Here is a 144,179-nt window from a genome sequence, read left to right as displayed (position 1 = left end):
AACATGATTACTTCCTGGTTTCAATCCGTGATCAAATGTGGGTCTCCCACGCAAAAATGTCTGATAGGAGATGGTGCTTGTCGATTAGTCGGTATAATGTGGCCGCTCCTAGGGTACTGTAACTCTCAGAAACAACATGCTGACTTCCCATGCGATCATGTTGGATAAGATACTGACTTAACCATGCCTAGAAGCCATGGCTCGGATGTTTGGTTGGAGGCTGGTTCTCTTTGGGCCCTGTGGCTTTCTGTTCACCCCATCTGTTTTTAAAAGCCTTGGAACAGGCTTCAATCAGCTGTTAAACCCTTTTTTCCCTAAGTTAGTATAAAATGAGAAACAAACTTTTTACTTAGTCATACTTTCATCAAACAGGATTTGCGCCTTCAAATAACTATGTCTGCGGATGTATACACATGGCTACATGTCATTGTACATGTAAACGATCAGAATCTGCTTATGTTCTTGTGGCAGACAAGCCTCTCGTTCATCGGGAAAGGAGGAAGCAGGAACCGGATTAACAATCAAAAAGACTTTAATTCAACAGAAAACACTGAACTGAAACATAACAAAAGCGCACACACAAAACACTGCTGCATGCGTCTCTCTCTCTCTCTCTCTGGCATCCCTGGCTCCTCCTTTTATCTCTCTCCCACTGATTGGGCAACTCAGCGCTGGCTGTGAATCCTCTCGGCCCGGCTATGCCCTCCTCCTCGTCACAGTTCTCATTCCCTCTCGCATGGTACCAGGCTTTATTGTGGTAAAGTGAAGATTACATTTTTGCTACTGTGGTAACATGCCCCTTAATTAAAGGCAGATCTGATACATACAGTGCTATGAAAAAGTATTTGCCCCATGCTGATTTCTTATGACAAAATCTAACATAAAACAAAGGCAATCTGAGTAAACACAAAATACAGTTTAAACCCTCTGGGGTCTGAGGGTGTTTTGGGCCCTGGAGAAGTTTTGACATGCCTTGATATTAGTGCTTTTTTCAGTTGCTTAAAACATATTAATGGCTAAAGTCTGATATCACTGTATTCAGCACAAACTGGGCTACAATAATATGTGAACAAACTGTATGTACATGTTTGTATTTTTGAGAAAATAATGTTTATGCATGGTTTTTGGAAAAACAAAAATGTTAAGTCACTGAAATAAGGCCATATATCACATACTAAACATTGTTCACAAGACTTTTGAGAACTGGATCTTGTAGCCTAGAGTTTTTGCTACACAAATTATGTGAAAACCATCCTGATCACTCATTCATACAAAACAATATAGTCATTTAACTTTTGTAAGACACTTTTAGTGTTAGAAAGGCCATATGCGAGGAGACATGGATGATCATGAATATTGATGTGATTCACACATGAGGAGACAAAGACCCCACCCCTGAGAGAGAATGAATGTGAGGAGACTTAATGATTGAATGTATTGTTTGTAGCTTATTCACAAAATCAAGTTTAATTTAAAAGAAGTAATCTGAATATACATTTTCTTTACATAAAGACTTTTCTTAAAAACTTTAGACCTACACTACCGTTTAAAAGTTTTAGATCTATAAGATTTTTTAAAATGTTTTTAAAAGAAGTCTCTTCTGCTCACCAAGGCTGCATTTATTTGATCCAAAATACAACAAAAACAGTGATATTGTGAAATATGTTTATAATTTAAAATAACTTTTTTCTATTTTAATCTATTGTAAAATGCAATTTATTCCTGTGATCAAAGCTGAATTTTCAGCATCATTACTGCAGTCTTCAGTGTCACATGATCCTTCAGAAATCATTCAAATATGCTGATTTTATAATATGGGCATATTTACAGCACATTTTACACATTTACACCCGAACAGATATTTGCAAGCACAAGCTTTGTTGATGATAATGAGGCAGCATAAACACTAGTTAAAATATAATCTAAACATTCATATTATTTTTATATCATATTACATATCATATTTATATCATACAGCATACAATTTAAATACCTGCTTTAGCGGAAACAACATTTAAATGTAACTAAAACTTGCCTATTAGGAATCCTGGCTGGCAAGTCTGGAAATAGTCCAACTAGTAAAATATGTACATGTTTATATAAAATAGCATGTCAACTAATGTACGTAAATGACTTACTCATCCGAAATTGTATCCTTGGCTGGATCAAGTCACTCTTCAAACGTTCCTCGTCGGAGTCCCCCTCTTCTTCTGAGTAAAATGTGAACTCTTCCTCACCTGTGTAGCGTGCCATCTTCCAAACGCACAGGAAAGTGAATGAACTTGATGTTTTTTAAGGCACTGTTGGGGGCGTTTACCATTTGCATTGATTACCTCAGCATATTTCCATATGAATAGCGCGCTCTGCTGGTGGGTGTGATCACATTAGCGATAATTAGCTGAGCCAGGAGAAACTGTACATCGCTTTGTTTCATACAGATTAGATTGCAGGAGAATACAGGAGTTTTATTTAAAAGTAGACATTTTAAGCTTTTTTATGCATATGTTTCATGTTTGTCTGATAAGTATTCGTGGAGTTTCAGTTTATTTTTGTGACATGTTTCAGAAAGATGCTCGCGGAGACAGAGACGGCTGAAAGCGCACCCTGTTTATTTTCTTTATTTTACAAAAGCACAAGGTTTTGTTGTTATTGTGAGTGTACACAAATAAAAGTAGACCATTTATAGTCTCTAATGATGTCTTACACTTATCTGTCTGCCCAAAAATGACGGAGTATTTTAAGTTGTTTCCGCTGTTATGAGGAAAAAAATCCAGCAGGACGCGCCGGCACGTCCGTTGACCCCTTAGGGTTAAATGATAATGTTATTTATTGATGCAAAAAAGTTATCCAATACCAACTGGGCCTGTGTGAAAAAGTATTTGCCCTCTTAATTACTAAATCCCCAAATCTATGAAACTGCATTCATAATGGGGTTCAGGTGGACTAGACACACCCAGGCCTGATTACTGCCAGCCACATTCAATCAAATCAAAACCTAAATAGAACTTTTTCAGCAGCATGAATTCGGCCAAAAGGTCTTACCCAGCAGCACACTATGCCAAGGTCAAAAGAAATTCCAGAAATGATGAGGAAAACGGTGATTGAAATACATCAGTCTGGGAAGGGTTATAAAGCTATTTCAAAGGCTCTGAGACTCCAAAGAACCACAGTGAGAGCCATTATCTCCAAATGGAGAAAACTTTGCACAGTAGTGAACCTTCCCAGAAGTGGCCGACCATCCAAATTTCCTCCAAGAGCACAGCGACGACTCATTCAGGAAGTCACAAAAAAGCCAAGGACAACATCCAAGGAACTGCAGGCCTCTCTTACATCAATAAAGATCACTGTTCTTGACTCCACTATGAGAAAGACACTGGCCAAAAATGGCATCCATGGAAGTGTGGAGAGGCGAAATCCACTGCTAACCCAGAATAACATTAAGGCTTGTCTGAATTTTGCCAAAACACACCTTGATGTTCCTCAAACCTTTTGAGAGAATGTTCTATGGACTGATGAGTCGAAAGTGGAACTGTTTGGAAGACATGTGTCCCAATACATCTGGCATAAATCAAACACAGAATTCCACAAAAAGAACATCATACCTTCAGTCAAGCATAGTGGTAGTAGTGTGATGGCATGGGGATGCTTTGCTGATTCAGGGCCAGGGCAACTTGCAATAATTGAGGAAAACATGAATTCTGCTCTCTACCAGAAAATCCTAAAGGAACGTCCGGTCATCAGTCTGTGAGTTGAAGCTCAAGCGCAACTGGGTTATGCAGAGGTCGAGACAGGGAAACAAACAGAATAATATTAGCGTAGATGCCATTACATGTTTTGCAGAGTTATAGATCATGATAAATGTTTCTGGTTCTGACAGACGTAACTAAAGCAGCCTAATTGTGAGTTAGGGAGACTATTCCATAGTTTAGGAGCCAAATAGGTAAAGTATCTACCTCCTTTTGTGGATTTTGATATTCTAGGAACTATTATCAGGTCATAATTTTGTGATCATAATGAACTTGATGGAATATAGTGTGGTAGGAGGTCACTTAAGTACTGCGGATCTAGACTATTCAAAGCTTTGTAAGTAGTTAACAAATTTTTTTAATTAATACGAAATTTAACAGGTAGCCAATGTAACGATGATAAAATGGGGCTAATATGATCATATTTCTTGGTTCTAGTCAGCACTCTGGCTGCTGCATTTTGAACCAATTGAATTTTTTTTTTTTTTTTTTACTTGCAGGACATCCTCCCATTAATGCATTACAATAATCTAGTCTTGAGGTCATGAACACATGAATTAGTTTTTCAGCATCAGCAACTGAGAGCATGTGTCATAACTTAGCAATATTTCTGAGGTGGAAGAATGCTGTTCTACAAACATTGGAAATTTGATTTTCAAAGGACAGATTGGTATCAAATATAACACCTAAGTTCTTCGCTGTAGAAAACGAGAGTCAAATTATATTTTAGCGCCTTATTTTAGATGTTTTTTATTGATAATTAGTACCTCTGTTTTGTTGGAATTGAGTAGAAGGAAATTTCTGGCCATCCAATCTTTGATTTCATTGATACACTCTGCTTATTTGGAGAATTGTGAAATTTAATTGGGTTTCGAAGAAATATAAAGTTGTGTTTTGTTGGCATAACAGTGGAAATTTATTCCACGATTCCTGATAATATCTCCCAGGGGAAGCATATATAAGGAGAAAAGCAGAGACCCTAAAACTGATCCCTGTGGCACTCCATACTTTTGTTTGATTTGACAATTCCTCGTTTACACAGACAAAGTGGTAGCAGTCTGTTAAATAGGATCTAAACCATGCTAATGCAAGTCCACAGATGCAAACATAATTCTCAAGCCTGTTCAAGAGAATGTTGTGATCTGTGGTGTCGAAGGCAGCACTAAGATCTAAAAGCACTAGAAGAGAAATGCAGCTGCGATCAGATGATAAGAGCAAGTCATTTGTAACTCTGATAAGTGCAGTCTCTGTACTGTGATGGGGCCTAAATCCTGACTGAAATTGTTCATATATACTATTTCTCTGTAGAAATGAACATAGTTGGGAGGACACTACATTTTCTAGTATTTTCGACATAAACAAGAGATTTGAAATCTGTCTATATTTAGCCAATTCACCAGGATCAAGCTGTGGCTTCTTAATAAGCAGCTTGATAACTGCCATTTTAAAGTTTCTTGGGACATGTCCCAAGGATAGTAAGGAGTTAATAATATTAAAAAGAGGTTCTGTGATTACAGGGAATATCTCTTTTAAGAGATTAGTTGTTATTTGATCTAACATACATGTTGTGGCTTTTGATGTTTCAGTAAGCTCTTCATGAACTATGACAGCGAAGGATTGAAGTTGCTCATCAGGAAATTTATGAGACACTATTTTCTGTGGTACTGTGACAGACGATTGCATAATTCCAATTGTATTTTTGATTATTTCAATTTTATCAGTAAAGAAATTCATGAAGTCATTACTATTGTGCTGCGATGGAATATCTGGTTCAGTCGAGGCTTTATTCCTAACCAATTTAGCCACTGCACTGAATTGAACCTAGAATTGTTGTGGTTATTTTCTATAAGTTTGCTAAAATATGATGACCTGGCAGCTTTTAGTGCCTGTCTGTAGCTACAGACAGTATCCTTCCATGCACCACAAAATACGTCTAATTTTGTATTCTTCCACTTGCGCTCCATTTTCCGAGCTGCTCTCTTGAGAGCATGAGTTTGATCATTGTACAATGGTGCGTTTTTTGTTTTTTTTTCCTTTAATTTTCTTTAATCAAAGGGGGGCGACGCTATCAAGAGTGTTAGAGAAGACTGTATTTATATTTTCTGTTATTACTTCTAGACTTTTTGGCTTACTGAGTATATGAAGTAAATATGGAAGATTATTAGTGAAGCTATCTTTAGTGGTTGAAAGAAGTTTAGTCCTACCTGAACAATAGCGTGGTGTAGATTGAGTATCTTTAGCTGATCGCAGCATTCAAGAGATGAGGTAATGATCTGAGATGTTATAGTTCTTCGGCAGAATTTCTATAGTATCAATATCAACTCCATATGACAGAATTAAATCTAGCGTATGATTATAGTGATGAGTTGGTACTGTCGCATTTTGTCTGACTCCAAGAGAGTTGAGAATATTGATAAATGCTCATTTCAATGTGTCATTTTCATTATCTGTGTGAATGTTGAAGTCACCAACAATTAAAGCTCTGTCCACAGTAACTACTAGATCTGATTCTGCAAATTCACCAAGGAAATCAGAATATGGCCCGGGTGATCTGTATACTGTAGCAAGGGCAAAAGACGACAGAGATTTTTTATTTCTATCTCATTAAGCATTATTAGTTAAAAAGACAAACTTGTATCCTCTCCTGAGTAACACTGAAAACTTCACTGTAAATTGCAGCAAAACCTCCTCCTTGACCCTTCAGACAAGAATCATGTTTATAACAATAACCTGGGGGAGTAGAGTCATTTAAACTAATATATTCATCTGGTTTAAGCCAGGTTTCAGTCAAACAGAGCACATCCAAATTATGATCTATAATAATTTAATTTACAATTAGTGTTTTTGTTGAAAGAGATATAATGTTTAGTAGCCCTACCTTTATATTATGTTTATCTTAAAAATTATTATTTTTATTTTTTTTTAAAGTTTTAGCTTAATTTTTTTTTTCTAAATGATTTAGTGAGGGGTTTGTGTTTGGTAGTCCGGGGAACAGACACAGTCTCTATGTGATATCTAGGTGATACAGTCTCTGTGTTGTAGTTTATGTGACCTGTGTGACATCCCAAAGCAGCTAGCAGACGTTCGGATTAGCCAGTTTGTTTGCTTCCTGAGTTGGGCCCCAGTTAGTCAAATACTATCACTATTAAGGCTAAGCCAAATTACAAGAGAGAAGAGCGGCACCTTCCCTGGAGGGATGGAGTCCATCTCTCTTTAGCAGGTCAGGTCTACCCCAAAAACTCATCCAGTTGTCTATGAATCCTATGCTATTCTCCGGACACCACTCAGACATCCAACCATTCAGTGACACTAATCTACTATAAACCTTGTCACCATGATGAGAAGGGAGGGGGCCAGAGCATATTACAGTGTCTGACATCGTTTTTGCAAGTTCACACACCTCTTTAACATTATCTCTTGTGATCTCCGACTGGCGAAGCCAGACACCGTTAGTGCCAACATGAATAACAATTTTAGAAAATCTATGTTTAGCATTAGCCAGCACTTGTAACTTTTATCTGATGTCAGATGCTCTGGCACCAGAAATGCATTTAACAATAGTGGATGGAGTCTCTATTTCTACGTTCCTTGCAATAGAATCTCCTATAACCAGGGCTCTGTCAACATGATTCTCAGTGGGTGCATCACTGAATGGGGAGAATCGATTGGTAACTCTAACAGGAACGGGAGAGTGGTGTCTCTTTGTTGAGCAAGTGTGTCGCAGAGATGTCACCCAAACGCCCTTCTGGGGGGGCTCTACAGCAAAAGTGTGTGTGTTGCTCACTGTACTACCCACATCCGAAACAGTATCGACCGGCTTCACTTTCTCAATGACCTCAACTAGCGTTCGGGTGTGTGCCTCTAACTCATTAACCTTCTCAGTCATGAAAAAAAAAACAAAGCACGTGGAAAAATGGCAAAGGATAAAACGATGAGAATAGAGGAATAAGCAATGCTAAGCAGGCTAGCAAGCTACAAACAAACAGACTCATGCAGTGTGCCAGCATCAACCGGAACAGGAAACAAGAATTCCTGACTTGAACCCGATTGAGATGCTGTGGCAGGACCTTAAACGGGCAGTTCATGCTCAAAAACCCTCTAATATTGCTGAACTAAAGCAGTTCTGCAAAGAAGAGTGGGCCAAAATTTCACCACAGTGTTGTGAAAGACTGATCTCTAGTTATCAGAAACATTTGGTTGCAGTTGTTGCTGCTAAAGGTGGCACAACCAGCTATTAAGTTTAAGGGGCCAGTTAGTTTTTCACATGGGTGATTTAGGTGTTGGATAACTTTTTTTGTTTCAATGAAAAAATATGTATATTTGAAAACTTTGTGTTTACTCTGGTTGTCTTTGTTTATGTTATATCTTATTTGAAGATCTTAAACATTTTAGTATGAAAAATACACAAAAATAGAAGAAATCAGAAGTGGGCAAATACTTTTTCACATCACTGTATGTGTTGAGGTTGCATGTTACACTGGCAGATAAGGAGTTCATTTGATAAACTACAAAGAAAGCATCCATTCACACCAAAACAGCCCGGGCTACATGATGAACAGCACTAAAAATCGTATGAATTATTCTGAATTCGAAGCAATCAGGTTTTAAAGTGGCAGTAAATCCAGTTTAAATAGGTTAATTCATTATGCTTTCCGGTGATGCCAGAATACTTATAGCATGTTATGTCTGGATTGTCCCACACTCTGCTGTGTTCTAGCGGATGGTATTCTGGCTTGACCTGATATATGGTGCGACTCAAATTACAGAGACGGAAATGTTGTCGTCATCTTGTTAGTATTCTGACGTAAGCCTGGGGCACGGGTGTCAGATGCTCTCAAAATTTACAGCTCAATTTTGAAACCACAGATACAGCTGAGCATTGCTTTGGGCTGACTTATAATGAAAATACCAATCCACATTAGCTCTACTTGCCACAAGCAAAATTTTAATATAAAAATTTAGGATAGGGAGAGAGATACAGAGAGAATGAAAGAGAGACATGATGAAGAAAAGAAAGTTAGAAATGAAACCCAATACAGCAACATTGAAGCTGACTTTAGCTATTTTAAGCTGTAAAGACACATTACATATTAATTGTTGGTAAATTAGCAGTGTCTGCCTACACATTTTAGGATGAGGGGATATAATTTACACCTTTAAGAGCACATGTCTCAAAAGTGTCTTTTAATTCGATTGGACATGTGGCTTTTTAAAAACTATTTTCATTGGCGTATCAAAAAGTATTGCAATTACTCGCCATTTTGTGTCTAAGATATAAGATACTCAATATGAACTTCTTGTTTATAAAACTGTTTTTAAAAGAACATATCACACTTGCAATTATGCTGTTGTACTGGAAATCAGCACAGCTCTGATTCGACTGTTGATATTCTGTACAACAGCACTCTTGCGATCTACCCCTTTAAGGTCATGTTCCAGTGGAAGGAAACATGTTTTAACTTTAGGATCCCTGCATTTGTTTCATCCCTATACCTTCTGGCACTAAATAAATTAACGACTTTGTTCCATCCTGATTTTCCACTGGGCCTTCAATGTCATGCTTATTTCAGAAGGATATTGCCACTGATTCTTACAAATAATGAAGGAAAATTAATGTATTACTGTCTGAGCACAATGAAAACATATTTATCCTCAATCTCCATGTGAATTGCCCTAGCTAAAACAGTCTTCATTTGAATACAGCAAACATATTTGCATACGCTTTGATTTTAGAGTCCTCCTCAGGCTCACAGAATTGTCTCATAGCCTGTCTGTATCTCTCTCTCTCTCCCTCTCTCAGTTCAATTCAATTCAGTGAGCTTTATCGGCATGACTATAGTACATACAATAATGCCAAAGCTGTTGATTTTTATAACAGTGAATCAAACTTTCCACTGTGACATAAAAGTCAGTATCAATTGAACAATGTTAATTAAGACAATATTAATTTAACTGGTAATAATAAAAGTAATAAAGTTATCGTTAAGTAGGAAAGAAAGTATTTATATTGAATTAACAAAAGGTCATGTGGAACAGGGGGCTTTATTGGTTGTTCCTCAGGTTGTGGCAAGCGGACACATACTTGTGAAACATTCTCTCTCTCTCTCTCTCTCTCTCTCTCTCTCTCTCTCTCTCTCGCCCGCCATTGTTTGAGCATAGTGAAGTGCTACTGCTGATGTATATGATTATCTTAAGTGAGGAAAAAAAACAAACAAACAAAACTGAACATAAACTGTGAAACCACTCACCATTTAAAAAAAAAAAAAACAGTCAGACACCACTCTTCCACATTAATTGCAATGTCAATGTCTTATAAATTACTTCAGAGGCTTCACTTATGGCAGAGATACAACTAAGTTTGCAGTTTATTTTTATTCATCATAATGAAAAATGTTACCAATCAGACATCTCTTAAACAACATTGATCATGTGTACTGTAAATATCTTTTTTTTTTTTTTTTTTTTAAGTATACAGGAAACCGGGGCTAGCTGTCACACTGGGAAGTTGTCACAAGGGCTATAGCTCAGTAATGTTAGCATTTTGAGTCAAAAGCCCAATTACACAAATATATATACATTTTTCAACCAGTAGTTATTTTAAAGATGTTGGTTCCAAACTCCTAGTTCAAAACCCTTGATTATAATACTTTCTATGAATTATTTCCTCCAAACTAAAATTTGAATATCATCATATTTTTGCTTTTACCTTTGGGTAATCAAGTGAACACAATAAAACCTCACTAGCATACAGGTGCATCTCAATAAATTAGAATGTCGTGGAAAAGTTCATTTATTTCAGTAATTCAACTCAAATTGTGAAACTCGTGTATTAAATAAATTCAATGCACACAGACTGAAGTAGTTTAAGACTTTGGTTCTTTTAATTGTGATGATTTTGGCTCACATTTAACAAAAACCCACCAATTCACTATCTCAAAAAATTAGAATACATCATAAGACCAATAAAAAAAACATTTTTAGTGAATTTTTGGCCTTCTGGAAAGTATGTTCATTTACTGTATATGTACTCAGTACTTGGTAGGGGCTCCTTTTGCTTTAATTACTGCCTCAATTTGGCGTGGCATGGAGGTGATCAGTTTGTGGCACTGCTGAGGTGGTATGGAAGCCCAGGTTTCTTTGACAGTGGCCTTCAGCTCATCTGCATTTTTTGGTCTCTTGTTTCTCATTTTCCTCTTGACAATACCCCATAGATTCTCTATGGGGTTCAGGTCTGGTGAGTTTGCTGGCCAGTCAAGCACACCAACACCATGGTCATTTAACCAACTTTTGGTGCTTTTGGCAGTGTGGGCAGGTGCCAAATCCTGCTGGAAAATGAAATCAGCATCTTTAAAAAGCTGGTCAGCAGAAGGAAGCATGAAGTGCTCCAAAATGTCTTGGTAAACGGGTGCAGTGACTTTGCTTTTCAAAAAACACAATGGACCAACACCAGCAGATGACATTGCACCCCAAATCATCACAGACTGTGGAAACTTAAAACTGGACTTCAAGCAACTTGGGCTATGAGCTTCTCCACCCTTCCTCCAGGCTCTAGGACCTTGGTTTCCAAATGAAATATAAAACTTGCTCTCATCTGAAAAGAGGACTTTGGACCACTGGGCAACAGTCCAGTTCTTCTTCTCCTTAGCCCAGGTAAGACGCCTCTGACGTTGTCTGTGGTTCAGGAGTGGCTTAACAAGAGGAATACGACAACTGTAGCCAAATTCCTTGACACTTCTGTGTGTGGTGGCTCTTGATGCCTTGACCCCAGCCTCAGTCCATTCCTTGTGAAGTTCACCCAAATTCTTGAATCGATTTTGCTTGACAATCATAAGGCTGCGGTTCTTTCAGTTGGTTGTGCATCTTTTTCTTCCACACTTTTTCCTTCCACTCAACTTTCTGTTAACATGCTTGGATACAGCACTCTGTGAACAGCCAGCTTCTTTGGCAATGAATGTTTGTGGCTTACCCTGCTTGTGAAGGGTGTCAATGATTGTCTTCTGGACAACTGTCAGATCAGCAGTCTTCCCCATGATTGTGTAGCCTAGTGAACCAAACTGAGAGACCATTTTGAAGGCTCAGGAAACCTTTGCAGGTGTTTTGAGTTGATTAGCTGATTGGCATGTCACCATATTCTAATTTTTTGAGATAGTGAATTGGTGGGTTTTTGTTAAATGTGAGCCAAAATCATCACAATTAAAAGAACCAAAGACTTAAACTACTTCAGTCTGTGTGCATTGAATTTATTTAATACACGAGTTTCACAATTTGAGTTGAATTACTGAAATAAATGAACTTTTCCACGACATTCTAATTTATTGAGATGCACCTGTACATTCAGGCCAAGGTCAACTATATAATGAATTACCAAAATATTGAATTGTGTACTCAGGACAAGGCTATTTTTTGTAAATGTCAGGTCGTGGCAACTTATCACTTTTTTATTAAGACATTTTATTATCATGTGTTTTAAATGTTATAAAATTACATACTTAATTTAGCTGTTTCATGAATTGTTTTGTGTTTTGTGCTTTTAACTGTTTTAATTGAAAATGCTCTAATAGGCTATTCAATGGCAAGTTCCATTGTGACAACCCCATATACTGAGACAACATGCCCCGGTCTCCCTTATAACATGCAAAATATATTACACTTAAATATCAATGCATGTTTACTCAGTCACAGGCATAAACGATGTGTTGATTAGTCTTCATTGCAGTCTCCTGCCCTCATAAGTTTTTTCAATTAGATACCCATTTTATGTTGTGACGGTCCATTTAATAGGTTTTATGCCAGCTGAATATGACCATGGGATAATTACAAGGATTATTTACCTCTTTTAATTGAATGGGTGGTAAAGGTTAATGTCCTTTTGATATATATTTTCTTTCCTTCTACTCAGGCAGGCGTACTGGGGGAGGAGAGGGAATTTCTTTCAAGTCTGAGAGTGTTTTATTTTAAGAAACCTTAAAAGAAAATGTCCTGTTCTTATTAAACCCCAAATTAACACAAAAACAAACATGAAAGTGCATTTTGCAAAAAATTGAAGCAGACATTTAGGACCACTTAGATTTCTTTTCATTTCATTGTATTTAATTTTTATAAAAATGTTTGCTTTGTGATATTATTTTCAGGACACTTTACCCCCATTTCTCATTACCGTAAGGCATTTAGACGTTAAAAGAATTAAAAATTCCTGGCCGCTATGAGTTCATTCAAAACAGCACTGATGTGATAGGGGCTCCCTGAAATGATATGTTAGGTGCTCCCTGGTGATATCACATTACAGTGGAGAATTCAAAATCACACACGGATGTGAAACAGTTCCAAGCTGAACTTGCAATCGTGGAAGAGACATGAGAGTGAACTTTTACACAAAAACACTGTGGTGAGATTGAAATCAATCATCAGAACAGACCACAGTCCATAACTGGACCGGCACAAGCATTTCTTGGCTGCAGACATGAAGCAGCTGTTTATGAGGGAGGCTGTTGTTTCGGATGCTGATTCCATCGTGTCTTCTCCATGTGTTATGGAAAGGTTATCACAATGGCCAGTTCAAAAACAGAAGACAATGATGAAAACTGAATACTCAAAGTCATGTCAGCTTTCTTTTTAGTATCTTTTACATCGTCTGAAAATTTACATGACTTACGCCTGCAAGGTTTTCCGGAATTACGTTGTCATGAAAATGGAGTTTAAATACTGGATAACTTTACACAGACAAGGTTAGTACAGGAATTTATCACACTGGAGTCATGTTAACACATCACTTAATTCTCAAAAGTTTAAACAAAACAACCAAATCTTTTTGCAGATTTGCTAACTGTTCTATCATCTTTACTCTTCACACTTTTGTCCCAAGACTGATATACAGCAAAGTGCCCCAAAACTCTTTTGTTTTCATCTCCACTCATAATGTGATGTTCAGCCATCTCTGTTATGAGTGTGTTTTGAAAGTAGCTCTTGACCCCCTCCCATTCTCTCCCTTCCCACCTCCATAACCGTCCACATTTTTACATATCGTCATGCCTATTCCATGAATATTTTATTCAGTGTGAGGTGTGAACAATTGTTACTGAACTAGGGGGGTTTCATAACACATTAAAAAGAAGAGAACAGAAGGTATGATACTGCTATGACTAGTGTATAGTTACAACATGTGCAAGTTTTTAACTCAAAACATTTTAGGTTTTCATCCTTAAAACATGTTTGTGTGTAGAATTACTTTCTTAGACCACTGTTTAAGTATGCTTCATAGAACTTCCGTTGCTAGTTTGGTCATTAGAGTATGAAAGATGCGTGTGTGTGTGTAACTGTGAGCAAGCGAGATAACCTTTTTCATGGTCTTAACGTAGATTCTTTACACAAAATTCATAAAATAATATCATAAAATACAGTAACAGAGGGTAACAGGTGCATATTATTGCCAGGTATAGCATTAGCACCATGAATCTTTGCCATGAATGCAGAATGTAAACATTATAAATTACTGATAGGTCACTAAAACAGTATATAAACTTTAAATCATCATTGATTGGTTATAGAAGTCTATTCTATTTTATTCTATTGATATCATGTGGATTCTATTCATAGAATGAGGCAGAAAGCACATTATTTATAGAGTATGCAGCATGGACCAAATGACAGCTGCAGTGACAGCTTTGTCTTTTCTCTATATAAACAAATAAACATACAAGAGACAGCTTGAAAAAATTAACAAACCATATATTGCCATAATCATTTATTTATTTACTGCATGTTCCATCAGTCAAAATTATATTTTTTGCTTACTGCAGAAGTTTTATGGATAATATGGCATGGTAGATCCTGCCTTGTGGCCTGTGAGGTATGCATGATATCATGTCCATTAATGACAATTCTTTCTGAAGAAATGTTAAGTAAAAAAACAAAAAAAAAAAAACAAGAATATTTATCCAAATGTGTACAGTTTTGGACTAAACTATGTTGTTCACCGAAGCCTGCTGAACACAAATCAATGGGAGTTAACACCATTGAACAGGTACTGTATGTGCGTCTTTATTAAATGTTATGTTTTGATATGACACAAATTAAGAAATTACTCTCACTGTAAAATTTATATAGTAAATCTGTGGCAAAATATGGAAGCTCGAGTGCACCTTTCTAGTGATTTATTGCGTGGCAATAACACGCATTAAATGAAAATATTACTGATCACAAGGCCACCACCGATCTTTGCGTGATTTCCCCCCAACAAAGAGAAAATTTACCACACCATCTCCCTTGATTTTGTTTTTATTTTTATTTTTAAGTATAAGCACTTTACAATTAAAATAATATATCTTTGTTTTCATATTGTGTTAATGAAAATATCATAACCACCTTTTTTTAGCATTGCAGTATTGAGAATTGGGGCTAAAATGTGCTTGGCTCTCATGAAAAAAATAATTCTTTAAAAAAAGAAACTTTTTTTTTTTTTTTTTTTTAAACAGACAATTTCATATATGCAAAATATAATTTCTTATTTGTTTATTTTGATTTTGGAGTAAAATAGACTTGAACATTTTCTTTACAGGTTTCTTGAGAATCATCAGATGATGCTCAAATTCTGTTTGAGAAAGAGGGACTGTCCACAAGTGTTTCTTCTCACAGAGTTTTAGTGGTAGGATGTATTTCAAGTTTCATTTCTAAGCTCGGCTGATGTCCCACATTGATTTACTTCACTCCTTCTCTTTGCTTGGTATCAGTGCTTTCATTAAACCCTAATCCCTCTCATTTGACATGCTTCCAGAAGACAAGGAACTAAAAGAGGGAAGTGGATAATGAATTGAAAAGAAAATGTGAAGTTACATATGCATCATTCATGGAGTCTCTTTTAATAGTCTTCCTAATAGGTGTTTTAAATCACAAAACTGCTAACCTTCAGGTTAATAAAAATGGTAATTTGATAAGTTTGTATCTGTTTTAATTGGATTTCAAGAACCTCTTTAAAATGTGTTTGCATTTTGCAGAATTTACATGCACTTTGTTAAAAGGGAACTCGAATCTCCAGCTGTCAGGATAATAAATTAGACCATTTAATCTCTATAATCTTCTGACAATCTCCCCCCATACTTGCCTGTCACAGTTTTCCATTAATGCAATAAATTACCGAAATATTTGAAATGTTTTACATGGTTTGTAACTTTGTAATGTTTCTTGGCCTTTAAGATGCTGTGTGTCTTTTGGTCATAAAGATACTGGCGTCTAAGAGTAGAAAAAGACGAAATAGAACTCTTGTGTTATGTCTAGTTGAACCTTTGACCTCCTTAATATTTCTCTGAGCCTACATTTCTGTGGTCTTTTGTTTTATTACACGGCTCTCTGGAATGCTTTATTCTGATTGGTCAATCGATGCATTTTGCTGTCAAAGGTTTTTGCGCAATGACGATGAACTGTATATTTGACTGTTGTCCCCTAGCAACTAATCTACGACACTGTGCTAGTTTTAGGTCTCTCTGTGAACTATGAAATGATCAAACCAATATTTATTATCCTTTTATTTTCTTATGCGATAAGCTAGATAATGTACAGTTAGCTGCATTGTAATCGCATACTCATAGATATATGTAGGCAACAGTTACATGTAAATTTTTGCAAGTTGAAAAGACCCAAGCATGACTGTTGTGTGCATTTTCCATTTCCCTTTTTGATTTGTAACTAGTAGCACCTAATAAACATGCAAATATATATATATATATATATATAATTGTCTTCCAAAAAAATTATGGCAACATATGTGGACAGGGGACTAAGCTGTGAAGTTTTAAATAATACCAAGCTATATTATTTAAATGTAGCTTTTTTTAATATTACTTTTTTTTTTTAATTTTTTTTTTTTTTTATCATCAAATTGTTCATGATTCCAGGAGTGTTGGTTATTCATGTTTTTGAGACGTTGCATATATTACATAATATATATATATATATATATAAAATAAAAATAGCATAATTAATTCTAATTCAAAGTAATGGCCAGCATCATCCAATCGTTGCAAACCATGTTAAAATTAAACATTATAAATTATTAATCTATGAACAAATTACCATTGTCCCATCTCTGCCAAACATGTTGAGTGGTTCAAACATCATCTGCAGCCTGAAACTGAACTTTTGATAGGAAGTTTGGATTTAATGTACTTGGCTGGATAGAGAGCTATAGAATGCTCCCTTGCTCCCTGTTTAGTGAACGACTTAACCTCCAGTGTGCTGTCTGTCTGCACTGGTCTCAGAACAGTTTGAAATTCACCTTATTTTCATCCTAAATCCACACAAAGCCTGCAACCATTTTTTTTTAGCTTTTGCATGAACCCATTGATTCTCAGTGTGATAATGCACAGTAAATATAGGTTCCCTATCTGTCACTCACTCGACGTTGTGTTGATGTAGTGACACTAGGGGTCACTCTTGGTAGCCCAAGACACCTCTGGTCTTTGATAAAAGGCCAATGAAAACTGGCGACATACGGGTATAAAAGGAGCTGGTATGCAAACCACTCATTCAGATTTTCTCTATGGAGCCGAACGGTCATGCTCACTGAGCTGAATTCTCACGAATGTTCATTCACCTCTGCTGGATCTGACGGCGCATTTCAGCGGCTTCTCCCTCCTCTGCACTGGTGCACTGCAGAGAATGTTTTGGCAGAAAAAAAGAGAGTATATTTTCCTGAGAGTATATTTCTCTAAAAGAGCGGCAAACACGGAACGTCTTTTTAAAACGCGTCTTTTTAAAGATGCCTTTCCGATTGTGTGTTATTCCTGGTTGCAGTCGTTACCTCTCAACTTCAGACGATCACGATCACTGTCTTTCATGTCTGGGTGCGTCCCACACGGAGGCAGCGTTCATGGATGGTTCACGTTCTCACTGCGAGAACATGACCATGGCAACTTTGCGGCTCCCCGCCTCGGTCCTTCTATCTACAGGTTTGAGGCCAGTGCGGCTAGCACTGGGGGCAATTTGGGGACCCCAATGGGACCGCCTCCGCCGGGTATCCCCCCGCGGACCTCCCGTTCCCCAGCACGCTCATCTTCCCCGATCGGGACGAGTCCACCGGCTCGTCTCATGGCGAGTTCGACCTCTTGTTCGTAGCCCGTGAAGCTGATGAGCTCTCGAGCGCAGCATCGGAGAGCGGGCTTGTCCAGTCGGACACAGAAGCCTCAGCTGGGCTCCCCCCTTCAGGGACGATTGCCCAGTCACAGGCTGATGCAGAGATGATGGACATGCTTTCCTGGGCGGCCGCCAGTGTTAGGCTAGAGTGGAACCCTCAGCTCTCCCCTGAACCCTCGTGGCTCGATGATTGGTTCCTGGGCTCGCGGCGCCTCACAAAGTAACCGCGCCCCGCTCCAGTGCCTTACTTCCCGAAAGTGCACGAGGAGCTGACAAAATCGTGGGAGGCAGATTTTACTGCCCGGTCCCGATTTCTCAGTTCCCCGCCCTCACTACCCTCGATGGCGGGGCAGCCAGGGGCTATACGGCGATTCCCCCGGTGGATAAGGCGCTCGCGGTGCACCTATGCAAGCAGAGCATCGCCACCTGGCACGTACGCCCAAAGCTCCCGTCCAAGCCCTGTAGGTTCACATCGTCCCTGACGGCTAAAGCACTGCTGGACAAGCTGCCTCTGCCCTGCACACCATGGCTCTCCTGCAGGTCCACCAAACCAAGGCGCTAAAAAAACTGCACGAGGGTAGTTCCACCCCAGATCTGATGCAGGAACTGCACTCGGTGACCGACCTCGCTCTCCGAGCGACAAAGGTCACAGCGCGGTCTCTCGGGCTAACGATGTCCATATTAGTGGTCCAGGAGTGCCACCTTTGGCACAACCTGGTCGAGATGGGTGAGGCAGACAAGACACGGTTCCTTGCTGCCTCCATCTCCCAGGCTGGCCTATTCGGCGACACCGTCGAGGACTTTGCCCAGCAGTTCTCGATGGTAAAGCAGCAGACGGAGGCTATCCGGCATATCCTGCCCCGGCGCGGCTCAACATCCTGCACCCCACCGCAGGAAGCAAACGCCACCCATCTCATGGCCAGCTGCCAAGAAACCACGAAATGCTTCAAATCACCCCCGAGATGGGTGACCCAGGGTCGACGAAACCCACTGCCTTGGAGCTGGTAAGAAGACCACACCATCCCGCAGTGGAGGGCCGGGTGGAGAATCTTTTGTTGCCATTTCATTTGATTTCGCCACATGGCCAAGTGGCTGCAGTACCCAACAGTTCAGCAAAAGAGTGGTTTCTTCCTTCCCTGGGTCAAAAACCCGGTGTGCACGGTCGTCATCACATTTTTCCCTTGCAAGATTGGTGCTCCAGCAGCATCCCCGCCCCTGCGCGCCCAGCTGTGGCACACATCCACCCCCGATGTGACAGTCTCCACGGGTTGCGAGGACAGGCCTCTTCCTACCCCTTGTGACCACCCCCTGTTACGGGGGTGGTCACAAGGAGCCAGGTAAGTGCTTCAATGTCCTTAGACTCAGCACGGCCACGACAGGGTGTGGCACCTCGAGCTCCACCCCGCCACGAGGCCCCACCTGCCGGTACATCCGACAGCGTTGTCCCTTTTGTCCCCCTTGCGCGGAACTTGGACGGGCCCGCGGCTACATACAACCTGTCCCTCCGGCCGAGATGAAGGGGTTTTACAGCCCCTACTTCATCGTACTGGAAAAAGGCGGTGGGTTGCGGCCAATCTTGGACCTGCGAGTACTGAACCGGGCTTTACACAGACTCCCGTTCAAGATGCTGATGCAAAATTCTGGCGAGCGTCCGGCATCAAGATTGGTTCACGTGGTATACCTGAAGGACACGTACTTTCACGTCTCGATTCTACCTCGACACAGACCCTTCCAGTGGTTTGCATTCCAGGGTCAGGCATATCAGTACAAGGTCCTCCTTTTCGGCCTGTCCTTGTCCCCTTGTGTCTTCACAAAGGTCGCAGAGGCAGCTCTTGCCCCGTTAAGTGAAGTGGGCATTCTCATTCTCAACTCTCTTGATGATTGGCTAATCCTAGCTCACTCTCAGGACATGTTTTGTGCACACAGGTACTTGGTGCTCTCGCACCTCAGTCGATTAGGGCTTCGGGTCAACTGGGAAAAGAGCAAGGTCCTCCCGGTTCAGAGCATCTCTTTTCTCGGTTTGGAGTTGGACTCAGTCTCATTGACAGTGTGCCTCACGAACGAGCGTACACAGTCGGTGCTGACCTGTTTGAAGGCATTCAAACAGAAAACAGCGGTTCCACTGAAACTCTTTCAGAGGCTCCTGGGGCATATGGCATCCTCAGCGGTGGCCACCCCGCTCAGGTTGATGCATATGAGACCACTTCAGCACTGGCTTCAGACTCGAGTCCCGAGATAGGCATGGCGCTGCGGGACACATCGCGTGGCCATCATGCCGGTCTGTCACTGTCTCTTCAGCCCTTGGACCGACCACTCATTTCTACGGGCAGGTGTTCCCCTAGAGCAGGTCCCCAGGTGCGTCGTGGTCATGACAGATGCCTCCAAAACGGGCTGGGGCGCTGTTTGCAATGGGCACGCAGCTGCCAGCTTATGGATGGGCCAGCGGCTACATTGGAACATCAACTGCCTCGAGTTGTTGGCAATTCTGCTCGCCCTGTGGAGGTTCTGGCCATTGATCCAGGGCAAGCACGTGTTAGTTCGGACAGACAACACGGCAATGGTAGCATATGTCAACCGCCAAGGCAGTCTGCGCTCTCGTTGTATGTCACAACTCGCCCGCCATCTCCTTCTCTGGATTCAGCAGCACTTCAAGTCACTGCGAGCCACTCACATCCCGGGTGACCTCAACTCTGCAGCGGACGCGCTGTCATGGCAGGTTACCCTCAGGGGAGAGTGGAGACTCTACCCTCAGGTGGTCCAACTGATTTGGAGTCAATTTGGACAGGCACAGGTAGACCTGTTCGCCTCCCAAGAATTCTCCCACTGCCCACTCTGGTACGCCCTGACCGAGGCACCTCTCGGCATAGACGCACAGCTGGCCTCCTGGCCTACGCAAATATGCGTTTCCCCCAGTGAGCCTACTTGCACAGACTCTGTGCAATTTCAGGGAGGACCCTACTGGCCCACCCAGACGTGGTTCTCGGACCTCACGCTCCTCGCAACAGCCCACCCCCCCCACCCCGGCGAATTCCTCTGAGGAAGGACCTTCTTTCTCAGGGACGGGGCACCATCTGGCACCCGTGACCAGACCACTGGAATCTCCATGTCTGGCCCCTGGATGGGACGTGGAAGACCTAAGCGGTCTACCACCCATGGTGGTAGACACGATCACTCAGGCTAGGGCCCCCTCTACGAGGCGCCTCTATGCCTTGAAGTGGCGTCTGTTCGCTAAGTGGTGTTCTTCCCGACGGGAAGACCCCAAAGATGTGCAGTTGGATCGGTGATTTCATTCCTGCAGGAGAGGTTGGAAGGGCAGCTGTCCCCTTCCACCTTGAAGGTGTACATTGCTGCTATAGCAGCACACCACGACACAGTGGATGGTAAGTCCTTAGGGAAGCATGACCTGATCATCAGGTTCCTGAGAGGTGCCAGGAGGCTGAACCCCTCCAGACTGCACCTCGTTCTTCAGGGTCTACAGAGAGCCCCCTTTGAGCCTTTGCAGTCAGCTGAGCTTAAGGCACTCTCCTTGAAGACTGCCCTCCTGACTGTACTCACTTCCATCAAGAGGATAGGAGACCTGAAAGCATTCTCTGTCAGCGAAATGTGCCTGGAATTCAGTCCGGGCTACTCTCACGTGATCTCGAGACCCCGACCAGGCTATGTGCCCAAGGTTCCCACGACCCCTTTTAGGGACCAGATGGTGAACCTATGAGCGCTGCCCCAGGAGGAGGCAGACCCAGCCCTGTCGTTGCTGTGTCTGGTGCACGCTTAACGCAACTATTTGGATCACACACAGAGCTTTAGGATCTCTGAGCAGCTCTTTGTCTGCTTTGGTGCACAGCAGAAAGGAAGCACTGTCTTCAAGCAGAGGATCGCCCACTGGCTCATTGATGCCATAGCTATGGCATATCACGCCCAGGATGTGCCCCTCTCAGTAGGGCTACGAGCCCATTCTACCAGGGGTGTAGCGGCCTCCTGGGCCCTGGCCAGGGGTGCCTCTCTAACAGACATTTGCAGAGCAGCAGGCTGGGCAACACCCAACACCTTTGCAAGGTTCTACAACCTCTGGGTGGAACCGGTTTCATCCCAGGTAGTGGCATGCAATACAAGAGGATAAGCCTGGGATAGCCGGCTGGGTGTATCACTTGCACATAGCGCCTTTCACCTCCTCTGTGCTGAAGGCGTGTGCCATTAATTCCCAGTAGTGTTCACAAACTATGTTCCCTGGTTGACTTCCTCCGAGCCCTGTGGCAGTCGAGTTTTCGGAGAGACTCGCTGCCGGCCCAGTACATGTGCTAACTAAGAGCCCTGTTCTGGGGTAGGTGCTCCGCATGTGGCGGTTCCCTGTAAGGTAACCCCATGCGATGTATATCTTCCGCTATTTCGTTTCCCTGTTGGCAAACTGCGTCATCCTTGGGCAAAGCCCCCTCTGCCACAGTCTCTATGTTTGTAGTAACTCCTCCCCCGTTGGGTAGGATCTACCATCTCGGCTCCTCAGCATAAAACCTGAATGAGTGGTTGCATACCAGCTCCTTTTATACCCGTGTCCGGGGGAGTGGCATACAAATACCACTCGCCAATTTTCATTGGCCTTTTATCAAAGACCAGAGGTGTCTCGGGCTCCCAAGAGTGACCCCTAGTGTCACTACATCGACACAACGTCTCGTTCCCTCCATCAGGGAACGGAGGTTACGCAAGTAACCAGGACAATTTCTAAGGAAAAGATGCACTAAGTACACATTAGTGTACATTGTGTTTATCAGCGTGGCGTTTCGCGATAAATTGCTCAAATTTTAAAAATAGCATATCGGATGAAACTAGAGACTCTTGACTCAAACAGGTTTCAATGTAAAAACATAATTAGGTTTCTTACCAAATGTAGTCTTGTTGGCGTTTCTCCCAAAGACAAACTCCTTCGGTGCCATGTTTTGTCACATGACTCAGAGTGTCGAGATCAGTCGGTTTAAATTAATTACAATTATGCGTTACGTATAGCAAAGCCAAAATACAACATCCACGCATGTGTACATGGGGTCACACGAGGTTAAACATAAAAGTGCTAATGTATTAGATGCTGTCAATACTTGAATATTGCATGTTTCGGTGTCTATGCAAAAATATTAAATGTATGTACAGAACTGTGCAAAAGTTTTAGGCACTTGTGAAAAATGTTGCATAGTGAGGATGTCTTCAAAAATAATTTAATAAATAGTTTTCATTTATCACTTAATGTCATACAAAGTCCAGTAAACATAAAAAAAAGCTTGATCAGCTTGATCGGTGTACCTTTAAAACAGCACCAATTCTCCTATGTATACCTGGACAGTTTTTCTTGGTTGTTGGCAGATAGGATGTTCCAAGCTTCTTGGAGAATTCACCACAGTTCTTCTATCTATTTAGGCTGTCTCAATTGCTTCTGTCTCTATATGTAATCTCAGACAGACACGATGTTCAGTTGGGGGCTTTGTGGGGGCCATGTCATCTGTTGCAGGGCTCTCTGTTCTTCTATTCTAATCTTTTCTGTTTGCAAAAGTAATGTTTGGAAGTCTAACATTTATATTTCCTATTGACACACTAAAGCTGAAGATATAAATAACCATCTTAAGACAAATGCTTTCGTGAAACACCTTATGTGCTTAAGACTTTTGCATAGTACTGTATGATAGAACCACACTTTAAGTACAAATACTTACGAATACTCATGAAATCATATTGGCTGGTCATAATCCCAAAATAAAGCCCTTCACAGTGCACTGTAAAAAAAAAAAAAAAAAAAAAAAAAAAAAAACTGGCAGCTGTGGTTGCAAGATTAATTATGTAAATAAATACAGTAAAAATGTAAACAACTTCACAGAACAACCTGTAAATGTTACAGTTAAAAACTGTTGTTTTTACGGTATAGTTTACGGTGTAGTACCGTCGTTTATATTATTAAATGATAAACTTAATATATTAACCTTCTGAAACTGCTTTTCACTTTATAATGCATTGTTAATCACCGTAGAAATTACAGAAGGGCACATGATGGCATGAAGTTCATCAATAGTAGCCCTTCCAGGAGCAATGACCAATAAACATTTAAAGACAGTGCTTAGTGTCACTCGCACAAACATTTAACGTAATCAGGGTGACACGTGAAATCAAAATTATGCAATAAACATTAACTAAACTACATCAATTATAACACAGAACACCCCAAAGTACATAACTGTTATTAAAAATAAGAAGAAACATAACTATTCCCATTAAATATAATGAAATGTAATGGGTCACACAGGGAATTCTGGGAACACCTGATTACTGTTTGTTACCGTAATTTTAACAATAATTTACCATGAAAAGTACATGTACTCTCTTGTTAAACATAATATAAATTTTTACTGTTAATTCATAAAAATCATACTTTTTACATCTAAAAAAATGTCATTTTTATAACATCTTACCTTAAAACTACAGTATTGTCTTTTTAAATATATTAAAAAAAATAATATATATTTTATGGTAACTAGTTAACCAATTTAAGTTTTTTTTTTCTTTTTTTTTTACTGTAGTATTTTTACAGTCTTTTACCATTAAATTAATGGAAATTTTTACAATGTGATACAAGAACTGATCACCCCTTCTGTGTTTATTTTGCGATAATGACCAGCTTGCTGTGCATTATCTCTTATGTATGATGTATGTATTTTGACACCACAAAGAACCATTTTTTATTTTTATTTAATTTTATTTTTTGTGTGTACTTCGCCATGGTGGATGAAGTTTTGTTGGAATTTCTATTAGAGCATTGGTCTTGTCTTGTTTTCTAACTTGTGACTTAGGCCTGAAGCATTACTGGCCTTAAGAATGTCAGCGTAAGCTAGGTTGCATAGTGAATTTCTGACAGTGTTTCAAATGAATACTGTTACAGCTCATGTTCTATTCAACTCCCTTTCCTTTCCCTTCATTTCCACCTTTCAAGTATCGTCTCTCAACCCTCAAGGAGTTCAACTGCTCCCCTCAAAGGGCCAGTGCATATCTGACTTCAGTTATAAGATTACTATGCTTTAACGCTTGACTTTTCCTTACTGTGAATCTGTCAAAAGGAAGGTGTGTTTTCTCCATCGCTGCTCAGATTTCAGGCACTCTCAGAGAAAGGCCAAACACAGAATGGGCCGTGTCAGGCAAAGCAATGTGGACAGGACACAATCATCCAAAGTGTTTGACAGATCGAGTGCAATACACCTTGACACTAAGTGAGTGCAGCTCTGGTCAACATTTAACCCCTTGGTATCAATCGCTTAGCCAGTGGAGGTCTGAAAGTGGAAGTGAAGAGAATGTGTGAGAGTGTGAGGAGTGTGTTAGCGCATGTAGGTTATGGAGAGCACTTTTTGTATGGTGTTGTTAGCCTTAGGGCTTTAGCTAATGGGCCACCCAATTTCCAGCAGGCCCTGGGGCTCCAAGCAGCTTGGCATTAGCGGCCCCTCTTCATTAATGAAGAGCGCTGCTCCTGCTTATGCCCATAGCTTAAAGCTTTCAGTCACCATCAAATAAACTCTTAATATCACCATATCCGTCTTTATACCCACATATAGTCCAATGGGGTCCAAAAGTCTGAAACAAGTAGTATAAATGCTTCTATTATGCAGCTTTCTAGTTTGATTAAAAGCAATTCATTGCCAGTGTTTGGTAAGTTACTCAAAACAAGTTATTAACTACAAATTATATAATCAGAATAACAATTTCAGTGAAAGTTAAATTAATAAATCAGCATGAATTTCAGCATTTTTATTATTTGTTACATCCCCTTTTACTTTAATTACAGCATGCAGTCAAGCTGGCATGGCAATACACTCTCATAATGATACGTCCTTATAGCGACTTTTTGCCTGCACCACTGAAACATCCTTCTTGGTCCTTTGCCTGCATAACCAAAATGTCACCTTTTGTCCGTCATTTAAATTTCACTCTGATGCCGTATTCAACTCATTTTGGAGGATTTCAATATTTTACCCAAGGCTACATTTTAAACTTAAATAAATTCATTGATTTATTTATTTATGGCTTATTTGCTCATTGTTTTGTTTGTCATGGGACACAAAGGGAGTTTTCAGAATGTTTGAGTTGTAGTTAAAAAAATTAGAAAAGCACCATAAACATTATTATAAAATTAATCCATGGTATTTGTGCGCTGTGTTCTGGATCTTCTGATGCCGGTTGATGGCTTTGTGTGAGGAACAGATCCAAATTTAAGTCTTTATGCAACAATCAGATTTTTTTGCAGAGCCTGTGCCATCCAGTCTGAGGTAAGATGAAAGTTTTTATGATGCAGGTTAAAAAGTCACTATGGTGACATCTGCCCTGGGCATGTTTCTTTTTTTTCTTTTTTTTCAAAACCTGTTGATCCATATTATCCTAACACGATCTCAGAATATTCCAAAGGGTATCTTAAGTGCTTCGATGAAAGCAATGAAATCTGAGCATTTTTGCAAAAGAGTGAACTTGGTTAAAGGAATAGCTCACCCAAAAATTAAAATTCTCTCATCATTTACTCACTGTCATGGCGTCCCAGATGTGTATGACTTTCTTTCTTCTGCAGAACACAGATAAATATTTTTAGAAGAATATCTCAGCTCTGTAGGTCCATACAATGCAAGTGAATGGGTGCCAAAATTCTGATGCTCCAAAAAGCACATGAAGGCACCATAAAAGTAATCCATAAGACTCCAGTGGTTAAATCCATATCTTCAGATATGATAGGTGTGGGTGAGAAACAGATCAAGTCAATTTTTGCTAGAAATTCTTCTCCATCCCCAGCATGGGGTGCATGCATGAAGATTGTGAATCACCAAAAACACAAGAAGAATATGAAAGTTAAAGTGGAGATCAACTGAGCAGGGAGGATAATTTATAGTAAAAATTTACTTAAATATTGATTTGTTTCTCATCCACACCTATCAAATCACTTCTGAAGACACTGATTTAACCTCTGGAGTCATATGGATTTCTTTTTATGTGGACATATGTGATTTTTGGAGCTTCAAAATATTGGCACTCATTCAATTGCATTGTGTGGACCTACAGAGCTGAGATATTTTTCAAAAAATCTTCATTTGTGTTCTGATGGAGAAAGTCATACACATCTGGGATGGCATAAGGGTGAGTAAATGATGAGAGAGTTTTCATTTTTGGGTGAACTATTCCTTTAACATCACAAATTTTCTTATATTTTATTAGTGACCTAGAACAGAATCATTTATTACTAATTATACGTCATTTTGTAACATTTGTAACATTTCTTTGTTTTAAAGTTTTCAAAAACTTTATTTTATTTTAAGGTTTAAATTAGATTTTCAGTCAGTTTCATCTTAGAATTTTGCACCCTTGTTTATGTAATGTAGAAAACTCACAGAAATGCATACTGTACAATGAACTGTAAAATGTTACATTTGCAATTGTTACGGATGTATGCATGAAAGAGGAGGTCATGCTATTGTCAAGTTGAAAATTATCCCGATTATTTCACAGCATAGCTGTAATACCTCACATATCTGTTGGATGCAAATTTTTATTTCCCCACAAAATGTAGATCTCTTGTATTATCCAGCTTCAAAATTCATAGCTTCCATCTGTGGTTTATAGAGTGGCTCGTTGAATGGCCCAGGACACCAATAGCGGTGATCTGCATGCTTTTATTCAACTCACCCTACCAAGGGCACTATGCAGACATCCATTATGTCCAGACCTTTACCTAATGCATTCTTTTGTGAGTGACGCCCTTTTAAATACTTCTCATAATCTCCTTTCACTCTCTGTATTGATATCTAGCTCTGGCTGTGTTATCTCTGCATATAAACATGGGTAATGACAATCTGCGCATTTATAGGAGCAAGGGGAAGTGGGGCAACAGACACTCACTGCTCCATTAGCATGTGAACGTGACAGCAGGCCTGCACAGTAGTGCTACAACTGCTGTCCCCTCTCAAGGTCGATGCTGATGGTCTCGTTCAGGGGCGGAAGCTTCATGTTGCTTTTTGTGGTTGTAATCTGAGTGACACTATAAAACACATTCACTCTTAAGCAAGCTAAAACACATCTGAGTATCAAAAATGTCTGACCTCCTAGAACCATGCAGTGTTGACGTGATCCCCAGTTTACTTTTTCAAATAATACTCCATGAAAAACAACCTCAAACATGACATTATGCATTTAGCAAAGGGCCAAGCAGAAAGTTTTATAATTTCTTAATAAAAGCTATACGACAAACAATGTCTGCGCCAAGTACTACTCCAAACTCCAAACAATGTCTCAATGCCTTTTTTCACTTTGCAAATTTTTTCACTCTATTGGGGTCTCTAAATAAATAAATAAATAAATATATGAGATATTTTTCCTACTTGAGTGCGAGCTCTATTCTAAATGTTTACATATAGCTATAAATCAGAATCTTTAATTATAGATTTTAATATATAATAAAAAAAATCTAAATAATCTAATTAGAACGTGTAAATTTACATTTAAATATTTCACAATTTATTAATCTGAATGTATGAAGATTCACTTGCACCATATTGACAAGTGACGACTTTTTACAATTGTTGGAGTACCAACCACGCATCTGATTCTGTCAGTCAGGTCTACTTATGTCCTACTTGTCACATGTCACTGCCAAATTTCCGATTAAATCATTGCTAATCAAAATAAGTTCCTCAACACTGTGGGTCTTCAGTTGACCATGAAAACCCCTTAAGATGAAGGGCCCCTTCAGTAAGCAATATATCCATAAAGCTAATAAAAATAACTCCCATTTATGTGGATAGCTAGCTCACTATAATAATCAACATTTTAAAAAGATATATATTAAAAGCCTAAATTATATCTATTAGTCTGTTACATAAGTGTATAATTATATACTGTATATAATATAGTGTAATTATTTTTATCAAAGAATTATAATCTATCATCTACATTATCTAACTAATTGCAACATGCAACCGTTGTATGTTTTTATTTTATTTTTATATATAGCCTATATTCAATAATACAAGTAGTACTGTAATCTTGCACACCAGCACAAAATAAATAAATACACATATATTAAAAACTGAACTATAATTACCTAAATTTCAGTATAGTGCAATATTTTTGATGACATCATCAGTTAGTGATAAATATGTATTCGGCAGGAGTGTCATTGCTACGACATGAACGCAGCACAATTATCCGAGTTTGTCTTCTTACAAACAACAACAGCAACATCACTTACTGATGCCCTGTTTACCCCCCTCCACACTTCCATTGTTTGGCCCTGTGTGTCTGCTCATTATGGTTGCATAAAGATTAGGGAAATGAGCACGTCATAACTCAGTTCCTGGTGGGGTGGGGGGTGGGGGTGGGTGGGGGAGATAGGGGGCCTGCACTAGAGCACGGTAATCTCATATCAGTGTGCTGTTCTCATTTGGCTTAAGAGATATGACGTTTTTATAAGCAGCACCTCCGGTTACAGGCAAGATTTACATACTAAAGATGATAAACTCATTCTGGCACCTGTGTAATTCGCTAATGACACATAATTTTAGCATGAACTGACTGTGAGCGAGAGAGAGAGAGAGATAAAGAGAGAGAGAGAAAGAAAGGAAGAGGGAAAATTCTGCAGCTTGACAGGAAAGGAGTTGCTATCCTTTCAGCACAGTGTGTTTTCTAACACTTGCACAGTCTTAACGGCTTGTTTTAACAGTGACTTTCTTTAATTAGGTGTGCTCACTTTCAGTTTTATTTGCCAAGATCACGGAAATGCCTGAAGATTGGTAGATTTAATTAAGGGAGGTTGATGAAAGAACAAAGCCCTCTCCGTCTTGCAAGTGTTTCCTCTGATAAAACTATGAATATCCTGCCAAAGACAGGCCTAGCAGGGTAAAACTGTCACAGAGACACAAAGATAAGATTCATTTTCTTCTTGCAATATATTTGGGTAAATATTTTTACCATGGCTTCACACAGCCTTGCTTGATGGCTGTCACTTCTTAAAAGTCAAAAATATTCATTTTCTGGAATACACTGCTGTTTATGCAACATTAAATATTTTTTCCCTCAGCAATTTAATTTTTATTTCTATTTTTTTGGCTGGATTCCTGCATGATCATTATTTTATGTTTTCAGTTATTTGGCAACGTTGAATGCCATAAGCTGTATGCTATCAGCACCAAAATTTGTTGTCTGAGAAACATCATATTATGTTGAAGCAGCCCTCAAAACGTCCTGGTTACTTGCATAACCTCCGTTCCCTGATAGAGGGAATGAGACGTTGTGTTGATGTAGTGACACTAGGGGTTACTCTTGCTGTGACAGCGTGTCCGCTGTAGTGTTGAGGTTGCCTGGGATGTGAGTGGCTCGCAGCGACTTGAAATGCTGCTGGCTCCAGAGGAGGAGACGGCGGGCGAGTTGTGACATACAACGAGAGCGCAAACTGCCTTGGTGGTTGACATATGCTACCGTTGCCGTGTTGTCTGTCCGAACTAACACGTGCTTGCCCTGGATCAATGGCTGAAACCTCCGCAGGGCGAGCAGAATTGCCAACAACTCGAGGCAGTTGATGTGCCAATGCAGTCGCGGGCCCACCCACAAGCCGGCGGCTGCGTGCCCCTTGCAAACAGTGCCCCAGCCCGTTTTGGAGGCGTCTGTCATGACCACGACGCGCCTGGAGGCCAGTTCTAGGGGAACACCTGCCCGTAGAAATGAGAGGTTGGTCCAAGGGCTGAAAAGACGGTGACAGACTGGCGTGATGACCACGCGATGTGTTCCGCGGTGTCATGCCCATCTCGGGACTCGAGTCTGAAGTCAGTGCTGAAGCGGTCTCATATGCATCAACCCGAGCGGGGTGGCTACCGCTGAGGATGCCATATGCCCCAGGAGACTCTGAAAAAGTTTCAGTGGAAACGCTGTTTTCTGTTTGAACGCCTTCAAACAGGCCAGCACCGACTGGGCGCGTTTGTTCATGAGGCACGCTGTCAAAGAGACTGAGTCCAACTCCAAACCGAGGAAAGAGATGCTCTGAACCAGGAGGAGCTTGCTCTTTTCCCAGTTGACCCGAAGCCCTAGTCAGCTGAGGTGTGAGAGCACCAAGTCCCTGTGTGTGCACAACATGTCCCGAGAGTGAGCTAGGATTAGCCAGTTGTCGAGATAGTTGAGAATGCGAATGCCCACTTCCCTTAACGGGGCAAGGGCTGCCTCTGTGACTTTCGTGAAGACACGAGGAGACAGGGACAGGCCGAAAGGGAGGACCTTGTACTGATATGCCTGACCCTCGAATGCAAACTGCAGGAAAGGGTCTGTGTCGAGGTAGGATCGAGACATGGAAGTAGGCATCCTTTAGGTCTACCGCCGCAAACCAATCTTGATGTTGGACGCTCGCCAGAATACGTTTTTGCGTCAGCATCTTGAATGGGAGTTTGTGTAAAGCCCGGTTCAGTACTCGCAGGTCCAAGATTGGCCGCAACCCACCGTCTTTTTTCGGTACGATGAAGTAGGGGCTGTAAAACCCCTTCTTTATCTCGGCTTGAGGGACAGGTTCTATCGCGCCCTTCCGTAGGAGGGTAGCAATCTCCGCGCGCAAGGTAGCAGCTTTTTCGTCATTCACCAAGGTGAAGTGGATACCGTTGAACCTGGGTGGGCACCTGGCGAACTGAATCACGTAGCCGAGTCAGACGGTCCGGACCAACCATCGCGATGGATTGGAAAGCGCAAGCCACGCATCCAAGTTCCGCACAAGGGGGACCAAGGGGACAACGTCGTCGGACAACCGGCAGATGGGGCCTCGCGGTGGGGCGGAGCTCGAGGTGCCACACCATGTCTTGGCCGTGCTGAGTCTAGGGACATAGAAACACTTACCTGGCTCCTTGTGACCACCCCGGAACAGCCTGGGACAGGGGAGGAAGAGGCCTGTCCTCGTAACCCGTGGAGACTGTCACATCGGGGGCGGATGTGTGCAACAGCTGGGCGCTCAGGGGTGGGAAGACCACTGCTGGAGCGCCAATCCTGCAAGGAAAAACCCATGGACTGTAGTCGTGATGACGACCGTGCACACTGGGTATGTGACCCAGGAAAGAAGGAAACCGCTCTTTTGCTGAACTATTGGGTACCGCAGCCACTTGGGCATGCAGCAAAATCAAACAAAAAGGAAACAAAAGATTCTCCACCCGGCCCTCCACCGGGGGATGGAGTGGTCTTCTTACTAGCTCCAGGTGAGTGGATTTCTTCGACACTGGGTCGCCCGTCTCAGGGGCACTTTGACAATCTCCGTGGGTTCTTAGCGGCTGACTGTGAGACGGGTGGCATCTGCTTCCTGCGATAGGCTCCACGCCGGGGCCGGGCCAAAGGGGAGGGCTGCATCGGAGCCGGTGCAGTCACTGCAGGGGGACGCCCTTGGTGACGAGCAGACGGGGTGCGGGATCTTGAGCCACGCCGGGGCAGGATATGCCGGATAGCCTCTGTCTGTTGGTTCACGGTCAAGAACTGCTGGGCAAAGTCCTCGATGGTGTCGCCAAATAGGCCAGCCTAGGAAATGGTGGCAGCAAGGAACAGTGTCTTGTCGGCCTCACCCATCTCGACCAGGTGGTCGACCAGCTCAATGAGCATGACCGTTCGGCTCCGAAGAGAAAATCTGAATGAGTGGTTGCATACCAGCCCCTTTTATACCCGTATGTCCAGGGGAGTGGCATGCAAATACCACTCACCAATTTTCCTTGGCCTTTTATCAAAGACCAGAGGTGTCTCGGGCTCCCAAGAGTGACCCCTAGTGTCACTACATCGACACAACGTCGAGTGAGTGACAGATAGGGAACTAACAACACATAATTGGAAGCTATAATCTCTTGAAATTTACATGCACCTAATACTTCTGTTTTCAGAAGTGCCTCATGTGCCTGCCGTTGACTGTACTAAAAGAGTATCACAAAGCAGTCATAGTGTGCATGCATCAAATTCGTTTGTATTTGCTCATGGTCAAATCAAAAGAGTATACTTTGAAAGGCTGAAAACAGCAGCTTTGACCATTTGAAAATAATAGTGATTAGATGATTTTCAATTTAAAGCAAATTATGTATGGGAGGCTCGATTGGACTAACAAATGTTTGACATGTGAATGTCTGCCACAGCATTTTAGCATGTAATCACATAGCACTTTTTTTTTTCTTTCAAAATCTACTTGGCTCAGAAATCTGATGGGGCATGTGCCCCCTCGGTTTGAATAGGCATGACACTTCTGCCAACACAGTGAAATTTGCTTGTATGTAACACCTACGTTTTTAGAAGCAGGAGAAGGGGAGTTTTGTTATTATTAAGAATACAAGGATCTTTTTGGGTTGTGTCCTCATTCCACTAACAACAATACACCTGTGAATCTGTGTCTGTGAATCTGTAAGATTCAACCACATCCTCATTATGCATTCTTATCTCATTTCACTTGAACATTTGCCAGATGGCATATCCATATCAAAAGATAATAATAATGTACTAAGGAAATTAAGACTTTATTAAACTCTATTTTATGTGGAGAAAAAAGGGGAAAATCAAAATACATGGAAGCATTAGTCAATCCCTGATGATCCCATCTGTGTTCTAAGAGGTGAATCACTTTGTTAGAGATAAGTAAATTTATGAGCCAAGCTGTTTAACACTCTAATGTGAGATGTAGCCTAAGCATGTTAATCTAACGGGGTGCTTTTCCATTCTGATAATGGAGATTTTTTTATTTATTTTTTCCAGCTCAGGGATCATACCAGGTATCAATAGGCCTTTACTCTTCAGTAGTGTTTGGTATTAGCAAGATCTTTGGACCCTTTGAAATCACACTGTTAATTTAGTAGCCTGTTATACTTTAGCATTTACAGTGCTGTGGTTAGAACATATCCCATGCCATGTTTTTTTCTTCTTAATGTTACAGTATCTTACAGTAATGCATGCCATTGCATCAATGAAACTACATCTAATATAGTTAGTTAATGCATTACATTTACTTTGAAGATGTTATTATCCATGAGTTGAACTCCTAACCCAACAGATACAATCCAAGCCTTTGTTCTCACTGCACACAAATCTGATTTGGTTTTCAGCTATGATGAACTCATGAAGCTCAGAGAAAACATAAGCAGCAAAGGCATTATATGCATTCTGGGCACTATTTCCGTTACCGTGCATTACATATTATCAATTTTTTGTGATAGGACCAATTCTAAGTGCAATTTTCATGCCAGCACAAAGCACAAGTGGAGTGTTTGCACTATCTGTGGGTGTATGCATGCAAACTGTGGGTATATTGTATGTTAATGAGGTGGCACAAAGCGCAATTTTCTATTTATTTATTTTTTTAGAAATAGGTCATTGCGCTAAGACATTTGAGAATCTCTTATCTCGGTGCAAAGTCTTAATTCAATTTCTGCATTTGCAATTTGGGGATTCCACCAGCAGCTGATATCAATGAGCTATCGATCACGTTTAACTAGGGCTGTCACAATTAACACGTTAATGCATGAGATTAATTTAAAAATATTAATGCATTCATTTTTCGCGCTTAATCGCGCTTAACGCATTCACAGTTAAAGGAATAGTTCACCCAAAAATTTTAATTCTCTCATTATTTACCCTGATGCCATCCAAGATGTGTATGACTGTCTTTCTTCAGTAGAACACAAATTAAGATTTTTAGAAAAAGATAGAGCTCTGTCAGGTCCTTATAATGGAAGTACACAGGTGCCAGCATTTTGACGTCATATTTAGGTGGCATTAAAGTAATCCACACGACTCCAGTCGATATGTAAAAAATAAATTGATAATTAAAACTTTATTAACTTTTAAAAAGCGCTTTCTGCCAGCAGCTGATGAGAAGCGTGACATTAGCATGTCGGCGAGTTCATGCAAGAATTTGGAAATGGCGCTTATTTACAACAGATGAACGAACGTCATGCTAGAGTTCGGCCATTTCAAACAGCGTCAGAGCCTTGGATGGAAGTGCCAATTTAAAGGTAAAAATATCATTTTCTGACATTTATTTATCTTCTGTGATATTTTTTTTTATTTTTATTAAAACGTTTAAATTTAACAAAGTCTGGTGTCATGTTGTTGCTTAAGTGCTTGGACGGAAACATTTTTGATTGTTTTGAAGTGTAAAACACACAACAACTTGAGTGTTATTCTTTCCCCAAAAAATCTCCTCATTTTCACATGAATGGATAACTATATTAATCATGCTTGCTGACTATCTATAGAAGATTAAAAATCATGCCATTATTATTGAATTATTATTATTTCAGTTAGTTGTTTCCCTTATACGTATTTCTACTTCAGTGCTGTAATATTGCATTGTTGCAAATTAGCAAGCAATGGTTAAATCTAAATAAGCCATACTGTACTTGCTTAGATTAATTGTAATGGTACTGTAATTATTGTTAGAAACCCACTTGCGAAATAAAGATAATATTGTACACAGTGTGCATTCTTGTTTAAAATGAGACTCTGTTTGTATATTTATAATATTCAGAATGAAACGAAGGTCATTTTTAAATGTTTCACATGACAGTAATTCATTTCTTAATTCTAGTTAAAAGTCTGTTTAAACTGTTTAAATCAGCCTATCCATGCTGATCAATCCTTCAAATCAAGAAGTAAGAAAGTACACCTTGACGCCTTAAGAATCCTCTTCTTTTTCTACTTTTGACTGCTCCTGTTAGGGGTCGCCACAGCAGACCATCCGTGATCCGCATATTTGACTTGGCACAGGTTTTACACCGGATACCCTTCTTGATGCAACCCCCAGTGGCTGGGGGACTCTCACTCACACCTACGGGGCAATTTAGAGTCTCCAATTCACTTAACCTGCATATTTTTGGACTTGTGGGGGAAACCGGAGCACCCAGGGAAACCCACACGAACATGGGGAGACCGTGGTATCCCCAGGTTCAGTGGCATCCTCTCCACTACGGTGCGGAGCGAGGGTGTCTCCGTCCTCTGGGCGGAGGTTGCCACCCTTCTGGCAAAGGGAGCAATAGAGCCCGTCCCTGTAGCCGAGTTGCACAAGGACTTTTACAGCCCTTATTTTATCGTGCCCAAGAGAGGGGGAGGGTTGCGCCCAATCTTGGATCTGCGTCCTTTGAACCAAGCCTTACACAGGCTTATGTTCAAGATGTTAACGCAGAAGTGCATCCTGGCGTTAGTACTACATCAGGATTTGTTCGCGGCCATCGACCTGAAGGACGCATACTTTAACGTATCGATCCTTCCTCGACAGACCCTTTCTTCGGTTTGCCTTCGAGGGATGAGCATACCAGTACAAGGTCCTCCCCTTCAGTCTGTCCCTGTCCCCTTGCATCTTTACCAAGGTCGCAGAGGCTGCCCTGGTCCCGCTGAGGGAGAAGGGCATTCGCATTCTCAATTATCTTGACGACTGGCTAATCCTAGCTCACTCACGGGACCTTGTGCTTCAGCATCTCGACCAACTCAGGTTTCAGGTTGACTGGGAGAAGAGTAAGCTCTCCCCTGTGCAGAGCTTCTCTTTTTTGGTATAGAGTTGGACTTGGTCACTCTCAAGGCATGTCTTACGACCAAATGTGCTCAGTCAATGCTGACCTGCCTGAAGACCTTCAGGCAGAAGGTAGCAGTGCCAGTGAAACAATTTCAGAGGCTCCTGCGACATATGCCATCCTCGGTGGCGGTTCTCCCCCTCGGGTTGATGCATATGAAACCACTTCAGCACTGGCTACAGACTCGAGTCCCGAGGTTGGCATGGCACCACAGCACCCGGCGTTTGACCATTACGCCACAGTGCCGTCAGACTTTCAGCCCTTGGTCAGACCTGGCATTTCTACGGGCAGGTGTTCCCCTAGAGCAGGTGTCAAGGTGCGTCGTGGTCACAACAGACTCCTCGAACTCGGGCTGGGGCGCCGTGTGCAATGGGCAGGCAGCCTTTAGCAGAGCATCAACTGCTTTAGCAGAGCTTCGGCCATTGATTCAGGGCAAGCATGTGTTGGTCTGGACCGACAACACAGCAACCGTAACGTACATAAACCACCAAGGTGGCATACGTTCGCATCGCATGTCGCAACTCGCCCACCGCTGCCTCCTCTGGAGTCAGCAGACGTTGAAGTCGCTGCAAGCCACTCAACTTCCGGGCGTCCTCAACCATGCAGCGGACGCGCTCTCACAGCAGGTAACGCTCCGTGGGGAGTGGGGAATCCACCCCCACGTAGTCCAGCTGATTTGGGAGATATTCGGGGAGGCACAGGTAGACCTGTTCGCCTCCCAAAAGTTCTCTCACTGCCCCCTTTGATACTCCCTGTCCGAGGCTCCCCTCGGCATGGGTGCCTTGGCGCACAGCTGGCCTCGGGGGCCACGCAAGTATACATCTCCTCCAGTGAACCTCATTGCACAGATACTGTCAAAGTCAGGGAGGACGAGCAGCAAGTCCTGTTCATTCTGCCGTACTGGCCCAACCGGACTTGGTTCTCGGATCTGATGCTCCTGGTAGTAGCACCCCCAGACCTAGCTGGTCTTCCACCAGCGGTGGTAAGCACAATCACTCAGGCCAGAGCCCCCTCTACAAGGTGGCCTTAAAGTGGCATCTCTTCACGAACTGGTTTTCTTCCTGTGGGGAAGACCCACAGAGATGCACCATCGGGTCTGTGCTGTCTTTCCTTCAGGAAGGGCTGGAGACGGCTGTCTCCCTCTACCCTGAAAGTGTATGTGGCTGCCATAGCAGCTTACCACGACACACTGGATGGGAGGCCCTCACGACAGCGCGACCTGATCAACAGGTTCCTCAAGGGCACGAGGAGGTTGAATCCTCCTAGACCGCACCTGATTCCCTCTTGGGATCTCTCTGTGGTCCTACCTGCCTTACAGAGAGCCCTCTTTGAGACCCTGGAGCAGGCCAAGCTCAGTACTTTGAAGATGGCCCTCCTGGTAGTGCTCACTTCCATCAAGAGGGTGGGTGACCTGTAGGCGCTCTCTGTTACCAGCGAATGCCTGGAGTTCAGGCCGGCACACTTTCACGTGATCTTGAGACCCGGGCCCGGTTACGTGCCCAAAGTTCCCACCACTCATTTTCGGGACCAGGTGGTGAAACTGCAAGCTCTCTCTTCAGAGGAGGAAGACCCGGCCTTGTCGTTGCTGTGTTCAGTTCGTGCCCTGCAAATCTATCTGGACCGCACGCAGAGCTTTAGATGCTCAGAGCAGCTCTTTGTCTGTTTTGGAGGACAGCAGAAGGGGAAAGCTGTCTCCAAGCAGAGACTAGCCCATTGGATTGTGGATGCCATTTCTCTTGCATTCCAATCTCAGTGCCCCTTGGGAGTCCGGGCACACTCCACTAGAGGTGTTGTATCCTCCTGGGCACTGGCAAGGGGGACCTCTCTAGCAGACATATGCAGAGCTGCGGGTTGGGCTACACCCAATACCTTTGAGAGGTTGTATAAGTGTTACACGGTAACAGCAGGTAGACCGGGCGGCCGGTTGTGTGTACCACTTGCATTGTGCCTTTCCCTTTTTTCAAAGGTGATAACGTGTGCCTTTTTGTCCACAACAGTTCCCCATATCTGGTGAACCCCGGACACCTCTTTAATTCTTGAGCACTGTTCGGTGACTAACTTGCCAGAGGAGTAATGACACCAGGCCCAGTACTCATGGTATGCCCCTTTTCAGGTGATCCCATGTGCTCGGGCTCAGTGCTCCATGCGTGGTGAATCCCCCTGGGTAATCTCGTATGATGAGTTTCCACTGTTCGGTTTCCCCTTAGGTGAACCCTGTGTTTTCCCTCACCACTGTGGCTGCATACCCTCTCTGTAGATAGGGTCCTCCGGTGGTATCATTCCATATGTGAACTTCCCTGTTGGTAAGTCCATGTGAGGTATTCTCCACATGTTAACCTCCATCCAGTAGGATGTGGTCTCCGTAGTGCTCTCCTTCCTGGAGAGGGAAAAGCACTTCCCAGCGCTATTCTAGAAAGTGCTCAGCGGGAAATTGCTTAACAGCAAATTAGGAAAGGCACCGCTGGTAGCCTACTTGGGTAAGTGCCTCCTCCCCCTTTAACGGGACTAGGGAGATGCCTTACCTAACTCGCTGGAAGGTCACGACATGGTTGAGTGCTCGCTGTGAGGCACGCAGCAGCTTGCCCATGTCCACTCTTCCGTACCTCGTGACACAGTTCAGCGCCTGCGGCGTTTCCTATAGGAACTCCTAGTGTCACTACATCGACACAACGTTGAGTGAGTGACAGACAGTGAACATCTTGGTTACTGATGTAACCTCTGTTCCCTGATGGAGGGAACGAGACGTTGTGTCCCTCCTGCCGCGGCGCTGAACCGGCCGCTGACATGGCTGGGACTCTCTATCGGATCCTCAGCATAAATCTGAATGAGTGGTGCACGCCATCTCCTTTTATACCCATATGTCCGGGGGCGGAGGTTGGCATGCAAATTCCACTTTTCTATTTTAAGCAAAGGTGATTGGGGCTCTCAAGATTGAAACCCTAGTGTCACTACTTCGACACAACGTCTCGTTCCCTCCATCAGGGAACAGAGGTTACATCAGTAACCAAGACGTTTTTAATGCCCATTACAATGAATATGCAACCTATGTGTGGACTAGTTCTTTCAACTAGTCCCACTTAGACTTTGGGAAACATTTAATGTTACCTGAATTGGTGATATTTTAGTGCATTTCTATCTTTATATTGTGGAAGACTTTGTTTGGAAAATGTTTTATATTGCTACATAGTGTTTTGTTTTCTTTCCTTAGGTGGAAATAAATGAATTTTGACAAGAAAGTGGGTATATTTAGTGTCTCATTTCAGCACTTTTAAAATCTGTGATTTAATCACAATTAACTACAAAAAATTATGCGATTTAATTGTGATTAAAAAATTTTTTAGACTGACAGCACTACTTTTAATACTTTTAAATATTTTTATTATGACGTATTGCACAGCGTTCTTAAAATAGAAGTGTCCTCTGTTTTCGTTGGAGGAAAATTATGTTCATATGTCAGTGATAGGCATAAGCATACCAAAATCAATGTAGCTTTAATCCAATTTCAGACCACATATGGATGGTTGTAAACGTTGCCTTTTTGATAGATATGCTAAAATAATATGTGTGTTTCCTCTCTGAACAAAACCTAAATGACCACAAAACTGTTTGGTAGTAGCTGTTAATTTGTAGTATTAGTAGGCTTGGGATTGATGCCTTTTTCACGCATCGATAATCAGAATATTTTCCTGATGATTATCAATATATCATGATTTTTTCAGATATACAGTAAATAGGGCTGCTCATTGCACAATAGTCTTGTCTTTTCAAACATATGTCTCAACAAAATTTTGGTAAAGTGTGAGCGGTAGGGTAAATTAAAGGGGGTCGCACACTGGACTCATCTGGCGGACGGCATTGCGCTTTCTAAAATTTGAAACAATTCTTTTTTACAATGGTGCATACACACTGCCAGCGCTCAGCATCAAGATTATAAAAAAAAAAAAAAAAGTCACTTTTTTCATTCTTGAAGAAGTACAAAAACCTTTGTAACTTTGGACTGCCATCTGCTGTGCCACATCAGCTCATCCTTTGTGTGTCAAGGAGCTCTAAAATATGGTATGTGTGATACCTGTGCCTTTCTACCCATGATAGTAAATGTTAAATCACCCCCTTGTGGTCTCCCAATGCTATACGCCAGACTGTTAAACAGAAGCCCAACCGAGTGAGTTGGAAAGCATGCAAATTAGGCTTCTACCTTAAATGTCTGCTAATTTTAATATATCGATGCCTCAAAAATATAGTAAATATACGTTACGATAAAATAACGTGCAGATCAATAATTGATATATTGATATTTTATGACATCACTAAGTATTAGCCATTGTTAGCTGTTAGCCATTTGTCAATTGTTGTTTGCTCACAATACTACTAATGCCAGTAAAAATAAGAGTTTCTTTAGTAAGTTTTTAGTAACAACCCCCATACAGTGAAGACCTCAAAGTTTCCCCTTTTGTAAATTAAATATAAATCTTGTGCCACTTCAAAAATATGATAGAATTTTTTTCATTGGAAGAGAAAAGGACAGTTATAATGAAGAATATTGCTCTCTGGGTTTTGTTTCATCCACAAATTATGGCTCTCAGCTCTCCATCATTTTGAACAGGCTGACTGATGGAGGTGATTGGCAGGCACCTCTGAAAGGTTCACCACTGAAAATAAGCTTGAGAAATGCCACTGTGCCATGTGCGATTTTGGAAGTCTAAAAACACCCAAAGTAATTTCACTTTCTTGAGCGAAAGAGAGAGAGAGGAAAAAAAAAAAAGGCAAGTGTGAGCTGATAAGAGGGCAATCTTAAAAGACAAGCTGTAGAGAAAGTTCCGCCCAATCACATTTGCGTGAATGCTGGGTGATTGAGATGCCTGCAGTCTCTCTTTAAATAATGCAGTGAATTAGCTGAGACAATGCCTGCAAGCATTCTCCCAGCGTTTATTTAAATGAGGTTGGGTCAGGCTTGTCAACTACAGATTAGTCTCTGTTGTCCAATAACATGCTCACTGCTTGGGAAATGAACAGTTCAACAGCATGTTTTTCCTGAGCACTCTGACCCTGCAGGAGAGTGGGAGGGGCATAAGATGGAGGTGGACTGTTGTTTCAAGTTGGTTGGGTGCGTGTTCATTTTAGGAGCTTAGATTGTAGATGTGTAAGTGAAATGGTGTCAATTTCATTTTATAGTGCATTTGTTTATGTGGCCCTAATCAATAGATTAGCAGATGTTAAAGTGAAATATTTGTTTTGAGCAGGCATGGTTTGTCATACCGCCAGGTGTTTTGTAATATTGGCAGGTCCTATTATCTCTCTTTTCCTTCCTGAGAATAATTCTGTAAACAACTGGATGAATGAGAATTAAGGGAATTAGAGGAGGTTGTTTATTTTCTGGAAATAATCATAATGTTGTGGATTATATTTGACAATCTGTTTCTGTTCAGTGATTTAACAGACAACAAACAGTATACGTTTTAATAGAAATATTTATTTAAATGCATATACAGTATATACTATAAGTACAGTCCTTTTCTTATGCAGTGATTAGACTTTTTACATATTATTTTGCAAAGCAATCTTTGCGAATGTATTACCTTTGTTATTTATTTATTTTTATATAAGAGGAGGAGTAATATATTGTCCATAACTTGAAAATTGAAAATGTGGTGTATTTGATTGTTTCATATTTAAGTTTGCTATCTTTCCTCTGACCTAAATTGCATTTCAAATACTTAGATAATGTCTGTGATTTATTTCCAATGTGAGAGCTTTTCAAGATACTGTAGGTGTTGCGCTGAGATAAAAATGCCCTCTGCAGTTGGAACAAGCTAGCCACAAATAGAGCTGTTTAAATCTCAAACATGCCATGATTAATCTGTTTGGTTAAAAAGGTGCAGATTTGCATGGCAGCAGAGACAGAGAGTGAGGAGGACAAAAGTGCACTTAGATTTGTTCTGTGGGTTGTATAGAGTGATTTTCAGCAGCTTAAATGTGATGAACTAAACTGTGGGATGAGGAAATGGGAAAAATCAGGTGGTGCCATTAGTAGCTCTCAGCCTCTCTGTCAGTTCTGTACAATCTGCACACTGCCAGCCAGGTATTTGTTCCCAGAGGATTGATGTCCCAATTTTTTTGACCCCACATTTTTGTGAATGACCTTGATTTAAACAACAGGGGTGTTCTTGGGCATCTACTGTTCTAAATAGGAGATTAATAAAGCAATAAAGTGCCTAAAACCCAGTGGTAAAATAAAATGGTGGCTAAAGCACTATGATAGAAGACACCAGTGTTCAATAAAGAATTACTTTTGTTGTTAATTAATATCAGAATAACCAACTCTTCTGACAAATAAAACAGTTATCCTCACGGTTGCCAAGCAACATAACAACTTGGCAGCCATTGGTTTGCTATAGCTTTAGCACAGATAATCCAAACAGAATTTAGAATCGGAACTACCTGTAATTGGAACTACCAGGATTCTAGCATTGACTTTGACAACTTGCACTGGTCCATTTCAAGAAAGGGTATCATCACCACCCCCTACTGTGCTTTAGTATGCTGAAGACAATCAAGTTTGGCATGTATTTGATCTATTTATCACATCTTCCTTGCAAGGACTTCAGTTCGGTATTAAAGGAATGGTTCACCCAAAAATGAAAATGTAATAACCCTCATGTTGTTGAAAATCTTTTTTATGCACAACACAAAAGGAGAATTGTAATGCTTTAATAAATACAATTAATGAAGGCGTCTTTTTTAACACAATGGCAGTGGATAATGAAGACAAAACAAAATAAAAAAGGACTCAACAGTATCATAAAAGCAGCCCATGCAACTCCTGCATCATATTCCAAGTCTTCTGAAGGCACATGATAGGTTTTTTGTGAGAAACAACCCTTAATTAAATTTTTTAGTGAAAATCATGACATCCATTAAGAGAATCTCGTTCACAGTGGAACTTGAATTGGTTTTAGTCTTCAGAAGACTTGGAATATGACACACGAGTTGCATTGACTACTTTTATGATACATTATACATATACATATATAATATCACTATACATCCAAAAATGATATATAATCGGATGTATACAGGCATGTGGAATTTGAGACTCCTGGCCTGTACTTTTCCAAATATGTCCAAAACTCAACGGTTTATACAGGAGTCTACTGGTCTGAATAAAGCTCTTTTTATGCAGTGTAAGGTCCTTTTTTATGCTTTAAAGTGAGGCACTATCCACTGACATTGTATTGAAAAGATGGCCTGCAATTTTCATTGAAACATCACCTTTTGTGGTCCGCATAAGAAAGAAATTCATATGGAATTTGGAAACATGAGGGTGAGTAAATTATGACAGTATTTTCATTTTTAGGTTCCTTTAACACAAAATCACACACAGATACACATGCAAAATCAGCTTCAAGAATATGATTCAGGTGTTTTTTTGTAATTTAATGACCACAGTCACCCACTGTTGGATTCCCAAAGAGATCATGGCACGTTCTGAACAGCTCAGTTCATCACACAATCAGCAGCACACCCAGATACTTTGATTGTTTTGCTCATCCATCACAGGAAAGGGAGTAGATTACACCTAATAAAGGTGCTGATGATAGCTGAGACTGGGGTGCTGAAACAGGTGTGCTTCCTCAGATGCGAGAAAGTCTGGCCATCTGGATCTGATCTGGATATGGCTGCAGGACTCACAGTAATCGCTAGAGTAACTCAGGTAAACTATCACAGATGTGAGATAATTGCGAGGAGCAGGCTTTCAAAATAACATCTTTTGAGGGAGTCATAAACCTTATGCATCTGCATCACCAAGGCTTATAAGGAAGTAAGAGTGGAAAACTCCCTTTAGAACTTCCAATGCTTTCTTTGTAGTTGTAAAGCTAAATGTTTTTTTAATGGTAAAGTCTGTTTTGGGCCTCATCTTTTATCATTCCAAATTAACAATGTTTTGTTTTGATTATAAGCAACTAATGTTAGCTTGTGCAAGTTATTTCATGTAGACTATCAAATTTACTTCTCTAGAAATTTTGGCAGCACTGTTCAGCTTTTCATTATGAATCTCATGATTTATAAACATTTAAAACTATGCTCTGTACACTACTGCTCAGTTTTTTGCAGATTTTACACAGATTTAAAAAATATTTTTCAATACATTTATTAATACATTATTATTAATTATGCCTATTAAATATTGCATATTAAAAAATTCCTGCTATGCGGTACATTTTCATATCCCCATCATATATCCTACTGTAAAATATTGGATAACATACTGTATTAAACTCCTTATAAAACTACTTTTAAATATGTAAATCATATTAGTCATTTTCCTTTATCACAATATCACAATTAAGTGAACATATTGGTGAATCTTAAATCATTTCACAACTTTGGTTGGAGCGGATGTTGCCATTTGGCATGGCTTTGGGTGCTATGCAGTAAATAAAAAGAGAAATATTCCAAGTGTTTCTTCATTTTATTTAAATTTTATCAAACAAATCATTTATTCTATTGGTTTTTAATTATTGATTGCAATATCATCAGTATCTCTTTTCATCCTTATAGTATTTTGTAATTTCTCTTTATTTTCATCCTATCAGGGTTCTAATCAAGTTTGTTATTAATAAAAATGAGTGACTGAGCTGGATCTGAGCATTTTTCTGAAATGCATTATATAGAAATATAACACAAGTTACTGCATAACAGAAATTACCCAAACATCACATTTAAATCTAAGAACTGTAAACACTAAACAGAAATCTAAATCTTAATGTAAAATGTTTAATCAAAACAAATATATATATATATATATATATATAATATACTGCCAGCCAGAAGTTTGGAATAATGTACAGCTTTTGCTGTTTCGGAAGGAAATAGGTACTTTAATTCACCAAAGTGGCATTCAACTGATCACAAAGTATAGTCAGGACATTACTGGTGTAAAAAAACAGCACCATCACTATTTGAAAAAAAGTCATTTTTGATCAAATCTAGACAGGCCCCATTTCCAGCAGCCATCACTCCAACACCTTATCCTTGAGTAATCATGTTAAATTGCTAATTTGATACTAGAAAATCACTTGTCATTATATCAAACACTGCTGAAAGCTATTTGGTTCGTTAAATGAAGCTTAACATTGTCCTTGTGTTTGTTTTTGAGTTGCCACAGTATGCAATAAACTGGCATGTCTTAAGTTCAATATTAGGTCAAAAATGGCAAAAAAAGATACAGCTTTCTCTAGAAACTCGTCAGTCAATCATTGTTTTGAGGAATGAGGGCTATACAATGCATGAAATTGCAAAAAACTGAAGATTTCATACAAAGGTGTACACTACATTCTTCAAAGAGAAAGGACATCTGGCTCTAACAAGGACAGAAATTGATGTGGAAGGCCCAGATACAACTAAACAAGAGGATAAGTACATATCTAGTTTGAGAAATAGATGCCTCACATGTCCTCAGCTGACAGCTTAATTGAATTTTACCCGCTCAACACCAGTTCCCCTTCTGTCACTCACTCGATGTTGTGTCGATGTAGTGACACTAGGGGTCGCCCTTGGGAGCCCCAAACACCACTGATCTTTGAGAAAAGGCCAATGTGAATTGGCGAGTGGAATTTACATTCCACTCCCCCAGACATACGGGTATAAAAGGAGCTGGCTTGCAACCACTCTTTCGATTTTTTTTCTACGGAGCCGAGCGGTTGTGTTCAGTGAGCTGAATTTCTCTGCCGATCCATTCACCTCTATCCAGTGAAAGATGTTGGATTTATGGCGCATTACAGCGGTTTCTCCCCTCTTGCACCGGCGTTGTGCAGGAACGGCCCTGGGCGCTTCAGCAGCTAAAAGAGTATAGTCTTTACTCATAAAGAGTATATTTTCAACTTAAAGAGTGGCACTTACGAAAGCTTCTTTTTCAAGATTCCCTTTTGTTTGTGTATTATTCCTGGTTGCGGTCGCTATCTCTCCGCTTTTGGCGCCCATGATCGCTGTCTTACGTGTTTGGGTGCTTCCCACGTAGAGACATCTTTCGTGGATGGTTCATGTCCTCATTGCGAGAACATGACCATGGCAACGTTGCGGTCACAGTTTTCCTTCATCAGAGGGAAAGCCATCCCAGCGGCTCCCCGCCTCAGTCCTTCTACCTACGGGTATGAGGCAGAGACGGTTAGCACTGGGGGCGATATGGGGACCTCACTGGAAGCTTCTATGTCGGGAAACCCCCCGCGGACCTCCCATTCCCCAGCACACTTGTGTGCCCCAGTCAGGTTCTGGGATGAGACCGCGGGCTCATCTCAGGGCGAGTTCGCGATGTCATTCGGAGCTCGCGAAGAGGATGAGTTATCGATAGCAGCAACGGAGACCGGGTTCGCCCAGTCCGGCACGGAGGACTCGGCTGGGCTCCCACCCTTGAGTGTGGTAGCCCAGTTGTAGGCTGACGCAGAACTGGCGGCCATGCTTGCCTGGGCGGCTGCGAGCATCGGGCTGGAGTGGAATCCTCCACTCCCTCCTGAACCCTCCCCAACCTGTTGTGGTGGCTGATCAGGACCGTCTGACTCGGCTACGCGATTCAGTTCACCAGGCACCCGCCTGGGTTCAACAGCGTCCGCTTCACATCGGTGAAAGGCGAGAACGCCGCTGCCTTGCGTGCAGAGATTGAGTCCCTTCTACGGAAGGACGCGATAGAGCCTGTTCCTCCAGCCGAGATGAGGAAGGGGTTTTTCAGCCCCTACGGTGGGTTGTGGCCAATCTTGGACCTGCGAGTTCTGAACCTGGCCCTGCACAGACTCCCGTTCAAGATGCTGACACATTTTGGCGAGTGTCCGGCATCAAGATTGGTTCACAGTGGTAGACCTGAAGGACGCGTACTTCCACGTCTTGGTTCTACCTTGACACAGACCCTTCCTGTGGTTTGCTTTCGAGGGCCGGGCGAACCAGTACAAGGTCCTCCCCTTCGGTCTTTCCCTGTCACCTCGTGCATTCACGAACATTGCAGAGGCAGCCCTTGCCCCGTTAAGGGAAGTGGGTGTTCACATCCTCAACTATCTCGATGACTGGCTGATTCTAGCTCACTCGCGGGACTTGTGTGTGCACAGGGACCTGGTGCTCAGGTACCTTAGCCGGTTGGGGCGATGCATATGAGACTGCTTCAGCACTGGCTTCAGACTCGAGTCCTGGGATGGGTATGGCGCCACGGCACACGCTGCGTGCTTGTCACGCCGGTCTGCTGCCGTCTGTTCAGCCCTTGGACCGATCTGCCATTTCTACGGGCAGGGGTTCCCCTAGTGCAGGTCTCCAGGTGCGTCATGGTTACGACGGATGCCTTCAAGCATGGCTGGGGCACCGTGTACAATGGGCTGCGTTGGCACATCAACTGCCTCGAGTTACTGGCAGTATTGCTCGCTCTTTGGAGGCTTTTGCCGTTGATCCAGGGCAAGCACGTGTTGATCCGGATGGACAACACGGCAACGGTAGCATACATCAACCGCCAAGGTGGTGTGTGCTCTCATCGCATGTCGCAACTCGACCGCCGTCTCCTCCTCTGGAGTCAGTAGCGACTCAAGTCCTTGCAAGCCACTCACATCCCGGGCAACCTCAACAGCACAGCGGACAAGTTGTCGTGGCAGATCATGCTCAGGGGAGAGTGGAGACTCCACCCCCAGGTAGTCCAGCTGATTTGGAGTCGATTCGGTCAAGCACAGGTGGACCTGTTCGCTTCCCGGGAATCCTCCCACTGCCCGCTCTGGTATGCCCTGACCGAGGCTCCCCTCAGCACAGATGAGCTAGCACACAGCTGGCCCCCGGGGCTATGCAAGTATGCGTTCCCCCAATGAGCCTACTTGCACAGATGTTGTGCAATGTCAGGGAAGAAAAGGAGCAGGTCATCCTAGTAGCACCTTACTGGCCCACCCAGACTTGGTTCTCAGACCTCATGCTCCTTGCGACAAATTCCCCTGAGGAAGGACCTTCTTTCTCAAGGACGGGGCTCCATCTGGCAACCTCGACCAGACCTCTGGAACCTCCATGTCTGGCCCTTGGATGGGATGCAGGAGACCTAAGTGGCCTACCACCTGCAGTGGTAAACACAATCACTCAGGCCAGGGCTCCCTCTACAAGGCGTCTGTATGCCCTGAGGAGGCGGGGTCCGGGTGACTCTCACGTAATCCTGAGACCCCGACTGGGCTATGTGCCCAAGGTTCCCATGATCCCATTTAGGGATCAGGTGGTGAACCTGCAAGCGCTACCCCAGGAGGAGGCAGACCCAGCCTTGGCATTTCTGTGTACGGTGCATGCTTTGCGCATCTATTTGGATCGCACGCAGAGCTTTAGGAGCTCCAGCAGCTCTTTGTCTGCTTTGGTGGACAGCGGAAAGGGAGTGCTGTCTCCAAACTGAGGATCGCCCACTGGGTCATTGACGCCATCGCTATGGCATATCACACCCAGGACGTGCCACCACTCTACTAGGAGTGTGGTGGCCTCCTGGGCTCTGACCAATGGTGCCTCTTTAGCAGACATCTGCAGAGCAGCGGGCTGGGCAACACCTTTGCGAGATTCTATAATCTCTGGGTTGAGCCGGTCTCGTCCCGTGTGTTGTCAGGTACGAACAGGTAAGTTCCGGGACAGCTGGCCGTGTGTACAGCTTGCGCATAGTGCCTTTCCCCTCCCCTGAGGTGAAGACGTGCGCTTTTTACCCCCAGTCGTGTTCACGAAGTCGTGGACCCTAGATGTCCTTCTTCCTTAGCCATGTGGCAGGCGGGTTTACGGAGAAACTCGCTGCCGGCCCAGTATGTGTGCTAACTAGGCCCTCCGGGCGGGGTGTGATCTCCGCGGTGTCCTCCCCTTGGTAGGGACACCCCCTGATGAACGGACCATATATGGCCCCCAGCTGAACGATTTCATTTCCTTTTGGGGAGAAAAAAGAGAAGAGGCCACGGCTGGGTCAGACGGTCCCTAATTTTGGGCAGTCGACTTGTCCCCAAGGTGCAGGGGACCGTTTGACACCTATAAGAGCGTTGGGGGAGGTAACGTGACGGCCAGGTGCGCTGGCTACGAGGCACGCAGAGGTCTGCCCGTCTCGCACCGCCAGTCCACATAACACAGTTCAGTTAGTCGTGGCATTTTGTATAGGGACCCCTAGTGTCACTACATCGACACAATGTCGAGTGAGTGACAGAAGGGGAATGTCTCGGTTACTGTTGTAACCTCCGTTCCCTGTTGGAGGGAATGAGACCCTCCTGCCACAACACTGAACTACCCGCTGAAATGGCCGGGACCTTATCTCGGCTCCTCAGCACAAAACCTGAATGAGTGGTTGCAAGCCAGCTCCTTTTATACCCGTATGTCTGGGGTAGTGGCATGCAAATTCCACTCACCAATTCCCATTGGCCTTTTCTCAAAGACCAGAGGTGTTTGGGGATCCCAAGGGCGACTCTTAGTGTCACTACATCGACACAATGTCTCATTCTCTCCATCAGGGAATGGAGGTTATGACAGTAACCGAGACATTTCATGTACAACAGTAAAGAGAAGACTCAGAGAATTGCAAAGAAAAAGCCACTTTTGAAACAGAAAAAACAAAAAGAAAAGGTTAGAGTGGACAAAGAAACACAGACACTGGACAACAGATAATTGAAAAAGAGTGTTATGGATCTTAACCCCATTGAGCATTTGTGGGATCAGCTGGACTGTAAGGTGCATGAGAAGTGCCCGACAAGACTATGACAAAATCTATGGCAAGTGCTACAGGAAGCGAGGGGTGAAATGTCACCTGAGTATCTGGACAAACTCGCAGCTAGAATGCCAAGGATTGCAAAGCTGTCATTGCTGCACGTGGAGGATTTTTATATGAGAACTCTTTGAAGTATTTTAAGATTTTTTTTTTTTTTGTTGTTGTATTATTGTAATAGTAATTTTTCACATTATTAATGTCCTGACTATACATTGTGATCAGTTGAATGCCAGTTTGGTGAATAAAAGTACCTTCAGTTTGAGTATGGTAAATGAGGAGACGGCGCAGTGACACGCTTCAGGTAAGGCTTTTATTCTCTTGCCTTCTGTGCAGCAGATACACTCTTTCGGGTTTTTCACTCGGTTCAATAATTCAGTCTCAAAAATAAACATAAAATTCTTCACAAACACTCAATGGCTTCAGCATGTAATGTAAACAGTTTGACAATGCTGCACACTCATTCTCTCCCACCCACTTCTGCCTTGTTCAGCTGTTTTAAGGCGTCTCTCTGCTATCACTGTAATGAGAAACAGCTATTAGAAATCATGTCAACCAGCTTGACGAGCCACACCACTCCCTCTCTCCCGCAGACACACGACCACACCCCCATCACCACAATACATATACATATGTACAGGGTTGGGTAGTAACGGAATACTTAATGGGAATACATATTTAAAATACAAAATATAAGTAACTGTATTCCACTACAGTTACAATTTAAATTATTGGTAATTAGAATACAGTTACATTCAAAAAGTACTGAAGAGATTACTTTGCATTTCAATTTAATATTTAGTCCTTTCAGATGGAAAACATTTATACATATGAATGATGCAATCCAAAGTGCATTTGAACAGCGGTGAAACACTTTCTTATGATGTGTTACATTCATATGAGCAGACAGATAAGTAAGTTTGAAGTAAGTTTGGAGCAGAAGAAATAGAAATAAACCTTGTGTAAATTGTCAGCTTTACGCTTGGCTAAAATGCTATTTCTAGCCATTTTACATGCACGTTACCAGGCATGATCATATTTTTTTTTATCAAGATAACACGTTGGATCATAATTTCTTTTTTTCTAGTAAGACCTTATATTAGGGCAAAAATCGTATTCTTGATAATATTTTTTTTATTATTGTTTTCCTGTAAAAATATCTAAAAATCCTTAAAACAAGATCAGTTTGATTTATCTTTGTGGCAGCGGGGGTGTTGTCAAGCGTCCGACCGTTGAGAGAGAAAGCAGTAAGGGCGCTTTCACCTGAGCTAGATTATGTTTAACACCTGTCTTTAATTCCAGTGAGCATGGAGAGAGCGGCATATAAGCAGCCACGCGACCAGCAGAGAGGGAGAGAGAGTCTGGCACAAGGAAGGCCACGATGCTCCTGAAGCTGTTGCGTTTAATCTGTTGTGTTTGTGAAGCTGATGTGTTTGTGAAGCTGATGTGTCTAAGTAACTACGTGCCTGTGAAGCTAATGTGTTTAACAGTCTACGTGCCTGTGAAGTTGATGAGTTTCTGAAGTTGTAAAGCATTGAAGTGGCCGATTAAATGTCTTACCTGAGCCTGGAAAACCCGCTTCCCTGTGTTCTCCTTCCCTTCTGCTGTGAAGTTGTTACACTGGTGCCAAAACCCAGGATCAAGATCAAAGACGGTACGCCTCATGGAGTCCTCACCATTGGCCGAGGTCCTCAAGTCCCTCGCCGGCCTACACCAATCCTACCAACAGGCCCTGCTTGAGCTCCGACAGGACCAAGATCGTCGGTTCCACAAGACCCTCAGAGCTCAGGCAGAGGACCGGCAGGCGATCTGGAGCCTCCTAGGTCAGGAGAAAGCCCCAACTGCGATCCCGGACAACAGTAGCCCCATGACCCCACCCATGCTCATGAAGATGGGGGCGGAGGATGTCCCAGAAGCCTTCCTAGACCTCTTTTAGCAGACTGCTGAGATCTGGGGCTGGCCGCAAGCTCAATGGGCGGCCTGGCTCATTCCTTTGTTGTCCGGGGAGCCCCAACTCGCAGCCCAGAAACTGCCGGCGGCTAGTCTCCTGGACTACAGTGTCCTAAGGAAGACCATACTGCAACGGGTTGGCAGAAGTCCAGAACAGTACCGGCAGTTCTTCCAGTCCATGGAATTGGAAAAGTCCGGCCACCCGTTTGCCTTCTCCCAATGATTTCGGGAAGCCTGCCAAAAATGGCTGCTGGTGGGGGACTGCGGCGTCGAGGGAATTATCAACCAGGTGGTGCTGGAGCAGCTGATCCGTCGACTACCGGAGAGGATGGCGGAATGGGTCCAGTGTCACCTCTCGGCGTCGCTGGAGGAAGCAGTCCAATTGGCGGAGGACAGATGATGGCGTACCCGAGGGCGGAAGAGCCCTCCCACTCTCTCTCCGGACGGATGCTTGACCACGCCCCCGCTGCCACAATCTTGTTTTAGAAACAACACTGCATAAGATATTTAGGTTTTTCAGAGAATGTATTTTTAACATGTGTATTTTGTCTTACTTTACTGGCAGATAGTCAAAACAAGTGCTAAGAAGTATTCCAAAGTATTTAGAATACGTTGCTGACCTTGAGTAATCTAACAGAATACGTTACAAATTACATTTTACAGCATGCATTCTGTAATCTGTAGTGGAATACATTTCAAAGTAACCCTCCAAACCCTGCATATATATATATATATATATATATATATATATATATTTGTGTGTGTAAGGAATAATTGATGAAGGACCATTGAATTTTTGAAAAATAATGCACACCCAAGGTGGTACTGCGGTCACAATGCGCAGCGTTGAATAATTCAACAGGCCGGAGTCAATTATTCCACTTATACCATGGTTACCACACCTTAAGACATCGTTCAGGGTTTTATCTCAAGACATTTTCAGATTTTCGTCCCTAAAATGCTCTTGTAAGTGGACCTATTTTCTTCCGCCACAGATTCATCTGCCAGAGATTCAGCGTCTTGCTCTGATACAGCTCAAGTCTTCGTTGCTGTCAAAAATGTCACCTTTGAACTAGCAATGGAGGATTGCAAGGCTTGCGCTGCTTTATTGGAATACTTACTGGAGTAACAAGTTAATGCGTTTGTGCGTGTGTGTATGAGTTTGTTTTTGAGGCATCGAAAGAGAGAAGCTCAGAAACTGAGAGAGATTGCCTGTGGGATTACTTTTATTTGTTGCAGCTCTCGTCAGAAGTTACATCACTTCAAAATCGCCAAGATGTAAGTTTAAGCACTTTTCAGCAGTAGAGAGTGTCGCCATATTTCCGTTGTAAACCTGAACAACTGATCTAAACCCCACTGAGATGCAGGAGTGCGCTGACATAACAGCTCTGTTTTTCGCTCATGAGTAAATGTGTGCATAATGCGTATAATGTATGTGTGTCCACGTGTGTGGGAATGTGTGTAAAGAGTGGGAGGTTTTTGAACTAGCAACAAAGGCTTGAGCTTGATCAATAAAACTTATCTGAAATATCTGTGGGAAACACATCAGTGCGGCTCTATTTGTTGGTCGCGACACAAGTCTCAATGTGTGTGTGTGCATGCACGTGCATATATAATATGCATATATTATGTTTGTTTGCGGTAAACCTGAGTAGTCTTTTGCAACATGGTAGTGAGTTGGGGAAGGCAGATATCAAATTTAGTAACAGAATATCTCATAAACCATGTCACATTTGACAACAATGTTCTGGCAGACTCATGTCAAATAGTTATCAGCATGTGTTGGGCTTTAATCATAATATATAATTATAATCATAATTCAGAGAAAAAACTAAAAAATTCTGTGCCAAGTCTAAATGGTGATCTCATTGAGAGATATTGCTTACTGAGATCAAACAGCCCAAGCAAATTCCAGCTCTAATGAAATGTAGGTCAGGCCAGGTAAAGCAAGCAGTCACACCTTCCCACTTAGTAATGCTGTATACTTGCGTTGTTTTACTTGCTTGTTATTCATTCAAGAGTGAAATCATCCCATCAGTATCTTGCTGTAAAAACTAGTGTACAGAGCACAATAGAACTTTGATGCATTGGTTTACACTTTATATGTTAGCTTACAAATGTTGTATTATTCATTGTTAGTTCATGTTAGTTCGTAGTGCATTAATTTGTTAACATGCAGTATACAACGTTTGATTTGAACAATGTATTAGTATATGTTGAAATTAACATTAAGCAAGATTAATAAATTCTGTAAAAGTGTTGTTCATTGTTAGTTCATGTTAGCTAATATAGTTAATTAATGTTAACAAATGGAATTTTATTGTAAAGTGTTACCGATTAATTTATATGGCCTGAATGGCTTCCGCAAAGCAATCAGACAGAAGGAAGCAGAAGAGAGCCCAGACCCAGAGCAAAACAGGTGGTAAAAAACAAAAGCCATTTTGATTAAATTTGTTGCAATACAGCAATTAGTGTTGAACATGAAATTTTTTTTTCTTTTTTTATTTCTCCCCAGAATATCATCTCCCTAGCACCATGAGAGGGGTTTAAAGCATTTTCCCTGATCGTGTTATAGCAGACAGCATGTGACAGCAGGGGATGAAGATTCAATGTGATCAGTGAGAAAAACAGTAGGAGAAACCAAGACAGTTGGATTCGGCCCATGTGCGTTTGAGAATATTTTCTATAATTGTAAATAATTGGTTGCTTTGCAGAGAAGTGACACCGATGCCAAGTAATACCAGGCTACATGGTTGGATATTCTAACTAATTGGCTCTTTAAAACAGGCTAGGCATTTTTAAGGTCCTTAAATTGGTCCTTTTCCCTTCAGAGAGCAGTATGAGTGCCAAAACTAATTAGACCATTGCTGATTGTTTAGAAACCCAGAGCACACTAAGGCAAACCATACGACAGCGAGAGGAGTGGAGCCAGAAGCTGACTTACCACAGCTCAGCTGGGGAGGGAAACAAAATGTTGCTTATTAGGATCGAACTTAAAAAAGAATTCACAGCAAGGACCAAAGAGCTGTTACAACATGTGCTGGGCAAGACTTAAAAACTGAACGCATAACTCTTTAATGTGTGCATATGTGCCCTGTGTACCCTTGATTTCTCTCTCCTATTGCCTTTCTCTCTCTTTTTGAATCCAGACTAAATAAATGTGGCTGTAACTCTGTAGAACAATTTGCAAAGACCATAATGAGGGGTAGGTGTGGTTAGAGTATCTTATGATATCCAGTGCTCTAGTTTGAGTGTAATTTGAGAGAGTATTTAGCTTTATGTCTGTGTATAAGTGTGTGCAAGTGTTTACCTGGCATTCTCACATTAATCCTGGGCATTAACAGCTCTGTGACCTCTGACATCTGTTCTCATCAGGGATTGACAGTGTCTCTGTTTCCATTTATTCCTGAAATTACCACACTTATTATTCACAGCCTGCTGCAGTTGGAGTAAGGAAATTTTCCAGTGTTATTTGAGCTAAATGTATTTCCCATCACTAATTCCTCACAGATGTCAGTAAGTAGACAGTGCTCAACTAACAGAACATTGATTGCTTTAGAAAATGACTCATCTTGCATCCTCACGTCCTTTCTGGAGCCCAAACATGCAAAGATGATATTGTCCTTCATCTCTTTGCTGAAAAAACTGCTTAAACCATACTGAGATGGTTAGCTGGTCTCCCAGACTGGTCAAGCTGGTTAGGCTGATCTGTTTTAATGATTTTAGAGGGCTTTTGTGCTTTTCAGATGGTCAGGGTGGGAGACTGGCTGGTCGGCCAGCTAAGACAGCTAAATGCTAGCATAGCCATGGTGCACGAGAGTCCTTCTCAGATTCCTTTTAGAAAGGGAGAGGACAAAGGGAAAGAACAATCTGGTGTCCTAGTAGCCTCATTCTCCATTCTTGTAGAGCATGTCCCAACTTTGTAAAAAAAACAAATTAAAAAAAAATGTCAATTTATCAATGTAACGTGAACTAGTGGGCACAGTTTGAGCATCCATTAAGTCAGGTGCCTCCATCCATCTTCGCCTCATTCTCTTACACTACTTTGTCAGGGGAAACTAAATGGGGCTTTTGACGAAATGTAAACAACCCTCAGTGGATGATCATTGCTTCCAGCCCTTAGCAGAGTGGAGAAGTTCCATTTGGTTGTGTCAGGCAGCTGTTGAGTAGATCATTGGCGCCTTTATTCAAGCCATACCTTTTTTTTCTTGCTGGAAATGACAGTTGTTTGCTATACTTTAAAGTTTATTTCTGGTCCCTCAAGTATTTATATTTCTAGTATACAATGACTATTTCTGAGTCACTTTGAATGCTTTCCGAGTATGTACTAGATTGCATTTGACCACTGTTTCAGTAACTACTAATAATGCAGATTATGATGTTAGATTTTACTTTGTCCTAAGACTGTTAGCAGAGGGGCGTAGCGGTGTTCAAGGAAGAAAGGAGGAAGGGTCTACATCGCACATAGGCATGTTTAACAAAACCTTGTCTTTTTTTATTCCTTCTTATTACTTTTCTGTGGATTTTTACCCTCAGGCTTCTCTCCATTCATTTTGCTAAACTTAAATATGTGCAGCCAGGGATAAATATAACAAGCTTTTAATTAAAACAGAGAAAGAAATTCAATTTGGATGAGACAGTGAGGTAAATTAATTCAAAGCTCTTGGATGACAATGATTAAACACAGTGCTGGGCATTTTCAGAAGAATGAACCACATGTTTTGTTTTTATTTTACACTCCAAATTGACCCTTGTATCTATGATGGGGTGATATCGCGAATTAAGGAAATGCATGACTCTTTTGCTCAGCAATTCAGGATGGTCCAGCTCATTAATTGTGTTAAGCTAATGATTTGAAGATCATCTAACAAAGAGCAAACCAACTGAAGACCATCCCTTTTTGTGCCACTGAGCATCGCTTGATTATTATTATTATTATTTTTACATCATTCAGGCCTAAATAAATGCAGTTGACATGGTTGTACCATCTTGTATTGTGTTGAATGAAGGTTGTCAAAGGAGTAGTTCACCATTTATAAGGCAAAAGTTTTGTGAATAAAAATGTTAAAAAAAAATTATATTCTGTCTGTTCCTCACACAAAGCTATCATATGGCTACAGAAGACTTGGAACATAACGAGTTTTAGTGCAACGTTCATATATATAATATAATTATTATCATAATATTACAACTTTAATCTCGTAATGCCTTGACTTTATTCTCGTAACATTAAAACTTTATTTCCAAAACATTACTACTTCAATCTCATAATGCAACTACATTTTCTTTGTAATATTAAGACTTTAATCTTGTAATTTTATTTTAACATGCCTCTAAAATGCTTTCATAAAATGTAGTGCATTTATTGTATAGACTGCTTTGTTGTTTTATTGTCCCTTTTGGAGTGTAGGTTCTACTGGTTGTTTAGGTCAGTGTTACTATCAGAAATAATTAATTATTTCTTTAGTTATTAATTAATATTTAAATTAAATAATAGAATCTAACTCATTAAAGCCTCATACGGGGCACCAGTAAATGTAGTGTGCTACGTTCAGGAGCGGGTTTGGTTATTAGCAATAATTAATAATTATCAAAGATAATTATCAGTTATTAAAATCAATAGAACATTGATTTGAATCAATGTTAGCTCTTTTAATCCTTCACATCAACAATCAAAGATAACAATCAAATTCAATAGAATATTAATTATTATCAAAGATAATCATTAATTATTAAAATCAATGGAACATTGATTAGAATTAACACTAGCTTATTGATCCTTCAAATTCAACAATCATCAAAGATAATTATCAATTATCAAAATCAATAGAATATTAGTAAGGATTAATATCGCCGGGGCACCACCCTGGAATCAGGGACTAATAACCAGATAGTATAACAGTCTCAATATTAGATTGTTCTCTTAGGAAAATCGACATCCGAAGAATATCGACCTTCGAAAAGAAGCAATGAAGGCTTGAATCCAAGCACTGACATCCCCTGTCAGCATTTGACACAGGTGTATGCAAAACAAACCAAAACACTTCTCTTTGAAATATATATCGTTTATTTATGCAGTAATATCAATTAATAATCAATACAATGCAGTCAATAAACTTCCAACTTCCAACTACAAACTAAACAGTGACATGATTAGATATGGTAACCAAAATAAGCCTATAACACATGAGAGGAAGGTGGGGGTGGGTGTGTGTGTGTGTGTGTGTGTGTGTGTGTGTGTGTGTGTGTGTGTGTGTGTGTTAAGGTGTGATGTGCACAAAATGGCAGACGTGACTCTCGTGGAGAGTACGTCATGCAAGATTTCCGGGCAGAGAATATGGCCGCGAATGTGGGCGGAGAGAAGCCGGTTAATGGCGTCTTCCCGTTTACCGCGTGTCTCCGCTTGTACGATAACTTAGGGACAAAGCTGAGCTTTATCACGAAGTTATCTACTAGCCAAAAGTGTGTGCAAGAATGTTTGTGAGGGGTCGCATGTGTGTGTGGTTAGTACGAGAGAGAGGGACAGAAAAAAGTGCCGGCACCAAAGCCGGTTTCGCGATCGTGGGAGAGAAAGCAGCTGTTAGTTTATCAATCAGAGATGCGGTGGACGGCTTGTAAACCGTCCTGTGGTCTTTGGTTCTTTAATGGATAAACTCAGTGTGCCGGTCTCACCCGCGATGGCAGAAATACACAAAAGTCAAATGCTGTTGGACTACACACAGCAGATCTCAATTCGTGATAACAGTACATTACAGTTATACCTTGAGTATTATTAGCAACAATGAGCGGGCTCGGCGGTCCATAAACTGTACAAGCAATAACCTTGATACACAAGAATAACACACTATAATATTCTATCTCTGCCCAGACGTAAACCTCTTACTTGTATCACATGAGGATGCAGGTAGAATGTGTGTTCATCCGTCGTTTGACTCCGACTCGTTTCCTCGAGGCTCGGGTGATGATGGGAGGCCACTCTGTCGGCGGGCGGTACGGCTGCTGATTCTCGGTGGGCTGGCTGAGAAATCATTGACGTCGACTTGATTGAAGAGGGAAGAGATATCTTTTTTTTCTCTTCACTTCTGCAGGCAAACGAACAAAGATGTGGATTGCTCTGCGATTTCCTTCAGATACGTTAAAGTGTTCGGTGGAACACAGAGTAATCTCAACTCGTCCAGCGAGATGGAGATTGTATGGCCACAGTTTCAAGTCGGATGTTACTTCCTTGTGCCACGAGGCTACACCTGAGAGCAGCGATGAGCTGCGTCTACACACAGCAAGCAAAGTTGCTGGAAGCAATGCCCGGAAGGGTCTCAGAGTTATTTCTATTCCCGATGACATCATGGTTGAGGGCCGTTCTGTTGTGTGCCTCATCCAATAGGAGTTGAGAGTTCAGTCCTTTAGTAAGCAAGGCTTCATGGGATTTGTAGTCTGTTTTGGACTCCCTTTGTTTGATTTTGGCATGGTTTTTATCAGTAAGATTTATGACTTTGTGTGTGGGCCTCAGTCAGGTTTTACGACTGTGTTAGGCCTGCCATCGTCTTCTAGCTTAACAGCCCATTTTACAAAACATATTTCTATTTGTGTTCCACACAAAATGGTCATACTGGTTCGGAACAACTTGAGGGTGAGCAATTAATGTCAGAATTTTCATAATATCAGTGAAGGCAATGATTCAAATTATGTACTGTTTTAATGGCTTCTTCCTGTCCCCTCAATCTTCTTTCTTGAAAGTTCTGACAGTGAAGTCTGTTTCAGCTTAATAGCCTAAGAACATACGACGAGATGGAAATATAATTATTTTAAACAAGGCCATTGACTAATGAATTTATATCAAGGATCTGAAATTAAGTTTATGTCTGTCTCTTGATATATACAGTACATTTATATACATTCATAATCTCTATGGCCAGCATCCACTGAATTGGAGGATTGCAGCAGTCATACAAATAGTCAGCCGGCATTGAACAGGAAGCCCTTTGTGTTTGATTGCCACCACTGTAATTTAATGTAACGTGCTTCATTTTTTTCTTGCCTTTATTTTAAGGAGTTCCAGTTTCTTCATGCAGGAGTTGGATTGATTAAAAGAGATTTTGATAAGGATCCAGGTATCTGCATGAGCAAACAGGAACGACACACTTGCTGCTTCACTGGGCAATGATGTGCAGTGATTGATGCCGTAATTGGCAACACGTGCAATTACAATAGTCATTTAAAAGTTTCAGATGTTATTCTCACTGTTTTGCTAACAGGGCACGCACATAATGACATAATTAATTAATGACATTAACCTCCCCAAACTGCTGTGCCTGTCAAACAAATAATTTCACAAAGTCCTCGTTTGCCTGGATCTGGCTGTGTACAGAGCCATGTTTTCAGCAAAGGTTTCAAATGGAAGTTTAAAAAAGCTGTTTTCATACACCGCTGTGATTAGCCTTTAGAACAGTCAACTCTGAAATGTTCTCGATGAGTCTGTTGCTAATATTGGGCTTTATGTTTTAAACTATTTCTAATCAATTTGTGTCTGTGTAATAAGGCTGACCATTCTGGTCATTTGCATAACCAAACACAGTCTATGCTATATATTGGGAAGATAATTTCGCTGACACAAGACTTAATGGTTAAACGGACAATATATTGAAGATTCTCTCATACCCTCAAATCATCTTAATGCTCTGTCTTTATCCAACCTTTTTTCCTGAATAGTCATTATTTCAATATCATCTTGCATAATTCATGAGACCTAAATGCAAGTCAGTTAGGTAGTGCTGATTATGACATTGATAATGGCACTTTTATTGGATAATTTATGGAAATATTAAATGTTAGATGGGCAGGGGATTACAGCGATCTTTTTCGCTCGACTAATCCGTTTAACCTGAGTTCACTTTACAAAGCTTTTAAAAAGTGTCTGAACTCACTTGAAAAGTGACTCACAACCTATTCAAACTTATACAAGAAACAAGTAAAACCATTTTAGCGTTAGTTGGTGAGTTGTCCTCTTTGATCTACATGAGTGTAGGTAAAAGATCAAATCAAATGTCCTGGGAATTGGATTGTCATAGATGCACACATGACAGCACATTCCATTTGACTGTACATCATATTGCATCAAAAGTTGTGAATATTTCATCTCATCATAAAAGATCATGTCCTCTATTTCTGGGTGTCTGTGACATTAAAACACCAGTGTGTGCCTTGTTGCAGTCAAAACAAAGCTCTCTCCTAGATACAATAATACGAGAATGGATGTTGCTTTAGCCAGCGTTCCTTTTCAACACAGTGCTTTGAGATAAAATACATAAAGCTGATGCACTCTAATGTGCGTACTCTGTAAATTAGCCTAATTTGGTCAAGCCCTACAAAAAGGAACGACTTGAAAGCACATGACTGTCATATTCATTTTAATCCAGATACATTTTATCTTTTCATTTAAATAATTTGCTCTGAATTGAACTTGATTCAATATGAAAGTAATTACTATCTATTATATTTAAACAAAATGTTGTAAACCTTTGGTCATGCTAATCAAATCATTTTTATGCCAAATTAAGATTCTAGTTTTCTCTGTTCCCTCCTTTTCACATTTGATGCTTATTATCTAATTTTCTTTTTAAAGCCTTGATTACACTTCATCTGAAAATGGACAGTAATTACTGCCCCACTGCTTGCAAAAAGGTCTGCTGCATAAAGGGGGCGAAATCATTCTTATTCAAGGAACAACAAAGAAGCCAAATTAATCTCTTTCTACATGTGTCTAGTTTTTTATGCTGGAACCATACATCTCTCCTCTGGATTAAACCCTTTTACCTTTTCCTTTACGCTGTGAATCATACATGCTCTATTCAGAGACATAATATGCACAACAAGCATAAAATAGAATTCAGAGGAGGCCCTGTGCTTTGAACAAGTTGGCCTGGAGCTCTGTTGCCTAAGTCACTTTGATGTGGATCTTAGCTCATGAAAGACGGGTCCACTCTGGCCCGCAGGTACTTGCTGATATTTACACATTTTAATTGCACGCTCTCCTGCTCCGCCAGGTGTGTGTTGAGTGCAAACCGCCCCGTTTAGTTTATCATTTCCGAGATGAGGAGTCTCCTAACTCAGTGCAACAGAATGGTGTGAAACGATTTCTTGCTCTAGAAAGTAGATTTCATTATCACCGCGACACACCCTTCTCCCCCTCTAGTGTGGGTCTGTGTGAGCGCAAAGCTGAAGGGGGTTTGTGGGGAAAATCTGTAGCAGTTGTTGTTTTAATGCTTTATTAAAGCCAAAGATGGCAGAACCCGATTACCATCAGCTTTAGAGAAGTAAAAGGTTAATGATGCCTGATATAGTGAGAGTGAAAAGGAAGAGAAGAATAGAGATAGAGAGCATCTATTTGCTACTGATAAGATTCTGATTCCCTCGCACCACACCCAAAGCAACCAGAAGTGGTTTATTTTCCTCTGCCCTTGGTAAGATTGGGCAGGTGAGGGACCACTTTTCTCTGATGTATGAAAGAGACAGTTGTTTATGTCAGTGGAAGCTGTCTTTGTCTCTAAATTACATGGATAAATCAAAAAGAGAACAGAAATAATAGGCTCAATGCCACAGGAACATGAGCTCACTAAGGTGTCTGTTGTTTGATCTTTGTAGGAAGATCCAGTAAGAGTATTCTTCACCTCGAAAATGTCTTGTAACTCATCTTGAAACAATTCCTTAAAGGAATAGTTCACCCAAAATTAAAATTCTGCCATCATTTACTTACCCTCATATAGTTCCAAACTCGTATGACTTTTTATTTTTTTTCTTCTGCAAAACACAAAAGAACCTCACTCAATGTTATGATGTCATATCATAAAAAACAATGAGGTTGCAAAATGATGTTATGACATTGGTCACGAGATGTGCAAAAACCAAACACTGTTATGGACTTTTTTAATGATGATTTGAGAGTGAATAGTGACTTAAATTATGTTTTGCTAATCATGTGCCTTAAGAAGACTTGAAATGTAATGCACAATTTGCATTGCCTAGTTTTATGACCACGTTGGTTGCTTTATTAAGCGTTAAATTGAATCACTATATGTACTGCCAGTGCATGTACATTAATTTAATAATTGTCTTTTGTGGTCTGCAGAAGTCATATTGGTATATTGTCATAAAGTTATATTAAAATCATACATGGGTTTGTAATAACATGAGGGTAAATGATGACAGATTTGTCATTTTTGGGTGAACTGTTCCCGTAACCCTCATGTTCTGTTTAGATTGACTTAACTGTTTTATGTTTGGGGTCCTAGAGACCCCAATGATGTACGTGTAAAATAATAATATAATTTTTTTTTTTATATTAAACTTTTGAAATGTTTAGCTAACCCAATAAAAATCAAGTAGGTAGATAGTATTGAAGCTGTATCTTTCATTTTTAGCACAGAGCAGACATGCACTTAAAAAAAAAAAAAACTAACAAAAGTTTATCTCAATGTGTATAACATTTAGAAAATACTAGCATGTAATAATTAATTGCAAGTATTCATGCTTTATTTGTAGTTTTTGACATACAGTATATACGTAAGTAATGCAATATTTTATATATTTTCAGGTTATAATATAATCCATTCTCATAATATTAGGAAAAGTCATGAAGTATGAACCTGATACTTAAATGTTAAGTATGCTATTAAAATGTCCTTGGAGTCTCTGGGACCCCGAACAGGTCATGAGGGTTAAAAGCTTGCACACGAATTATTGTAAAGCCAAATTTGACTTAATATACTGTAAATATGGGAATGCAAAACAAACCAAATGTTCATGCTGAGCTACAATTTTGTTCATCAAAAAAGAAGGCTAGGTTGATTTCAGCCTCCTCAAACTCCCCTTATCATCCAAATATTATATGAAGTTCAAGGTGTTCTGATGCACCTGAAACAGATTGAGCAACACTAGGCAGTCACCATGCAGTGAACACAAGCTGCTACACTAATCTACCAAGAATTTGTTTTGGTCATATTACATTCTAGATTCCCTCATTTTGTCTGGCTGCATTGTGAAATATGTTGACAGTTTCACATTATACCAACCACTGAATTTATTGCTGTACTAGAATGCACACCACAGTGTGGCCTCACCTGACTATCATATTAACTCTGCACACAGTTTCCCAGTTTGAGTCATATTACAGTCAGAAGGAGGGAAGAGACGAATAGGGTATCAAGCCACCAGAAACACTGAACATATTACTCTCTTATCCAGCTCCCTCTGAATACAAAGGCTTTACCTCATGTGCTATCGCAAAGAAAACAGCTTAGCAGTGGGGCATTTGTTTTCCATTCAGCTAGAGGCACTTTGTCTTTCCAATCGTTACCTGTCTCGGAATCAGTTCCTCCATTAAAGCCAGACTAAAGAGGGGAGGTGCTGTCTGGGCTAAATTGCAATTAGTGGTCCGGCAAGTGAGCCTGCCACCGGTTAACTTGGGATATTGGAGTGCAAGGGCCCAGTAATCAGCCTTCGGTCATGTAGAACAATGCATAAAATTAAATTGACATTAATGAATAATTGTGTAATGAAAATGGAGGAGGCGAGCTAATTGCATGTTACAGCAAGTGTAATGCCCAGATAACCTTGTGTCTAATGCTATTCTTAGGGGCCGAGAGCCGGAGCTGTTTGCCAGGGCCTCTCTCAGCGGGAAGTCATTAGAGCGGAGGCGAGGAGATAATGCCGGCGAGAAAGAGAGAGAACGAGATTGGAGTGGCAACAATCGAGTCAGAGAATCTTTGGTTTGTGTGTGTGTGAGCATGCATGTTTTGAGTGGGCTTGACTGAAGTCATTTGTATACAGTCTGAGTGGAATTAAAGGTCAGCGAGCAGAGCTAAGTACTGGTGGGGCCTGTTAGCATGGGATGCTTACCTGAAGAAATTTCAGCACTATTCTGTAGGAAGAACTAAACTTTACTTCTCAAACAGAATTCTCAATGAGTAACTTTTATACTAAACTGAATTACAGACACAACGTAACACCAAGAATGAGTTTTGACAATATATCTCTTTATACAACAGCTAATTCTGGCACTCTGATCTGGGGTGCCTTTCCCCTACAATGATTTAGTAGTCATTTTTCCCGAAGTCATTGTAACTATTCATCGTTTGAACCATGTTGGTTCAATAATATAGTCTTTAATGACGTTAAGCAGGGGGTGGAGTAATAACTTCTATGGAGATCAAATTAATATAAAATTATAACAGCTAATTTAAACGTGCACCAAAAAGTCGTTTAATGCAAAAACCGTGCAGAACACATGAAAGTTGCATGCACTGTGTTGTGCAGGGGTGTCCAAACTTTTTCTACTGGGGGCCAAATGCAAAAATAAATAAGGTATTACGGGCCGCACCGTTGTAATAATAATAATAATAATAATAATAATAAGGTTAGATGCCACTATTGCAAAATATGTTTTGAATAAAATAATTACAGTACATTTTTATATGTTTAGAAAAATGCCCTCATAAATTCACCTGAAATAATATCCATAAGGCAGTTATTGACCCCTTTATGGAAAAGTTAATATCTGACAATGCAGTAACATAATAAATATTATACTGGGTAAGAACTTGTACTTTAAGCACCCTTGGATTTTGAGTTTTTATTTTTTGACATCCATTCAGTGTCACTGCAAAGCATAAGCAGCTTTGGGTATGATGCATAACAATAATCAGAATATGTAAAATTTTTCTGCTATGACAAGATTCACGGAATTACTTTTTATTTATTAGTAATTCTATCAAAGTTTCTGTTCTGTTGTTACTTGTGTTACAAATATGATTTTAATTTAATCAAAATGATTGTGCTCCCTTGGTTGATTTGCAAGTGCGAGCTGAGCGCGCACAGTACAAGCAGAGATGCGCATGTGTTTTGAGTGCTCTCTCTTATGTTGTTACTCTCAAATGGCGCTGAGAAGTCTGTGAATAATTTTTCTTGTTTCAGTTAAACAAACCAATTCACAACAATTAATAAACTTCACAGCACTACAGAGGATGTTTTAGGAGAGTTTGGCTCGTGCATCTCTGTGTGCACTCAATAAACTTGGTGCGACTGGTCACGCTGCACAACTGCAGCTCTACTCAGTTGTATGATGGAGCATGATATCAGGACATTGAATCGAGAACAGGTACATAAGCAAAGTATCTAACCCGATACCATTCCTATAACAAATGCATCGTTCTTTTTGCGTGAAGCTTTATCTGTGGAAATCTGGAGGGTTCAGAACTCCTGAACTCTTCCAGTGGATGAAGCTGGAGGCAACTAAAGAGAACGCACTAGCGGAGACACTGTGCTGTGAAATGTGGCTGCATGTGATAGCGACACCCAGTGTTCAGAAAATGAATTTCATATAAATTCTCAATAGCGGGCCAAATTATGTTCTATTTTCAAAATCTCTCGCGGGCCACATCAGAACACTCGGTGGGCCGCAGATGGCCGTGTGCTGTAGTTGGCACCCCTGGTGTTGTGCGACAGATGCATTGCGCTGCAATAGTGGGTTTTCCCTTTACATCAAACTTCATGGTTTTCCTGACAAACTTGAGCAGATGTGCACTCTTGGAAAACCTATAAGAACGACACTTATGTGTTAACACTGACACATAAGCTGTGTTCTCCAACAGAAACCATGTGTGTTGAAGTGCTAACAGACTTGAATCCCTTAAGCGTAGTGTAAAATACATGACTTAAGCTCATCTCCTTTGATGTTTTGTGTCGGCGACTGGCCTGTGACGAGAAGTTTCAGAATCTCATGACCAACGGTCTTCTGGTCTTCTCCTGCGACAAGCCCCGACAAGTCGAAGATGCTACGACAGATTTAAAACCAGCTTTATATCTAGACATCTTGTCGTCAGGTGTGCACACTGTCCCGATGAGCGAGAAACTGACAGTGAGCCACAGCCAGTTATGTGCATATTTAAATCATACAATCTGAAAATGCGGAAAACTAAATGCATGAACATGCACAATAGGGACACAGATTTGATAAGCACACACATTAGAAGCTCAGTTGCAGGTACTGCACTAAAACAACTCAGAATTCTGCTCTAAATGTCATGTTTGTGCTATGAAATGTATAATTAAGAGAAACTGTGCACTGTTTTTTATAGCTTTCTTTTTCTTTTACTTTTTTGCACTTTATTATCATTCAGTAATACACAGACGTAATGAACATATGTGCTCTTGAAATCATAGACTCTCCCTTCGAAATCTGAACACAAGTGGTCAAAAGAGATGACCAGGTGTAACAGTGATGTGTCCTGCTTGTACACTTGTAATCAGATCACCCAAATTTTCTTAATACCAATGTACATAGGGCCTCAGTTGGGGACGAATGGTCATGTAGTTGATACTCCCAGTCTGTGATCAGTCATGTAGTGTGCACAAGGGCGTAGCAGCCACGGGGGACATGGGACAAAAAAAACTAAGGACAATCCTTCTTTTAAGCACACATTGTAAGTGGAGTTTATATTAGCACCTGAGTCTTCATTAAGTTATGTTTTTTACATTATGTTTGTGAGGTAATAGTTTGGTGGTTTTTGCCAATTTAAGGAGATTACTAGATCTATGTTAAATATGTAAAGCTATTTTTAGTATCAGCTCCTGTTTTTCACCTCAATGTTGGTGTGCAGTTTGTAGGGAAAAGATAGATCTGCTGTGATCTTAGAAAAACGTATCAATTTTACTGAAGTGAATAGATATGTAGACACGCTTTTTTATACATGCAAATGTACTGACGTTATTGAAACTCATAATTATTATAAGATTATTATTGTTGTCTTTTGATAAAAGTCATGCTCAGCAGCTCACAAACTGTAGGGAAATGATTGATTTTCTTTGTTCTTATAATGCTTAAAACCTCTACTAAAGTCTCTTTGTAAATCTGTAGACATGCAAAGTTTAAAGGATTATAATTTTCTTTTGATCATTGATTCAGTGACTAACTCATTTCACACAAGACAGTCATTTATTTATTTATTTATTTATTTACAGAGATTCTGTATGGAGGAATGGTCTCAGATCCCTTGCCATGTGTTCTCCAACCTCATTAGGCATTATAAGAGAAAACTCAGAGCTGTTATCTCAGCAAAGGGAGGTTGCAAAAAGTATTGAATAAAAGGGTGCCAATAATTCTGGCCAATACATTTTGGAGAAGAATATTTATTTAATAATGAGATATTTCCGCTGTTTAAATTGTTTTACTTCAATCAAAGGTTAGATTTCTGTGAATTTATTTTTATTTATATTTTTATTTGTATTTTTTTATGAATGAATGAATGAAAGATAAAAGGATAAACAATGCAGATTTGTTTTTTTTTTGTTTGATTGATTGTTTTTTTTTTTTCAGACTTCTTTGCTCATATTTACCAAGGATGCCAATATTTTTGGCCACAACTGTAAATCCCACAATGCACAAGCACAGAATAAAAAATACAATTGTGCACATGCATAATTGTCATTATTGTAATTGATTAAATAATTTATTCAGGACCAGCTTGTGCTCAGTCTTTAGTTGTCATGTGTGAAACAGAAGCAAGTGCGCCACAAGATGCCCTTTAAGAATAGTCCAAGATGTTAACCTAAATCCAGTTGGCAATTTTTTTTTTTTTTTTTTTTTTACTTTATTGTTGCTTCACTTCTAAATTAATTCTAATTTATACCATAATTCTAGTTTTCAGTACTGCAACCACCATAATATGGCTGCATATTTACAGTAAATATTAAATATCAAATCACTTCTTCTCTGTTCCCTCTCTGTTATGATTCTTTTAAGTCACCTGCCTCTCAGCAGTAAACAAATTACACATCTCAACAGATAATTCAAGTACACAGCTTTTCTATCACACAGATCATTCAACTCAAAAGCTATCCACTTAAAATTACATGAGCTCAAATTACATGTAGAGGTTATTCAGCCCTGTTGATATCTCAAATCAATTACTTGCTCTGCCAGTTACTCCGCCATTACTCATATTATAGGGGTTGTCACAGCATGTGTGAGCTTTTGAGTGAGAGGATGAATATACAAACATTATCAAACAACAGACGATTTCCCATGAGTCCTTGTTGTCAGATTCTTAAGTTTTTAGTAGCCAGGGTTGAGGTGTTCGAGAAGAATAGTGGGAGACGGAAGTTGGACTTCAACAGCTTTTATTAGAGTTCATCAGACTGCATATTGTTCTTCTTGGTGATACACAGAGATGTTTATCTGTGTCTTCATCATCATAGTTGTTGTTGACTTTGTCTGTTGTCCATTGTTTCCATCTGTCATAGTTGTCTCCGTCCGTCTGATGCTTAAGTGAGAATAGGTGCTTTATATACACAGGTTTATGCATGCCTTTGCAACTCTCTTCTAAGCAAATGTACAAACAAGCTAAGACACAAAGCACCCTGTTGCAGGGATGTGCAGTTTGTATTTTGGAAGCTTCCGAAATAGGAGCAGAACCCTATCTGACCCTTTTGACCCTGACCTTACAGAAAGCAGTGCCTAAACTCTTGTCAGATATACATAGAGCATTACATTCTGTGTTTTCTTCATTTTTAATTGAAAGAATGAGAATGAGAAATTTAAATATAATGGTTCTCAGGCACTTAAGAGATAAACATAGGCCAAAGTTTAGTGTTGGCAGAACAGACTGTCAGGGAACACCTTTGTGTGTCTGTGTTTCTGTGTTTTGATCATGTTAAATGTCATTTAGTTATCTCATACCTGATTGGCAAAAGTCTGATTGACTTCTTTAGCCAATCAGAAAGCTAGCCAATCAGAGAATGCTTTCTGCCTCTCTGCATTCAATGTGTTTGGGTTTTCAACTTCGGGTTGGCTGACAAGCCATTGCAGGGTGGGGTTATGGAGAGAGGGCGTGTAGTTGAAAGGATGGTGTTGGTCTAATGCACGGATCACACTAGACTTTTAGCATGCAAAATTATTTTTGACAGCGGAAAGGAAAGGATATGATGTTAAGCATGAGGGCTTCCGGCTTTAATAAATAATTTTTTTGATCTTCTATTGGTCACACGTCTTCAGGTCATCCTGATTCGTCCCGAGTCAGAGTTCACCGTACTTAAACTTTCATCTGCAGCCGTTCGTATGCGTTTGAGTGAAAGTGAGTGGAGGCGTTTGAATGAAAGTTAGTGGAGTGTAAAGTGTAGTGTGAGCGGGGCTTAGTTCTAAAGATTTACTAAAATTGCCAGAAGGGTGGAGCTGTGGGATTGTGGGTGAGAAAGAGTCCGGTCGGGGTTATGTTCCTGTCCTGTTGCCCTCTCTCCTTTTGGTTTCCTGCCCTGTCTCTATAATGTCTAAAAGCACTTTTATTTGAACATTGGCTGCATTTACACTGCAATGCTTAATGCACAGATCCAATCTTTTGACCATATCCAATTTTTTGTCCCTCCTGTTTACATTCACATAAGACATAACAGACTGTGTTTACATTAATAAACCACCAAGACACACTAGGCTGTTACTCAGCATTATTTAGCCCTGTTAGAACTACTGTATGAACAGCAACGAACATGCAGTTTACTTGCAGTTGTTCTTGGAATTATCGATAAACATCACAAGAATTAATTTTCAAAGACTACTCCCTTCACAATTCAAACGTAAGAATTCTCGTGCATGCCCTCATTTACCTTACCTAACATATTCTTTATGTGCAAACAATTACTAAAATAGTGTAGGGCTTTACTGGTTGTTTAGATCAGTGTTACTATCAGAAATAATTAATAATTATTTCTTTAGTTATTAATTAATATTTAAATTAATTAATTGAATCTAACTCATTAAAACCTCATATGGGGCTCCAGTAAATGTAGTGTGCTACGTTTAGGAGTGGGTTTGATTATTAGCAATAATTAATAATTATCAAAGATAATTATTAATTATTAAAATCAATAGAACATTAATGAGAATCAATGTTAGCTTTTTTTAATCCTTTAAATCAACAATTATCAAAGATAATCGTTAATTGTTAACATCGATGAAACATTAATTAAAATTAACACTAGCTTATTGATCCTTCAAATTCAACAATCATCAAAGATAATTATCAATTATCAAAAATCAATAGAATATTAATAAGGATTAACATTGACGGGGCACCACCCTGGAATCAGGGACTAATAACCAGATAGTAAAAGTCTCAATATTAGATTGTTTTCTTAGGAAAATCGACATCCGAAGAATATCGATTTTCCGGAAAAAAAACAATGAATGAAGGCTTAAATCCGAGCACTGACATCCCCTGTCAGCATTTGACACAGGTGTATGCAAAACAAACCAAAACACTTCTCTTTGTAATATAAACAAAGTTTATTTATGCAGTAATATCAATTAATAATTAATACAATGCAGTCAATAAACTTCCGACTTACAACTACAAACTAAACAGTGATATGATTAGATATGGAAATAAAAATAATCCTATAACACACAAGGTGTGTGTGTGTGTGTGTGTGTGTGTGTGTGTGTGGTTAGTATGAGAGAGAGAGAGAGAGAGAATTAAAAGCCGATTTCGCGATCATGGGAGAGAAAGCAGCTGTTAGTTTATCACTCAGAGACGTGGTGGACGGCTCGTAAAAGTCCCGTGTTCTTTGACTCTTTAATGGATAACTCAGTTTGCCGGTTTCACCCGCGATGGCAAAAATGCACAACAGTCCAATTTGGTTGGACCACAATACAGCAAAACAAATTTGTGATAATTAATACCCTGAGTATTAATAATGAGCGGACATGGTGGTCCGTAAACTGTACAAGCAAAAATCTTGAAACACAAGAATAACACACTATAATATTCTATCTCTGCCCAGACGTAAACCTCTTACTTGAATCGCATGAGGACAGAATGTGTGTTCATCCGTCCTTTAATTCCGACCCGGTTCCTCGAGGCTCGTGTGATGACGGGAGGCCGTTTCCTCGCTCTGTTGGCGGGCACGGCTGTTGATTCTCGGTGGGCTGACGGAGAACTCAGAAATGTCGACTTGATTGAAGATGGAAGAGAAATCTTTAATCTCTTCACTTCTGCAGGCAAACAGATGAAGATGTGGATTGCTCGGCGGTCTCCTTCGGATCCGTTAGTGTTCGATTGAACACAGAGTAATCTCAACTCGTCCAGCGAGATGGAGATTGTATGGCCACAGTTTCAAGTCGGACGTTAATTCCTTGTGCCACGAGGTTGCACCTGAGAGCAGCGATGAGCTGCGTCTACACACTGCAAACAAAGTTGCTGGAAGCAAATCCCGGAAGCATTTCAGAGGTACTTCAACTCCTGATGATGTCATGGTTTGAGGGACGTCTGTTGTGTACCTCATCCAATAGGAGTTGAGAGTTCAATCCTTTAGTGAGCAAGGCTTCATGGGATTTGTAGTCTGTTTTGGACTCCCTTTGTTTGATTTTTGCGCGATTTTTATCAGTAAGATTTACGACTTGGTGTGTGGGGGCTGAGTTAGGTTTTACGACTGTGTAAGGCCTGCCTTTGTCTTCTGTCTGAATACATGAGGCCCAACAATAGGAAGTTAAACACAAACCAGAAGAAACTATCTACTATCCACCATCTAAAACACACAAAATCTTATTTTTATTTTTACAAAGTTTTGTGTGAAATTTTAATAAATTATAATGCTAAATAAAAGTTAATTCTTTTTTTATTTTATTATTTATATTTAATTTGATATTATATTAAATTGTGTAATATATCTGTAATATATCGGTCATTCTGCTCTCTGGATATCAGCATCGGACATTGAAAAACCCAAATCAGTCGAATTTTTAGTCAAAAGTTTTACCAACCACTCTGATACACCAGAAACTTGCCAGCTCAGGTTTGGAGTCCCATGTCTGAACGCCAGTGTACCGGTAGTAAGGCTCTTTCTTGATTTCCCACTGTAGGGCAGTCTTTTTGAATGCAGCATGCCCTGTTTCATCTTTACCCATTAATGAGCTCTTGATCTTGCTAAACAAAGAGTTTCACAGCCGTTAGGAAGCTGCTCTGCACAGGGTCAGTGTGACCATTACAGAGGGATGGTGACCACCAATTACTGCCTTTCTCAAAAGAGGGGGCTCATCTGAAAGGCAGTTCAATGTAGGAAGGGTTGGTTCCCATCACATTAACAAGAATGAATTAGTTTGGTGGAAGGTAACCTTTGCTCATTAGCGTTGGCTGTAGGTGAAACACTAGGCATTTCCTTGGAGTAATTAGGCAGACAAATGAATTATGCTAAGGCTTTTTCCACACCTGTTCCGTCTGTTAAGAAGTGTTTTCCTGTATGCAGCAAAGGCCTGTCACAGGCCTAAATCAATACAGCCCATGGTGTCCTTTCCTTTTATTTCCTCCTTCCAATATATTTTTACATTTGAAAGTCTTTTCACCCTGTTGTAATGTAAATAACTGTCTTCATTATTTCACAAATCACTCTCTGATAGCCCTTTTCCATCGATGTGGTTCGGGAGTGAGTTCCTGGGCTGATACAACTTCTCAAACTGTTCCGCACATTTCCATCGCAGAAAAAGCCATTTAGAGGCAGAAAAACTGGTTCTGCACAGTCCCCAAAATCTTGCTGGTCTCTACACAGGAACTGATTACATTAGGGGGTGGAGGGCAGGATAATTTTGGTTCATCAAAATTTTACAAACAACAACAGTAGCTACTGTCTGCAGCAAGGAGTACTTCATCACTTTATAACATCAATTAAAAAATGCAGAAACGCGGAGAAATTAGTTCTCTGCTTGCGAAATGGTATTCTACTGAGATCCGAGATAAACTAGAGAGATTGCAAAGAAAAAAAAAGACACTACCAGAAGATGCCTGTGTTCTGAAGCTGATCTCAGTAAGTTATTAGATTTGCCAACTTTGTTAGCTTTCCTTACACTTTTCTCATCTTATTTTGTGCATTGTTTTGTTCAGTAAAGGGATTTTTGACCAGATACTCACTTAATAGGAAGAGCTGCTAAGTAAACCGGTGGGATTCTCAATCAAGACGTAAACATAATATTATATGCTATGGCAAAATTCCAAATCTAACCATCTGCTACACCAATGTTAATAATGATTCCACTGTTACAGTTTATAGAACTTTGCAATTTAAGCCACATTAAAAAGTTAATAAAAAAAAAAAGGTAATTACGCTACTTGTTGTCTTGAGGGTAGATGTTGTCTCTGGCAATCTTGTTGAGCAATGTAATAATATTGGATTGCATTTCTCTATATGTTTAAATATGTCCTCAAAAACAGAAGTAAAAGCTGTACACAACCACTGTGGAGCACTATATTTGTTTATGTTCAGGTGAGATAGTCACCGTTCGGGTTTCAAGTCAGTGGAAAGGCATGCCCAGTTTGCGACAGGCTCCAGATTGCCCCAGCCATGAATCAGCCGAGCACAGGCTCGGCACGAGTACCATCACAATTTTGGTTCAAAAGGGCTGAGGCTTGGGAATTGAGAACCAGTTCTTGTTTGGAGCTGGTTACAATTTTTAAAAGGTACTTGATTTTCATGAGGGTTTCCATAAACAGTTCCTGAACATCTGCATTCAAATGTCATTGTGGATGGAACACCATGTTAAAATACTCTTACTGTGTTTTTTATTTGTTTTCTCTGACTATTCAGTCATTCTGCTTCTGAATCTACAGCGCCATGGCAAAAGAAATTATGTATTAGCTTGCAAGGCCAAAGCACTGGGTGGCATGAAATAATGCAAATACAATAAATAGATAACTTTATTTTGAGTTGTCCTTGCTAGTTGCAATGCACACAAAAACAAACATACAGCAGGACCACAAGAATTAACATGAGGCATGATTCACAAACAATTCATTTGATGAGCCATTTCTTTCACTGAGTAAAGGGATTGAGGGAAAGGAGGAGGCAAGTACCAGCTTGACAATATAAATGATAATTTATTAATAAACAAAACCAAAAAGACACAAACACACAGGTGTCAGACCGCTGTCCGTAACTCTCTCTCTGACACACTGCCGTCTCCGGTCGGCCTTATCCCTCTCGGGCTTAATCCGCCCTGCCACAACAGGTAACCCAGGTTCTATGAATAAGGTCAACATGCCACAGTATGTGTCAGCCTCGCTGAGGTTAATCTGACAGGAAACGTGTAGCAAATTAATCACGCCTCTGCATGCAAACAACCTCTACAAATACAGGTGCGAGCTGGCCGACACTTTGGCACCACGCATTTCCCCAAGTGACCACACTGTGTGGCGTGTTGACCTTATTCATAGAACCTGGGTTACCTGCTTAACCCTCTATTCTATTTCACCTCGGTCAACACGCCACAGTATGGGTCAACCATGTGCCAGATAAGGTCAGGAGGGGGAAAATAGTAGGCCAATAAGACTGTTTCGCAATGGCAAACAAATTGTTGATCCGTTTTTCTTATAGGTTGCGTTTAAGCAGTGTACCTCCTCAGTGCTCTGACTTAGATGCAATCCAGCTGCTTCCACAGAGTCATGAGGAGGTGGATGAAAAGAATGTATGACCAAGTGTCTGGATATATATGAGTGGTGTAGTACCTTTGGCAGGAATGCAGGGTTTGGAAAGAGAGAAATAGCGGAGCCCTCTTCTCCTAATCTTAAGCATGTCGAGTGCACTGATAGGGCATGTATCTCACTCAGCCTTCTTCCTGAGGTAATAGCAAGAAGAAAAACTGTCTTAAATGAGAGAATATCTATCTTAAATTGTCCAAGGGTTCAAAGGGGGGCTCTATCAGAGCATCCAAGACAATGCGCAAATCCCATGAGCGGATCATTCAAGCTTGTGATGGGCACAATCTATGGGCCCCTTTTAGAAAGCATCTAATAAGAGGCCAGGAACGAACTGAAGAGCCATCAAAACATGCATGGCTATCTGATATGGCTGCTACATACCCCCTCAAGTTTGACTCTGCCAGACCACTCTAAAACAGGGACTGGAGAAAAGACAAGATCGACTCAACATCACAAGACACTGGGTCCATCCCCCTGGACTGACACCTTTGTAAAAACCTTCACCAACGGTTAGCATAGAGCACTCTCGTAGACAGAGCTCTAGTCACCCGTAAGATTAAAACTCCTTGTCCAAGACCTCTGAATGGCTCTCATCCATGGGCCACACATGCAGCCTGTACTGCCCTGAATTCGGGTTGCAGAAGTGGAAAAGGAGGAAATGCATACAGGAGAACTTGAGGCCACTCGTTTGCCAGAGCATCCTCCCCTAAGGTTCCTCTGGGCCCCAACATTGAATACCACAAGGGACAGTGCGTGGTTTCCTGTGAGGCAAAAAGGTCCACCTGGGCTTCTCCAAAGCGAGCCCAGATGGCCTGAACAGTGGCCAGGTGAAGCCGCCATTTCCCTGGCCTAGGACTTCCCCTGGACAAGAGATACACTGCTGATACATTGTCCTGTCCTGGAAGATGAATGGCCCTCAGTGACACCCCCCTAGCATCCCCAGAGGAGAAGCTCTAAAGCCTTCCTGTGTAAAGTTGGTGAGCGCACTCCATCTTGGTAATTGATATACGAGACCACCATGGTATTGTCTGTACAAATAATCACTTTTTTCTCCTGAAACTATGGCAGGAAATGGGTCAATGCCCGAAACGCTGCCTCTAATTCCAGGAGGTTTATGTGTGCTTTCTCCCAAGAGGTTTCCCACCGACCTTGTACTGGATTGACTCGCCAGACAGCTCCCCAGCCCATCTCTGAGGCATCCGTTGTTATGGTTACCCTCGAGCACACTGGACCTAACATGATCCCCTCCTTCAGACCTGGGGTCGAGAGCCATCATTGTACCTTTGGGAGACAATCCGGGTCCAGTGGAATCAGCCGCTGGCCATCCTTGTATGGACCCACTCTGTGCCTCGCAAGCCACTGCTGCAGTGGGTGCATATGAAGCAGCCCCAAAGGCACAACCTGACTGGCTGCTGCCTTAAGGCCAAGCAGCCTCCGGCCACACTTTACTGTCACCTGCTCCTCTGCAAGGAACTGGGACAAGTGATCTCTCAACACTGATTGCCCCTGTGGAGTCTGAGAGGCTCTCATAGTAATTTAATTCAAAGAGATACGTCACCACCCAGGTAGGAATGAGGCAACTCTTCACCATGTTCAGTGTCAGCCCCAGTTTCTGTAAGTGGGCCAACACAACCATTGATTTGCTCCTGGCCTGCTGTTCTGTGGGGGAACAAATTAACCAATCGTCGAGGTAATTGTCTATGCGAATACCCTAGCGATGAAGTGGAATGAGCGCTGCATTTGTGAAGGTGTGGGGAGCTAGAGACAGACCAAAAGGGAGCACCTTCTACTCATATGCTTTTCCTTGAAAATAAAAGCAGAGGTACTTCCTGAGACTCTTGTGGATTGGGATGTGGAAGTAAGCATCATGGAGATCCACTGTTGTGAACCAGTCCCCTTGCCTTATGAAGGTGAAGAGGGTTTTTCGGTAGAGCATATGATAAGGCAGTTGGTTTAAATTATGATTGAACCTCTTGAGATTTAGGATGGGGTAAAGACCCCCATCCTTTTTTGGAATCAGGAAATAGGTGGAATAAAACCCCTGCCCTGTCAACACTGAGGATAGGAGTGTTACTGCTCCCTTCACTGCAACATAGCAAATGTGGGCCCTACCTGGGGAGCCGTAGAAAGCCCATAGGCTGTATCCCCAGCCAAGTTGCCAGTTCTATCCTGGGGAGGGTGCTAGAGCTAGGGGCCTTCCAAGAGGACTGTAATTCTGTCATAAAATCTGTGAGTACAGGTAGCCCCTCTGCAGCATTGAGGGCCCCTGTCGAACACGGAGGTCGTCCGTGTTGCGGCTTGGGGAGGCAGATATGCACGCTCTGCTGCTCTAGCAATTGCTGCTTTATCTGAAGAATCCTGTGGAATAGGATCAGATTCCTGAGAGGCACTGTCACTCAGCTCCGAATCCGAGAGATCTTCCTGGTCTGACCGCAGAGGTTTCTCTTCACTTCCAAATACTCCAGAGGCTGCTACTGACAGCTCATCTGGGTGGCGGCATTGATGATTTGCTGCTGGCTCTCCAGAGTCTGGGAGCCCTGCAGGCCAATGCTGGACTAGCAAAAACCATGCAAGGTCCCTTGCATTTCTTGCATCTGCCTCAGGAGGTGCTCCATTTCCCTCTCTGTGTACTTACGTTTATGAATCTGCTTCCTTCCACTGTGTTTTCACTTGTTATCCTCCTTTTATGGCTCCTGCTCTGGCTACTGCAATGCTTGGCCTGGCAGAACCTCAGAGGAAAATCCACTGCTGTCTTCTTCCTGCAGCATTGCTCAACAATATACAGGACGTAGGCGTAATCCAGGTAGCTTTCACCCTCTTGGATGAAGAGGCTCCTTTGACTGTTTATTTATTCATACCTTCCTTTACTAAATAAATATTTCCATTCACGACAGTGATAACAATAGCCAAATCAAAAATAATATTTATGCTAAATCAATGTGTAAATATAATTACTTAACCTAACATATATACACTACCGGTCAAAGGTTTTGAAACACTTACTCATTCTTTATTTTATATATATATATATATATATATATATATATATATATACATACATACATTTTAGAATAATAGTAAAGTCATTAAAACTATGGAATAACATAAATGGAACTATGGGAATTATGTTGTGACTAAACAAAATCCAAAATAAATCAAAACTGTGTTATATTTTAGCATCTTCAGTACTCACCCTTTGACTAGAATTTTCTCAAACAACTTCTTGAGGAATCACCCTGGGATACTTTTTAAACAGTATTGAAGGAGTTCCCATCTATATGCTGGACACTTATTGGCTGCTTTTCTTTATTATTTGGACCAAGTCATCAATTTCAAAAACTTTTTATTTTAAATTAAATTTTAGATTTATAATGAAATAAATTAATATGGTGGCACAATTACATTTTTGTCTACAAAACTAATTTCAAACATTTAAGCATACACCTTCAGATCAAAAGATTTTTAAGATCATGAGAAACATTTCGGTCAAGTGTTTCAAAACTTTTGACCGGTAGTGTGTGTGTGTGTGTGTGTGTGTGTGTGTGTGTGTGTGTGTGTGTGTGTGTGTGTATATATATATATATTAGGGATGTACCCGAAGCCGAATACTTTATTCGGAAAGGCACGAATAATGACTTTAAAATGAATAACTGAAATGAATAATATAAAAAAAAAATATTTGTATGACTGATTATCCAAAAAGCACAAGGATAAAGTGACATTTTAAATAAAATTTTCCAAAATTACAAAAAATTTATAAATCTGTGCAGCAAATATTTTTTTAAATGTAAACCTTATGAATGAAAATGTGCACGGTATGCTTTCAAATTGGATGGGTGTGGTCTCGACTCCATTTGCAGTCTCTGGAGCTTGTCAAGTGTGACATTAATTAATATACGACATCATATCCACGCTCCACTTCTTGAAATGTCTATGTTTATGTATCACACGATTCACACGTATTGATTCCCATGTATTTATTTATAGCCTAAATCTGAGTGCGATGTTAAATTCCTGACCTGAAGTGATTTAACATTGGAGCTCGTCTTTCCGTCACAAGTTGGTCTAAAGTTGACCACATTTATATTCACATCAGCGATTAAGGTAGCTGTATCTGGTTAAGACTTTATTCCGAAAAAAGTTCAAATGCTCCTGTAACAGTTAAAAGGATGGGCAAGGAGGAGGTAGGAACTGGCTGAACAGTAAACGTAAGGTTTAATGATATAAATGAACTTAAAGCAACATAAAACATAAACAAATACACACACACGCAGCACGGCCACATGCGTCTCTCTCTGTCTCGAACTGGCGCCTCTGGCTCCCCTTTATCTTGCTCTCCCGCTGATCAGCTGATTCAGCGCCGGCCGTGCACAGCCCGGCCACGAACTCCTCCTTGTCACAGTTCCATAAAGGTTTAAATGCTCCATAGTAGAGTATTCATCTATTAGGAATATTCCTCCTTATGAAAATGAAGAAACTAAAACTCTAAATTTGAAAATGTTAAGTGTTCTTGAACTCTGGTAAGGTGCTCTCTAAATGTAACATTATTATTATTATTATTATTATTATTATTATTTAAATAAATAATGGTGTCCTATAGTTTGTAGGCTATATTGATTTTGTATTTAATATTCACTGCAAAATAGGAACTTGACTTTTCACATTTTGCTTGATACCTCCTGCCTCTAGAATAATGTTATAAATAAACAGACAAACAAAAATTCTGTTTTATGCAGATATTAATATCTGAAATAACAGGAGAAATCATAGCATATTCCACAGTTAATGTAGCCTACAAATTCAGCTTCATCTGGTAAGAAACAAAAAAGAATAAAATAAATTATTTTTTTTAATAATAATTGTATAATAATAATAATAATTATTATTATTATTATTATTATTATTATAAGGCTATTAATATGAAAAGGCATATACAATAAAAATTAATTAATAGACACTATAAATGTAAGAGTAACACTTAAAAATGGGCGTTTCATTTAGTTTTGACGCACTTTCGGTTTCTACCACACCCGGGTCTGTCCGAATAGATAATTTTGTCATATGAACAAATACAGATACAAATACAGATAATGGCTTCGCTGCACACCCCTAACACACACACATATTTATATATACATCCTTACATACAGTACATATACTGTACACATATACAGTATATAGGTGGCCTTAACTACTATGTACTTAACCTCAAAGATCCAATGTACTTATTATGCACATACATGTTGTTGCATTCTAATTACATTTAAAGTACTTGCATTTAATTACATTTGCAGTTACACTGTTAACTTTACCCATAACCCTAACTCAAACCTTACCCCACCTGTATTTGTAGAGGTTGATTGCACGCAGGGACGTGATTAATTTACTATACGTCTCCTGATATCTTAACCTCAGCGAGGCTGACCCATACTGTGGCGTGCTGACCAAGGTGAAATAGAACACAAGTTGCTTCTATGATGTGTAGTCAAAGACATCTGGAACAGAGAAAAAAGTAAACTTTGAGATGTTTTAAATAATAACATTGTTTTTGTTTTATAGTTATGACCAATAACAGGTTGCTTCTTCAAAAGTTGTAGCAGGCTTCTAAAAGAATTGTTAATTGAACCGTTTAGGAACCAGAATCTTCAGAGTAACTGAAATCTGAACCAGAATCGTTAAAGTCTCTACTATTCCCATTCCTACTTTCTGATGATCAGTGTTGTCTGTTAACATTTAAAAGTGAGTGTTGTACTCACTCCTGGTGTGATGTAAATCCAGCAGGCTCCTCATAACCTGTTGTGTAATTCGGATGGGAACTGAAAGATTTAACTCTGTCTCAAAGGTCTGGTTTAAATTGTAAGCTTCAGCTGTTATGTGCACTCGTCATATAAGACTTGATAAAATTGGTGAGCTGCTCTGAGAGAGAGAGAGAGAGAGAGAGAGAGAGGGTTACAGTGAGAGAAGATGGAGGCACTATTTTGATTGGAGTCATGGTGCAGACACTCTGGCATTTGGCCTGAATGATTTGGGAAAATGAATTTGGGCAGAAACGATATGGGGATTGAGATAAGGTTAGGATTTCTATTAGAACTTTAAATCAGACTTGATCATATGAGCAAAGTCACTGGCCTGAACACTTTATTAGCATTTGAAGTAGGAACAAAAAAACATTCTCCTTTGGGTGGGACAAAAAGATATCCAACAATAAAAGAAACACTCAAAATGCCAAAATTCGGCCTCCAAATCTCCTCCGCTTTGCTCCTTGTCCTGTCAAACTTCTCTCTGATGTTCCTTTATTGGGAAGTGCTGGGTTATCTGACAGATACATCATAGAGCTGCACAGAGGTGTGTAGACCGACTGCTTGCCGCTTCCCTTGTTGTTTTTAATAGGGTATTCACAGCAGGCAGCCATAGAACCATTTGGGGTCCCCCCAATGCAGCCTATGTAATACAGAGGGAGTGCAAGAGGAGGGCAAGGTATTAGGAAGCAGAAGACAACATTTATTAGAAAATAAAATTAAACTTCACCCACATCTCCCTAACTGCTGTCTTTATTATTTTCAACTGTTTATTTTTATTTTTATTTATTTTTTATGTTTGCTTTTGCAAATAGCAAAATGCGTGAGCAATTCTTTCATGTTTGTTGAAAGAGGAGAGCAATGTATTGGGTATCAAGAGACAAAAATAAGAATTTAAAATAAAATGTCACTCACATCTCCCTACTCGCTGTTTTTATTATTATCAGCTGTTTTTATTTTATTTTTTCCCTTTGTAAATGGTGCCAGTAAAGCACGAAAATGGGCTACAGCCATATGTTTGTTGACATGCTATCAAGAATAAAATGTGTGAGTTTGTGAATGAATTTCAGTATCTTAATTTTAAGAGGCACTTTGGGCGATCTGTTTGAAATGGGACGACGCTAAAGGCAGCTGTAACTGCCATTTGTTTGGTAGTTCCATGCCCATTTATTGGAAAATAAGCATACGATCTGAAAATGTAAAAAAAGTGAATGCATGAATCTGGGTCTCACAGAAATGAGTAGCATGCACATTTGAAGCTCATTTACAGGTACTGCACTGAAATAACTCCGGATTCTGCTCTAAACATCATGTTTGGGAATATTAAAATAAACTGTGCACTGGTTTTTAGCGCTGTTCTTTCTCATCTTTTAATTTGTTGCGCTTTATTTTTTTATTTTTTTATTTTCTCAATCAAATAATTTTTCTCCCTAATTTGGCATGCCCAGTTCCTAATGCACTCTAGGTCCTTGTGGTGGCGTAGTGACTCGCCTCAATCCGGGTGGCAGAGGACGAATCTCAATTGCCTCTGCGTCTGAGACTGTCAATCCGCGCATCTTATCACATGGCTTGTTGAGCGCATTACCGTGGAGACCTAGCGCGTGTGGAGGCTTCACGCTATTCTCCACGGCATCCACGCACAACTCACCATGTGCCCCACCGAGAGCGAGAACCACATTATAGTGACCACGAGGAGGTTAACCCAACGTGACTCTTCCCACCCTAGCTACCGGGCCACCTTTTGTGCCTTATCATTTTGTAAAACACAGACGTAATGATTGATGTATGTCCTCATGAAATCAGAGACTCTATCCTCGAAATACAAACACAAGTGGTCAAAAGAGACGACCTGGTGTAACGGTGATGTCTGTACATTTGTGATTGGATCACCCAAAACGCATCTTAATACCAGTGTACACATGGCCTTGTGTTGTTGATACACTATAGTCCTGTAGTGTTCGCATTAGCACAATGAAACTGCACAGGACTGTGAGTCGCAGGGCACTGACTACAAGTCATGTAGTGTAAGCTTGGCTTTAGGTGGATCTTGAAGTGCATCTTCAAGAGTAAAGTGTAATATCAAAAACACATTCCTTTTAAAGGAATAGTTTACTTCTGTCATCATTTAATCACCCTCGTGTCATTCCAAATGTTGCATGTTGCAAGACTTTCTTTCTTCCGTGGAACAAAGGAGACTTTAGCAATATGTCTGAGCTGCTCTCTTTCATAAAATCGAAGTGGATGGGGATCAGGCACTGTCAAGCTCCAAAAAAAAAAAAAAAAAAAAAAAAAAAAGCACCATAAAAAGCATCACAAATGTAGTCCAAATGACTTGTGTGCTATATTTTAAGTCTTCTGAAGGCATATGATAGCTTTGTGTGAGAAAAACATAAAAATGTAAGTTATTAATTGAAATTTTTGCCTTAAAAATCTTGCTTGATCGCTGTGGTCCACATTAACTTTAACCGGATGGAAAAGCGCAGCTTGGATATTCTGGCTGTATTCCTCGGAAGAAAGAAACTCATACCAGTTTAGAAAGACATGAGGGTGAGTAAATTATAAACTATTGGGGTGATTTATTTCTTTAACTTCAGATTTGCAGAGGTTTTTTTCATTCTCTGATTTTGTAATTGACTTGTTATTGTTTCAAGGTGATGCCCTCATTAACCCCAACCTGTATGAACTCCCTGCACCTTTGTGCTTCCTTCTGTACTCTTCTCCAGTATTCTGTTTTGTTTGAATATGCTTCAGTAAAGGTCTGGAATGTTCTGGATGCTGGTGTGTGGAAAAGCTTCTCTGTTTATGTGGTGGAAAATGTTACTCATGAAGATGGTAACCTCACACCTCACTCAAACATCTAGAGATGTTTTCTCATTTACTCATATTGTGGAAGAGCTGTGTGGTCAGTACAGATTTGGAGGAGAAATTCTGCTGCCTTACCAAACTAAAAGAGCAAATTTGCAGTGAAGTTATCATGGGAATGTGACCAATTATAATTGAATAAATAGAGAGATAAAGAAAGAATAAACAGACAGTTCACAAAAGTAAGAGAAATTCTATAAAAAATAAATAAACATGAGTTATGTCCATACAAATACAGGTTGTTATGTGTGCTTTTGGTTATTGCAGTTTTCACTTAGATTTTTATTTTAACTAAAAACAAGGAATCTTTGTTTGAAGTAATTTTGAAACTGCAGATTTGCACATGAAAGTGATGAGAGAGAGAGAGAGAAAGAAAAAAACAGTAAAAGCCAAACCCCAAGGTGTTCATAAGCTTTGGTGAAAACTTTGCTGAGTTCCTGTGCATATTGACGCTTGAGGGTATGCAGGCTTACCTGTCTAAAAAGAGCATTAGAGAATAATTTGAATGCATTTTTCATTTCGTACGGTATGCTGAACAAACAGGAATCTTTGATTAACAGTTTTAATTAGGATTTTAACGTGACTAATTCCGAAAGCTTTGCAACATCCCTTAGTAGAATAAATCACACTCTGGAGTTTGTCAAGCTGCTACTAATGGCCGAGGAGCATGCTCAAACAATGACAAGCTGAGACATGTCAAGACATACCTGCCCCCTTCCCCCCATCTCACATTCAACTATATTCCTATACACTCTCTCTCTCTCTCTCTCCCCTTTTCTCCTGCATCTATCCTGTTGCTCAGCATACATATGTTGAGGGATGTGGCCTGTTGTATTGGTTCTGCCTGATCTGTGGTGTAGCTAGTGCTGATAGCAGGTGTGAACACTATGAATCTCCATTTAATACGAATACTTGACAAGAACACACAATAAAGATGATAAAACAATTAACGGAAGGAAGGAAGGAAGGAAGGAAAGAAAGAAAGAAGAAAAAGATAGGAAGGAAGGAAAGAAAGAAAGAATGAAAGAAAGAAAGACAGGAAGGAAGGAGAAAAGAAGAGAAAGAAAAAGATAGGAAGGAAGGAGAAAAAGACAGAAGTGAAAGAAAATGGAAGGGAAAAAAGAACAAACAAATTTGTGATTAATTGATTTTTACTATGAGATTTGTAAAGATCATGTTTGCATGCCAGCTCATTAAAGGTTTGTTCATTCAGTAGTTTGTCAGTTCACTGATGAAGTGCATGAAGGAAGTTTGCTTATGGGGGGAAAGTGGCTTTGGGTGAGTTTAAATAAATCAGATGCCCATTGTGTGTGGTCATGATTTGTGCTGGTATTTTTGTGCTTTCAGCATAACACTGCCTTGACATGGCAGAGAGAAAACTATGAAGTGGTCAGTGTGGTTTTTCCCCAAAGAGAACTTAAGAAATAAAGGGATTTGATCTGGAATGCTTTATATGTTCTTTCTTTCTTTCTTTCTTTCTTCCCTTCTCTCTCTCCTCAAATAACACTTTGGTGGCTTGCAGTGTTGACAAATATAAAAAGAAGGCCGCAGTGCCTCTTCAAGTTAGAATAAATAAGTTTGACATTTTGAATGGCTTGGGGAGAGTAAACAAGTTCTACAAAGGCGCAGGCTTTGGGACGGCGCAGTATTTGATGTTCCTGCCTTTTACACATATCCCCAGCCCTCTGCCTGCTGTTGATTAATTTTAGCAAAGGCAGATCTAATGAAGTGTTGTTCTGATAGTTGTCATATTCATTTCTCCTTGTCAGGATATTTCAGCAATGGTAAAGTAAGCCAGCCTTTACAAAGCAGTGTGTTATCAGGCTAAAGACCATGCGTTTCCCCTCACTGTGATTCAGCCTCCTCCCAAACAGATGGGCTTGCATGCATGAGAAACCTTACTGCAACATCAGTTCGATATACTGTACATACATGTGCTGTCTATAACAGCTGGGGAGGTATACGTCCCGATTAGAAAACATCTGCTGTATGGACTAAATTCCTTTGTGAATGCATCGCTTGTGAAATTAATTTATTTGAAATTAAACTTAATGATATGGTCACTACATTTGGTAATTTATTGAGGTCCAGTAAGTTTTAACATGCACATTTGAGTGTCAATGTGTGCGACCAAATTACAATGCCATTTTGTCAGAAGGCAAGCTAATGTTGTGTGCTAATGAATATGTGGACCTCTGAAAGCTCACCATTTGATTGATAAGAAGAGAATTCCTCTTTTTAGAATGTTAAAAGACATTTTTCTAGCTCATTTAATGAAGCTCCACTCATTTCAAGACAGTTCAAACAATTACTCATACAATCTTTTAAACCACAGAATAATTTTTCTATGATATACATACAGTACATCCAACTCATCACCAAAGCACCACAATAAAAAGTTTACAGCTCTTATACGCACAATCAATACATCAAAAACAATTTCCCTCTGATGCGTGCTGCCATTTGTTTACATTAGTAGCGGTTGTCATTTGTCAAACAAACAGCTATGCAAAGAGTCTTTTCAAGCACATACTGTATGTTTATTTTATATAACAAACAGCCAAATTGTCACAAAAGTACCAAGATAACAGTTCACAGCTTGAATATGCACAGCCATCATATAAACGCAATCTTCCCATGCACACATCCACGTCTGCTGAATAGGTGCAAATGCGGTTTTCATTCACACAAACAACAACTCAAACAGTCTTTTCAGGCATATAATACATTTGTTTTCTGAAAGAGACAGCCAAACTATCACAAAAGCACCACGATAACAGTTTAAAAATCGTATAATCACAGTGAAAACATGCTGATCGAGCTCGATTATCTGATGCACGCAGCCAAGTCTGTTTACATTAGCACTTGACACACACACACACACACACACACACAAAATGAATAAAACAAAAACAGTACAGCAGACATAACCCATTTGTTCACGTGTTTACTATATTATATCAGGGCTCCAGACTAAAAAAGTGACTTAGAAGCCATTGGTTCCTAAACTGAAACATTAAAGAGCCAAATGGCTGTTTTTAGTTGCCAAATCACAGAAATGCTCGATTTAGATTGCTGTTCAGAAACAAGATAGAAAGTTGAAGAAAAGGAAGACAGCTGATAACCCTGTTTAATAAACAGTATACATAGTTGAGAAGATAAGTTTGCATTCCCATTTGTCTCATAAATGTTCACCTTGTGTAATAGCTGAGTGCACATACACACACACACACACACACACACAGGCAGCTAAAAGTTTGGAATAATGTACAGATTTAGCTGTTTCGGAAGGAAACTGGTACTTTAATTCACCAAAGTGGTATTCAGCTGATCACAAAATATAGTCAGGACATTGCTGATGTAAAAAACAGCACCATCACTCTTTGAAAAAAGTCATTTTTGATCAAATCTAGACAGGCCCCATTTCCAACAGCCATCACTCCAACACCTTATCCTTGAGTATTCATGCTAAATTGCTAATTTGGTACTAGAAAGTCACTTGCTATTATATCAAACACAGCTGAAAACTATTTTGTTCGTTAAATGAAGCTTAACATTGTCTTTGTGTTTGTTTTTGAGTTGTCACAGTATGCAATAGACTGGCATGTCTTAAGGTCAATATTAGGTCAAAAATGGCAAAAAAGAAACAGCTTTCTCTAGAAACTCGTCAGGCAATCATTGTTTTGAGGAATGAAGGATATACAATGCTTGAAATTGCCAAAAAACGTCATGGTTACTTGTGTAGCCTCCATTCCCTGATGGAGGGAATGAGACGTTGTGTCGATGTAGTGACACTAGGGGTCACTCTTGGGAGCCCGAGACACCTCCGGTCTTTGATAAAAGGCCAATGAAAATTGGCGAGTGGTATTTGCATGCCACTCCCCCGGACATAGGTGTATAAAAGGAGCTGGTATGCAACCACTCATTCAGGTTTTATGCTGAGGAGCCGATATAAGGTCTGGCCATTTCAGCGGGTAGTTCAGCGTTGTGGCAGGAGGGACACAACGTCTCGTTCCCTCCATCAGGGAACGGAGGTTACACAAGTAACCATGACGTTCCCTATCTGTCACTCACTCGACGTTGTGTCGATGTAGTGACACTAGGGTTCCCTATACGAAACGCCACAATTGGCTGAACTATGTTACATGTACTGGCGGTGTGTGGTGGGCAAACTACTGTGTGCCTCATAGCCAGCCCACCAGGTCGACACGTAACCTCCCCCAACATAGTTATGAGTGTCGAACGGCCCTTTTTGGGGACAAGTCGACTACCCAAGAGATAGAGACAGGCTTAACCCAGTCGTGGCCTCTTTGCCCCTTCTCTTGTTTCCACTCCCTAAAAAAGAAGGGGGACTAGGCCGCCAGGTCTAGTGTCTAGACCACACCTCTCCCAAAGAGGGGGGGGGGGGATATTTAAGTGGAAGTATACGTCACATGGTCTTTCCAACCATGTGGAGAGTCTTCAAGGTAGATCCTGCCCAATGGGGGAGGAGTTACTTCAAATATGGAGACTGGGGCAGAGGGGCTCTTCCCAAGGAAGACGCAGTTTTCCGACAGGGAAACGAATTAGCGGAAGATATATATCGCATGGGGTTAGCCTTACAGGGAACCACCACATGCGGAGCACCTACCCCAGAACAGGACTCTTAGTTAGCACGTGTACGGCAGTGAATCTCTCCGAAAACTCGACTGCCACAGGGCTCGGAGGAAGTCAACCAGGGAACAAACTTGTGAACACTACTGGGAATTAATGGCGCAAGTCTTCATCTCAAAAGGAGGTGGAAGGCGCTATGTGCAAGCAATACACTCGGCCAGCTATCCGCTTGTGTTGCGTGCCACTACCTGGGACGAAACCGGTTCCACCCGGAGGTTGTAGAACCTTGCAAAGGTGTTGGGTGTTGCCCAGCCCACTGCTCTGCAAATGACTGTTAGAGAGGCACCCCTGGCCAGGGCCCAGGAAGCTGCTACACCCCTGGTAGAATGGGCTCATAGCCCTACCAGGGGCGGCATGTCCTGGGCGAGATATGCCATAGTTATGGCGTCAGTGAGCCAGTGGGAGATCCTCTGCTTGGAGACAGCACTTCCTTTCCGCTGTGCACCAAAGCAGACAAAGAGCTGCTCAGAGATTCTAAAGCTCTGCATGTGATCCAAATAGATGTGTAAAGAGCACACTGGACACAGCAACGACAGGGCTGGGTCTGCCTCCTCCTGGGACAGTGCTTGCAGGTTCACCACCTTGTCCCTAAAAGGGGTGGTGGGAACCTTGGGCACATAGCCCGGTCGGGGTCTCAGGATCACGTTAGAGTAACCCACACCGAACTCCAGCCACGTTTCGCTGACAGAGAACGCTTGCAGGTCACCTACCCTCTTGATGGAAGTGAGCACAGTCAGGAGGGCAGTCTTCAAGGAGAGTGCCTTAAGCTTGGCTGACTGCAAAGGCTCAAAGGGGGCTCTCTGTAGACCCTGAAGAACTACAGAGAGGTCCCATGAGGGAAAGAGGCATGGTCTGGAGGGATTCAGCCTCCTGGTGCCTCTTAGGAACCTGATGATCAGGTCGTGCTTCCCTAAGGACTTACTGTTGACTGTGTCGTGGTGTGCTGCTATGGCGGCAATGTACACCTTCAAGGTGGAAGGGGACAGCCTCCCTTCCAACCTCTCCTGCAGGAAGGAAAGCACTGATCCGACTGCGCATCTGAGTGGTTGCATACCAGCTCCTATTATACCTGTATGTCCAGGGGAGTGGCATGCAAATACCACTTGCCAATTTTCACTGGCCTTTTATCAAAGACCAAAGGTGTCTCAGGCTCCCAAGAGTGACCCCTAGTGTCACTACATCAACACAACGTCGAGTGAGTGACAGATAGGGAACTGAAGATTTCATACAAAGGTGTACACTACAGTCTTCAAAGACAAAGGACAACTGGCTCTAACAAGGACAAAAAGAGATATGGAAGGCCAGATGTACAACAAATCAAGAGGATAAGTACATCAGAGTCTCTAGTTTGAGAAATAGATGCCTCACATGTCCTCAGCTGACAGCTTTACTAAATTTTACCCACTCAACACCAGTTTCATGTACAACAGTAAAGAGAAGACTTAGGGATGCAGGCCTTATGGGAAGAATTGCCACTTTTGAAACAGAAAAACAAAAAGAAAAGGTTAGAGCGGGCAAAGAAACACAGACATTGGACAACAGATAATTGGAAAAGAGTGTTATGGATCTTAACCCCATTGAGATTTTGTGGGATCAGCTAGACTGTAAGGTGCATGAGAAGTGCCCGAAAAGACAGCCACATCTATGGCAAGTGCTACAGGAAGTGTGGGGTGAAATGTCACTTGAGTATCTGGATAATCTGACAGCTAGAATGCCAAGGATCTGCAAAGCTGTCATTGCTGCACATGGAGGATTTTTTGATGAGAACTCTTTGAAGTAGTTAATTTTTTTTTTTCAAATAGTACATTTTCACATTATTAATGTCCTGATTATACATTGTGATCAGTTGAATGCCACTTTGGTGAATTATATATATATAGAGAGAGAGAGAGGTTCAAAAGAGACACTTGTTCACGACTCTCTCAAGCTAGGTTTGTTGGTGCATGCGGTGCAGCGAGCTCGTCATCACAGCGGAACAGGTGAAAAGCATTTAAAATATTTTGTGTTTCCCTGTGTATGCGCGCACAAGTATTGAACATGAATGGCTGTGGTTAAAAAGACACAATTTGTTATGACTAGACTGACAAACTGTACAGCTTATTTCCTGAAGTTTGTCTAATTGGTAAAACGAACACAAAGCCAAGCCATGGCAATTTTTTTTTTTTCCTTTTTAATTTACATGGTAGCAATGAAACTCCAACTAGTCATAAACCCATCATGTGTGTAGTACTGTTGAAAATACCTACATTAGCCGCTTTTCCATCATCAGGCCGATGCAAGCCAGGGCTATCAATTGGTCAGCCAGGGCCAATAGCCTCGAGCCACGAGACCAAAATCGATCTACATTCCCACCATCAGGCCAGTTGCTCTGTGATGACTGCCAGCGATGGGTGCTGGCTGAGGAGGAGAGCGACGGCGATGATGTCATCAACCTCATGGTGCTGGAGCAGTTCATTTCCCAGCTGCCGAAGGGGATGGAGAAGTGGGTCCAGTAGCACCATCCGACGTCGCTGGAGAAGGCAATCCAGTTGGCTGAGGACCATCTAGTGGTGTATCCGGGGGCCTCCGAGCCCTTTTCTCTTTTTATCTCTCTCTCTCTCTCTCTATTCTTCCCCTAACCCTCTCCTCTCTCGCCCACAGGCTGGTGAATCCTCTGTCCCGTGTGTGGGCGTGAAGTCTGGGCTGTTCTGCTGGAGCTGTGGGGGTCCTGGGCATTTCCAGGACTGATGCCCTATGAGGGAGGTGGAGACATTGGTCTGGGTCCTTGACACACCACAGGCCGCCCCCGATCAAGCAGGAGCATACCGGATACCTGTGCGTAAAAAGGGGGGTATATATCAAGCCTTGGTGGATTCCGGTTGTAATCAAACCTCCATTCACCAAAGCTTGATTCAATCCAAGGCTTTGGATACAGGTATGCAGGTGAAGGTGAGGTGTGCACAGGGATATTCATGATTACCCGTTAGTGACAGTCTTCATTCAATTTCGGTAACAAAAGCATAGTGTCGAGGCGACGGTTAGTCCCCGCCTTACCCATCCACTAATTTTGGGTACAAATTGTCTGCCATTTACTGCTTTGAGGGAAATTTGTGTGGATCGGTCATGTAACAAAGTGTCTTGGTGTGTTATGTGCAATTCACTGGCAGGGGAGTCAGAGCCGGGGCCGTCTACATCAGCTCCACTTCAGAATGATGTACAGGAGGGGGAAGTCTCGGCTTCCCCAGCCCTTAGAGGATCCCCTGCAGGGGATATCCCTCTGGAGCAGATGCAAGACGAAACTCTTAGGCACGCCTTTGATCAAGTGAAAGTGATTGATGGTCAATGTCTCCAGCCAGACATCGTGCTCACATATCCATATTTTTAAATTATTAAGGATCGGTTGTATCGAGTGACACAGGATGCTCAGACAAAGGAGGATACAACCCAGTTGTTAGTACCGAAGAGCCATCGGGAAATGTTATTCCAGATGGCTCATCATAATCCACTGGCGGGTCACTTAGTGCGAGAAAACACTAAACCTTCTAATGGCCCATTTCTATTGGCCGGGCATTCATGGGGATGTTCACAGGTGGTGTGCGGCATGCCGTGAATGTCAGCTGGTCAGTCTACCGGCCACCCCAAGTGCACCTTTGCGCCCGCTTCCTTTTTTTTTGTTTTTGTTTTTTTGTTGATTTTTTTTTTGGATTTTCCCCCAATTTGGAATGCCCAATTCCCTATGCACTTTTAAGTCCTTGTGGTCACGTAGTGATTCACCTCAATCCGGGTGGCGGAGGACGAATCCCAGCTGCCTCCGCATCTGAGACCGCCAACCCGCGCATCTTATCACATGGCTTGTTGAGCGCGTTGCCATGGAGACATAGCGCGTGTGGAGGCTTCATGCCATCCACCGCGGCATCCATGCCAAACTCACCACGTGCCCTACTGAGAACAAACCACATAGCGACCACGAGGAGGTTACCCCATGTGACTCTACCCTCCCTAGCAACCGGGCCAATTTGGTTGCTTAGGAGACCTGGCTGGAGTCACTCAGCATGCCCTGGGATTCTCGCCTGCTTCCTTTGATCGAGGTCCCCTTTGAAAGAATTGCATGGACCTCGTCGGGCCATTAGAGCGGACGGCACACAGGCATCACTTTGTGTTGGTTCTGGTGGAATATGCAATGTGATATGCAGAAGCAGTGCCTCTACACAACATTTCAGCACGTAGTGTCGTAGAGGCAGTTTTCAGAATCATCTCCTGAGTGGGGATTCCGAAAGAAATCCTCACTTATCAAGGCACGTTTTTCATGTCACGTACACTACGCAAGCTGTTCGAATTATTCGAGAGCGGTAAGGAGTCCCACCTGTGAGTGTTATCTCTAACAGCTCTTTGTGTTTTGCAGTGAGATGGAGAGGGATAAAAAGGGGCAATCCGGACTGAAAGGGGAGAGACAAAACGACACACGAAGTTGGCTGTGTGTGTTTGTGCGCCTGTGCTGAAAAACCATTAGTGTGTGAAATAAAAACTTACGTGGATTGTTTAAATGACTCCCGCTTCCTCCTTGTCAAGAGAGTTAAGAACCTTGACCCAACCATCTACTCATTTTCCAGTAACAATAAAAACATCCAGCTTTGAAATATACAGCCTTTGAAATGAATTGAGCCAAGAGGTCAGTTCTATTTACATGTTTCATATGATATCATTATATGACCTCGCTGCAATGTACCATACAGTAAATGACTAAAACTCCACATACCTTCTGTGTGCTGCACTGTGGGATGCGACAAAAGTCAGCAAAACTTTTGTTTCTATTTATAAAGCTTAATTAAGTGATACTGCTGTTTACATACCAGAGCCAAAATCACAAAGTCAACCAGTGCAGCGATTAAACACCTAAATTTATAATACCACGGCCACGTAAGATGTGTGACAACTTTAACATATTGTATAAAAAGCACTATAACATCACTATACAGTATATATATATAATTGTAGGCTATAAAGTATACTAACGTTAGTCATTAAACAACACAAGTTTTTGAAGCACAGAATTTGTTCAATGCAAAAATCATTATATTTCATCAATAAATGTCTTGAACCTGAATTGATTAATTTGCATATATATATATATATATAGATATATAGATATATATATATATATATATATATATATATGGAATGTTTATTGTTTACATGCATACACTGTTTTTACAATTATTTACATTGATACTCGGAACACATGCTAAAACGGTACTGTCTCTTTAAATAGACAACGGCATCTGAGCACAATGACAGGTGATTTTGTTCCTCACATATTCTTTCGATGGCTTAATGTGAGGAACATTTCACATGGATCTCATAGAGTTCTGGGGGAAAATAACATTTTGGCATAGATAAACATCTGATGGTACATTTTGCACTGAAGTAAAATATGTTTATTCAGTAGATGCGTGAGCAGCAGCAGATGTTGACAGTTTGATTTGAATTGTGCACGTCACTTTATTAAGCAAGCATCTGATTGTTGCACACTGTTTAATGAAAAGCATGCAGTTGCTAATAATGTTACCTACCACCTGGTGAATATTTCCGTTTTATTTTCTTGCCAAAAGCAATTTTTTCTTGCATTTGGCACATACCAAGTATTAATTTTGGACCATGTTTACACTTACATCAAACAAATATTCACCAAAGTAGCTACTGACTTATAAGCAGACTTGTCATTAAAATGTATAGGGCTTAATGCACTCATTTACACACTCATAATACATTAACGGTTGTATCTTTATTTATTATTTAGTATTATTTATTTTGCACCAAGAGGGGCATTTGAAGCACATTTAAATGTTCACATGTGCAGCTCACCACGAGATAGGAGCATTCTATAGAGCTCGTGCAGACTAATGCATGTAACTGCGGCTGTAGTCAAACAAACAGCGTGGGTACGGAATTGAGTCAGTTAGAATTTATTTGTGACAAAATAAATAAAGCTAATAATATAAAACTCTGTTAATACTGTAATTAAAATATATTCCAATAAAATATATTGACCAGGCAGCCAAGGTATGGCAGCTGCCATACCCTGCCATATGCAATTGACGCCTCTGGTAAGAGTTACCAAAATATAAATTTCAGTTGTACTATTCAACACCCTTGGCTCACTCCCCCAGTCGACAGCTAAACGCTGGAGGAGGGGTGAGGGGGAACTGCTACGGATTTCCACCCAATTCTCACATTAAACACTTGTCATTAACCTAGACTCTTCTGAATGTTTCCTTTTCTTCTGCACTGTGGCATTAGATCATTCACTCCTGTTTGATCCAAGCGAGTGAAATGGCTGCTTTTATCCATGAAGCAATGCTTTAAAAATCTGGAAAATAAACCTATTTGATTATTACAAACAACGATTCAGTGCTCACGAGTCGCAAGATTTGGTCAACGAGCGCAATGGCTGACTACTCGATGAAGTACTACACTACCCACAATCCACCTGAAGCGAGGTCCTTCATGGATCCACCGATCAGAGATCACAGAATGACCGCCCGCTCGCAGGTGCGAAATTCAACCGCTGTCAATTCATTACAATTTTAGTGTTATACTGGTTTATTTGCAAGACCTGCTGAACCTGCTCGAAAAAGGAAGAACCAGAAAACAACATGTTTGTTACTCAGAATCTGTATTGGTAAAAATAATAATAATAATAATAATCTGGAAAAAAGCATATATATATATATATATATATATATATATATATATATATATATATATATATATATATATACACACACACACACACACACACTACCGGTCAAAATTTTTGAAACACTTACACATTCTTTATTATAATTATTATTTGGTCCAAGTCATCTATTTCAAAAAATAATTTTTTAATTTTTATTACATTTTAGTTTTTATAATGAAATAAATTAATATGGTGGCACAATTATATTTTTGTCTACAAAACTAATTTCAAACATTTAAGCATACGCCTTCAGATCAAAAGATTTTTGATATCATGTGAAACATTTCAGTCAAGTATTTCAAAACTTTTGACTGGTAGTGTGTGTGTGTGTGTGTGTGTGTGTGTGTGTGTGTGTGTGTGTGTGTGTGTGTGTGTGTGTGTGTGTGTGTGTGTATGTATGTATGTGTGTGTATATATATATATATATATATATATATATATATATATATATATATATATATATATATATATATCCTGTTTTTCTCTTTTTTTATATATAAGAAATCTGTTATTAAAACAATAATAGGGGCAGTGGTAGCTCAGCAGTTAAGGCTCTGGGTTACTGATCAGAAGGTCGGGGGTTCAAGCCCCAGCACTGCCAAGATGCCACTGTTGGGCCCTTGAGCAAGGCCCTTGACCCTATCTGCTCCAGGGGTGCTGTATCATGGCTGACCCTGCACTCTGACCCCAGCCTAGCTGGGATATGTGAAAAAGAAGAATTTCACTGTATATGTGCAAATGTATAATGTGTGATGAATAAAGAAAATTAATTAATAAACAGTTTTTATATCAATGTAGGCTGCTGAATATACATTAACTAATGATCTGTTAAACATTATTTAATGTTTGTAAATGATTTATTAATAAAAGTTATTATAAAGTGTTACCGAAGAGGGCTTCAGTTCTGGAATTTTTGGTGTCCATGGTGACTTTCCTTCATCTGAGAGGGTTAATAATCATCTTATTATTCTGTGACAGTTGATGCTTTGCAGAAATCAGGATGTAGCCTGGGCCCTTTTAACTTTCTGTTTTGGAGAAATTTCCGGTGTGGATTACGGGGCCTCTGTATTTTTCTCTTTATTCTTTTTCTGCCTCCAATCACTACAGTAGCCTTTCTGTGGGCCCCCCTCCAGTGAGTGTTTCTGTTACTCAGGTGCATCATTACCCATGGTCCGACACCCCTGAATACATTACACTGGTGCCAACATCACACACCCCACCCATTTTACAAGCACGAGGGAAAGTCTAGCTGAGGTTTCAGACTCTGGAGATGAGCTAGCCCTTGAAGTTAACACAGATTAGTACTGTGCCTGCATTTTTCAAAAATGTTCCCAATTCTGTACCCTTGTGCACTGGATACACAAATTAACAAGATCGGCAATATGCCGACGATCTGATGTTGCACATTATCATCAGCCCAAATCTTTAGAAGAGCCCTGATTTAGTCTACTGACCAGTACTGCCGATTCTCCATTCTCCATTGATCTGACTCAGCTAAACTCCGCCTTTGACACTGACCCCGCCCCAGTCCCCAGTTGGCCTTCTTTGGCCCCGAGTATGCACTGAGGAGGCACGATGAAGCCCCAGAAGTGACAGTGAGAATGCAGCTGGCCCTGGCACACACTAGCTTGCCCTCATTTGGCCCGATAGTGGAAACGCTGCTATTGTTGGTCACCAGCATATGTTTTAAATACTGGTCCCCAGCATAGGATGCTGATATGCTGGTGTCCCTACTAGGCATCTAGGCATAAAAAAATATTGGAATGAGTAACCAGATTTGTTCACAGATGCTTCCTTTCTTAAAATAATGTGTTGGATAGGAGGTTAGCTAAAATATGATGCCTATATTGTTTTAATTTAATAATTCTGTTTGTTACTTGATTGGTCTCTATGAGAATAAAAGTCATACGAGCCAAGCTTTGGGATATCTTATGATTTTGCCATCTTGTACGAATTATTACTTGTTTCCATGAGACTTTGTTGGCTACGCTGGTCCACAAGTTAGACCAGCATCAAACCAGCATATACCCGCATGGAAGACCATGGAAATCCATGCTGGTCTAAACTGGTCTTTTCAGCAGGGTAGAGACATTAGCAATTGTATAGAGCAGCAGTAAGGAGTTAAAGGAGAGTGGGCAACAATTTGTAATGAGTCTATTGAGAACGGGTGCTTCTAGATTCCTGTGAACCAGGCTGAAGAACGGCTTTTCTTTTTTTCTTATTAGTTGAGTAAATGGGTTTATTAAGCTTGCAATTGTACTGATATTTTGAGATGAACAGATATCCACTCAGTGTAAGGGCTTGCTCTCAGGTTTATGGAAATGACTCAACATCTTTACTCATTGACCTGTTGGCTTGAGAGGGAGAACCATTACAGGGAGTAACTCCCCACCCCTTAGTATTTCATACTGCCAATCTTGAGAGTGAATGAATAAACATGCCATTTTGCTGTGTGAACAAGCGGATCATAGTGAAGTGCAAAGATCTTCTCAGGGAGAACATAAAAAAATACTGTGAAATAAGGATGTGTGACCTAAATTGCACAAAAAAAAAAAAAAAAAAAAAAAAAGGTAATTATTTTGTGGAATGGTACTTCAAGGCTGTTGGGAAGTGTGCTCTGCCCTAAAGCTTGCCTGAACATTCAAGACAACCAACAAGAAAATAATTTAAAAGGTACACTCAGTATTTAGATTTTTGATGTGGGGGAATATGACCCTTCAACTTATTTGAAAAAAGTCCATGGAAGTAATTCAGAGAAAAATTCAAAGGCAACAATTCAATATTCCAAGTCAATATGCTGCATGTTATCTGAATATTAATGCACACACAAAAGTAGGCTACCTAAATGTAAGAATTCAATATTTGAGAGATGAGGGATAGTGTTTTACTAAGCTTTCCTTTGCTTAAATTAACCTTAGCTTAAGCTTTCTTGGTGAAACTCCCCTTGGTATCTTTTGACAAAATTAACCTGCATACAGCTTTTGAAATGAACAATGATTTCACTGATTGAAACACATTCAAGTCAACCGGAAAAGCCACTAATGACCAACTACCTGGGCTAAATTAAATGGAGGAATGTTGGATTAAAATTTTGATGATATGCATCATAAGCATTGTAATTATAGATCTTTGTTCATTCCTTCATTATTAATTGTCCAAAGCGTAATGATTCATTGTGGTGTTAGAAAGTGATTATTAATTTTCTGGATGATTATACATATGGAAGACTGTAGCAGTGCTATGGATTGAAGATAATGTGTTGTAAGCGAGAGAGAGAGAGAGAGAGAGAGAGATGGGGGAGGGGGGGGTGTAGAACAGAAGAGGCTGCCTTGTATGAAAACACATCCCTGAGGACACAACAGTTCATTTTTACTTTAATCAACACATACTTAAAAGAGTACTATCACTCTTTAGGGAAATTTGTGCTAAACATTATTTGCTTTGTTATTTATTAATGTAATCACTCAACTGCGCAGTTTGCAGTGGAGAATATGCCGTGTTTAGAGCGATAAGTTAACTTGTGTTACTATTAGTGGCACTTGAGCATTGCTGAAGATAATTTTATTAACACTCTGTTGCCAATAGTGTTACTCTTCATTCACACTCTCGTAATCAAACATTACTCTATTTGCACCACCAAAATGTGATTCTGGTGCCATATTCAACAAGTATTCTATTACTTTACCCAAGGCTAAATTTAAAAATATAACCAGGAGACCAGGGATACCAGATCAGATCAGGCGGACGGTCAGGAGACCTAGAAGACCAGAGCAGATCAGGCGGAGACCCAGGAGACCAAAGCAGATTAGGCAGATGGCCAGGAGATCCAGAAGACCAGAGCAGATCAGGTGGACGGCCAGGAGCCCAGAGCAGATCAGTCGGATGGCCAGGAGACCCAGAAGACCAGGGCAGATCAGGCGGACGGCCAGGAGACCAGAGTAGATCAGGTGGACGGCCAGGAGACCAGGGAGACCACTTCAGGGTAGGGACTGGATCAGGAGGCCTGGTTGACGGCCACAGAGCTGAAATTGGGTCAGGAGGCCTGAGTGGTGACCACAGACTAGAGACTGGAGCCATGGAAGACTCTTAGAGCGGAGCCATGGCAGTCTCGAGGGGCGAAATCATGGAAGGCGGAGCTGTGGGAGGCTCGAGACAAAGAGTCCTGGATGACTGGGAAATTGCCTCCGTGGTCACGAACATGAGCAGAGTCTCGGGAGTGACCTCTGTGGTCGTGGGCATAGACAGTGATTCGGGAATGACCTCTGTGGTCATGGGCATGGACTGAGACTCGGGAATGACCTCTGTGGTCGTGCACATGGGCAGAGACTTGTAAACAACCTCCGTGTTCGTGTACATGGGCAGAGACTCGGAGACGACCTCTGTGGTCGTGAACATGGGCAGAGACTTGGAAATGACCTCCGTGGTCGTGAACATGGGCAGAGACTTGGGAACAGAAGCCTTTCCCCTCCTCCTCCTCTGGGAGGCCAAAGTTGGAGCAGACTCAGGCGTGACTGTGACATGGCATGGAGCAGACTCAGGCGTGACTGTGACATGGCATGGAGCAGACTCAGGCGTGACTGTGACATGGCATGGAGCAGACTCAGGCGTGACTGTGACATGGCATGGAGCAGACTCAGGCGTGACTGTGACATGGCTTGGAGCAGACTCAGGCGTGACTGTGACATGGCTTGGAGCAGACTCAGGCGTGACTGTGACATGGCTTGGAGCAGACTCAGGCGTGACTGTGACATGGCTTGGAGCAGACTCAGGCGTGACTGTGACATGGCTTGGAGCAGACTCAGGCGTGACTGTGACATGGCTTGGAGCAGACTCAGGCGTGACTGTGACATGGCTTGGAGCAGACTCAGGCGTGACTGTGACATGGCTTGGAGCAGACTCAGGCGTGACTGTGACATGGCTTGGAGCAGACTCAGGCGTGACTGTGACATGGCTTGGAGCAGACTCAGGCGTGACTGTGACATGGCTTGGAGCAGACTCAGGCGTGACTGTGACATGGCTTGGAGCAGACTCAGGCGTGACTGTGACATGGCTTGGAGCAGACTCAGGCGTGACTGTGACATGGCTTGGAGCAGACTCAGGCGTGACTGTGACATGGCTTGGAGCAGACTCAGGCGTGACTGTGACATGGCTTGGAGCAGACTCAGGCGTGACTGTGACATGGCTTGGAGCAGACGCAGGCGTGACTGTGACATGGCTTGGAGCAGACTCAGGCATGGCTGTGACATGGCATGGAACAGACTCAGGCGTGGCTGTGTCATGATGTGGAGTAGACTCAGGTGTGGGAGTTCAGGGTAGGGAGAGGAGGATCCTCTGAATCGAGAGTTTCAAGAATTAAACTCACGTATTTCGCCCATGTATAGTCTCCTGTCGCTGGCAACTCCCTCCACTGGTGTGTGATGAGTCCGATTTGATACAGGTATTTCAGGTGGGAATCAGCAAATCCTGTGTATCTAGCAGCAGTGCTAAAAAGATGTGAGTATTCTCTGATGGGTAAATACACTCAACTCAGCTGAATAAAGTAAGCCGCTAGATCCATATCAGTCTTGGTCAGTTGTTCTGTTACGAAATGATGAAGATAAAACAAAATACAAAACAGGAAGCAAAACAAAAGTAAACAAATGGGACAGAAGCATGAACAGGTGACAAACACTTAATAGCTGACAAAGGTAAAACAGACATCAGGGCAATATATACACAAGGATAACGAGGTAAATGAAACACAGGTGAGAAACAATGGGGAACAGCTGGAAGTGATCAGAGCAGGGGATTATGGGAAGTGTAGTCCGGGGGGAACAGATGACAGAGGCAAAACACAGGGCAGACAACAGTGAATCGTAACAGTGACATGCCAAAGTTTAGATGTATCTTTTCGAATGAAATGTCTCTGCCTTCACGGAGGGAGATTTTTAGAAATTAACACTTTAAAGGGATAGTTTACCCAAAATTCCCTCATCATTTACTCACACTTATGCCCTCCCAGATGTATATGACTTTCTTCTTCTGCTGAACACAAACTGAGATTTTTAGAAGAATATTTCAGCTCTGTAGGTCCATACCTTGCAAGTAAATGAGTACCAAAATTTTGAAGCTCCTAAAAGCACAAAAAAAGGCAGTATAAAAGTAATCCATAGGACTCTAGTGGTTAAATTTATATCTTCAGAAGTGATAGGTATGGGTGAAAAACAGATCAATAGTTAAGTACTTTTTTGCTATAAATTCTCCTCTCTGCCCAACAGGTGGCGATATGCACGAAGAATGTGACTCGCCAAAAACACAAGAAGAAAAATGTGAAAGTGAAATTCGAAATTGACAGTAAAAAATGACTTTCTGTTTCTCACCCACACTAATTGCTTCTGAAGATATGGATTTAACCACTTGAGTCTGATGAGTTACTTTTATGCTGCCTTTATGTATTTTGGAGCTTCAAAGTTTTGGTACCATTCACATACATTGTATGGACCAACAGAGCTGAGATCGTCTTCTAAAAATACAGTATTTGTTTGTGTACAGCAGAGGAAAGAAAGTCATACACATCTGTGATGGAATGAGGATGAATAAATGATGAGAGAATTTAAATTTTTTGGTGAACTATTCCTTAACGTTTCAATCTGTTCCTCACACAAACCATATTTTGTCATTTGTTTTTTGTTTTTTATTAATTATTGTTTCCTTATCAATCAGTTACGTGTTATGTATTGTTGAAAAGTGGTTAGGTTTAGGGTTCGGTGATCTAAAATATCTACATAATAGTATATTGTAACTACACTAATATAAATGTATAAGTATAATAAAACATATTGCGGTTAAACACGCAATAATATATGTAGATTGCCAAGCCTGTGGAGAAATCCTCCAAACTAAGGAGAGAACATTAAGACAGTGACTTTTTATAATGCAGGCAAAAAGTCGCTACAGTGACAGAGTCTTCTTTATAACATTTGGAACACTGAGTTATGTTTACATACTGTAGAAGTCATAAGGTGGTCACATCATCGCACACCGGACGAGAAGCGCCATGCCGCGTCACGGCTAGGACACGGCACAGGTATCAAACACAGGGCACGTCGATGCAGTTCAGGTTGCAGACAGTACACGCAAAAAATACCAAGGTTTTTTCCTTCTTCAAGAATGAAGAACGCTAAAGTAAATAATATATGTCCTTTGATAATGATTTGTGTTGAATTTAATGGAAAATATGCAAGTTGCGCTCCGTAGCGCAGCAGAAATTTGAGCTGCCTCAGGTGTCGTAGCTGGGCGGTGGTGGTGTGCGAACCTTCATTGAAAACAGTTGTTTTGAATTTTAGAACAAGCCATGTCATCCGCCAGATGTGTCCGGTGTGCGACCCCCTTTACAGTACAGTAGCCAAAATGGTCTGTTTAATCAGAGAAGAGGGTGGAAAATCGTCATGTACATCTATTTATTCATGTGATTATCTAATCAGCCAATCATGTGGCAGCAGTGTTGTATATAAAATTATGCAGATATGGGTCAGGAGCTTCAGTTAATATTCACATCAACCATTAGAATGGGGGAAAAATTTTATCTCAGTGATTTAGACAGTGGCATTATTGTTGGTGTCAGATGGGCTGGTTTGAGTATTTCTGTAACTGCTGATCTCCACAGTTCTGTGGGCGAAAATGGCTTGTTAATGACAGAGGTCAGAGGAGAATGGCCAGACTGGTCCAAACTGACAGGAAGGTGACAGTAACCCAAATAAACATGTTACAACAATTTTATGCAGAAAAGCATTTCTAAACATACAACACGTCGAACACAGGCTCACCAGAACTGGACAGTAGATGATTGGAAAAACATTGCCTGGTTTGACAAATCTGGATTTCTGCTGAGGTACACAAATGGTAGGCCCACTGCAGCCTCAATTTCTTTGCTCTTGGCTGACAGAAGTGGAACCCAACGTGGTCTTCTGCTGTTGTAGCCCATCCGCCTCAAGGTTCGACATGTTGGAGGGGGCCTGGGTAGCTCAGCAACTAAAGATGCTGATTACCACACCTGGAGTCATAAGTTCAAATCCAGGGCGTGCTGAGTGACTCCAGTTAGGCTTCCTAAGTAACCAATTGGCCCGGTTGCTAGGGTGGGTAGAGTCACAGTGGGTTAACCGCGATGCCGCGGAGAATAGCATGAAGCCTCCACATGCACTAGGTCTCTGCAGTAATGTGCTCCACAAGCCACATGATAAGATGCGCAGATTGACGTCTCAGACACGGAGGCAACTGAGATTCGTCCTCCGCCACGCAGATTCTACACCACCACGAGGACTTAGAGCGCATTGGGAATTGGGCATGCCAAATTGGGGAGAAAAAAAACAAAAAAAAAACATGTTTGACATGTTGTGCTTTCTGAGATGCTATTCTGCTCACTACAATTGTACAGAGGGGTTATCTGAGTTACCGTAGCCTTTCTGTCAGCTAGAACCAGTCTGGCCATTCTCCGTTGACCTCTCTCAACAACAAGGCGTTTTTGTCCACAGAACTGCCACTCACTGGTTGTTGTTTGTTTTTCGCACCATTCTCTATACATTCTAGAGACTGTTGCGCGTGAAAATCCCAGGAGATCAGCAGTTACAGAAATACTCAAACCAGCCCATCTGGCACCAACAATAATGCCACTGTCGAAATCACTGAGATCAAATTTTTTCCCCATTCTGATGGTTGATGTGAACATTAACTAAAGCTCCTGACCCGTATCTGAATTATTTTATACATTAAACTGCTGCCACACGATTGGCTGATTAGATAATCGCATGGATGATTGTTGGTGCCAGACAGGCTGGTTTGAGTATTTCTGTAACTGCTGATCTCCTGGTATTTTCACACACAACAGTCTCTAGAATTTACTCAGAATGGTGCCAAAAACAGATCAACAGAGAATGGTCAGACTGGTTCGAACTGACAAAGTCTATGGTTTCTCAGATAACTACTCTGTACAATTGTGGTGAAAATAATAGTATCTCAGAATGCTATTCTGAGATGCGGGTTGGCGCTGTTTTGGTGGCACGAGGGGGACCTACACAATATTAGGCAGGTGGTTTTAATGTTGTGGCTGATCGGTGTATAAGATATGACCCCATTAAAAAAATGCAAGAATGACTTTCTGCAGCTTGGCTCCAACCAATCCTTCCTTATTTGTATTAATCATTGAAATGACCATTCCATCATAAAATTATCTGCCTAATCATTTTCAGAATTACTGCCAAAAGGTATTTCAAGTCAAACATGAGGGACCGATTTAATTTTACATAACTGATGTCCTAATTACATGTGTAAATGTCAGATGTAAGTTCTGATGTATGAAAATTAATGAACTAAAATACTGCAGATATTTTTGAAAACATCTGAGCCTGAGGTCTGTTCTATAGTGACTGGTGCAAAAGATTTTGATTGTACATGCTCAAAGTTTATGTTCTAATTTAGGTTTTATATTGGTTTAATGTGGCTATAGATTTAGAGTTATTTATTTATATTGAATTATTTTATAGTTTCCTTGTAGTCAAGTGTGCAGGCACAAACAATGGGTCAGGTTCAGTTAATTGTGGTGTGCGAATTCAAATTCATGAACACGTGGCCTTAATAATAGCTACTTTAAGGCATAGTTCACCCAAAATGAATGTTCTGTCATTTTTATTTTGTACCTGTGGAATACAAAAGTAGAACTTTGTAGAAAATGTTTATAGATTCCATACAACAACAGTCAATTGTGGCCACAGGCTGTCAAACTCCAAAAAGGAACAAACACAAAACACTACAAAATCACTAGAAAAGTAGTCCACACTACTTATGCGCAATATTCCAAGTCTTCTGAAACCATATAATAGCTTTGTGTGATGAACAGATCAAAATGTATTTCAATTTCAGTCATTTTTCATTCTTAAAACAAATTATTCATGCAAATCCTTATGCAGCTTTCAAATATGGTGCCTTTGGTGCAGATTGGACATCAATAATATGAAACATGTGCCACGTGTCTTGTGACCAAATGTCACGAAATCCAATCTGCTCCATACACGTTTGAAAGGACATGAGGGTGAGTGAATAATGACAGAATTTTCACTTTTTGGTAAAGTACTAATTTAATATAATATTAATATTATCTGGCAAACTGTATTCAAAGCCATTTCTGAAGCATTATGTTAATAGAAGAGATATAAGGGCCTATGGAAAGTATTAAACTCACTCCACCCTGAAAGCACACACAAACATACAGCAAGTCCATCTGTCTTTCACTCTGCACCTTTCATCTCACTAACTCTGATGCTTTTACCCCAGCTTAAGGTTGTGTAAGCTCTCAGTTCACCACAGTTGATAAGCTCAGTCTGTGCCAAACATATCACACTGACGCATATTAATTAATGGATCTCTGATGGATCTGTCCTGTCCCATTTGTTTTCAGGGAATTCCTTTTTAATTAAAAAAAATCCCCATGCTTACACAGGGACACAGGTGTCAGATTAACCTTCAGTAAATACTAGTTCTTTTTATCTTCACATGTTTATACATATCATTTCACTTGAACAAAGGTCAACTGGCTAGCACTCCCAGGTCTGTTGCTTGAATTCAGGGGGCCTGGGACACATTTGTATGGGTCCTGAGCCTAACAAATAGCTGCTCTGACACAGTCCACTGTACACATGCATGTACAGCTCTTTGTCTTTCTAGCAAGTCAGTCCACTGGCGGCCATCTTTGGAATTCTCTCAGGAAGCTATTTCCAGTCATGAAAGAGCAGCTCCTATCTACTTGAATGGGGGAACACCGAAATCTCAAATATGGTTGGTCAAGATTACAATCAAAGTACATATTTCAAATCAGCAGTAAAATTTTGACAACACTGGAATCATAAATTGTGCTTCTTTACCTCAGATTACAAAAAAATTAAATAAAATCCCAGCTAGCTTTTACAGTCTAAAGGCATCTTAATACTGAAAAAAAAAAATATGTTTATTATTACATAAATACTTTATAATAATTTTACAAATTTTCACAAGTCATGGGGAATTGGACGGTTCCCTGTGTCACAGAGCTGATAGCGTTCCCAGTTGTCTCCATTTTGCGTTTTTCAACGTCCCTGTTTATGTAACAAATTTCTGTTTGTATACTCAGTTTTTCTTGCTTTATTCCTCCAGTCCCTGAGGTGGGAATACTCACATAACAAAAGTCAAGCTGAGTCACTGCAGTTCAACACTCTCAACCTGCATTTCCCTTGTAAATGTGACACAGTCTGTGAATCTGCCTATCGATCATGGCTATTGATTCGGTTTCCCAGGCTTAAAATAATAGTTTCTCTTTTGTTGCTGTATTAATGATTGGACAAAAGAGAATTTCTAAAGTGCTGCAGCTGCTCTTTGATTGATCACTGGAGATATCACTGTCCCCAAGACAAAGTTTCCCTCAGCTTTCATTATCTGAATTGAGTAACTTATCCGATTATGGAGGTTCACTTGATTGCGATGCACTATCTGTCATTAATTTAATAGGGAGCACGAGCAGATTGTACGGCTTGTAATGGGGCTTTCGTAATAGGTCCCGTACTTCCGCAAGCCTGCTGTTTCAGCTTCTGGTTGACATTTGGAGGATATGTGATGAACAGATTTGTTTGGAGTGGTGCTGTTGACCTCTGCCATTTGGTCACCTGAGCACAGATAGGAGAGGGGAGGGCTAAATTTAATATTTAAGCAATAGCACACGAGTAAGAGTGCTGTTTAACTGATATTCAGTACAACAGTTCAATTGTAAGTGTGATATTGAAACATGATCTTATTAGTATTCATAAGTTTTCATACAGAAAGTGTTGTTCTGTCACATGTGCAATTTCGTATGGTTCGTATGGTAGACACCGAAATGTACAATACTGACGTATTGACAGTATCTGAAATGTAAACCCTTGTACTTTTTAATCTGTTTAGAAATGTACACAAATGTACACAACAATTGCAACAGAACACGCACACACACACACACACACACGTAAAGGATAATGTACAGTCAATCGGTTATCGCAAAATAAACCCCCACAAAGTGCCACTTATTGCACAGCTACTAACTAAATAAATAAATACATGGACATACTATATTGATTTGCCTTAAATTCAGCTAAAATTCAGCTAAAAGTTCTGTTGGTGTTTATTTTGTGAAAATGACCATCTGACTCCTCATTATTCAGCCTATTACAAAACTGCTTGCCAAATAAATGACATAAAACATTGATTTTTGTTGAATTTTTATATTTATGTGAAAAGAAATAAATCGCAAAACAGCTACATAACTACTTGCAAAATAAAGTTTATAGAGGATTCCTCCTGTTTTGTACATCTCTAAAGCTGTACATCATGTAAAAGTGCTTATGTTTTAGATGCTGTGACAATGTTCATATTGTACATTTCAGTATCTATCCAAATGTACAAAAAATGTGTAAACATTACATACAAATATCTACAGAATGAATACTAATAAAATCACCATGAATATTGCTTGTACACAACAGTTCTATAAACAAGATGTTAATATTGCACTAAACAACCAGTTATTTTGTCTATTTTTTGCTCCATTAACTAAACTAGTTCTAAACAAAGCCAAACCAGGATCAACCATTGTGTGTCACCAAGCAACTCACAGACTGACAGACTGTCTGGAACAGTCAGTGCTTTTACACTAAATATCAACTGTCTTGGAGTGCTGCTTGTCCAATTCGATTTGAGGACCGGAGCTAACTGTTGTATAATAACAGGCTGAGGTGGAAGGGAAGGGCTTTTACAAGCCATTTTGCCATTTTATCCAGAACAACCAGACCTCTATACCTCTGCCGCTAAAGCCTTGAGTGAGGTGAATAGACAGACTCATGTAGCCAATGAAGACAGGTGGCAATAATCCTGCTAAGAGACAGATCTGAAAGCACTCATACAAAACCAATTTCGGCTGCTCTCCATTTGTCAAAAGCTCATCAGAGTGAGGGACAAGAGCACTGAGGCCATGTGGCTGCAGAATCACTTCACTTCTGATTGCCTTGTCAGGGCACCTTATCCTCCTAAGAATGACATAACCACCTCTCTCAAGTACACGCGTAGGCAACACACACTCCTGCCTGGGTGGAGAGCTGATGCTGGAAGTCCAAGATCTAAGATCAGATGGATTTTATGGAAAAAAATGGTACAAAAGATTTTGATCATGGTGTAAAATAAAGAAAAAAAAAAAAAAAAAAAATTCTTCACAGTGCTGTCTTCACTGGTGATCTTGGCTTTAAAGGGATGGTTCACCCTAAAATTAAAAATCTCTCATCATTTACTCACCCTCATGCCATCCCAGATGTCTATGATTTTTTTTTTCTTCTGCTGAACACAAATTAATGTTTTTAGAAGAATATCTCAGCTCTATAGGTCCTTACAATGCAAGTGCATGGGTACCAAAATGTTGAAGCTCCAAAAAGCACATAAAGGCATTATATTGTGAATCACCAAAAATGAAGGAAAAAGAATGTGAAAGTGGAGATTGATAGTAAAAAAAAAAAAAATCTTAAATAGTGATCTGTTTCTCATCCATACTTATATCACATTTGAAGATATGGATTTAAGTGAAGTCATTTTTATTTGTATAGCGCCTTTCTCAACACACATCGTTTCAAATCAGCTTTACAGAAAATCATGCATTAACAGAAAATGAAACCGTAATATCTATAACCACTGGAGTTGTATGGATTACTCTAATGAAGCCTTTATATGCTTGTGGACCTTCAGAGTTTTGGTACCCATACACTTGCATTGACTTACAGAGCTGAAATATTCTTCTAAAAAATCTTTGTTTGTGTTCAGCAAAAGGAAGAAATTCATACACATCTGGGATGGCATGAGGATGAGTAAATTATGAGAGAACTTTCATTTTTGGGTGAACTATCCCTTTAAAGTCTGTCATTATTTACTCATCCTCATGTTTCAAACCTGTATTACTTTCTTTCATACGTGGAAGAATACAGAATGATATATATATATATATATATACAGTAAGTAATACAGTAATACATTTATTCTGTTTTGTGGAGAACTGATGCTTTCTTTTGGCTACTGTTTCTGAACATCTTCCATCTTGCTCCTTTGAGCACCACAACACCTGTGAGGCCTCAAAGCCCAGGTTAACTTAAAGAAATGGTTTGAATTCTGACTTCTCCAACCCTGTGTATTATAGAACCTGTATACCTCCAAGATCACATAAAGCACAGCTTTACAAAGCAGACGATGACATATAGGTGGACTTCTTTCATGTCAGAGTAGATCACATCAGGTGGCAGGAATGACTCTTCAATGCATGGAACCCTTCTAGAGCACATGCTAAAGTGCTGCCACTTATCTCCTCCAGACCTCTCCATCTGTTTACCTCCCTCTCCCCCCACAGAGATGGACGGAAGAATAGCGTAGCGGATGGAGGGATGGGTGGATGGAAAGAGGGAAGGAGGGAAATCTTAATGAAAGCAGAGATTCCAGGCAGCCTGCTGGTTCTCATCAATCAGCCGTGTGCTGTGGAAGTGTAATCCGAGGGAGGGGGGAGAGGCATCAGGCTTTTAATCTCTATTAGTTAATGTACTCTACTCTCATGCTTCAGGAACCTTAGCCTGCCAGTCTGCAAACAATGCATAAGCTCATTTTAGAGGTCCTGTCAGAGTCCCTGTGCCTTCCTGAACAAAACTCCAAAATGCAGCAAACTCCAAAACAGAGCTCTATTCGATACATTCACAGTTCTTAAAGATAATGAGCTGTCAAACTGTAAATAAGCGCTATTAAATTATCTAACCATTTGTAACCTTTAAAATGTGTTTTGTTGGCATGCCCTAATGTATTCAGGTTGATTCAGTGACGTAAAGTAATATTTCTCACTAGAACAAAACCAGTTAATTTAGATGTTACCACACAAAGCGCATTATTTTAGGGTACATTTTTATTTTCAGTGTATATTCCAAGACTTCTAGTCTTGTGAAGCCATACAGTATCTTTCTTTGTTGCACAGACTTTGTTGCGCGGACTTCTTTGTAGCTTGGAATGACGCAAAGGGTGAGCAAATTGCAGAATTTTCATTTTGGAGTGAACTATTCCATACATACAATAGTAATATAATGTGGCAAACTGTATTAAAAGCCAATGCTCTATTATGTTAACAGAAGAGGCATAGGACCTATGGAAGAAAAAGTCTGCCAGCCTGCAAACAGTGCACAAGCTCATTTAGAGGCCCTGACAGAGTCCCATTGCCTTCCTACCAAAACTCCATAATACAGCAATACTGTTGGAAAATAAACCATCTTAAATGAGTAAAGTGACTATAAAGCTCCCTTTGTATGCAAACAGTACATTTTGGGGGATATTTTTGTATTAATAAGCTTTTTTGGGGTAATTTGTGGCACAGTTTCACCAAAGGGAGGAGGTTTGTGCTTTTGGGGTGGCTTAGCAAGGCGTTTCCAGTTGTTGAATTAATTTGACTAAAGGTTTATTTTTATTTTTTATGACAGACTGCTTGTAAGTGAGCCAAAGAGGCAAAGCTGTCATTAAACTCGTCTTTTTTGTTTCCCAATCAGTCTTTTACAGCATTCGGATGTGTTTCATTAGTGCAGTATGTTTTGAAGAACAACCCATACATGGTTTCTATAGGCCCCTGAGCTTAATGAAACAGTTCAAACATGCTCTAATCCATCGGAGACAGGGAGTTAGGCTGAGCTACATCCATCCCATTCAATTATAAATTAGATTGACTAACGAACCGTAAATCATTAAGGAAACCAATTGCTTAGAACTGTCTTTTGACCAAAAAAATTTTGAAAATAAAAAATAATTGTAACACTTCAGTGCTTCTGATTGGAATTGTGTAAATGGAAAGAGAGAGATCCCTCTTAACTTACCCTTCCATAAAAATAAAAAATAAAACCTTCACCCAATGCCCACTTCTCTCCTTGCATGAAATATTCTGCCTTTAGTATTGTTGCATTGTTTTTATTTTATCAAGCAACACCACACAAGCAAGAGTGCTGTTGTAATGAATCAGAACATGGCTGTGATTCGGCTGCAGTTAAAGCAATGTTCTGGGTTCGATACAAGTTAAGCTTAATCAACTGCATTTATGGCATAATGTTGATTACCACAAAAATTATTTTTGACTTGCTCTTAATTTTCTTTTAAAAAAGCAAAAATCTGGGTTGTGGTGAGGCACTTACAATGGAAGTGAATGGGGCCAATCCATAAACGTAAAAATACTCACTGTTTCAACATGACGATTTTAGTGTGATAAAATAGCTATATAACCTTTTCTGTTTAAAGTTACATCTAATTTTACAACTTCGTTGCCATGACGATGTAATGTCAACAAACCCTAAAACCCTAAAACAACTGTAAAAATTGATGATTTAAACAACTTTACAGCTCAAATAATACGTTTTTTAACAGAAAAAAAAAATATGTAACTGCTTTTATAAAATTATAAGCTTCACATTTCTGCATTTAAAAATTGACCCATTCACTACCATGTAACTGCCTCACTGTAAATTAGATTTTTGCTTTTTTTAAAGAAAATGACGGATGAGTCAAAATTATTTTTTGTGGTAATCAGCATTATGCCACAGATGCTGTCGATTGAGCTTATCTTGTATTGAACCCGGAATATTTTTTTTACATTCTTAAACAACAAGTTAACATCGAACAACTTACATTTTAAACAGTTTAAACAGGCCAGTTATTTTGTTATAATACAAATATATAATTTATAAATTATTATTTATTTTTTTATCCAGCGTTTTGAATGTGACGTCTCCTCAGCTCCCGTGACATTATGGGAGAGTAAAGTGTCCAGTCAATGCGCACTTCAGAAAGTCTTGCTGGAAATAGTAGGTCATCCGGGTGTTTCTCGCTTACTGTTTTATGAAAACAGTATTCGGACATACTACATAATTGGCATACTGTTTTTAGGATACTATATAGTAGGGAAGTATGCATATTCGGACACAGCATGTATCTCGTAGTGGTCTCAGTGTTTACTTCAGGGCCCATCCTTTACCCTGTCAGATTCAGTCAGGCCCTCTGATCAACTTATGCTAATACTGAGCTAATAGAGCCCTCTACTCCCACGCCAACACAGCAACATCTATGCAAAAGAGCAACCAGAGGGAAAGGACACAATATATTCATGCTTTTTTTATTCATGCCTCCACCCCTCTTTTCTAACTCTGTCTTTTTTCTCCAGGGTGTTTTTATCTTTATCTTCACTTCTATGTGTTGTTCTTTTTGCTTCCTTTCTGCTGCCAATGTCATTTACAGCATGTTATGATTTGATCAGTCATTATGGGCTCCCCAGAGAGAAATGTTATTGTGGCTGTTTCCATAGACATTGTGTCCCAGCATTCTCAGATTGACAATGGCTCTGTGCTGTTTGTACCACATCAGCAGCAAAGCTTGTGCACAGTTTGGACTTATGAGTTTTATTTCTGAGCATGTGTACACTAGTGCAAACAGGACGTCTTGTAAAAATAGAAACACATTTATAGTAGATGTGTAGTTAGGCCCTCAGGTCAAATGCATTTCCAAAAAAGTCATATGTGCATAATGCATAAATGTAGAAAATGTATTCAGGTTGCCTTATTAACATGATTGTAAAATAAGGTGAAGTGGCCTACTTCCTATATGTTGGGTTTTAAATAATCTCAATAGACCCTGTGTCATCTAATTGATTGATTGGAACAGTGCCTAAAGGTAATTTTCATAAAACATTAGGTGGTGATGAACACAATGCTGTTTGTGATTGTTAACCACCAGTTAATATATTACAAGAGGCATACTAACTATGTAGTTATACTGGTATCCCTACTAATAAGAAATTTGCACCATTTAGAATATAGTTGTGCTTAATATCCACCAATGTTGTGAATAGTTAATTACATATAAAGCATCTCTTTTATCAAAATAGATGCCTGACCCAGTTCATCTTTCCTTTTCACCCAATTTATCATACATATGTATGCAAAATGTGTAAAGAGGTCATGTATCAAAAGCTGAAAGAACAATTTTCACATTTATTAACCATTAGAGAGCTAATCTATATAAACTTTTTGGTCTGAATTTATCCCATTTAAATATTAGACACACAGGCACTTAATTGCTTTATTTAAAACAAGGTTATGACTGTGAAAACTACAAAATTGGGGTCTTACTGTTATGGTGGTTGTATATCTGGGGGTTTACCACTCACAGAGAATTAATTACCTTTAATAAGATATGGATTTTTTTTTTCTTCTTATAATATTTTTTTCTTTCTTTATTTTTTCAACCCATGTTGTGTTTGCGGTTTCAGTGCCACAAAAATATGTTCCCTTATTTTGAAAATCATGTTTATATATTTGGAAAAATCTTATTTGAACTTTTCTTTCCCATATGTATTAGTCTTGTCACTTTTAATATATCAGAAGCACATCAGAATAAGAATGGAATGTGTAATATGGACACAGCTAAAGGAATGAGTGCTTTTGGAGACTTTTACTTTTGATTCAGTTGATGAAATTGTCTATGATGTTATTCTATCTACTAAAATGCATCACTCTTTTTTCAAAATAAGTCTTGTTCATATACAACATGCACAATCTTTTATTCCAGAAGGGACAGAAAAAGAGGGAAACCCACAAACCTATTTTTTCCTTTTCCACTGATTATCCCAGTAATGCCACTTATTTTCTGTGGGTCTTCCAGGGTAATCAAATTTTCCTGCTGTATTCTGTGACCCCTTTGTGGTGCTTTTAACCCAATACGAGTCTCCTCAGCCTTGATAGAGCCATTGTTTAAATACAAATTTTACAGAGGCCCAGGGGCGTACTGAAAGGATAGAGATACAAGGCTAACAGCTGCATAGTAGTACTCTGTTTCAGCGCTCAGCCATTAAAAAACTTTTAACGGGCCCTGCCATCTTGCCTCTGATTATTTAAGACAAAGGGACTGACCCATTCTCTCCACCCTTATATTCCTTTTTGTGTTTATCTTTTTTTACTGTGCCTCCATTAGAAGTATCATTGTTCAACAACATATTAGGCCTCAAAAGCTTTGACCTTGGGAACTGTGTCCATTATCTTTAGATGATGGAAAACTATGCTTCTTTTTAACAAAGTAGAGTCTCAGTTCCTTGTAAATATTCAGGTAAAGCACAATGGTATAATTTTTCCGTGAATTAGCTGGCATGTACAAATAAAAGCAGGTTTATATCTGCCTATAATACAGTACTTTACTATGACAATACTGTCACACTAGTGTATTAGCAAAGTGGAAGCTTTTTATTTTATATTCCTTGAGAATTCTCAGATAGCCTCATCTCTTCATAGATTTGCATAGAATATTTTGGGTACTCCAAGCATGTGGCATTGAAAACTAAACTATGTCAACCTATTTTGACCACCTCGATATTTAAAGGTGAAATGTGCAATTTTTTGAACCACTACCATCACCAAACAATATTGCCAAATAATTACTGTTTTCGAACAGGTTTCCTGAACATTCCCCTCATCTGCCATTGGTCAGACAAGCAGATAGTCCCACTTCAAACACATGCCATTGGTTGAGCAAATGTTGCTGTGTTGGTCTGAGGTCTGTTTCCCGTAAACTGCGGAACTCACTGCTCAACCACAATACTACTATGTATCGTTGGAGAAATTAACCAGCTTGTAACTACTGTTTCCTGAAACTGTAGTAACTATGTCGCACATCCATCGTTCGAACCAGGTTGGTTCAACAGAATAGAGTTTTTCAGCTGTAATGTCAATTTGTAGGCGAACCCGGAAGGCTAATTTGCCATGGATTCCCTCTGGATTTTGTTCTACAACATAAACTACACACAGTCATACCTCAAACGTAAATTTTGAAGCCATATTGAATTAGAGACTTTTTTCAAAAAATATTCTGCGGCTTCAAAATTCACTTTTGAGGTATGACTGTGTGTAGTTTATATTGTAGAACAAAATGTCCACATATTGTCAAGTAATGTTTACCACAGACCTTATTTTACTCATAAATTCAATACCATTGTAAAATTCCTTAGGAAAATTCAGAGGGAACCCATGGCGAATTATCTTCCAGGTTTTTGGACTACAAGCTGAACAGCTCTAGAGTTGTCCTTAATGATGTTATGCAGGGGGTGGAGTAATAACTTCTGCAGATATTAAATTATATATAGCTAATTTACACATACTCAGGAAAGCTGTTTAATGTGTGAAAGCTGCTGAAGACACGAAAGCTGCGTGCACTATGCAAATGCAACAGATACATTGCACTGCAAAGGTGCACATCCAATTTAAGAAAAGGGGGGAAAGCATTGTGAGTAGACTACAACATGTAGGAAGTCAATCTGGGCCTTGCTAAGGGAAAAAGTTACAGTATATGAGAGTGAACGAAAAAAATCTAAATAATAACTCTGTATGGAGCGTATTAGCAAGCGTGACAGTCCACATACTTTAGGCCCCACACTTCTAAATGCCCCGTATTCTTGGGTTGTGTAAATACCCCCTTAAATGTACTCACAGCACACAGCCCCCATTAAAGCAGCTTCAAACTGTCATCAAATACCCCTGTAGTAAAACCAAAATCCATGTATCCATCATGGGGCTATACTGTCCATTCACATCCACTAGACTGCCTATTTTGTACTGCAAATGTCACCTTCCCTGCCTGATTAAATAAACCCCAATATTACGCCATATTACCCCTGGAGCCCTGCAATGTGAAACACCCCAGAGGAGCAGAGGACACTTCTGATGTACAGAGTATCTACTGTTTACATTCAGGTGGAGGAGGGCTGTTTCGATTAAGATTATGCAGGCATGGGGGTTGTTTAGGTACACAGTGCAGATAGAACCACAGGGAGGGAAAAAATGCCATTCAGGAAGTATCTGTGTGCTAGTGGGACAGATTAAGAAGTGAGGGAATTCTCCATACCTACTTGCAGTAGGAATCTTTATGTTTATAAAGTTTTTTTTTTTTTTTTTTTTTTTCAGTGAAACCCTGAAAAGCTTAACATTGTTTTGTGTATCTGTACCACTGTGTGCAGATGTACAGCAGCCCACCTCAGTTTAGATCATGGCAGCTCTTGTAAGCCTTCACAAGTGGGCACCGACTTTACCTCTGTAAATTAATTAGCTTCAGTGTGGAAATAAAAGCAGCTGAAAGGTCAAGGTCTGCCTGGGATGAGTCGTATCAGGTCCTCTGAAGCTCCCTTTCTTTCTTCCCTTCTCTATCTCTCTCTTTTTCTCCCTCTGGCTGAAAGGCAAAGTCAGACAGAGTGGCTGAGAAATGAAGATGGATGCATCCCACTATCAGGAATGCACTTACTGCGGCTTGATGCAACCTTAAACATTGCAGATAGTTCAGTGGCACTTGCCACAAAGAATCTAATTAATGAATAGCTGTTCTAACACAAGAGAGGCGGCGGATGAGGCAGGGACACTAATTAAACACTGTTCCAGATATCACACCATGAGTGGTTAGCTTGTATGTTTTTTTTTTTTTTTTTTTTTTCTCTCTCTCTAGGGGAATTTGTTGCTCCTCATCTACAAAAATACTCAAACAACACTGGTATTCATGAGGACTATATTGTTGTCTTACTGAGATTTAAATGAATAATTCATCCAAACAATGAAAATTCTGTCAGTATTTCCTCATCCTCATGTTCAAAACCCAATATTCTTATGCAGAAGATAAAAGGGTATTTTGGCCACACTTTATTGTAGGTGTCTTTAACTACTATGTCCTAACATTACAATACATACAATACAATGTATTTACTTTGTAACTACATGTTGTTCTGCAAATTTCTCACCAGATTCAAATTTACTGATACAGAGGTTGAGGTACGGGTAGGTTTAGGGTTAGGATTGGGGTTAGCGGTAAGGTTAACAGAGTAACTAAAAATGTAATTAAATGCAGGTACTTTAAATGTAGGTAAAATGCGACATCATATATGTACATAATGTACATTGTATCAAATGCTTAAGTATACTGTATAGTAGTTAAAGACACCTAATATAAAGCGGGACTGACCTTTTTTTTTTAATTAATAATGTCACAATCACTGACTTCCAATCAATAGCTGTTGATAGTGACTAAAGCCCCAAAGTATACTTCGTTCAGATGAAACTTTGAACACGCAAAATGCGCATGTGCCTGTAGTTATTTGCACTAATTAATTGGTCCACAAGGTAGCAACACTTACATTTTGAGCCATTGCTGTCACGAAGAAGCACTAAAAGAAGATGTAATCGCTGCTAAACATCAGGAGACGAAGGTTAAAAACAACAATAGTGGATGTGCATGTCAAGAGTGCGTATGTGAGGAGCTCTGGAGATACATGCATTTGTATATATATATATATATATATATATATATATATATATATATATATATATATATATATATATATACACACACACACACACACACTGGCTGCCAAAAGTTTGGAATAATGTAAAGATTTTGCTGTTTCGGAAGGAAATTGGTACTTTAATTCACCAAAGTGGCATTCAACTGATCACAAAGTATAGTCAGGACATTATTGATGTAAAAAACAGAACCATCACTATTTGAAAAAAAGTAAAATCAAATTAAACTAGTTTTGATCAAATCTAGACAGGCCCCATTTCCAGCAGGCATCACTCCAACAACTTATCCTTGAGTAATCATGCTAAATTGCTAATTTGGTACTAGAAAATCACTTGCCATTATATCAAACACTGCTGAAAGCTATTTGGTTCGTTAAATGAAGTTTAACATTGTCTTTGTGTTTGTTTTTGAGCTGCCACAGTATGCAATAGACTGGTATATCTTAATGTCAATATTAGGTCAAAAATGGCAAGAAAGAAACAGATTTCTCTAGAAACTTGTCAGTCAATCATTGTTATGAGGAATGAAGGCTATACAATGCTTGAAACTGCCAAAAAAAAAAAAAAAAAAATTAAGATTTCATACAAAGATGTACACTACAGTCTTCAAAGACAAAGGACAACTGGCTCTAACAAGGACAGAAAGAGATGTGGAAGGCCAGATGTACATCAAAACAAGAGGATAAGTACATCAGAGTCTCTAGTTTGAGAAACTGATGCCTCGCATGTCCTCAGCTGACAGCTTCATCGAATTCTACCCGCTCAACACCAGTTTCATGTACAACAGTAAAGAGAAGACTCAGGGGTGCAGGCCTTATGGGAAGAATTGCAAAGAAAAAGCCACTTTTGAAACAGAAAAACAAAAAGAAAAGGTTACAGTGGGCAAAGAAACACAGACATTGGACAACAGATAATTGGAAAAGAGTGTTTTGGATCTTAACCCCATTGAGCTTTTGTGGGATCAGCTAGACTGTAAGGTGCGTGAGAACTGCCTGACAAGACAGCCACATCTATGGCAAGTGCTACAGCAAGTGTGGGTTGAAATGTCACCTGAGTATCTGGACAAACTGACAGCTAGAATGCCAAGGATCTGCAAAGCTGTCATTGCTGCACATGGAGGATTTTTTGATGAGAACACTTTGAAGTAGTTTAAGAAGTTCTGAACATTTTTTTCAAATTGTAATAGTAATTTTTTATGTTATTAATGTCCTGACTGTACATTGTGATCAGTTGAATGCCACTTTGGTGAATAAAAGTACCAATTTCTTTCCATAAGAGCAAAATCTATAAATTATTCCAAACTTTTGGCATCTGTATGGTTCTAAATTCCTGAAGAGAAAGTCAGGTGTCTCATAGCAGTCGTAGCATGCTTGTGCCAATCGCTTGTTTATGTGTGCACAGTTATATGGAGGATATTCTGACTGGCTCGTGTTCGACTGTACGCAGACGCTGGGCGTTCGCGTCAAAATGGAAGTATACCTAGGGCTTTACTTTAAAGCTTAACCCTTGTGTGGCAATTAAAAAAAAAAAAAAAAAAAGTTACTCTGAGGTCCTTAGAGGACAAATATGTCCGCGTCAAAAAACTGCCATAATAACATTATATATTAATATTACTTTCCACTTTCAATAAGTTAATTTTTAACCAACATCAGTCCTGATCATAACCACCAAATATTCATTCAGTTACAGGATCTTAACCCTTTAAATGCCAGTTTGTTTATATAATGCTGCTGTTGTTTATATATATATATATATATATACTGTATATATATTCCATATACTAAATGCTAAGGGGAAAATTTGTTTTTTTTATTATCACAGTCTGGGATATGTCAATGATTAGCAACAACATTGATTTTGATGCATTATAATTTTTTGTGCAGTGTCAGGAAAAAAAAAATAAAAATAAATAAATCACACTCAGGACCTTAGAGGACAAAAATGTCCATGTCAAAAACTGCCATTAAAATATTATATTTTCCACTTTCACTGAATTTTAATCAACATCAGTCCTGATCATAACTACCAAATATTCATTCATTTTCAGGATTTTAACCCTTTAAATACCAGTTTGTTTACATAATGGCAGTTGTTTTTTACACACACACACACACACACACACACACACATTTCTCAATACACACATACAAAACACACTCTGACATCAATACCAACACACCCACACAATTTTAGCTGCGTCATTTATTCAGTTGGCCTGCAGTGCTCTATAATACAGCAAACAGAAAACAGGAAAAAAGCATGTATTTGCTCCATTTTCTAAACATTAGAAAAATTGTACCTTCTGGTGGAAAATATTTAAAAAATAATAATTTTGAAGCCAGGGCTCCACAATGAAAGCATAATCTCTAGAATTCATGATTTTATGCTTTAAAAGCACTGGGATCAAATATTGCAGTTTTAATGGGTTTCAATGGGGAAATTTTTGTCGTGAAGGTTCTGAATGTAATTATTTTGTGTACACAGTGTTTTATAGATGTATTTTAGGAACTGAGGTTGAAATAGCAAAATTTATGCAGTTGGCATTAACAGCCAAAATGATCGAAAAGACAAAAATGTCCAGAAGGTCGCACAAGGGTTAAAAATGTGCCCAGATGTGTCATGAAAGTTGTTCATGTGACTCGTGCATCATGTTCCAGGGCTTCAAGGCATACTGTAATTTTGTTTGATGAACAGACCAAATATTGAGCCTTATTCACTCTCATATTAATTAATTAATTAATGTAATGGCCTCAATGGAGTCTCGAACAAACGTCATGACACATGAACCAATGAGGTTTGATGTCATTGACCTGTTGCCATATTGGATTTGTGCACTGTTTACATGTGTTTGCAGTGATCTGATTTAATTTGAGAGTGAATAATGACTTAAATTTCAGTTTGTTCTCAGTACAAAGTGATCGCATTAGAATATTATGCACAAGTCGCATGAACTACTGTAAAGACACTTTTGGGTCATTTTTTAAGCTTTAAAATGAGTCACTATAAACTGGCATTGTATAAAAATCAATAGTGGCAGTCTTAAATATATCCTTTGGTCATATGGGATTAAAACAACATTACAGGGAGTAAATAATGGCAGAAATTTAATAATAATATACCTTATGTGTACACTGTTAAGTGAACATTCTGTGTGGCCTACAAAATCCATTAGAAAAATAATAGCTGTTTGCTATGTTTCTGAGATGAATTGAGGATGTGGCAATGTATTCATCTACTTGCTCAGAGTAAATACTTTCCTGTAAAATATTTTGTGGTTATTAAATTTCTCACCAAGTCAGATATTAATTTGGTAAGTGGCAAGAATATTAATAAAACAGGCTATAAAACAAAATGTCAGCGACAAAGTGCCTGAGGGCACAAGAGCACACACACCCACAGACACACACACACACGCAACTCTATGTGTGGCCATAACAGAGTTCTCCATGCCTGAAGCTAATGGGAGAGAGATAGGTAGGGAAAGAGAGAGAGAGAGAGAGAGAGAGAGAGAGCAAGAACAGGTGTGAAGCCACAAGCTGTAGTCAGGAGAGATGTTTAGCCTCACAAAGGTGGCTTGTTTGTTTTCTGCTGAGCCCTAATGACTAGGCCTCGGAACACAGAATGAAAACACAACAGCATACAACTTCTATTCAAGTTTTTATTCAATATAAAATATCAGAAATATTTAGATATTTGAAACAACTTAAACTCCTTATGTAATTTTTTTTTTTATTTATATATATTTTTTTTTTTGACCTTATAATTATTACTTATTTTCTGAATGTGTCTGATTGTTATCTTAAGGATATTCTTCTAGCTGACCTTAAAAATTACTTTTGTTGGTGTAACCCTAAGTTACGTATAATCAGTAATATTAAATTATTTATTTGACTCAAAACTAGATTAATTTTGATGTTACAACTTTAGAAGTACCTTTTAATTAAAGATTAAGTGTATAAATGTTGTGCCGACAAACTGAATTGCAGAAGTAATTACTTTTTTCAAACAAGTTTCTTGAACACTCCCCCATCTTCTACTGGTCAGCCAAACAAATAGTCCCATCTCAAACTCATGCCATTGGTTGAGCAAGTGTTGCTGTGTTGGGCCAGTTGGGATGTTCAAACAAAAAGAGTCATTTTTGATAGTGCCACAGAACCACAGTGTTTAAATTTTGGGGGGAAGTAAGCCAAATGGCTTACAAATAGTTGTCTCTGCACTGAAAATTACACACTTTTACAGTGTACTAGCTTTCTTTCCTGAACAATGGATATTTTCTATAAATTGTCTCCTTTGATTCCCACCCTCCCATTTACCCCCATTAATGTGAGTTCCTTTCTGTATCTCCCTCAGTATCAGCTACAAAGATGTGCACCCTGGTGGACCGTGGCTTCTCAGTGGCAGACCTGGCCCATTCTAGCCATTGCTGTCGCCCTGCTGGCTCTAGTGCCATACGTGGTGTACGGAATGATGACTGCTTTTGACAATCCCCCTCCAAACACACTCTTCAAGATGGCTGCAATCTGCTTTGGCCTGCTTAGTGAAGGCCTGTTGATCAAGTGAGTTCTATCTGGGCTGTGTTGATACCTGTCCTGTGGCTAAACACCTGGTTGAGAATGTTCCCAGTAAAACAGCCCCTCCCTTTTCCTGAACAACCTGTTTTAGAGGTGTGTGGGGAGGCTAAAATTTATTTAGGAATTGAGGCTCAGGGTTGGCAGGAAGTGTGCACATCTGTGGCTGTCTAATTATAGAAATGACAATAAGTCAAACTAAATTGTGACATCAGAAAATGAAAAGGGAGATAGAGACCATGGCATTTTTAACTTTTGTTTTATTTGTTCCAGGTAACACATTTGTTCGTCTCAGATCATGCATATGTATCACGCCTCATATGTGTGTTTAAATTGTGTATGTGTGTGTGTTGGATTTAACAAGCCTTTTCATATTTCAGCATGACCAGATGAGTTCACAGACTGTTATATGTTTGTGTGCATGTATACGCGCATGTGTGCATGTTGTGTGTGTGTGTGTGTGTGTGTGTGTGTGTGTGTGTGTGTGTGTGTGTGTGTGTGTGCGTGTGTGCGTGTGCAGTTGCAGTATTTGTTACAGGCCACTGCTGCCTCAAGTCATTACTAATGTTTGATTAAACTTGAGATCAATTTGATTAGATTTGAATCAGCCCTTTACTATCACACTCTTAATTTACTTCTGTACGTTCACCATTATAATCAGTAGAGCAATTAGCCAACTGTAAGGAAATGAGATCACTCTGAGGTTCCTGTAGCATCCTGAGTGTGTTTTTGTCCAATTTTTGTATGGCACAAATAGGGTACAAAATAGAGTCTGAAGCTCTTTTTTGTTGTTTTTTTAAACTAATGGTCAGTGAAATTAGGTGCTTAACCTTCATAAAATGTTTCTTGTCAACTCCAGGAGGTCAAATCAAAGATTAAATGAGCTGTTTTGCTTTCTATTTATTTTATATAAGGTTACCAACCTTATGGACGTGTTAAAGGGATAGTTCACCCAAAATTGAAAAATCTCTCATTATTTCCTCATCCTCATGCCATCCCAGAATGTATGACTTTCTTCAGCAGAATACAAATGAAGATTTTTAGAAGAATATCTCAGCTCTTTAGATCCATACAATGCAAGTAAATGGTGATCAGACCTTTGTAGCTCCAAAAATCACATAAAGGAAACATAAAAGTAATCAATATGATTCCAGAGGTTAAATCTATATCTTCAGAAGCGATATGTAGATGTGGGTGAGAAACAGATCAAGATTTAAGTCCTTTTTTTTATACCCTAAATCTCCACTTTCACTTTCACATCTGAAAGCCACATGTGGTGCCTGTTTAGTTTCACTTTCACATCTGAGGGTAAATAATTAATTAATTTGCATTTTTGGGTGAACTACCCTTTTAATGTTTTTTTTTTTGTTTGTTTGTTTTTTTTTGGGGGGGGGGGGGGGGGGTCACATTATTTTCTAGCAATAAACATGAAATAAACATAAAAATTAAATAGATAAGTAAACATTTAAAAAACTGCACCAGAATGGGAAACAGATTTACAAGTAAAAGGGTTACATGCATAAATAAGCTATCACTCAGCACTGTTAACCCAAATAAGTTAGCAGAACTCCAAAAATTTGAGGTAATCAGTTAAATCAAATGTTTTAAGTTAATAAATTACATGTTTATGTAAGCAGAGCTGTCAGATTTTGATTTTGTTCTACTCATGCATGTTTTTTTTGTGTTTTTTTTTTTTTCTTAACTTGAAATATTGAGTAAGCTAACTCGTGCATTTTAACAGTACTTAACTTTAAATGAAATCTTTGGCTGAACTTACAATTACCATGTAGGCTCTACTTAAATATGTCAAGTAGAGGGAACCTAACTAGCTAATAATAGTTAGAACAAGCTAGTACAATGAATGTTAGCATTCTGAATGCATGCTAATTGGATAAACAATGTTTTTATTAGCATAGCAATTGCTCAACATGTATATCAGTATACTGTAGAACATTCTAATATTGTACCTGTCCTCAATCTAATCTCAAGCTCCACTATTCACCTAACCACCCCCCCCCCCCCCCAAAAAAAAAACTTTAACAGAAACTCTTCTAAACAACACAACAAAATATTAAACACTAACAAGTATCTCCCTTTACACTCATCTTGCACAAAGACACACTATATAACACTTAATTTTAACATTTACTCTCCCTGTCAAATGCCATGTAAAGCATGCTGGGAAATAAAAATCCCCTACCCAGTTTCAGTTAAATTTTAATTCCTGTAAATTTAAAGAGACAAGTTCATTAAACTCAAAACATTATACTATTCTGGTTACTTAAAAGGTGTACGTTTCCTGAACTCAAAAGAAAGATAACATTCTAAATACTCATCAAGGTTAATTTATTTGAAATAATTTGTGTGGTTTAATTTTTTTCTACTCAAAACAATTAATTATTTTGAGCATTAGGGTTTACAGTGAGTAGGGGCTAGCTATTTTGGGACCAAATAAATGTAAATAAATTATTTGCCATAAATTAAAGTGAAAAAAAAATAAAAAATAAAAATAAAAATAAGATTGATCATTTTTAGGTAACAGGGTTAAATGCTTGTGCTTGATAAATGCAGTGAACAAATTAAGAAAATGGAATGTGATTGTTCACTTATCTTCCCGCCATGCTGTAGAAAGTGTTCTAATAATCTAATAATTTCAATTAGTTACAATTTTAAGTTTTAATTTTAAATTTTAAGAATGTTACATTTTTGTAATGTGGGAAAAACATGCACCAACAGGGTTGTGTGCAAAATGTGGGTAAAAACGCAGGTAAATACTCTTTTGTTTTTTACAATTAAAATTGTTAATAATTACAAGGTTTACTACAATGAGTTGAATATTAATTCCGCAAATTATGTAAAGGGTATGACTTTGTATGATTTTAATCAATTATTTTAATTAAGTGTTAGAAACACTCAAGAAGGTCAAGACCTGAGGTTGGATATGCCAAAATAATCAGGCATTTGAAGTTTTAAAATGAGCATGCTAGCTCAGTTTTATGTTAGATGATAGTTTATCTAACATATATAATTGCCCTCACGAAAAAAAGAAAAAAAAAAGAAAAAATAAGTATGCCTCTAAAACTTTAAAACCTAAAAGGGACATCAAATTATAGCATATTCATGGAAAGTGAGTGGGTTATGGTTATGTAGTGTATTTGTGTCTGTTATTGAGCCTTTTTCTTTATTCATTTTCAGATTGCATGACAAGGTGCTGAACTAGCCAATGTCGATTTGCACGCTCAAATCTTTTTCTTTTCATTTTAAGGAAATATGCAGTATTAGTATTCTCAGCTCAGAGGTCATACATGCTCAGCTTTGAAATCTAGAAAGAGTCAGTTTTCCTACTGAAGGTGTGCAAGATATTGACATGATCAATGAGGCGTAAAATTAAAAGCTATATTGATCGTTTTCCCCATTCGTTAATTTGTTATATATGTATATAGTAATTCAATAGCCAAGCTTAACTTCTTTTCCTATATTTTCCAATGTAGCGTTGGAAGTTAATAGGTAACTCATTTAGATGTTATCAGTTGAGAATGCCAAGTCACTAGATGAATTGATGGATGACACATGCAGCTCACATATGAAATCTCACTCAGAGAACCTGGTAGTCTAAACATTATTTTCACATGACATTATTTTTTACAAGCCCTTAACTATTGACATGACATACAGAAAGGACAATCAAACACTTTTGAGAATGCAATGCATGTGTCCTGTCCACCTGTGGTTTGATTGGCCTGTCTTGTGCATGTGCACATGTATGGACACATAGTTTAATAAGTACTGCACTAGTTTAATGATGGCATAAGATATTTTCTAGTCTAGGAATAACTCACTCTGAATGAGAGTTTTGGCTCTCTCTAGAAAACTTCAGATTAAGAGAAAAAATAAACAGATATTTTATTCTTTTGCTAAATAAAAAGAGATTAAATTAAATTAAATTAACAAATCCAAAAATAAATGAGAGATGAGAGCTGAGAGCTGGACTCATTAATGTAAAAGCTGCAACAATGATAAAATTTTTTATGTTTCAGCCAATTGGGCAGTGTTGCTACAAAACTGTTCACATTCTTCCCTTCTGATTCAAAAAAGCATAGGCAGTGTCAAATCCATAATCCAATAATGGAGAATAGTTTTTTCCTTCTTTTTTCATTTCTGATTATCTGACTATCCACTCTTTGTATTTCTGTAATGTCTTTCATTTTCACTGAAACAATGACTGTAATATATATTTCTTCGCCCATTTTCAGATCGAACAGTAATAAGTTGTTTGGCTCATCCTGTCAACAACTGACAAGAAAACAAATTTAATCTGAAGCATTGTTTTCCTCAGAGAACAGGTTAATAAATCACATTAATTTCTAATTTATGACAGCTACTCTCTTCTCTGCTTCTCAGTTCCTATATAAAGATTAAAAAAATTAAATGGTCATAAAGAGAGGCTGAGTGTTTGTTAAAAGAAGGGGCCTGAGCATCGCTGTTCATTTCACCTTCAGTTGGAGACAAGCTTTCATTTATCATATTTGTATTTGATTCCTTCATGTTTGTCTATTGAATACAGTGAAATAATCTTTGAACTGTTTCAATTAAACTGGAAAACAGGATACAGATGCTCTCTCTCCCTCTCTGCTCACTCTCTTTCTTTATCCTGCTAGGTTTTATTTGAGTGTTTTTCAGTTTTAATATAAGTAATTGGAAAAATGCTCCGGGTGCTTCAAGTCATTAGTAAATGAGCAGTCTGCTTTTATTAGCATCCGACTTGTAAATAATGCATTAAAATCCTGAAATAAACATGATCAGCTCTGCTCTGTATCCATAATGGAAAAAAAATTATGTTGCTTCACTTCAACAGTTAAGTCATTCAGCAAATTGTGTACATTTAAAATAATATTTGTGAAAAAAAAAATGAAAAAAAAAAAAAAGATGCAAATGCAAAATCACCTCGGGTGCCTTTTCAGAATAACAAGGTGTTATGTACATCATCGTTCCAATACTCCCCTCCCCATTCATTTTTTTTTTGGGGGGGGGGGGGGGGGATTTGTAATCAAGGAAAAAGGCTCATAGGTTTCCTTATTAAACACTTTTTTTTCAGTGAGGAATGTGCCTTGTGAACTGGTAATTAATATTGTGGCTGTGCTGGTAATTTGCTCTCGTGCCATTATACTGTTGTTCCAGCCGTTATCCACACTAGTAATGAGCTGTAATTTTACAACGGGAAATTGGTTTATGTTTAAACAACACATTAATTTGTTAGAGAGAAGCATCAGGCTAAGGAACTAAATTTGCTGTTCATATCTCACCTTGTGTTTTGGGCAAGGAAGGATTTTTGTAAGTCATTCTTTTAGGCACTGTTTTTACGTTCAGGCTTACCATGATGAATACATTATTTGTATTAAAGTATAAAATAGGCCTTGATAGTTTCAGTCCTGGATGCTGATTGGTCAGAGCAGTGTTACAGGTCATGCTAAAATCCATGATATTCTGTAGAAACAGCTATGATACAGAACACCTGTTCACCGTATTAATATACAGCATTCATACACTGTAAACCCTATAAGCTAGCAGAACTCAAACAATTTGAGGCAATCGGTTAATAGTTAATAAACTCCCAAGTGAAAGTTAATGGAACTTTCAGATTTTAATTTTGTACTACAAATGCATGTTAATTGCTCTTAACTTAAAATCTTGAGTAAGCTAACTCATACATTTTGATGGCACATAACCCCTCTGGTGCATTTTTGGGCTGTCACCCACAATTTTCACACTTATATTTACAAGCGCACCATTCTGTGGACTAATTGCAAAAAAAAACTGGTCTCAAATTATTCATAAATAATATTGTATGTGTTTATAATCTTCTGATAAACAGAAAACTTTTTTGTTATTGTTGTCCTAACTTTGTAAACATGTATTCCCCTTCTGTCACTCACTCGAAGTTGTGTCGATGTAGTGACACTAGGGATCGCTCTTTGGAGCCCCAAACACCTCAGATCTTTGAGAAAAGGCCAATGAGAATTGGCAAGTGGAATTTGCATGCCACTCCCCCAGACAACGGGTATAAAAGGAGCTGGCTCGCAACCACTCATTCAGATTTTTTCTTCGGAGCCAAATACTACTGCTGTTCCATTCAACTCTTAAGAAGCGTATGCTTTTGGATATACAGCACATTTCCAGCGGCTTTCTCTCCTTCTGCACGACGAGTGCAGATTTCGCCCCTGGCCGCTTCGACAGCGCTAAAAGAGTGTATATTCCTGCTAAAGAGTATATTTTCACTATTAGAGCACACACATTGACGTTGAGCATCTTTTTAAAGATGCGTCTTTATAAAGATGCCTTTCCGTCTTTGTGTGATTCCTGGATGTGGTCGCTATCTCTCCGCTTCCGACGGCCACGGGCGCTGCCTCACATGTCTGGGCAGCGATCACACTGAGGCAATGTTCTCATTGCGAGAATATGACCATGGCAACGTTGCAGTCGCGGCTTTCCTTCTTCCGGGGGAAAGCCACTCTAGCCGCCCCCCGTGCCTCGCCTTTTACCTCCGGGTACGAGGCCGGCCTGGCTGGCGCTGGAGGCGATTTGGGGGCTTCAATGGGCGCGGCTCCACCGAGTAAATCTCCGTGGACCTCCCATTCCCCAGCACGCTTGTTTGCCCCTGGCGAGTTCCGAGAGGAGACCAGCTCGCCCCAGGGCCAGCTTAGTGTCCCTTTCAGAGCTCCGGAGCGGGATGAGTGCTCAATCGCTGCATCGGAGAGCATACTGGCGATGTCAGATGCCGAGGACTCATCTGGGCTACCACCTTCGGGTCGGCCCGTCCAGTCTGAGGCTGATGGCGAGATGACCGCCATGCTTGCCCGTGCCGCCACGTGTGTCGTGTTGGAGTGGAACCTTCCACCCTCCCCTGAGCCCTCGCAGCTAGATGATTGGTCTTGCACAGACCCCCGTTCAAGATGCTTGAACCGCGTTGCACATTTTTGCATGTGTCCGGCATCAAGATTGGTTCATGGCGGTAGACCTGAAGGACACATACTTTCACGTCTCGGTTTTACCTCGACACAGACCCTTCCTACGGTTTGCTTTCGATGGCCGGGCATATCAGTACAAGGCCCTCCCCTTCGGCCTGTCCCTGTCCCCTCGCGTCTTCACAAAAGTCGCAGAGGCAGCTCTTTCCCCGTTAAAGGAAGTGGGTGTCTGCATACTCAACTACCTCGACGACTGGCTGATTCTAGCTCACTCTCGAGAGTTGCTATGCGCACACAGGGACCTCGTGCTCAGGCACCTCAGCCAGCTAGGGCTTCGGGTCAACTGGGAAAAGAGCAAGCTCTCCCCGGTTCAGAGCATCTCTTTTCTCTGCATGGAGTTAGACTCAGTCTCGATGATAGCGTGCCTTACGAGTGAGCGCACGCGGTCGGTGCTGAACTACCTGAAGTCATTCAAGCAGAGAACAGCGGTTCCACTGAAACACTTTCAGAGGCTCCTAGGGTATATGGCATCCTCGGTGCCAGTCACGCCATTAGGGTTGATGCATATGAGACCGCTTCAGCACTGGCTTCAGACTCGAGTCCCGAGATGGGCATGGCGCCATGGCACACATCGCGCGGCCATCACGCCGATCTGCTGCCACTTGTTCAGCCCTTGGACAGACCTTGCATTTCTACGTGCAGGAGTTCCCCTACAGCAAGTGTCCAGGCGTGGCATAATTATGACAGACGCCTCCAAGCGAGGCTGGGGCACCATGTGCAATGGGCACACAGCCGCTGGCTCCTGGACAGGACCGTGACTGTGTTGGCACATCAACTGCCTCGAGTTGCTGGCAATATTTCTCGCCCTGTGGAGGCTTTTGCCGTTGATCCGGGGCAAGCATGTGTTGGTCCGGACGGACAACACAGTGACAGTAGCGTATATAAATCACCAAGGCGGCTTACGCTCTCGTCGCATGTCGCAACTCGCCCGCCGTCTCCTCCTATGGAGTCAGCGGTGACTGAGGTCGCTGCGGGCCACTCACATCCCGGGCAACCTCAACGCCACAGCAGATGCGCTGTTGCGGCAGGTGACGCTCAGGGGAGAGTGGAGACTCCACCCCCAGGTGGTCCAGCTGATTTGGAGTCAGTTCGGCAAAGCACAAGTAGACCTATTTGCCTCCCGAGAAACCTCCCACTGTCCACTCTGGTATTCTCCAACAGGGCCCCCCTTGGCCCAGACACGCTGGTACATAGCTGGCTCCGGGGGCCACGCAAGTATGCGTTCCCCCAGTGAGCCTACTTGCACAGACCCTGTGCAAGGTCAGGGAGGACGAGGAGCAGGTCACCCTCGTGGCCCCGTATTGGCCCACCCAGACTTGGTTCTCAGACCTCACGCTCCTCACGACAGCCCCTCCCTGGCGAATTCCCCTGAGGAAGGACCTTCTTTCTCAGGGAAGGGGCACCATCTGACACCCGCGCCCAGACCTCTGGAACCTCCACGTTTGGCCCTTGGACGGGACGCGGAAGACCTAAGTGGCCTACCACCAGCAGTGGTAGACACAATCACTCAGGCCAGAGCTCCCTCCACAAAGCAGCTTTATACCCTGAAGTGGCGTCGGTTCGTGAATTGGTGTTCTTCCCGAGCTGAAGACCCTCAGAGATGCGCAGTTGGGTCAGTGCTTTCCTTCCTGCAGGAGAGGCTGGAGGAACGGCTCTCCCCCTCCACCTTGACGGTGTATGTGGCCACCATAGCATCACACCATGTTACAGTGGACGATAAGTCCTTAGGGAAGCACGACCTGATCATCAGGTTCCTCAGAGGTGCCCGGAGGCTTAATCCTCCTAGGCCATGCCTGTTCCCCTCATGGGATCTCTCCATGGTCCTCCTTGGCCTTTGCGGAGCCCCCTTTGAGCTGCTAGGGTCAGTCGAGTTGAAATCCCTCTCCTTGAAGACGGCCCTCCTGATTGCGCTCACCTCCATCAAGAGGGTCGGGGACCTGCAAGCATTCTCTGTCAGCGATACCTGCCTGGAGTTCGGTCCATGTGACTCTCACGTAATCCTGAGACCCCGGCCGGGCTATGTGCCCAAGGTTCCCACAACCCCCTTCAGGGATCAGGTGGTGAACCTGCAAGAAGGAGGCAGACCGAGCCCTGTCGTTGCTGTGTCCGGTGCATACTTTGCGCATCTACTTGGATTGCACGCAGAGCTTTAGATGCTATGAGCAGCTCATTGTCTGCTTTGGCGGACAGCGGAAAGGGAACGCTTTCTCCAAACAGAGGCTTACCCACTGGATCGTGGATGCCATCTCTATGGCATACCAGGCCCAGGCCGTGCCCGCCCCTTCGGGAATACAAGCACACTCCACAAGGAGTCTGGCATCCTTGTGGGCACTGGCCATGGCACCTCTCTAACAGACATCTGCAGGGCAGCGGGCTGGGCGACACCCAATACCTTTGCGAGATTTTACAATCTCCGGGTTGAGCCGGTTTCATCCCGTGTTCTGTCAGGTACGAACAGGTAAGTTCGGGAATACGGACAGCTGGCCGGGTGTATCGCTTGTGTATAGCACCTTTCCCTTCCAAAGAGGCGAAGATGTGCGCTTCTTTTCCCATGCAAGTTCAGAATTTGTTTTTTTATTTATCTCCCTGTTGAGTGCTATGCAAAGTATGCTGGGAAATAGAAATCCCCTGCCCAGTTTCAGTTAAATTTAAGTTCCTTTAAATTTAAAGAGACAAGTTTCAGGTTCAAAATTCAGTTTACTTAAAAGGTGTCAGTTTTGTGAACTCAAAAGAAAGTTCTAAATACTCATGAAGGTTAATTTATTTGAACTAATTTGTATGATAAATTTTTTCTGGCCCCACCTGCTGGCAGGCCTTCCCCACCTTCTTGGACCTGGGAGGGAGACAAGGGGAGGGAAAAACAACAACAACCAAAAAAAAAGAGAGGGAAAGGCCAATGCAGAGTGACAGTGAGAGAGAGAGAGGAGAGGGAGGAAAAACTTACTTCCCAGACACGCCGTCACTTTATCCTCGATCACTCCTCCACCCTCTGACGGACAACAGCCGCTCCTCCCCGGGCGTACCGGAGCCAGTCCTTGACCCCTGGTGGACGGAATGCCCCTCCGCATTTTGGCGGCCGGTAGGGAACTCCTCCGCCCCTGGCAGTGGCTCTACCACTCCAGGCAGTCGGCAGCGAGCCCCTCCTCCCCTCACGGACGGCGGACGTTCTTCCGACCCCGCCACGTTTTGGCAGCCGGTAGGAAACTTCTCCGCCCCTGGCAATGGTACCACCACTCCAGGCGGCTGGCCGTGAGCCCCTCTTCCCCTCACAGATGGCAGCCGTTCCTCCGCATCCAGGCAGCCAGTAGCAACTCCTCCGTCCCCCAGTGGATAGCCACGGCTGCTCCTTTGGGGTGGATGGGAGTGGCGAGGACTCTACAACGGTGCATCCCTCCTCCTTCCTGGGTTTCGGCACCAATGTAATGGGGTAAATGGGATAGGAGGAGGCGAGAACCGGACAAAGCATCAAAGTAATATTTTAATGAAAACTTAAACACACAAACATAAACACATACAGGGCAGCTGCCTGTAGCCCTCTCTCTCTAGAACTGCCACCTCCGGCCGCCTTTATCCCTCGTCGGCTTGATTAGCCTGATTAGGGGCTGGGCGTGCATCATCACAGCCCTCCTCCTTGCCACAGACACATATTCTGGACCCATGTAAACCAGGAAGTAATCGCCTTCACAAAAAGAGCACCTTTAGTGGGTGCGATTCAGAGTATGCATTTTCGCTCTCAATTTTAATTTTAACTCCCCTGCCGGTTAGTTTTAGAATTGGGGTTGGGTTTAGGGATTGGGATTAATAAAATATGGATGCCCAAGGAAATTACTCTTGAGGTTACAAGCACGGTCTTAAAGCAGAGCCTTTACAAGTTTAAACAGAGTGCTTTTCATTATTTCATCTCATTGAGCTAAAGCTCTCAGCTATCTAAAAAATGTTCCTCAGTTTCCTGTGTCACCACAGAAATAAAAGCAAGTGTAGTGTCAGTTCAGGCAGGTCACATTAGTCAAACTGCAAGATGCTCAACTGATCATGACGTCTACCAATACAATTCAGACACTTATCAGAGCCATTCTAATTAAAGTAATAGTTCACTGTAACGGGGTAAATGGAAAGGAGTAGGCGATAACCGGCTTGACAATATAAATAATAGTTTAATAATAAACTTAAACCAAAAGACACAAACACACACAGGTGTCGGACTCTCTCATAACTCTCTCTCTCTCTGTCGCACTGCCGTCTCCGGTCGGCCTTATCCCTCTCGGGCTTAATCAGCCTTATTAGGGGCCGGGTATGCGGAATCACGACCCGGCCCTGCCCTCCGCCATGCCATATTCCTCCCTTGTTCTCTCAGGCTGGGGTGCCCCCGGCATGATGTACACCCCCCCCCCCCTTTCCCTGGGGGGGGCATACCTTCCATCCCCGTCTACCTGGATCAGGGAGGGGACAAGGGGAGGGAAACAATAATAACAAAAAATGCGGTACCTACACCCTGTTACAGGGATCATACCAAAAAAAAACAATAATAATATTTAAAAGAGAGGGAAAGGCCAACGCGGAGTGGCAGTGGGAGAGAGAGAGAGGAGAGAGAGAGAAAAAAAAATAAAACGTACTCGCCGGCTCTCCACCCTCTAGTGGATGACAGCTGCGCCTCCCCGGGTGGATCAGAGGCAGTCCTCCGGCCCCTGGCGGACGGAACGCCCCGCCGCGTTTTCAGTGGACGGAAGGAGTCTCTCCCACCTCTGGCAGCGGTCCTCCTGCTCCAGGCGGTCGGCCATGAGCCCCTCCTCCCCTCGCGGTCGGCTGCCGTTCCTCCGCTTTCAGGCGGCCGGGCTCCTCCATTGGGGTGGATGGTAGTGGCGAGGACTCTACTACGGCGCATCCTTCCTCCTTCCCAGATTTCGGCACCACTGTAATGGAGTAAATGGAAAGGAGGAGGCGAGAACCGGCTTGACAATATAAATAATAGTTTAATAATAAACTTAAACAAAAAGACACAAACACACACAGGTGTCGGACAGCTGTCTGTAACTCTCTCTCTGTCGCACTGCCGTCTCCGGTCGGCCTTATCCCTCTCGGGCTTAATCAGCCTTATTAGGGGCCGGGTGTGTGGAATCACGACCCAGCCCCACCGCCCGCCCTGCCACATTCACCCAAAAATTAAAATTCTCTCATCATTTACTCACCCTCATGCCATTCCAGATGTGTATGTCTTTCTTTTCTACTGAACACAAACGAAGATTTTTAGAAGAATATCTCAGCTCTGTAGGTCCATACAATGCAAGTAAATGGTGGCCAGAACTTTGAAGGTCCAAAAAGCACATAAATACAGCATACAAGTTATCCATAGGACTCCAGTGGTTAAATCCAAGCGATATGATAAGTGTGTGTAAGAAATCCCCCAGCGTGAGTTCTTTAATGTGTGCTGTAATTAAAATAATCTTACCTTACACTTCACAGCAGATGCAGTGAAGGACAGATTATATCACAGCAGGTGCACTGAAGGTCAGATTAATGGCATATCACGTGATTTTTAGATGTTTATAATGATTGATTATGATAGATAAGATTTGATTGCGAACGCGCTTGCCAGTGAGTTTGCCCAGGATAGGCAGAGAGTTTGCCCAGAACAGAGCCATACTGCCAACACCAACAGATTGCTTTGATTGTCTGTAAGTGAATAAAGTATTTATTTTATGGAACTTGTCCTGTCTGAAATGGCCAGTTATGTCAGCTCTGACTAAATTCAAAAGGAAACTTGATTTGGACCTTTCTATGTGTATAAAACACAACACAGGTAAATGTAGAACATCTGTCACACAATCATATTTATATGTGTGTGTGTGTAACAATCTGTATGTGCATATGTGTGTGATTACAAGCAGGGCAGAAAGAATGCCATTTTGATGCATTGGACCCAGGGTGCAATCTATGCAAATGAGCAGACAATTGTAAGCATGTTCGTATAACATATTCCACCTCTTAATAATTGCACGGGAGTTATTTATTACCAAAAAGCTATCTGATATCTTGTGCAAGATCAGCCTTGTATAACAAGTTGACTTCCCATCTAATTAAGTGCAGCTTGCATGAAGAATGTTGTGTTTATCAGGAGCCTCCTATTTTTGGAATTGAAATGTTAATAGTATTTTTTGCTGAGCATGCAATATTTTCTGGATTTTTACAGTGGTTCTGGCAGGTCACGACCTAAAAATGGGTTGCAGGTCTGTTCTGATAGGGTTGTGGACAGTGGGGATAAAACGATGCTAAATGCAAATAATAAAATCCAACTAACTATAATATTGTGTGTAGTTAGGACAACAAAATAACCCAACCTTGTCTAATAGAATCACATTACTATACTTCGATTTTTGCTAAATTATTTTTGCGTGTCTCATTGTACATATTACAGCAGTTTCCTGGTGAAATGAACACTAGAGGCGCTACAACAACAACTTTTATGCACTTTCACACAAATGACAGGTAAAACAGGAGTAAATTGCAACTTCAAAAAAGGGAGAAGAAAATGCTTTGCATTTCTCTTGTTGTTGACATCAGATATATCCAATTAAATATGTTATTTTGACACAAATTTATCACAAATGTATCTGTCACTTGGTTAGTGCTTGCCAAATTAGGCAGATGCCAACATGGACAGGTTCCTTGACATGCTGGCATCCTCGAAAACATCATGTAACAGGGTTCCATGGAAAGGAGGCGGTGGGAACTGGACAAAGCATCAAAATAATATTTAATTAAACAAAAAGACACAAACATAAACACACATGGCAGCTGCATATGGCTCTCTCTCTCCCGAACTGCCACATCTCGCCACACTTTTCCCTCTCCTTGGCTGATTAGCCTGATCGCACGCCCAGCCCCGCCCTCCTCCTTGCCATACTCCTCCCTCGGAACTAACTCAAAAGCGGTAATCCCATTGGCTAGTGCTGACATGTCACATTCCCCATTTTGATTCAGCAAATCAGTTCGGGTGAACACAGACAACGTGATTAATATTAATTAACTCAACAGCCTGCCAGTAGCGACCGTATTTTAGAGCTCCTTGGTGTCAACAGACAGCTGCAATCTACCTGAGACAAGACGTGAGCAGAGAAGTCATCTTTGACTATTGTAAGTTAATGTTGTTAAACAGATGAAAACATTTTACATTTTGGTCATTTTAGTGAATTTTAAATCTCTGACCTGGTTAGTTTATTTCACTGAAACACTGAATGACCAATAATGTCTCATGCACAACCACCAGCCAAAAAACTGAAGGGGACAGACATTCGGGATTTCTTTCACAGAGTCATGTGAGTGACAACAATAATCTAATGTTTTTTTGTTTAATATGAAAATGTTCATTCATACATGGTTTCTACATTTCAGTTCTAATTATTATCAGAATTTTTTTTAATTTTTCTTAAAAGTTTAGTTGATATGCTTTCTTTCAAATGATATCACATACATTTATTCTTAAAAACATAAAACATATTCTAAAACAATTCTTTTAAACTGCCGTATTCTGAAGAGAGGCTGATGAGATTTAGAATGTGTCACTCCCAGTTTTCAGATCGTTCCTACGCCCCTGGAAAGAACTACTGTACATTGTGGTATGCAAATGTAAACCAGTCAAACTAATCCATCATCAAACAGTGGAGTTGAGTGGGAAGTCAGAATGGAAGCTGGAAGTGGGAAGAGGCTGGAACAGGGCTCATCATGTTCCTGATTGCTGTGTGATGGCACTTTGTTATTGCATTATGATGCACTGTGTAACAGTTTGTTTCTCTCCTTAACTTCCACTCATTGGCCCTCTTCCCATCTTGTTTATTTCTGATCCTCATGCTGTTTCCCTACAGTAACCCTCCAACTTTCAATCTATTCTGTCTTGATAATTCTGTAATATGTCTGCAGTTGGGAGGTGTGCGTGTGCGCGTGTGTGCGCGTGCGTGTGTGTGTGTGTGTGAGAGAGAGAGAGAGAGAGAGAAGCACAGAGAAAAGGGATTTGCCCTATGGTGCCCACACTGCCCGTGGTGTGCCAGTGTCCTGCTGCCTACTGTCAGGGTGCATCTCAGTCAGTGAGGACCCTTGGGAAACTGGAGGCTCCACTTGGGGACCAGCCCCTCCCACCTACCCTCAACATCTCATCCAAGATTCTGTCATCTTAACCTTTGGAAAAGCGCTCGGAGACAAACGTTTAGGAAAACAAAAGAAAAAAACACCCTCTTTTCTGCATGTCTCCTGACCTTTCCCTGTTATGTTCATCTCATTTTAGGAAACTACTTATTTATTTATCAGAATTAATGTAGGGGGCTGTAGGGGTAATATGAACATTTTGTCCCAAGGTAAAAAAAAGTGCACTGACATTAAAGATATCAGAAAATTGAGGGCTTTTTTTGGAAACAATTTGTGGAGATGTGGAGAGTGACACGGTCAGGTTTGTTATGTTGGTTGACCCCTCTCAATTTGAAGTACTACTCTTCAGGTACCTCAGGGTTTAAAGATACTGAATTATCTGCTGAAATGTCTCGTCTGGAATCAACAGTATCTTGGCCTGTCTGAATAACAAAGGTTGTTGGGTGCTTTTGTCCTAACTGAGATGCTGATACAGATTCACTCCAGGCTCGAGGCCACTCTGTCTGTTTGATCTTCAAATATTCCAGCAATAAAGCCTATTCATATTACAGAAGAGAATGCCTCCTGATCTTGATGATTAAATCCCACCTCATAAAACTGAACAAACACAGACTGTATTGCACTGTATTTACAGTTTGTTTTAGTAGGCCCAGTAATTTTAATGCATTTGCTGATGGTCTGTTAGGTTCAGGCAGCACACATGATAAACAATAAGGTTCTTGTGAGTTCCCAGGCTGTGAACAAGTGGATCCTTATCAGGACTAATTACTCAGGGTTTGCTTGAAGGGGCTATTTCAATATTTCCTTAATTTTTTAACCTCCATCCATCTTAAAGGAATGGTTCACCCATTAATGAAAATTCTGTCATTATTTACTCATGCTCTTGTTGTTCCAAACCTGTGTTACTTTCTATCTTCCATGGAACACAAAAGGAGATGTTTAGCAGAAAATTAGCTTCAGTCCCCATCACTTTCTTTGTATGAAAGTCAACATTCTTAGAGTCAACATTCTTAAAAAGTTCCCTCTTGTATTCCACAGAATAAACAAATGGGTTTGGAAAGACTTAAGGTTGAGTAAATAACAAAATAATTTTCATTTTGGATGAACTAACCCTTTTAAGAAAAAAAAAAAAAAACAACAACAACAACACTGCAGCAATTACAAGCAAAAATAGTAACTTTTACTAAATAGTAAAATAGTAACTTCATTTGTAAAACCTTAGCTAACACTGTCAGCAGGAATTATTTCAATACATATTCTTTATGCTAGGCATTAAAATACTTGTTGGCTAAGTGTACATCCTTTTTTGCATTTCTCCATATAATTAGGAACCTCAATCATGGCTGAAATGGATTTAACATGACAACAGCTCATGTGCACACAACATTAATATCCAAGTGAAGTCACGCCAGATCAGTTGTGTTGTGACTACATCCGTACAGGATGCTTGTTGACAACCATGCATGTGTATGTGTTGTCACTCTGGAGCAATGGACTTTAACCATATTTAATTTGATGTGAATGAAAATGAGGCTGTGTGGGATAGAGTCTGTTCTAGGGCTGCACAATTAATTGTATTTTAACTGCAATCACGGTTAACTAAGCATAACCATCTACGTTATTAGTGAGCTAGCAAGCAGAAATTATCAGCCAAGTAAAGTTGCAAATTGCAGATGTTAATGAGTATCATGTGCTGCTCTAAACTGTACTGTATTACACATACTCGGAACACACATAAAGGGTTAAGAATATGGTGTTTCAGCTGTCTCAGAGCAGTTCTGTTCTTGATGCACATGGACTGAATTACATCTTGTCCTTTGATTATGTGTTATACACAGAACAGCTGTGCTCTGAGTTCGGTTAATGCGCGTCACTAACATGTGTTACATTTGCGTAATTCCAAATATGTTTGGCCATTACAAGTTTCTAAACTAATCTAAGTAACCTGTGGCTCAGGGCGGATCTAGAATTTTCTTTATGGGTTGGCAAGGGTGTGGCATGCAGACTATGAGGGGTGGAAACACAAAAGCAAGTGTCCATATAGTACGTAGTTCTTATGGATTAAGGTACCAAGCTTCATTGCAACAAGTACTAGTTCATTATTTGGAGTCACTATCAAATTATAAATGTCCATGAATTTGTGATACAACTGCATTTCCACAGGAACCACATAGTAACCATTCTGATACTGATTTGCCAACATTAAATATATATATATATATATATATATATATATATATATATATATATATATATATATATATATATATATATATATATTATTTTTCTTTTGTTTTTTTCTTTTTGCATAATAAAAATAAGTAACAAATTTCTGTCTCCAGAGCACCAAGACATTGTCTATTAAACACATCAACAAAGTCTAAATGTCCCAATGCTTCATAGAACTGGCAATCTGGACTAAACATCACCACCTTTGTGTACCCATGGATGGAAAATGCATGCATATCCCATGTTATTCTGCTAATAAAGTCTTGTAGGGCTATCACCTTTGTAACAGCTGGAATAATCCATTTGAAAGTGAAGATTAACACAAAGGTAGTTTTAAATCAAAATAAACTATACAGAAAATTGTGTACTGTGGGGGGCAGTGCTGCAAAACTCATGAATATTAATTATGTTATGCACAGTAAAAGATTCTTTTAAATTACCTGTTTTGATCAACAGTGATTCTTAATTACTGATTCAAGCACCCAAATAAATATTTCACATAATATGATAATTTCATTTCTACGTCTGCAACTATCAGTCTTGGGATTTTTTTTGTCGGTAGATGAATATATATATCTGCACTTTGATTAAGAACATGACTGATTGATCTAGTGGTAACTTTTTGCCTTTTATTTTTTAGAGGTTATGGATTCTAATTCGTCCAAATATAACTTTTTATTTTAATAAAACAAGATTGCATCTGTACATCAGTGGATGGGTGTTACACTTTAAAAATAAAATGCAATAACAGATGCAGGGATTCAAGAGTAGCGGAAACACAGACACATTTATTGACAGTTCTGTATATGAAAAACAGCAAACTCCGAAATTCAGACAGCGACAACCACAAACTCTCCGCACCAGCAGCGGGAACCAGGAAAAAAACATCAATATGCACCTGAGCGCCCGTGAACAAGATGACACAGCTCACGAACAACCATCTCACATCGCACAACCCAGCCATGAAACACTCAGTTTATATAGGGAGGAAACACACTGCACACCGGTGCGCCCCGTCAACAATGAGCTCACCTGGTTAACCCACACCTGAGTGTGATTAAGAGAGAGGGAGAGAAAGAGAAAAAGACAACACACACAAACACACACACACACACAAACACTACATACACACAAACGATACTTTGAGAAGGCCATCACAATGGGGGACACAGAAAAGAGCGCAAGCTGCTGCAAAACTGCTGACACTAAACAACACTGATAACAAACGCAACACACTTAACGTAACATTCAAAATAACACATTCCAGTGCCGGATCGCCAGTCAAAACACACACAAATGAAATAGAAGCTCCAACTCAAGATCTGGAGATGTTTCATCTGGATTATACACATACCTGACGAAAGCTATTTCAAAAAGTGGTGAGGACACGTCCCATCTGTCTCAACCCATAACTGACAGCGATGAATCTAATAATCATTCTGTGAATACTTGGAAACAACTGAGAAATTCATCTTTTACCTCTTTTTTTTCCCTCGTATTTGTCCATGTGGTCATTGTTGTTGAGGAACTAAGCTCATCAACCCACAAGCGCCCAAACACTGTACACACGCTGCAATAGTAGGTAGGCAACTGGTCGATGCTGTGATTGGCTGCTGCTGTAAACAATCACGGGAATGGTTGCTGCTGTAATCAGTCAATGGGTCTGTAGTCATTTGTGCATTCAGTGAGAGTTTAGGCAGTTTGACATGAATAAACCCTTACACAATGTCAAAATCAATGATAATATACTTACATTTATATTTAATACATTTGGATACTTATGTGAGGGTGGCAGATGGGGTGGCAATGTTTTTTCTTAGGGTGGCATTTATCACCCCATGCCACCCCGGTAGATCCACCTCTGCTATGGTGCCAGGGTTTTGTGGACCAAAGGGGAGATGAAAGTATTTCACCATGTATGGAAGGAGCATAAAGCTGTTTTCAAGAGAAACAACAACACACTCTCTTCAGTTTTCAGCCCAAATAAATGTTTTAAACTGAATAGCAATGCAGCATGTTAAATTATCACATAAATATATGACTATTGTTTATTACTATTGTATATTGCAATATAATAATAATGATAATAATGACCATTTAAAAATTGATCTTTTAAAGAGGACTCATGTGTGAACATCCAGCAGAGTCTATCTATTGGCAGTAAAGCATGGTCAAAACATGACTTGAAAAGGAATCACTAACTAGTTTGTAGTTTTAATACCTCGTTCAACATGAAAGATACTGTTTAATGTAATTCTATGTTTTTGGTTCTTTTAGAATTGATATCTTAGCAGTGGCAACAGTGTGTATATATATATATATATATATACTCAATATGGCGCCGAGTATGGCTGCTGCGTTGCGAGCTCCGACACAACATTGTAGTTTTTTGTTTGTTTTGTTTACAATTCTTATGTTTTTTGTCTTAGATATTGTCTACGACAGACAAACACTTTTGAACATTGGTTATGCAATTACACTCCGTAAACCGGACTTCAAATTCCTCAATGCCGACCCGCTATTTTACAAACACAGCAGCAGAGCCCTTTGTCTGGGCAGCCCGGCCGCAGAAATGCAGAAGGAAAAGGGGAAATAGAGCCGCCGTTCTCATCAGAGTAAAACGTTGTGCAAATCGACCCCCGCTACCCAGTATTCTACTGGCAAATGTTCAGTCTCTGGACAACAAGCTCTACGAGCTGAGAGCGTGGATCTCTTTCCAGCGAGAGATGAGGGACTGCTGCATTATCTGCCTTACAGAAACTTGGATGTCTGCGGAGATTCCAGACCCCGCGGGGTTCTCCGTGCACCGAGTGGACAGAGCGACAGACCTCTCAGGTAAAAGCAGAGGTGGTGGTGTATGTGTTATGATCAACAAATCCTGGTGTGATCAGGGGAACGTACATTCTATCGAGTCTTTCTGCTCTCCTGATCTGGAATTTCTCATGCTTCTGTGTCGACCATTCTGGATACCGAGGGAATTCACAGCGGTCTTTATCACTGCTGTGTACATCCCGCCACAAGCCGACACAGACCGGGCACTGAAGGAACTGTATGGGATTATAAGCAAGCAGGAAACCGCGCACCCTGAGGCCGTGTTCATTGTGACCGGGGACTTTAACAAATCCAATCTCAAATCAATCGCACCAAAATACCACCAACACATCAGTTTCAACACACGAGGGGACCGGGTTTTGGACCATTGCTACTCTCCCTTCCGGGATGGCTACAAATCCCTCCCCCACCCACCATTTGGCAAATCAGACCACTCTTCCCGCTTACAGGCAGAAACTGAAACAGGAAGCACCCACCCTCAGAACGATCCAGTGCTGGTCGGACCAATCAGACTCTACGCTACAAGACTGTTTTGATCACGTGGACTGGGAGATGTTCCGGTCCGCCTCTGATGACGACATCGAGCTTTACGCTGATGGCGTCACGTGTTACATCAAAAAGTGCGTAGAGGATGTTGTCCGACCAAAACAATACAGATCTACCCAAACCAGAAACCTTGGATTAATAGTGATGTTCGCACGGCACTTAATGCGCGGACCTCCGCTTTTAATTCCGGGAATGTGGAGGAGCATAAACAAGCCAGTTATGCCCTCCGAAAAACCATCAGAGCAGCAAACACCAGTACAGGAACAAGATTGAAGGACAGTTTAACACCACCAACTCTAGAAGCATGTGGCATGGAATTAACATCATCACGGACTTTAAAATGAATAAAAACTCCACTGTGAACACTGCTGCCTTTCTCCCGGATGTCTTTCCTCATTTCAAGGGAAATAACACCGCCCTCACGGAGAGAGCTCTTGTGGCTGAAGCTACACAGGTTAGTTCACTCTCCGTCTCTGTAGCAGATGTAACCCGATCCTTCCGACGGGTGAATATCCGTAAAGCCGCGGGTCCAGACGGCATTCCGGGCCGTGTCATCTGGAGCATGCGCGAACCATCTGGCTGGTGTTTTTACATTTTCAACCATTCCCTCTCTTTGTCTGTAGTCTCCACATTCTTTAAAACATCCACCATTGTGCCTGTACCAAAGCAATCCAAAATCACTAGCTTAAATGACTGGCGTCCTGTTGCTCTGACCCCCATCATCAGCAAATGCTTTGAGAGACTAATCAGAGATTATATCTGCTCTGTGCTGCCTCCCTCACTGGACCCATTGCATCTACCCTACACA

Source organism: Myxocyprinus asiaticus, chromosome 9, assembly GCF_019703515.2.
Source record: "Myxocyprinus asiaticus isolate MX2 ecotype Aquarium Trade chromosome 9, UBuf_Myxa_2, whole genome shotgun sequence".
Classification (NCBI taxonomy): Eukaryota; Metazoa; Chordata; class Actinopteri; order Cypriniformes; family Catostomidae; genus Myxocyprinus; species Myxocyprinus asiaticus.
This window is presented reverse-complemented; position numbering follows the sequence as displayed.